The 130,211-nt window shown below is 42.1% G+C and overlaps 5 protein-coding genes across 8 annotated transcripts; 1 reads left to right on the top strand and 4 right to left on the bottom strand.

Moving 5' to 3' along the window:
- The first annotated feature begins 21,305 nt into the window (after positions 1–21,305).
- Positions 21,306–28,059, top strand: dhrsx (dehydrogenase/reductase (SDR family) X-linked). Its single transcript, XM_012853755.3, has 7 exons — positions 21,306–21,466; positions 22,772–22,879; positions 22,987–23,055; positions 24,601–24,702; positions 24,847–25,054; positions 25,154–25,361; positions 26,480–28,059. Exons 1-7 carry the CDS (start codon positions 21,367–21,369, stop codon positions 26,660–26,662), a joined length of 978 nt encoding a protein of 325 aa, XP_012709209.2. The 5' UTR covers positions 21,306–21,366; the 3' UTR covers positions 26,663–28,059.
- Positions 28,060–32,093: 4,034 nt separating this feature from the next.
- Positions 32,094–34,291, bottom strand: LOC105918625 (ankyrin repeat domain-containing protein SOWAHC). Its single transcript, XM_036128399.1, has 2 exons — positions 33,601–34,291; positions 32,094–33,569 (listed from the first exon to the last, which is right to left on the bottom strand). The coding sequence occupies exons 1-2, from the start codon at positions 34,077–34,079 to the stop codon at positions 32,408–32,410; spliced, it is 1,641 nt and encodes a 546-aa protein (XP_035984292.1). The 5' UTR covers positions 34,080–34,291; the 3' UTR covers positions 32,094–32,407.
- Positions 34,292–43,204: 8,913 nt separating this feature from the next.
- On the bottom strand, positions 43,205–55,302 carry cep70 (centrosomal protein 70). Of its 4 annotated transcripts, none has more exons than XM_036128377.1 (17): positions 55,216–55,295; positions 52,598–52,619; positions 52,313–52,432; positions 52,141–52,240; positions 51,928–52,051; positions 50,577–50,757; positions 48,650–48,825; positions 48,441–48,500; positions 48,277–48,364; positions 48,112–48,200; positions 45,700–45,778; positions 45,459–45,611; positions 44,070–44,216; positions 43,820–43,988; positions 43,652–43,739; positions 43,477–43,556; positions 43,205–43,357 (listed from the first exon to the last, which is right to left on the bottom strand). In XM_036128377.1, exons 2-17 carry the CDS (start codon positions 52,604–52,606, stop codon positions 43,296–43,298), a joined length of 1,725 nt encoding a protein of 574 aa, XP_035984270.1. In that variant the 5' UTR covers positions 52,607–52,619; positions 55,216–55,295; the 3' UTR covers positions 43,205–43,295. The 4 variants fall into 4 exon arrangements, with proteins under 4 accessions (XP_035984270.1, XP_035984273.1, XP_035984271.1 ...); XM_036128380.1 differs by having other exon boundaries at positions 48,097–48,200; positions 52,313–52,322; positions 55,216–55,278; XM_036128378.1 differs by lacking the exon at positions 52,313–52,432 and having other exon boundaries at positions 48,097–48,200; positions 55,216–55,302.
- Positions 55,303–61,759: 6,457 nt separating this feature from the next.
- Positions 61,760–86,306, bottom strand: LOC105918631 (double-stranded RNA-specific editase 1). The gene is made up of 10 exons (XM_036128410.1): positions 86,177–86,306; positions 74,835–74,894; positions 71,876–72,810; positions 70,001–70,115; positions 68,777–68,945; positions 68,391–68,545; positions 68,114–68,282; positions 65,402–65,583; positions 63,920–64,098; positions 61,760–62,018 (listed from the first exon to the last, which is right to left on the bottom strand). The coding sequence occupies exons 1-10, from the start codon at positions 86,271–86,273 to the stop codon at positions 61,842–61,844; spliced, it is 2,238 nt and encodes a 745-aa protein (XP_035984303.1). The 5' UTR covers positions 86,274–86,306; the 3' UTR covers positions 61,760–61,841.
- Positions 86,307–105,177: 18,871 nt separating this feature from the next.
- fam207a (family with sequence similarity 207 member A) lies at positions 105,178–119,870 on the bottom strand. Its single transcript, XM_012853758.3, has 6 exons — positions 119,613–119,870; positions 119,058–119,175; positions 109,205–109,273; positions 106,531–106,702; positions 106,027–106,092; positions 105,178–105,956 (listed from the first exon to the last, which is right to left on the bottom strand). Exons 1-6 carry the CDS (start codon positions 119,781–119,783, stop codon positions 105,830–105,832), a joined length of 723 nt encoding a protein of 240 aa, XP_012709212.2. The 5' UTR covers positions 119,784–119,870; the 3' UTR covers positions 105,178–105,829.
- Positions 119,871–130,211: the final 10,341 nt, after the last annotated feature.

Genomic DNA, 130,211 nt, shown 5'->3' on the forward strand with positions numbered 1-130,211 from the left:
GTGGAGTGCATTTGTGTTGAGCCCCCTACGTTGTCACAACCCTTCAATTAATGTCATGGCAAAAGGCGGCCAATTGGAAGTGTTGCGCTTAGTAAACAGTGCAGCTGGTCTATTTCTGGCCTCGGAGGTACGTCGGAGAACGTTAGAGAACAGCCGTTATCACGAAGACCAAGGAACCAGGCAGACAGGTCAAGGAGAAAGTTGTGGAGGAGTTCGAAGCAGGGTTAGGTTCTAAACCAATCGCTTTGCTTCGCAACTCCAAGAGCTCTGTTCAATCCGTCACGTGAACACGAGGAGGACAGAGCAACTGCAGACCTACCAGGATGTGGATGCCTACCCGCAGAAAGCTATGGTTGAGCCAATACTGCAAACATGGCAGAACACTAATATCCTGAGCACAACTTTCCCCTCAACGAGATATGGTAGACAAAGTTGTCCCCAGGTAGCATCCTGCTGTGGGCATTATTTTCCTTACCATAGGCACGTGAAACGGTCGGAGCTGCGGCGATGATGGGTGGAGCTAAGTCCAGGACAACCCTTGAAGAAAAGCTGCCAGAGGCTTCAGAAGACTTGAGGCCGGGGCGGATGTTCCCTTTCTGGCAGGACAACCACCCTGATGATACATCCAGAGCTACAATGTGACGGTTTACATCTGTAGTTATTAGTACCGGCCTGCTCCTGCATATCTCTGAAGGACCGTCTTACCACGGTTTAAGATTTGACAGTAAAGGTGAAACTATTATCAGAGGACAAACATTAAAATATGCATATTTAATTCATTAGGAATTCCCAACGGAGACAAATGTTCCGTTACCATTGTTACCTACGTGCTTCTCCCAGGCATTGGAGCTTTTGTCTGATCTAAGTTTCGCAAAGACATCCTTTTAATTAACTGACTGCCCCTCCAATCTCTTCAGGAGGGGGGGGGGGGGTGTCAAATCTGTTTGAACAAAGAGGCTATTCTTCTCGGTTAGGGGTCAAGCCAAATGACCTATCCCGGCCATAAACCAAATCTGCATGTTTATCTTACCCTCAAAGGGGGAGACAGTCAAAAACCAAGCATTCCTCAGTTCTTCCATACGAATACATGGTTAATATAAGAACTAAGATATTTATTTTCCTCAACACATCCAATCAGACAGAAGGGTCTAGTCAAAGTCTAGGCTCGAACTCAAATGAGAATTTGTGGCCAGAGTCGATGGATGTTTCCAGACCATCTCCATCCAATCTGGCAGCTTGAGATGTTTTGGCTCTATGTGTTCAAAGCTGCTGGAGACATACCCAGAGATCTGCAGCTGGACTTGCAGTCAGATGGTTCAAGCGTGTTCTCCAGACCAGTCCAGGGTCCAGACCAGGAAGCAGTTGTAGTTTAACACATCTCTCTGCAGGGTCCGTACTGGTACCCACCCATTAAACCCATTGAAACAGTGTCTCACCCACAGCCAAGATCAAAACGGTTAAAAAGGAATCCAAAAGGAGCAAATCGTGAAATATGGAAATGAACATGACTCAGACAGAAAAGAAAGATGCTTTAAATGTTGCTTATTGAACGAAATGTCTCTCTTTTCAAAGACTTTGTTAGTTAACGACTTGATTGGTGATAATCAGATTGACAGACTGATTTTGTCTCACAGAAACCTCACTGCAGCAAGGGAAGACTGGGATATTGGCAAAACTAGAAACGTTCGGTCCAGGAGTGAGGTCAATGCATTTGTTGCTCCAAGGCTGGACTATTGTAATTGTTTATTTTCAGGAAGGCCACAAAATGCACTTAAAAACCTTCAGCTGATCCAAAATGCTTCCCTTCTTTGGCTTCCTGTTGAACAAAGGATAGATTTAAAAATTCTCCTTCTTGCACATAAAGCCCTTAATATAATGAAGCTCCATCAGACATCAGAGCTCTGACTGATCCATATGTTCCTAACAGAGCACTTTGCTTTCAGACAACAGGTCTGCTGGTGGTTCCTAGAGGTTCTAAATGTAGAATGGGAGGCAGATCCTTTAGCTATCAGGCTCCTCTGCTATAGAAACCTGGTTCTGGTTCTGCTGCTGGTTTCTTCCTGTTAAAGCAGGGGTGTCAAACTCATTTCTATATGGGGCCACTTTGGCGTCACAAAGTCATGAAAAGGGCAGGTTGCACGTGTATAGACGATACTTTTAATTTCATAATTTCATTCCAGTTCAGATAGAAGTATAAAAAATGCACAGTAACGTAAAAGTAGCAACCTTAGGCCCAGTTTATACAGTTTATCTGTAAAAAATGTTGATATTGGGGTGAGTTACACTTACAGGAGGCACAGATTTAGCCACTTTATACACTTTAAAAGGATATATGCCTCTACTTTATGACATGATATGCTTTTTTTTTTTAGCTCTTGAGGGCCTGATAACTTACCTTGACGGGCCGGATTTGGCCCGCGGGCCTTGAGTTTGACACCTGTGTGTTAAAGGGAACCACTTTGAGTTGTTTGATCACTTAAAACCCTTTGATGCCTGTGACTGGAACAGGAAATTCGGTGAAAATATTCATTGGTGGATGGTTCTGATGTGTCCCAAAAGATTATTATTCATTCGTTCTGGATTTGATGCTTCTGAAAGGTTTACCCGACAGAAGTGGGTGATGCAATCCGCAATCTCGTTCTTTCGGTCACGACCCAAAGCTCATGATCATAGACGAGGGTAGGAATGTAGATCGAACAGTAGATCTTCTCTTCAAAAATTTAAATGATTGAATAGATGACCAGTTATCATTATGAGACATGTGAATTTGGACAAAGACACTAATAAACTGGTTATTTTTTCCATTATTGTTTTTATTGAGCCATTTTTTTAACAGCTTTTTAAACCTCACACTGTGCATTCTCTCATAGTTATCTCCGGCTTTTCTTGACCATCCTCAGATAACGTGTCCAACACCAGCAGATCGTCTTCCTCCTCTTCATCCCTCTGGTCGTCCAGCTTTCAAACACAAGCAGCCAAAATGAACACGGAGGCCATGTTGGGGTGAACAGAAGGAGCAAACAGCCCGGCCACGCTCACCCTGCAGTCTTCCCTCGTCTTCCTGCTTCATCCTGAGCGGTTGGCGAGCAGCTGCAGCAGTAGGCCAAGCTCCTGCTTCTGGTTCTGTATGACCACGTTCAGCTTTTGGAGCACGGCAGCCTGGTCGTCTGCACACACATTCACATTACGCTAAACTAAACCCCCCGAGCTAGCTCTGCACCATCACCAAGGCTAATGTTGGCTTCCTGCTTCTGACCAACAACGAGGATGCCAGAGAAAATGAAATCCAGTCAAAGAAATTCAGCAGAACAGAGGGAGAGGGTTCTGATCCGTAGCATATGCTGTAGTGTTTCATTGTGGGTTTTTTTTTTTTCTTTCTTTATATATACATATACAGGACTGTCTCAGAAAATTAGAATATTGTGATAAAGTTCTTTATTTTCTGTAATGCAATTAAAAAAACATGAAATGTCATACATTCTGGATTCATTATAAATCAACTGAAATATCGCAAGCCTTTTATTGTTTTAATATCGCTGATTATTTTAGCGTACAGCTGAAGAAAACTCAAAAATCCTATCTCAAAATATTAGAATATTTCCTCAGACCAAGTAAAAAAATATATATAACTTGGAAACAAAATCAAACATTTGAAAATGTCCATTAATGCACTCAGTACTTGGTTGGGAATCCTTTTGCACAGATTAGTGCATCAATGCGGCGTGGCATGGAGGCAATCAGCCTGTGGCATTGCTGAGGTGTTATGGATGCCCAGGATGCTTCAATAGCGGCCTTTAGCTCATTTGCATTGTTGGCTCTGGTGTCTTTCAGCTTCTTCTTCACAATACCCCACAAATTCTCTATGGGGTTCAGGTCAGGGGAATTGGCAGGCCAATCAAGGACAGTAATGCCATGGTCAGTACACCAGTTACTGTGAGAATCTGATGTCGTCTCTTAACCACTACCATACTTGTGATTTAGTTTACTGAACCAAGCTGAGTGTTTTTCAAGGCTCAGGAAACCCTGCAGTGTTTCGAGTTAATTAGACGATTCAAGTGATTAGTTGAAAAGCCTACTAGTATACTTTTTCACCATATTCTAATATTTTGAGATAGGATATTTGAGTTTCTTAAGCTGTAAGCCATAATCAGCGATATTAAAACAATAAAAGGCTTGCGATATTTCAGTTGATTTGTAATGAATCCAGAATGTATGACATTTCATGTTTTTTTAATTGCATTACAGAAATTAAAGAACTTTATCACAATATTCTAATTTTCTGAGACAGTCCTGTATATAGCAAAAATACATCAAGTTTGAGACAGAGCTAGACTCACCTTCACCACTGGGTTTCTCAGCTGTGGGGAACAAGTTAGAATATCATTAGTACCAGGAGTGATGCTGAGAGATCGAACTGTTCTCTAATGTTCTCCAACAAACATCTGAAAACAGGACAGAAGGAGACAGGGAACTACAGGGTTCTAAATGCACTTCTAAACAGGAGATTCAGGAAATCTGGGCTGTAATAATTCGCCAATTTGTCCACATGGTGGCGCCCCGTGCTCAACAATAACTTCTTTCAGTAACTCCTCATACAGGAACAGTTACAGGTTAAATAGATGGGGAAGTATATTCCCTAAATGTTGTAATCCACACTAATGTCCTCGGTCCCGATGTTATGAGCAGCTTAGTGCATGCAAACGTGGTGCAATGTGTAAAAGTACTAGAAGTAAAATCATTCAAAAAGGTTTTAGTCAGGCTTTTAAAATGATCCGGCTTTACCTGGGTTCAGAGCGTGCTCCAGTAGGAATCCAGACTCATCTGATGATGACAAACACATCAGACACAATCAGATCATCACTGTTTTGTTGTTTTTAATGAATTTTGCTTGGATTTACAAAGAAATAAAAAAAAAAAATCCTCAAATACTCATACACCACAGCCACATTCATGCAGCCATGCACACATTTATTCCCAGATCAGCAACTTAGGGTTAAATGTGTAGCCCAGGAGCAGCTCCATACGTGTCAGCTGGAATTGAACCCACAACTTCAATATTAGAAGCTCTACGCTTCGCATTGAGTCACCAGCTGCGTCTTTTAAAAGCGACGTGTCGCAACGGAGCACCTGTAAATTATTCAACCTCTATCTAATATCTAACTTTTGGTAAAATCCTATATTGTTCGGGTGCAACAAACATACAAATAAAAATAAAACTATACGGATTTGATCCAAATCCAACCCAAAGTCCTACTTTTTCTGCTGCAGTCTCAAAATAATTAAACCTCTGGAAAGACTCCTGGACAGGCGCACACCTACATAATGAATGTGGCTGAGTAAAACTTACTCAAATAGAAAAATTATTTTTTTTGAGAGGGACCAAATGTTAACTGGTTCTGAGTAAATTATCTTCCATTTGAGTAAATTTTACTCAGAAAAATTCAATTCAATTCAATTCAGTTTATTTATATAGCGCCAAATCATGAAACATGTCATCTCAAGGCACTTTACAAAATCAAGTTCAATCATATTATACAGATTGGGTCAGATTATACAGATTGGTCAAAAATGTCCTATATAAGGAAACCAGTTGGTTCCATCAAAGTCCCGACAAGCAGCATTCACTCCTGGAGAAGCGTAGAGCCACAGGGAGAGTCGTCTGCATTGTACATGGCTTTGCAGCAATCCCTCATACTGAGCAAGCATGAAGTGACAGTGGGAAGAAAAACTCCCCATTAACGGGAAGGAAAACCTCCGGCAGAACCGGGCTCAGTATGAACGGTCATCTGCCTCGACCGACTGGGGTTAGAGAAGACAGAGCAGAGACACAATAAGAGAGACAAAAAAGCACAGAAGCACACATTGATCTAGTAATCTGTTCTACATTAGAACATGTCCTGTGTATGTTGATCAGATGTGGTCTCAGACACACATGATGCAACCGATCAAATATCTGGGCTGTTGGCGGTGGGGCTTCACTGCAAAGATGGCAAAGGCCCTGAACGTCCCTGTAGATACAGCTGGAAGGACAGTTTGCAAGTTTAAATTCAAAGGAACAGTGGCGACGCCACCTGGGGGGCAGAAAGTGGAAGCTGGCAGAGGGTCAAAACTCTCAACTGACAACTGACTGCAATGAAGCATGGTGGTGGCTCAGTGATGCTCTGGGGCTGTTTGTTTCCCCTGACACTGGAAACCTGCAGCTTACACAGAGGGGGAGATGGATTCAGTCGAATAGCTTATGGGGACATGCCAGGAGGAAATATAAGGCCGCCTGTGAGGAAACTGAAACCTGAGAGACATCAGACCTTCAGACTGGACAAAGATGCAAAGCATGTCTCACATTGAGTCCACCAAAGCTTGGCTTCAGAAGAAGGCCAGGGAGATACTAGAGTGGTCACAGGCGAGTGCAGACTTACTTCCTGCAGACGGCTTGGAAGGTCGAACGCCTGAGAACGAAGCACGGAAAGGGTTTAGTTTCACCTGACGTGAACCCGAAGTGCAGCTACGAGGCTCGTGAACTAACCGGCAGAATTTACCTGGTTTCAGAGCGTCGGCCAGATTGAATCCTGAGCCCGCGGAAGGTGAAGGAGCTAAAACGGCAGAAGGCACACATTTAGAACAGAACATTTTAACCAACCGCCAAATTCAATTTAAATGCACCTTGCTCTCTGACCTTTGACCGGCGGGGTTGTTGGCTTGGTCACCGAAGAGTCTCCTGTGTGATAGTGATGTCCCAGAGGGAACCGCTTAATACTTTCAGTCAGCACAGAGGAAAACTGACCCACTGTTACCTTTCATGAACTGTAACTTGTACCATATCTTTCTGTCCAAGGCACACTAACATTAACCAACCATCAGGGGTTTCAGTAAAATGAACTCTAAATCAGCAGCTTCTTACATCATCGTGCCAGGGTGGCTATCCCGATGGGTGAGTGCATATATCTTTAAGACTGGGCAATGTTTCCACAAGGAAAAGACAAATATTTTACTGTAAAAATGGTACTGTATTTAGTTATATATTTAAATACACTCAACAAAACCCGGTTTTTTCCCACTGTTTGACATTAAATCAGAATAAAGTTTCATTTTAGGTCCACTGGGAATATAAAAATGATTGAGTCCTGTACCTACTTGGGCTGAAAGCCCCTCAGAGAGGAAGAGGCCGTTATTCCAAACGCAACAGAAAAATCCAGATAGCAGACAACATGTCCTCAGGTCTGATGAGACGTAAGTTAAAGTGTGTGACCATGTTGACCATTACATTTGGTCGAAACTTCAGCCAGAATTAAGACAGCAGTGCCAGATGTTTTACTGCAAGAGGGACTGGTGCACTTCACCGGAATAAAAAACAAGCATCATGTGGAAAAAATCTGGTTTTGGAAATATTAAAGCAGCATCTCAAGACATCGACCAGCAAGCTTGGACATGAGAAATGAGTTCTCCAGATGGACAATGTTTCGCAGCATTCCGATAAATTAGGTAAAAAGTGGCTAAAGGAGGATGAAGTCGGTGTTGTGGAGTGGCCATTTCAAAGTCCTGATCTCTGTACCAGAGAAAATGAGTGGGCATAGCCGAAAAAGTGTGCATGAGCAAGAAGTCCTATGAATCTGACCTGTTCTGTCAGGAGTTTCCAAATTCCGGTAGAATACTGGGAAAATCTATTTCACACTAAAAGAACTGCATTTGCAAACAGTACCTAAGAGCAATGTTTCCAGTCACAGTCCAAGACATGGGGCTGTAATCTCTTATATTAGATTAAAAGCAAGATTTTATCAGTGTGATTTGAAGTTCACTTTGTATTTTTTTGGTTTCATCTGGAAAATGTGTTTATTCACAACGGATATTGCCATGCTCCCCTACTAAAACCTTTTTTTTCCCAAATGAAAATAGACTAAAATGTTCCTTCTGTTCTAGTTTAATCCAGACATCCTCCTTAATTTATCAGAGGGCTAAATGGCCGTTTATCATGAGTAGTTCAATGACACTGTTGGTTGCAATACTTAATGTCACCTGCTACCTTTTTATGGTATTTCTGAAGGTAAATAGGAGGTACCTTTGTATTAAGTATGGGATATTTAAAGGATATATTTGGGGTACTAGCATTATATGGGAATAGACAGGTGACCAAAACTCTAAAACAATTCTTAATTTTGTGCTTGAAGCATTTTAGCAACACCAGGCAAGTCAGGAATGGAGTTTAAATGGTTGTTAATTAGTAATATGTATGATTTGAGGATAATTGGGGGAAAAATAGATCAAAATAAATTCTTTTGTGCATGTATTTCCATTATGCAACATAGAATCAAATGATCAAGATTATGATGAAATAACGATGAATGAAAAGATTATAGCATAGTCATGTACCCTAACACCATAAGTTTTATCAATTAAACAGGGCATAGCTGCTCTTTGAACTATATAGTAACAGGATTTTTTTTTTGTTTTTAGCTGTGTTTGAAACACTTTGCTGTAAAAAAGCATGTTCAAAAACACAGTTTGGTTTCTAACACAGGTTTGTTATTGCAAAAAGGGATAAAGCAGCTTATGGAATCGTGCAGCAAAGTAACTGTGCGGTATTTAGCTGCATCTGAAACTCTGTAATGACGAAAACACGATCCTTGGCTCCTGGGTCCCTGGAATGTTAATCCCTGGCAGCATGAACTGGCCTCAGGTGACAGAATTTTTTATTTATTTATTTTTTATTTTTTTGTACTGCTGGATATAAATTCTGGCATTGAGGGGTTTTAAATAGTTATTCTGCAGTAGTGGGCTTTACAAAGACTTTTTCAATTATGAGCAGAACCAACTGCATATTTATCAGTAATATGCAGTTGTTACATTAGAAATTAAGCTGTTTGTAAAACCAAAGCTAGCCATTGCTATGGTGTGATGTTATAGAATTCTTATTTGCTGACATAACACTCTAAATACTCCAAAACTAATATTTCTTTATCAGTTGTATTGCTCCTCCATAACATTTTCACGGCTGTGGAGGCTGTGTTGTCCAGAGCTTCAGCCACTGCTAGGGTCCTTTGTGGCACAGGGCCTTAGAGGAGGGGTCACACTAGGAGCAACCAGGTCATAGAAAAGGATGGGACCCAGATTTTCCTGGCATATTCTGGCTTTTAAGGAAATGGAACTTTAAGTCACCGGTGAGCCGGAGATAGTGTGTGAGGTTGACCAATGAAAGCTGTTTACTAGAGCCCAACTCCTGGAGAGTGGCTGCACTCTCTTGCATGGGACAGGGATTAAAGGCGCACCTCAAGGAGGTGTTTCCTAGCCTCGTGAGACCATCCTGATCTCGCGAGCTTTCAAGGTTTCACTCGCAGATCAGTCTGGCTACTCTCCGTTAAAGAAAATTTGGAGCCGTTCACCAAACGAACGTCCAATCAGCGTTGGCTTTGAGGCGAGTTGAGGTGTGACGCAATGAGAAGATCGACTATGGCTCTGGTTCAGTCTAAGGAACATGGCGGCTTCAGCCGATGAAACTAGCGTTAGCGTGGCTATCGAGCAAGTTTTATCGGAATTACAGAGTATTTCTTTGCTGAGCTAACGAGCCTTTACCTGCAGCAGCAAGAGTAGCTTGGCTTGTGGTTGTGTTTTCGTCGTCGCTCGTAACAGAGCGACGACGAAGCATGTTGACGAGTACGTCATATGCTTCGTTGATCTGATTGGTTTATTTGGCCCGTCTATCACCAACATAGGCCAATCAGCTAACCAGTATTTTCGCCCCTTCCCAAAATTACTTCAACGGAAGGTTTCCAGATGGATATGCGAAGCAAATCTATCTGGCGGCGTCAGGTTAGGTGTTTCCCTCCTCCAGGCATTCCTAGGCCGGTTGAAAAACAGCACGTGTTCGTTAAAGCCGAGTGGGGCGGGGCGGAGTAGGCCGGGCGAAATTGGGTAGGGCCAATGGAAAAAGGGGCTTTACTGAGGAGTAACCCAGGGAGAAAGGCACTGGCCTCCAGCTGAGCATGTGCGAGAAGAAATTCTTATAAAGGTGAATGATTTTGATTGTATCATCAGACCTAAGAAGGAATCTCTTAGACTATTGGTGAAGAGGGGGGCAGAGTTTTCCACCGATCCCCTCCTAGCATAGATGGATGAATAGATGGTGATCAAACCTAACGCTGGGTGAGAGGGGTTTAACGTTTGCATTGAGGGACGTTTTGAAGCACTGACGCTGCCAAACAAGAGCAGCTTCTGCAGTCAAAGGCTACTTAAAGAAACCAGTGGCACACGAGTGTCGCTCGCATTTAAACACGTGAGAGCACACTCACCTTTGCCACGAAGACGGTCAAAAAAGCTGATCCCTGTTTGACGAAAAGAAAAACAGATTCAAAATGTTTCACTCCCATATACAACTGGGGGGGGGGGGGAGAGACCACTGGGCTCATGGATAATTTGGGGATTAGAGGCTGTTGCAAAACAACAAAACACAAACTCATGTTTGGAAATTCCTCCATTGATTTAATAGGTCTGGATTAGTCAAGTTTGATTGCAACAGTGTTACATCATATTCCACAGCCTGCAACACAATACGAGCAGTCAGTGTGGAGTTCCAGTTAGTTTCGGCTTTCGGTCTGTTGGACACGGCGATTGGTTGTGGTTTTCTAAGAATGGCTTAAGCAGATGGGCTTTTTGTTTTCTTACCGCTCCAACGTTTGGCCCGGCTCACAGCCAGGTCTGGTTTTGGACCTGAGAGAAAGACATTGTTAATTACTTTCACTGATTTGTAAGACGAGGAGTTAGATGTGTGATTGATAAATGCTTCCTCGTGTTGGGGAAAAGCGCTAAAACGGCCTTAAAAAGGATGCGTCTGATGGTCCCTTAAACTGTCTCGAGTCTCACTGATGCCGACAGACCAGCAGATTGTGCAGTGATATTTACTGTTAGCTACATAGATTCAGCTGTGATTAACAGGTCTTGGTTCTAGCCAAAGCAGAACTGGTCAGCTGTAGATCCGAACAGCAGCTAGACTACAGAGTGAGTATGTTCACTGAGTGGTCAGTGATTGGTTAATATTAGCTCATTTCATCAGTTCATTAACAGTCAGTCAGTCAGTCCTCTTGTCCAGTAGGGATTCAGCTTCTGTAAAGTGTTATCCTTCTGTCCAACCCAGACCTCAAAATCCAATATGGCTGACATATGTTGAGACATAGTGTCTGTCCAAATTCAGGGGCTGCGTCCTTCGTAGGCCTAATTTGAAGGCCAGGTTTGAGGAGGATTGTTTAACCAGAAACAGCAATGGTGGATAGGAGTAAAAAGCTGTGAATAAAGTTGGCTATATTATGTTTTCTGTGACTTAAAATTACCTTTTAAAACGTTTTTTAGGCGAGAAGTTAGGTGTGGAAACCTGAAATATCTACTCAGTGTATTGACATGTTGGCCATGCTGTCGAGACCCACCATGCAGAGTTAGAGCCCCTGTCTCCCGAGACATTGTTTTTAAACCCCCCGAGTGGGGCAGGGTGGAGTTAGAAACCCCGTGATTAGCATATTCCTTTGGTGTTGACACAATGGACTCATCGTCAAGAAGTACATTATCTGATGTGACTGAGGATTGTAGTCTGCTTGGTCTGTGAGCTCAGCAATGAACAAATGTCCCAGGTTTTCTGGAACATAGCCATGTGTTTGACGTCAAATCCGGTTCCTGACTTGTGAGGCAGATGGAATGCATCTTAATTCATATTAAAAAGATTCAAAGGACAGGTTCTTCTGTAACAAAATATTCATGAACAATGCAAATCAAGGCTTTCATGGTACTGTGCGTGTTCCCCTCTATGTTACGTAAGTTGCACCAAATAAAACACCTAAACTTGAACTGTTTCGTTTTAGGTTCACCACTGGTTCTCATTGTGGTTCTCTGGAGTCCCAAAGCTTAAGCAAAAGCTCTGCAACCCTTTCTATACTGTTAGATGTCAGTGACTTTGTTTCTCGTTTGTTTTTTAACATCTTCAGATTGGGGCATAGCATGTTGCTTTTAGCCTACTTCATGTTGTCCAACAGGTCCTTTTTAAAGGAGTTAGTTATTCTAGAGCTTCTGAAATAGAACCCAACTTTTGAAAAAAATAAGGTTAATTCAGGATCTATAATTACACATTATATATATCAGTGGGGCAAATAGGTATGTAGTCAGCCACTGATTGTCCATGTTTTCTTACTTAGAAAGATGAGAGAGGTCTGTAATTTTCTTAATGGGTACACTTCAACTATAACACAAAATTAGAAAAAAAATCCAGAAATCACAGTGTATGATTTTAAAACCATGTATTTGTAAATGATGGTGGAAAATAAGTATTTGGTCAATAACGAAAGTTCAACTCAATAATATTTAGCATAACCTTTGTTGACAAGGTCGGGCGTTTCCTGTAAGTCTTCACCAGGTTTGTACACACTGTAGCTGGTATTTTGGCACATTCTTTCATGCAGATCTCCTCTAGAGCAGTGATGTTTTGGGGTCTGTCGCTGGGCAACATGGACTTTCAACTCCCTCCACAAATTTGTCGATGGCGTTGAGGTCTGGAGACTAGCTAGGCAACTCCAGGACCTCTAAATGCTTTTACAGGAGCCACTCCTTCGTTGCCCAAGCAGTGTATCTGGGATCATCGTCATGCTGGAAAACCCAGCCATCTTCAATGCTCTCACTGATGGAAGGGGGCTTTGGCTTAGAATCTTATGTTGCATGGCCCCGTTCATTCTTCCCTTAACACGGATGAGTCATCATGTCCCCTTTGCAGAAAAAATAGCCCCAAAGCAAGATGTTTCCACCCCCATGTTTCACAGTAGGTATGGTGTTCTTGGGATGCAACTCAGCATTCTTCTTCCTCCAAACAAGACAAGTTGAGTTTGTGGCAAAAAGTTCTATGTTAGTATCATCTTACCACATGATACTCTCCCAATCTTCTTCTGGATCATCCCTATGCACTCTGGCAAACTTCAGACGGGCCTTGCTTAAGCAGGGGGACATGCCCGGCACTGCAGGATGCAAGTCCCTCTCGGCATAGCATGTTACTGATGGTAGCCTTTGTTATTTTGGTCCCAGCTCTCTGCAGGTCATTAATCCGGTCCCTCCAGGTAGTTCTGGGATTCTTGCTCACCGTTTTAGGGATCACTTTGACCGCACAAGATGAGATCTTGCGTGGGGACCCAGATCGACGAAGATTATCAGTGGTCTTATATGTCTTCCGTTTTCTTGCAATTCCTCCCACAGTTGATTTATTCACACCAATCTGCTGCCTATTGTAGATTCACTCTTCCCAGCCTGGCGCAGGTCTACAATTTTCTCCCTGATGTCCTTGGACAGCAGTTTGGTCTGTGGACAGGTGTCCTTTATACAGATAATGAGTTCAAACAGGTGCCATTAACACAGGTAATGGGTGAAGGACAGAAGAGCTTCTCAAAGAAGAAGTTACAGGTCTGTGAGGGCCAGACATCTTGCTTTTTTCTGGGTGACCAAATACTTATTTTCCACCATAATTTACACATAAATTCTTAAAAAATCCAACAATGTGATGACCTGTTTTTTTTTCTCATTTTGTCCCTCGCTGTTGAAGTGCACCTATGAGAATGAGGATACAGATGTTGCTTTAGCTCTACCGATACCAGATAGCCCTAAGAAAATCGCATACTTCTGCAACATACCCCACAAAACACCTCAGGGGTCATAAGGTTCATCCAGATTCACAAAAAGGCACATGGACCAGTCAATTGAACCTCCATGACCCCTCAGAAACCCCTCAGAGCTACAGCCCAAAACTTGTTCTAGTGGCATAACTAAATATGTGCCATTCAATATGAATCCTGCCAAAAATCAACAGGATCAAGGATTCCTCCTGTGCATGCGGTACGCACAGATTTAAAAAAACACAAAAAAACATGACAACTTTAGCCCTTCCTTCATTTATCTTAAAATGGAACAACCTAGGGTTGTGGCATAGATGGAAAAGTCTCTCACCATTTTCCGAGAGTCCAGGCAGCTCTTCTCCTGTATGGAAGAAGAGCTGCAGATTAAGGCCATGCTAATCTTCATGATGGAAAAAAGAAACGTTAAAGCCGTATAAAACGGATACATCAAAGAAGGTCGTTTCTCAGATGAACTGTGTCTCGGTGAGAGGCTGCTTCACCTGGTGAGAGGAGAGAAGGAGACGCTTCTTACCTTGAACCGGTAGTGTCCCAGCAACCAGAAACAGAAGGAAAGCGATCTTCATCATGTTAGCTGATGCTTTGAGCTCATCCACTGGCTAACAGCAGTCGTGACGGTGTGGACTCAACTCGGACTAAGGTGTCGGTTTTAAAGCGGAGACTGGGCGTGCTAGACAGGTGGGTCATCAGAGCAGGTGGATTAGGAAAGGCCCTGACCGCGACGAAAACAGATTGCTTCAAAACAAACAGAATACTTGGTGGCTTGCGCGACTTCCATTGCTCAACGCTCAATGCATCCTTACAGAACCCTCCACTGCACAGGAACCTGCAGGAGCTGACATGTCTTCAACGGAACTGCTGCTGAATTCCATTTGAAGCCTGCAGTCAGCTCAACAATTTCACAACGAGACTAAATTGATCAACAACAGCTCCACAGTGGGCCCATGAGTCTGACTGGATCTGTTTCAGCTTACTTTATACAGCCATGGCTAACAGCCGGTATTTTAGGGTTACGGCTAGGACCATGTTTACAATCCAGAGCATGACGACACCTCCTCTGTGCCTAGATGCCTTTGTTTGCTGACGCTGTGTCACAGGGATGAATGATTTGTTGCTGACACATGATTTGGTGTTCCAGCTCATTTTTTGGTTTTCATCCTTCTCTCAACCTTGCATGTCTCCTGGTCATCCAGGGCCAGTGGTTGTTGGTGTTACGACGCCCTGGCGTTCAGATTGGCCCAGATAGAAACCGGTGTCCCTTCTAATCAAAGCCAGATCTTATATCTATTGTAATTTTCCCATTAAAACTTGCCTGTCATTAAGTCTGAAAACACGTTTGGAGTCCCTGTACCTTTTATTGTGAGACAAGAGCACCGCTGAGCTCACTCACTTAAAACAGGTTGGGAATAACTGAGGCTCGGATAATTCTTGATAATATTTTAGATCATTTTCTTGGGGAAAAAAAGGTTGTTTTGTTTATTTTATTCACATCTTAAAAATCTTGTTTTGTTTACTGCTTTGTTTGCATGTGCAGAGGAGGCAGAGGAGGTAGCGATGTGAAGAACATCCGAGAAAGGAAAGTTTTGAAGTTTGTGTGTTCTCTAAGCAAGAACCTCTTTAGCCACGTTGCATTTTATTTGGTCCTATTACGTTCCCTCTTGCTGGGCATCAGATCACAGATTACATTAAAAGCCATTCATCATTTTCTAAAACATCCACACCTTGTAATGTGCTATAGATCACCAAATAGAAAGCATTAAACCTCCACAACCGACTCATCAAAGAACTTCTCTTAAACCAATGAGGGCAGCTTTGGAGCCTATTTTTCATGGCACACATGCAGTATAATACAGAAACATCAGTGGCTTGTAAAGAGAGCAGACAGCATGTCCCCAACATCTGGTCTCATGATACACCAACTGCATGTCATTTTTCATCTTAAAAAAGACCAAGAAGCCCTAAAGTTTACCCTAAGCTATTCCTGTTTCACATGACTCAGGAAAAGCACATGCAAAAGGGCAGAATGAAGGTACGTCTAATGCAGCATGCGTATCCATAAACACTGCAAGAACTGTAGGAGTTTCTGTTTGTCTCTAGTTTAGAAACCATATCGCTAGAAACCATCTGTCCCTGGATTAGCAACACCGTTCCGAATGGCTGCTAACCACACAACTGGCTTTTTTCTTATTCTTTTATCTAAAAGCAATCTAAAGAGCAGCACATAGCATCCAGACAAGATGGTGTTTTATCTCAGAGCCTTTGAGGTTGAGATCTTTTTTCTTACAGATCGTGTAAAGCTAACCCCTTTTTGCGATGTTGCACATGTGGCCGCCATCTTGTGCTGCTGTTTTATGGAGGAATACCGTCAAAAGGAACACCTCGTACCCTCTGATATGTTCCCTGCTGGGCTCACAGTTATGCTAGATAAAGAGTTGAAGGTAGTTCAATTCTAAAGCATGAGCAAACAGACAGACAAGGCAGGAAGACATTTTCGTCTGCGCTGACCCGGAGGACCTAACAAACTATCGGCGATCCTTGACCCACCTTAGGACACTCAATGACACTGACTCAACCCCAGCAACTAAAGCACAGGATGTTATGTACAAAAGATGGGCTTCAATTCAATTCAATTCAGTTCAAAAATACTTTATTGATCCCAAAGGGATGTCCCAAGGACTGAAACAGCTTCTGACGCTGTGTCTTGTGGACTTTGTAAACGAGCATAAAAAAACACAACATGCTGAGAGGTAACAGAAAGTTAGGTTAATTTTTAATTAAATGTCCGTTCCACACTGTGGATGGCCTTTGTGAGGCGGCCTTCACCACATTGAACAACTTTCCCATCGGCCTGCCGGAGGCATTGCGTCAGGCATGTCTAAATAGATTTCTGAAGTGATCCAACAGAGTGGTTGGGCACCCGACCGCTGAGTCATTTTGAAACATTTAGTTCTGTTTGGGGGTTTTGTGTCTGAAACTTGGATCAGCTGATCACCAGCCTGTTCAAGTATCAAGCACTTAAATAACGAGTTCAAATACTCGTCTTGTACACCGGTGATGTTGCAGGAGATCAAAATGTGAATACACGTAACATATGGTTCCATTTATTCACATGAAAGTCATGCTGCCATTTTGGATTGCTTCTTATTATTGACTCCTTAACGTGCAAGCTGGAATTTTCTACTGGAAATTCAGAACAACACAAGCATATCAGACTTTGTCATGGTTTAAGTTTTGTCTAGCTTCGTTGTTATTTTGTAGTTCACTTAGCTCTCCCTCGCTCAGCTTTAGTCACTCCTCTGCAGTGGTGGAGAAAGTACTCATACTATGTACTTAAGTAAAAGTACAAATACACAGACAAAAATGTACTCAAGTAAAAGTCAAAGTACCGCATTATTATTTTACTTAAGTAAAAGTAAGAAAGTACAAGCTTTTAAAACTACTTAAGTATTAAAAGTAAAAGTACTTGCCAACCATAATACCTAACGGCTTATATAATGTCATTAAGTGTACCTATCGTATTTAGTTTTAATAAATCAGTAATGTACCATTTTAATGAGCAATGCTGCAGATAAAGCATGTTTTTATTGTGTTTACCCCCTGTGACAGTTTAGATTTAGATATTTTATTCTATGCATCAGAATTCCAGGGATCGATATCGATAGCGTTTAGCAACTTAACTTACCTCAATATGTTTTTTCAAATTTGATGGTGAATTTTTGAAAGATAGAATTTCATGCTTTCGGGGAAGGCAAAGGCGGCATTGGAATCTCCAGGAAGCGTTTTTTGACCCAGTTATTTCAAAGAAATCTTTTAAATAAGGCCATGGGTGGGGCAGGTCTTCTGGAGGATGACTATCCTTGGACTCCATTCTGGGAGTTAATGATTCTGCAGGTCCTGCGTACTGTGCTGCTCTTCTTGAGGGAGGGCCTAATGGTTATTTCCCGCTTTGGATTGGTTCAGCGGACTGATTCTGCTCTCGCCATTGGATACTTTCAAACTAACGAACAAATCGAAAAACCGAAATGCGTCCTGGATGTAACGAGTAACGAAACGCTGTATAGAAATGTAGTGAAGTAGAAAGTACAGATACTTACTGTTAAATGTAGTGGAGTAAAAGTAGAAAGTATCCATTATTAAATCTACTTAAGTAAAGTACAGATACACGGAAATTGTACTTAAGTACAGTAACGAAGTACTTGTACTTCGTTACTTCCCACCACTGCTCCTCTGGACACTATTAGTTTTCATTCCCGTCACCTGTCAGGCAGCAATTACCCCTGATCTGTTGCCACCTGTGTTCACCTCTTTATAAGACTCACCTCATTCTGTTCTCGTCGCCGGTCCATAGTGTTCACTCCCGCTCCGTCTCTGCCAGAATCCTTGTCAGCTCAGTTTTTTGTTACAGTCAGCCAATAGACTTTCCGTCACCTTTGTTTTTGTTCCAGTCTCAGCCTAGATCCAGCTCAGCTCTGTTCCCACTCCTGTTCTCTTCTCCTGGTGAGCTGTTCGGTCTCAAGTCCACGGCTCAGATGTTCTGGTCTCAAGTCCATGGCTCAGACGTTCTGGTCTCAAGTCCACAGCTCAGATGTTCTGGTCTCAAGTCCACAGCTCAGATGTTCTGGTCTCAAGTCCGCGGCTCAGACGTTCTGGTCTCAAGTCCGCGGCTCTGACGTTCTGGTCTCAAGTCCTCGGCTCAGACGTTCTGGTCTCAAGTCCGCGGCTCTGACGTTCTGGTCTCAAGTCCTCGGCTCAGACGTTCTGGTCTCAAGTCCGCGGCTCAGACGTTCTGGTCTCAAGTCCACGGCTCAGATGTTCTGGTCTCAAGTCCATGGCTCAGATGTTCTGGTCTCAAGTCCACAGCTCAGATGATCTGGTCTCAAGTCCACGGCTCAGACGTTCTGGTCTCAAGTCCGCGGCTCAGACGTTCTGGTCTCAAGTCCTCGGCTCTGACGTTCTGGTCTCAAGTCCTCGGCTCTGACGTTCTGGTCTCAAGTCCTCGGCTCAGACGTTCTGGTCTCAAATCCTCGGCTCTGATGTTCTGGTGTCCAAGTCCTCAGCTCAGCTGCTTCGTCCTGGTCGCTAGTCTTCGGCTCCAGAGTTCCTCCCGGTCAGTCTCTCCACACGCCTCCTGCCGGCCAGCTTCTGCACCCTACACCTCCGTCTGTTGAAAGACTCTGGGTTCCATCATCATCCATCTTCCACACCACTCAATAAACTCACTCCTAAGAACTAGCTCTGTGTGTGCGTGCTGTGTCCGGGTTCATCCTAGAAAAATATCATGACAGACTTCAGGATTCAATGAATCCAAGATGGCTTTTACTCGCAACGGCGTTGAATAAAACGTCATACTTTGACTGTTCATAGCTGTTCTTTTTTTTGTTTTTGGTAACATTTATTCAATTATACATGTACTTTTGTAGTTTTCCAGTGATTATAAACTGAGATGTTTCAATGCTGTTTATATGCAGAAAATACCGGCGTAGAACATTGTTGTTATTGTTGTAACAGTGTTGTTAACGGCGGCCATAGTGTAACTTTGCCTCCATGCTGAGTTCCCACGGTATTTGTGCGTTCACAAACACACAGGAACCCATCTTGTCCCGCTTACAATCTCAACCGTTCGAGACCGAACCGAAACAGATCGGCCAATCGCGTTGTGGTGTTATGGTTTAAGGTGAGACACACAGCTGTGACGAAAGCAAAAGGTACCGAGCCCACAGCCGAACCACAATAAACACGGCAGCGGAGGAGGAGGCACACGTAGCTGCAGCTATCACGTCTCTTTTGTCAGAATCCACGATTGTCACGAGCGTCGCTATCCAGATAAGCGTGCCTTGCCGGCTCAACTTGTGGTTTCTCATGGTGCCTGCTGCTTATGAAATTTTCATTTGATACCGTGATTGGGTAAAACCAACCTTTGGTCGGGGGGGGGGGGGCACTAGGTGTCGCTTCGCCCAAACAGCTCAGAAAGTTCTGGTGAATGTCCTTCCTTTCCCTGGATGGATTCAATGGGAGCAGGCCCAGCTTGATAATGTGCAGAACAGAGTGCTACACGTTATCAATCTGGCTTGCCAGGTTAGCCATGGTGGTCATTCAAGAAACAACATTTATTGTTCAGCTGAAAAATGTAGTACAGATTTAAAAAAAGAGAAAGATTTTGCAATAGAAGGTGATTTTAATGAGCATTCTGTGACTGAGGTTGGCGTACTTCTACATTTAACAAAGGCTTTGCTACGAGCGTTCATGTTTTTGTGCTACTTTCAGACAAGCGGGAAACTGGATAGGCATCGATTCAGAGATGACGCCACCACGACTTCCATGGGTTTGTTAATGCAGCCCATCTTTCCCCAATACAGCAACAGAGTCTTAAACGAGTGTTTAAGGGATACATCTATGACCCAAATGGGTCCCGGAGTCATCCAACGTCAAACTCATTTGCACTATCAACACGGGCCTGTTATCTAACCTTTGGACATCCCGTCTGGGGCCCGGTGCGTGAATGTTGGCTTGGTGGAGGCCAGATGAAGCAGGTTTGTAGAAACTTTAGATGGAGTCTGCTGAAATGAGTTAGTTTCTAACTTTTGTTAGGCTGATTAACTCCAAGCCTGGATTTGTATTTTGCTCTCATGCTGTGGTCAGTGACCCAGATGGTTCCTATTAGCTACACTACAAAAATAGAACTAAAAACAAGTAAAATTTTCTTGAAATGAATGTATATACCCTTGATTTGAGCAGGTAAATAAGACTATTTGCCAATAGAATAAGATGTTAGCACTTGAAATAGGAAAAATTCATCTCCATCATCTTATTTCAAGTGCAGTATATCTAAATATCTTATTTTAGGGGTAAAAATACCCATTCCATTGGCAAATAATCTTATTTACCTGCTCAAATCAAGGGTAAATACAGTCATTTCAGGAAAATTTTACTTGTTTTTAGTTCTCTTTTTGCAGTGTATAGCCTACTGTGAATTAATGAGCATTGTATTCATTCAGACTCTGCAGTTACCTGTTGATCATAAAAAAAAAGTTCCAGTATGTGAGCTGCCATGCTGGATTTTGAGCTTGCTACCACAGTTCCTATTCTAAAGTCAGGAGGCCGGCTTGGATAACATTCCTCCGTTCAACAATGACGGAAGAGGCACAGTCACGAGCCGACGCACGTCTTGTTTCATTGCTCAGAAGAACCGTAAAGCAGCAGTGCAGTTTGTCTAACTGATAAGACATGGCAGACAAGTCAAACCTAAGCATTCATGCAATGGAAATTATGTGTTTGGAGTGTCTTATTACTTCAACATTTTATTACTATTATTATTATTTTGACATTGTGGAAATTCTATTGCTCTCTGGTTTCTTGTGCCATTCCTGCGCAACGTTGCCCCGAGGCAACTAATATATTTAGTCGTTAAATGTGTGAAGTGTACAAAATCGATGTTCCCAATAAAATGGCGTATCAGTAAATGACAAACTGATTTTCAGCGTGTCCGAGACATAATCAGGGGATTTTGTGGTAGAAGGTTAACACTGTATTTAAATAATTTATGGCTCATAAAAGAAAACTCCAAAGTGTTGGGATGTTTTTTTTTGTTTTTAAAAAGTTGTTTCGCCGCCTGCTGCACCACATGCTGTGCACCGGTAGGGGGCGGAACCTCTGAGAAGTTATAGCGTTGCGGACGGCGAGCCGGAGTCATTTCACCGCCGCGCCGCGTCCCAAAGGCTGCAGGATGTGGCTGCTGTCAGCGCTGGTTCCCCTCCTCAGGCTGTATCTGTGTGGGATCAGAGTTCTGCTCTATCAAATGTTCAACCGATCCTTTGAGATGCCAGGTAAGATGCACCTCTGCACATCTCATTCATTCCTCCATGCTGTCAGGTTCACGTGGAGGGTTCTGATCGGTTCGAAGAGGTTACAAATCGGACCACAGGTCGGTTCTGCTGCAGGCTGGAAGATCACTTCTTAAAACAACCTTACAACTACATATTCAGCTGTAAAACTATGACGGGAAACAACGGGCAGATCTTCTCACTTTACGCCAATAAATCAAACTAAACTAACTTTTTCACCTCAATGAGGATCATCCAAATTAATACCAGTATAGGGAATATTTTCATTTTATTATTTACGTGTATGTGTTTTGTATGTGATCAATTAAGAGCAGTTGGTTTCTGAGGTCTGATCTGTGCTGGCTGTGTAAATCCACACGGGTCTCGATGGTTTATTAAATCTCCAGCTGGACATTATTAGACTGCTGTAAAGTATAGAACACTCTCTGGTCCATAAAACCGACACCTGGCCACGTGATCCTAACAGCCCATGAAGTTTACTCTTTCTCATCCAGGTGTCACCTGTCTAACAATTTTACTCCACCCATAATGGCTGAACTGATCTATTGGATCGACCTCTGGAATCATTGTTAAAGTAAAACTAATGATAAAAAAATGAAACTGGTTCAGGTAGGGCTGGACCATAATTTAATAACAATATAAATCGATCGGTAGACATATATCGATGATAGGAAAAAAAAGTCAATAAAAAGTTCAATAGAACAACAGTTTATTCTTCATTTTGCATTCTAGCCATAGGTTAATATTACAGTCATTACATCCTCCTAGCTAGCCAATCACAACGCAGACCCAGGAACTAAGCTCCGCCCCCTTCAAAGGTTTCAGAGAACACACCTTTTTTTTTCTTTTATAAAACCTTCCAGTTTTGGTAAAAACGTTAGTTGAATAAAGGGTTGAGTTTGAATTCAGCGTTTGTGTGTTCTGTATCTAAAAAATAGGTCGCTAAGCAAAAGTATAAAATGGACAAGGCTGAACTTAAGATATGTTTTGAATTTGTTGATAATTATCGGTATCAATCTATGTGACTTCTATTTTACCGATATGATTTTTTTCTATATCGTCCAGCCCTAAGTTCGGGTCCTGGACTGTCCTCATCGGATTCTGTTGCCCCCCCCCAGTAGTAGTATGACTCTGCCAGGGGGTCCCAGGTTCTGTCTAAGCGGGGGTCATTGGTTTGTGCCAACATTATGGTAGTTTTAAAATCTAAAAAATTGTCTTTTTTGTGGTTGTATGAGATGTTGACTGGTTGAAAACTACAGTACAACTTCCTCTCACCTTCTTGTGCAGTCCTGCCCAAGCAAAATGGCCGGGTCGCCATAGTGACCGGGGGTACCAGAGGGATGGGCTTTGAGACTGCCAGACGCCTGGCGAGCCTTGGGATGCATGTCATCATAGGTAGGCTGTTGGCTCACTAATCGGATGCTCCCATTGGCCAGATCTACCACACGCGACCACTTTGACATGTTTTCCCCTCTGCTCTGTGCGATCGCCGTCATCTCCAGCTGGGAACGAGACAGAAGAGGGCGCTGAAGCCGTCAGGAGGATAAATGAAGAGTGCAGCAAAGGGAAAGGTAATCGCCGTCACCCCCGTCAATAATCTGAGAGATGACCGCAAACTTGAAAATTAGAAGATCTACTCCTTGTTACTCATTATTACATAAAAAGTGTTAAACAATGAGCTAAGACAGACTTCACTTGCATAACTTCAAACTAACTTAAAATAAAGTAAATGAATAAATTAAAGCGATTAATATTATTGTAACAAAAATGTTTCCTCTTTACAAAATTCTGACATTATATTTTCCTAAACATATGTTCGACATTTCTCGTTTTTCTCTTCACGGAACCCCAATGAGTACATTGGCGAAATAAGATCCTGATTTTCCAAATATGTAACCTTAAAAAAACTGGTACATCCGAATGAATCTATTCCCTGCAGAGTTTTAGCCGTTGTCCTGGGTTCTGCTGCCACCTCCTGGATGAATCCTAGTTTTGGTATAGAGTCGTTGGCCGAGTTCAATGCAGCTGCTCTATGAGAGATGGCCCTCTTTAGCCTGCTTGTTTTGGATTATCGAGTTTCCCTAAACGCACCAGCATGACCACAGAAGGTTCTCCAGAAGCAAAAGGAAAGATTAGCTGCGGTGAATGGCAAACATGAAGCTCTGCTTTTCCTCCAGAAGGAGCCAATGTCTTAAACGTTCTGCTAAATGTCGTTGAGGAAACTTAAGTTCATTGATCCAAATGAGGAGTTTTGAAAGTCAGAGCTCCAGCAGTCTGACCAGCTTTTTTTCCTGCTGAAGAAAAGCGTCCCCACATCATGATTCTGCCACCACCGTGTTTCGCTGTAGGGATTTTGTGTTCAGGAGGGGGCTTGGAGTGTTAGTTGTTCTCTTGAATTTGTATTTTGTACTCTGGCCAGAAAATGTTCTGCTTTGGTCTTTTAACAACGGGCTTTCCTATCGCCCATAAAGGCCATCTTTGTGGAGCTCTGGACTAATGGTTGTCCTGTGGAGAGATTGTCCACAGGACAACCATTCCTGTGGAGATGAGCTCTGGGAGATGTTCAAAGTAGAATATAGAAAAAAGGCATATTGATAAAACAGAAATCACAGTGATCGATAATTATCACAGAATTCAAAACAATATCTTAAGTGCAGTCCTGGCCATTTTCTACTTGTTTTAATGCTCTCTGAACTCTTTGAAGGGGGCGGAGCTTGGTGACGGAGCATGCATGGGCCTACATTTCTGATTGGTTGGGAGTACTGTAGGTAACAACTGTAGTACTAACCTACATGATAGGCTAGACTGCAAAAGGAAGGAAAACTGAACTTTTTATTGACCCTTTTTTCTATTGAACCACATGTCTATCGATCGATTAAATTTATTGTTATTGAATTGTCGTTTGTCCCTAGTTCAAAGCTTGGGATATTGTGTGGGAACCTAGCCCTGCTTTAAGCCTCTCCCCAGGTTTCCCTTTTAGAACAGAAACAACATCAAAAGTAGTCTTGGATGAGTCAGGGTCGGTGTGTTCAGTCCTAAGGAGGTTGTCACCTTCTGGGTGATAGATGTCTAGGAACAAGGGAGCTGAGCGCTGACCTCTGCTTTTCTGCTTGCAGCCGAGTTCATCTTTGTGGATCTGACCTCCCTGAAATCTGTCAGGCAGTTTGTCCAGATGTTCCGAGACAGAGGCCTGCCGCTGCATGTCCTCATCAACAACGGTAGGCTCCTCTTTGTCTCTTCCATTAAATAATCATGCCGACTGACGCTAGTCGACCAGTGCGACGTCTCGTGGTTGGGTTGACCCCCGTTGTCCGACTCCGGAGAAAGCCAACGGCTCTCTGACCTGTTCCCCTGCGGCGTAGCTGGGGTCATGCTGGTTCCCGAGAGACGGACGGACGACGGCTTCGAGTTCCACTTCTGCCTGAACTACCTGAGCCACTTCCTGCTGACCAACCTGCTCCTGGACCTGCTGAAGGAGTCCGGGAGGCCGGGCCGCAGCTCCAGAATCGTCAACATGGCGTCTGCCACGCACTACGCAGGAGAGGTCAACCTGGAGGACCTGAACAAGAGGTACGGGCGACAGCGACGCCGCCACAGGACTCTCGGGGGCAGGGAGTTGTTCATGGCCCGATTAACCTGATCATATTTTTCCCCCCCTCGCCCCCACAGGACCGTCTACAGCTCCCATGCCGCGTACTCCCAAAGCAAGTTGGCCCTGGTCCTCTTCACCTACTATCTTCAGGAGCAGCTGACGGCCGGGGGCTTCGCCGTCACCGTGAACGCTGTGGACCCTGGGATGGTGGACACGGCGTTGTACGACAACCTCTGGACCTTAGCACGGATGATGAAAAAACCTGTGGCCAATATCCTGTTCAGGGTGTGTGCTCCGACTCCCCCGGGGAGTCTAATGACATTTAGAAGAGCGGTCGGTCCTGCTTCTGTTGGCCCTTACCTCAGCTTTCTGCTCGATTAGGCTGAGGTGCTGGCTTGGTGTAACCTGACCCTAGCCAGACGCATGTCGCTCCGCCTAGCTCCACTCACATCCATCTGGGACCTCTCCATAGGAATTGCCTTTATTGAAGGCTGGGCCTTATCAAAACTCCTTGCATATGATTGGATAAGCCACTTGTCTGTCATCTTTATCGACGTGCTATTTCAACCACTCACACCGAAGCTAACTCGTGACGCTGTGAGAGCGACGCAGGAAAAAAAACTTTTTAAATGTGTTTGCGGCTCTATTGGCACGCGTTTTATTGACAGTGAGCTGACAGGAAGAGGGGGGAAGACAGGCGGCAAAGCGCCGCGGGTCGGAGTCGATCCCGGGCCGACCGCGTTGAGGACTAAAGGCCTCCTAATATGGTTAGCGCTAACCGCTAACCGCTCCGCCGCAGACTCGCCCCGGAAAACAAAACTTGCCAAATCCGGTCGGGAGAAGGCCGAAAACATGGTTTCCACCAACAAAAGCCTTCAGAGCTGTTCTCTAAAGTTCTTTTAATGAAACAATATTAGGTAGATTGGACAACACGGAAAAAATAACAGCATCAATGCTAACGCTTGCTTCCTCGATGCGAGCCGCCATTGCTGTCTGTCTCACGTCACGGTCGCTTCTCCACTACGTCACATCTATGAAACTCCAGCCCTGCGTCCTGATTGGCCAGACCATAAAATTGGTTGGAGAAATCACTTTCAATGTGTGATGTCCCAGATGTATGTGAGTGAAGCTAGGCGGAGCGACATACGTCTGGCATGAGTCAGGTTAGGCTTGGTGTATCAGGAGCTGTCTTTGCGTGGTTCTCTGCATACCGATCTGATAGATGGGTTTTTGTAGCTACTTCTAAGGACACATCTCCCCCATATGCAGTCTGTTCTGGTGTAACCCGAGGTTCTGTTTTGGGGCCTCTGCTGTTTTTAATGTATTTGCTCCCCATTGGGGCGCATTCCTTCAACGTTTTTAATAGTTGATGGAGCCCTGGTGTTTCTGTGTGTCATCCCCAGACTCCAGCAGAGGGAGCCTCCGTATCGGTGTACGCCGCAGCTGCCTCGGAGATGGAAGGGGTGGGCGGCTGCTACCTGTACAACGGTCGGAAGACGCAGTCCTCCGACCTGTCCTACGACACGGAGCTGCAGGCCAAGCTGTGGAAGAAGAGCTGCCAGCTCGTGGGACTCCAGGGGTTCTGACACCGCCTGCTCGGGCCTTTTACATTGGTCCACGTCTGTCTTACTGTGCATATCAGACTGCCAGCTTTATCTTCTAAAGCTCCACCTTTACTCTCTATATAGAACCACCACAGCAGGAAACGGTTTCTATCAACAGCTCTGCAGAGACTAAATAAAAAAACAAACTCTTTCTAAAGAGGAAGCAGTGACGTCCCAACATTAACGCAACCCAATGAGATTTCCTAATCTGACTGGGTTCGACTAATCAGAGCGACTTGACCTTTCACTGTGAAACAGTCCAACCTCCTGATGATGTGAATGTAATAGCTCTCAATAGCTCTCCAGAGTTGGAGTCCACTGTATTGCATATAAGACCACCCTTCACCCCCCCTGAAGCCTTTACGGTCTTATCTTTCCTCCTTTGATTGGAGATCCTGTTGCCTTAAAGTGACTGCCATCATGTTGCCTGGACTTTGACCCACTTGCCTTCATTGCGAATGAGGTTTCAGCTTTTGAGTCGAGGTCTGGACTCTGACGTGTCGATTCTGTGTTTTCACCCACTCCGTTGTAGATTTCTTGCCGTGTCACGTTAATGACCCGTTTCGACCCATCTTGTCAGACTGCCGGCTGCGCATTTTTCGGAAACCAGAATCCGGCTTAATCGGCAAGTGGCAAGGAATTTGACGTTTGACTCCAAAGCACAGGAAGCTTCGTCCTATGGTTCTAGTACTCCTTTTTAAAATCTTGGGTGGGTCTGTAGCGCCTGCTGGTTCTCCACCCAAACACTAGGGGGCAGCAGGGTTCCTGTAGTGCAATTTGAACTTCTAAAAACCCACTAACAAGCCTGAGTTAATACATTAGTTAGAGACAGGTTATGCTGGTTGGTGGATTGGTGAAGCGAAGGGCCGAACCTCTGTATTGAACGATTCAGTTTTGCCTTTTTTTTTAAATGTGCCTCGGTTATCATGTTAAAATGTTTTCACACAACAATGGGAAAAGTGACCTAAACCTCTGTTGTCCAGTTTGCCACAAACCTTGCAGTAGACGCCTCAAACATGTGGAAGAAGGTGACCCGACCTGAACTTTTAGGGGGCGACGGTGGCTGCACCATGCTGTGGGGGTGGTGGTCTTCCACAGAGCTAGATAGGACATTCTCAGAGTTGGTTTGGGGGTTGGAGCTAGTTTAGCTTAATATATATTTGTGTGAATATGTGCAACCTTTCCTCAGAAGTTGAATGTTGTCTTCCTGGTATCATCATGAAGGGGAGGCCACAGAGAAGCAGGAACTCTACCCTGAGTCCTGCTCATCATTAGAAGATGGAGTTCAGAACTTCCTGCCGATTGCTCTCATCTGGATTCCTTTAGAAATGTGGTTACCCTGCAGAGCAGCTCTCAATATGTCCATTATTTCTCTCATTTCCACTTGTTTCTTTTTGTTTTTGTTTTTTGCCTTTGACTGCTATTTGATTTGATCCGTTTCCAATTGTTAAACAGTTGGTTCCCTATCAAGCAGATGCTGGTTAAGACTTTGCTCTCATAAATCGCTTGAAAATTGTGACTGTTCTGTCAAACAACCCCCTCCTCCAGCTACAAACATCATTTGGTTTTATTGGGATTTTATGGTCCACCACAACACACTCAATAGGGCTGGAAACGGGTGATGCTTTTCAGCATTTTGTGTTCGGCCTGTACGATCCACTGCTGTGCTGGACCAGGCCCAGCTGCAGGTCTTCAGGGAATGTCTCTGCCAACTTTGAACATCCAGAGACAATAATGGCCCAAACTGGAGATAATCTTTGAACCCCAGTTTTCAAGTTCTGCCTCAGATTCGCTGTTGGATTAAGGTCTGGATTCGGACTAGGCCATTCTAAAGTATGAACGTTTTAGATGCACCTTTGCTTCAACAGACTTGATTCTAATATTAAATCATTAGCAGAGCTTGACTGTATGTTAGTGAGGCAGTTTAGCCATTTGATTTGAGTGGCCCTCGAAGGTTTTGAGCTGGGACCCTTGATCTAAAGCTTTCCATTTTAACTCTGGTTGTATGTTTAGGCTTATTATCTGGCTTATTTACTCTAACCTGCTGATGAAAAGCATCCCCACAGCATGATGGTGCCAACACCATGTTACACCTGTATAGTTTGGGGTATTAGGTTAAGGATAGGGAGGTGCACCACTGTTAGTTTGTCAAACAAAATCCTTTCACGTTTATGGTTATAATTTGACAACATGGAAACGTTAAAGCACTTTGAATACTTTTGCAAGGCACTGTACGACTAACAATGCATTTCTTGCCAATGAACATGCACTTTACATAAATCGCTATATTGACTTGGCAAATTTCCAGCTACTAATAAATCATGTCCAACAAAAGGCCTGATGTTGTTTGCTGTCAAATGATTTGAATGCACTTCAGCTAGGCTACTGATTTGGTTACTGTGGTTCCTTTTTTTTTTTTTTTTTTTTTGTTCGTGTCCAACGTGGTATCACAAGATTTAGTATGCTATGGCAAAGGGTTATGTCTCCTAGAAGCAATCTGGCCTCTTGTTTTTCATTCGGGCCGAGATTCCCCATCTCCTAGTTCGGGCTTAACCCATGATGAATGATATAAGGGTTAAATAAAAAACATCAATCCATTGTTTATTTAAATTGCAGATGCCACAGCTTCTTTTAAAAAGAAAAAAACAAACAGAATATAGAGTTAATGGGAGTAATAAGCACAGATATTACATAACTGGAGAGTAGTAGGAGAACGCAGCAGAGTAAGGAGAAGTGAGGAGTCAGTTGGAATATTTAATTTGATTATGAATTTAAGAGGGAGCCGGTGAAAGGAGGCTACAATTGGAGAAATATGATGCTGAAGAGTTTTGGATGAGCTTAAGGCTTTTAACTTCGGTTTGTGGACTTCCTGATAGTGAAGAATGACGATAGTTAAGCGACTGTTCAACACCATGGCTTGCCACACTTAAAGGAGCCTTGAAGAAACCAATACTTTGGCTGCACCCGAATACCCTTAAAAATAGCTCCTGCTCCTGTTCCGAAACCTTTTATGGGGTTAACAGCAGTCATTGAGGAGGAAAGGAGCTTCGGACTGGATGGAGGATGCAAGTCAAATCCAGGCCTCCAGCACTCCAAAAAAATAACTACAAAGTGTGCGCCCTCTACGTCATGTCACACAAAGGATTGTGGGATTCCTGATAGCTCCATAGTGCCGGTAAAGGACATTGTGAGGTTCCTATGATAAAGAAGCTGTGAAAGGATGCGTACAGGCTTCTTTTTCTACCTCCTTCCTTACTGACTGCACTATTTGGACAATATGGTGACCGCTGACACACTTCCACTTTGGCTAAATACTCATCCAAAAGAAGTATTCTTCCAGTTAAGTACAGCATTTAAATGATATGTACTGTCATATATAATTTTTTTTTTTACATTATTACCGGAGGCCAATTAAATACCATTGATATTAAGGAAATGTGGGGTTTTTACATACTAGTTTGAATAAACTGGTATTACTGCTACAAAACCTGTGTTCCTCCATCACTAAGAGCATGTTCTTAATTTGGGAAGAAATATGTTTCTTCTCAACAACATAACAATAAATTTATCCTGGGTTGTGTAGGGATTACCCCCAAAAGAAAACTCTTTAATAGTCAAGATTTCTCTTTCCAACAACACATGCGAAACACAAACTGCACAACACGCTGATACGCCAGCATGTGATCTTCACAGACAGGGAGAAACAACGCTGCCCCACATTGACACCTAACGAGTAAATCTGACAATTTTGAGAACGAGGACCACAGTAAAATACAGGCTGTATGTCAAATGTAACTTTTTCATGTATTATTCAATTGTAGTAATAATTTGCAATCAAAAAAACAACAGTAGATTCAATTATGTTATTTTTACAAACATTTTATTTTGTAAATATACAAACGATTATCCTCAAAAACCTCTTCAGCGATAACTCATAGATTCTGACCCCCATTCAGTTCATATGTGCTCCCAAAGATCCGCACACACAGCCCTTATAATAAGCAAAATAGACTCACAAAATTATTTTTGTGTGTCGCATTGATAAGTTCAAGTCCAAAAGTCAGTATGTGCACAAATGTGTGGAACTTTGTTTGAAAAAAAAAAAAAAAAAAAAAAAAGTTCACAGTAACGAGGTATTTTCTCAGCATGATCAGTTAAAAAAAAAAAAGAGCAAAACGACAACAGGAAAGATCAGTGAGTCGTGAAGAGCAGGCAGCGGTGTTTGGACTCGTGGTCTCCTTCAACATTCCGATCAAAACATGTCAAATAAGTTCCAGGAAGATCAACGTGATCCCGGACGTACAGAAGCGAAAAAAACTGATATTTTAAGGAGAGGATGATGACATGTTGTCATATTAATAGTTTGATGTTTCGGATCAGGAGGAATTGCTTTTCTTCTGGAAACTGAGTTTTTTTTTTTTGTCTAGCGCTTGTGGAAAGTTCCAGGTGAGTAGCCGGGCCTGTGGTATGAGAAGCCTGCGCAGCATGTGGGCGAGGCTGAACTCTGACATGAAGCGGCATGCAGGCGCTTAATGAATCTCTTCATGTGGAAGCGTTGCTCCCAGCAGCAATCCGTAACAACATGTGTGTTTTTAACGATTCAACCCCCTTTACTCTGACACCCCTAAAGAACCCAGCACAACCGACTGCCACCAGATGTCACGGAGTCTGTTGACCAATTAGCTGGATCGGATATGGGACGGATGACGCCGATCCAGCATGCCAATCCAGTCCTTTCCTTTTCTTTTTTTTTATTAATATCAACCACAGCGACACAGTTACAGCGATCTAGTCACCTCAGTTCTATGTTACGTCATCACACACAAAGCAGCTGGTGAGGAGAAATCACAGAGCGAGCGGCAAGTCTTGCAATTGGGAAACGTTTCAAACTCGATACGCCAACAAGCCCGACAGCAACACGCTGTGTCTGCAACAGGAAAATCAGGAGGGGTGGAGGTAAAGTGGGACAATTCAGCACCACAAATATGGCAAGGCATACGGTTCACCGATGTTTTTCAAACATTCTTAATTATGTGTCTCTCTGACTCCAGAGCTTTGTGCTGCTTAAACGGCTTTTGTTTGACCTGCTAACTTGGGTCAGTCCACTTAAGACATTTCAGGGTAAATGTGTGCGTAACCCAACCGATCCAGGCTTAATGAATCCCCCCCCCCAACCCCCCCAGAAAATCCAGGGGAACATGCCTCATGCTCCAGGTTACAGGGCGAGGCTTTAGCGTCAGCTGAGGAGGGATAACAGGAGGCCGGCCAACCTGGAGCCGGGGCAGAATGCCACAGGCTGCTAATCTGGATTAGTGTTTTTTTTTTTTCAGCTTCTTATGGGTCACTTAAACTTTGGACCGTGAACAAGCAAAACCAGTTAGGCCAAACAAAAAAACAAACAAAAACAAAAACATCAGTCTGCTGGTTTTTTCATCAAGTATTCTTATTGCAGCAAAAGCAGATTTCTATATCTAAAAAAATATAACCCTTTTTCATGTATGTATCCTGCTCTTAGTCAGGCTACCTGCTCCTCTGGAGGCTGCAGTCAGCTGCTCTACAGAAAGGCGAGCTTGGAGAGGCGACAGGCGGCGCCGTCTCGGCTTCCTGCTTTTTTCGCAGATTCACATTTCTATATAGGTTCGTTTCAGCTGAGCAGCACGGCGAAGCATCGGGTCAGGGGGAGAGAGTTTGTCGGGCCCGTGCAGACCTCCCGCAAAATAGCCGGGATCAGAAGCCTAAGAAATGGGTTTTGGGTCTGGACTCGGAGGACGGCGTCTCCTCTGACTCGTCCGTTTCCCGCTTGTCCCGGAACGAAGTGCTGTGGACGATCTGGGACGCCCTCTGGCGGATCTTCTGCAGGTTGGGCTTCATCCTGCCCAGCGAGGACCTCCTCCTGACGGGTTTGTGCCTGAGACGGACGTCCCCGCCCGCGGGGTCGCCGTCGCCCAGGCTGAGCAGCTGCATGGGTTTCAGGTTGCTCTGCAGGACCTTGGAGAACCTCCAGCGGCCTCCGCCACTGGGCTCCGCGCCTCTGGACTCGGAGAGCTCGCGCGCTCCCATGATGTCCTGCATCTCGGCACTCACGCCTTCGGGGAGGTACTGGCAGGCCTTCCGCCCGCTGTAGTCCCTGATTTCCACGTCTGCGTTGAACGCCCCGCACAGGAGCTTCAGCACCTCCATGCGGCGGTGCATGGCGGCGATGTGCAGCGGCGTGTAGCCCATGTTGGAGCGCACGTCCACGCTGACGGGCAGGCGGCGCTGCTCGGCGAAGTGGACGATCTCCTCCATCAGGCCCGCGTCGCCGTGCTTGGCCGCCCAGTGCAGGCAGGTGAAGCCGGTGACGAAGTCCCTCTTCAGCACCAGGCTGGGCTCGGCGCTGAGCAGACGCTGGAGGCTGCCCCACTCCCCGTCCGAGGCGCACATCATCCACTCGTGCTCCACGGGGTCCAGGGTGACGGCCGTGCGCTCCTCGTCCGGGCCGGCGGAGGCCAGCGAGGCCGAGTCCGAGTCGCTCCTGGACACGGGGCGGACGGCGCTGCGGGCGGAGGTGCGGCGCACCACGCTGCGCCGCACCTCCGGGGAGCTGTCCATCATCGCCCGGATGAAGTGTCTCCTGCTGCCGGTCGGGCTGCAGCCGCCCTCGTTGCTGCTGCCCTCATCCTCCTGGTTCTCTGGAGAACCAGAGAGGAACCTCTGCCGGGTGCCAGAACCAGGCTCTGCCACTCTCAGGCCCCCGGGCGCCAACGCAGGGCCTACCTGAGCTGCAGCTGCCGTGTGTTCAGGCCCGGGCAGGATGAAGACAGATGTGTCCTTAGGGAGAGGCGAAGGCTGGAGCACTGTGATTTGTGGAATGGCAGGTTCTACGTGCCTCTCCCTCCTGGACTCCCTCCTGGACTCCCTCCTGGACTCCCTCCTTGTGCAGACCGATGCTCCCCGTGTTCCCCATGCCACCGCAGCGTCCTTCCTCCTCACCCAGAACCCCCCGCTGTCCACCGTCCAGCTCTGGCTCGTGCGACCGATCGCTCTCCGCCGCGATAAAATGCGGAACTCTCCTCGAGTCATTTCCGCAACGCGAGTCGCGCGCTTCTCCCTGCTGCTGCTGCTGCACCTGAGCGCGTGCGGCTGCGTCATCGCGGCAGCTCACCTGGCCGTCAGGTGGGGAGCACGGAGCGGAGTAGCGGAACTGCCTCCGCAGGCAGACGTGTTTGACCCCGCTCTCCGTCCTCACGAACGCCACGCCGTCCACGCAGGACTTGAAGGAGCTGCGGGCGGCCGCCCTGCCGCGCGGCTCCTGCGGGAACGCGGCCTGAAAATGCTCCACTAAGTCTGAGCTCGTCACTCTGCCTCCTCTCTGTCTCAGGAAGTCCGCTACGGAGTCCTGACTGAAGCCGCCGGCCATGAGGAAGTCATTCCGGAAGGGGGGCCTCCCCCGCCAACAGACCGAGAACACCCCGATAGTCAGGTTCCTCCACGGGGAGCGGAGCAGAGAGCGGCGTTTTTATTCCGAGCGTTCTCCGCCTCCTAGCAACGGGACACTTCCGGACTGGACCATATAAGGTCAAAGACAGTTTCCCAATAACAGAAACATGGCCGTGAACCAATCAGGACTGTTTTTTTCCTGTCTTCAACAATAGGTTTTAGTTTCGTACCGTTAATGACCAGTGAGATCAACTGAACAATATCTGTAGACCAAAAATAAGAATCAGTTAATTTACTTTCAAACGTTTTTTTTTTTTTTTTTTTTTTTTACCAGATTTACCGAAACAGTTTATTTCATTTAGTTTTACTCAATTTTTTTTTTCTTAAACGATTAAACCCTTTAATCTTGTTAGGCAGATTCACCCAACATGAAGCGAAGAATTAATGAAATAGTCAATAATCACTTAAATAAGTTACTAAAGTTAAACTGTCCTCTCCCTACCTCTGTAAAACTAGACACTGCATGCTATCTAGAAAATAGGTAGCTGGATGTGCAGTATGTGCCTGATGATGTCTTCACCGTAAAACGGGCTGTTATAGTTTTTACTTATTTTATATCCTGGACAGAGTCCCTGACACTGATTCAGGTCCTGATGCTGCAGGGGTTCTGAAACACATACTGGACACATCCCCTCACCATGACAAACCTTTCAGCCTGTGACCCCCCAAAATAACAGTGCAAAGGTCTAGTGGGTCTGTGTTAAAATTAGGAATGATCATTTTGTAAAATTATACTTGCTGTCGGTTTCACAAATAAGGAAATACAAAATCTTTTTTTTTTATCACATCAGCATCATAATATTTTTAGTATCAGGACTTTGAACTAATTGTACAGTGACTCTATTCACATATCTCGACTTATATAACATCACAGTTTTGTTTTCATAATACTACAATAATACTGCGATAATATTATTACTTTATTATTTTAATATTAAGCTATTTGTCCATGTAACCCACCTGCAAAAAAAACCCAACGAAAAACAGACAAATTTCTACAAAAAAGCTAAGAAATTTTTAGATGAATTCCACTCTTTTTCAAGAAAGGACTTGGATGTTCTATGATGTCGAAAAGTCCTACATTTTCAAGAGAAAAAAAAACCCTACAATTTTCCCAGTTTGAAGGAATAAATTTGCTACATTTAGGCTGGGATACTCTCTGACATTGCAAAGTTGGAAATCTGCAAGAAAATCTCAGAGAAAGTGTAATATATCAAACTTTAATCACAGTTTTAATTAGTTTTAGACACAAAATGAACTAGTGCGATGTAGGCAAGAATGTAGCTGTGTAAACCTGAAACATCTGCTCAATTTATCCATATTGCTTAGTTACAGAAGTGCTTTTTCCTTATAGGAGATGTCTCTACCCGCTCCGCTAACAGTCGGCTCGCCTCCGGCACATCCTGTGCAGCAGGAGTGGGCATGTCTAAAATGTTGGAGCACATTTGCAATCAAGCAGTAAGCATCTTGATGAACCAAGCAGATATTTCAGATTTACACATATCCTTTTTTAATATTATTTTGAATATGTACAAGAATACCATGTAGCATAACGTGAAAATGTAATCTTTACATATTTACATATTCCAGAATATTTACATATTCTGACCTAAAACATTGTCACAAGTTCCTTTTGTGTCACAAAGTATAAAATATTAAAGTTTAATCACATTTTTAATAAATTTCTGGCAAATTTCTGACTTGAAAATGTTAGAAATCTATTTGTTTGAATACAGCAATGTTACGCTTTTATCATGGAAAATCATGTCATTTCTTAGAAATGTACAACCTTTCAAGTTTTTCCCCGAAATTATGTCTAGTCTAAAGAATCTTTTTGCTTTCTTTCTGGAAATTTACTCCTCCATGAACAATCTAGAATGACCCCAATACTCCGCCGTACCAGTTGACTGAAACATAATGAAAACATGGGCACAGAGCATATGCACTGAATAAAATCCAAACAGCAGAGAATACAAAATATATTACACTACTTACAACCAATCGGAAAGATCATGGAAATAGCACATTATGACCAAAACATATTACTTTTATTTCCACATCCACGTAACAATATCTTACATTACTAAAGCAACTGCATATACACTGTGACACTGAGTAAACATGCGAAGACTCTTGTGGTAGTACATTTAATTCTTAATCGCACCATTTGGGATGGGTGAGGAATGAAAGTGGAGCACAGCAAGTCTATATTCAGTTGGATATTCAGTTTAAATTATGACAATATTTTAAAACATCTAGTAATATATTGAAAATGAATCCACAGACATGTGTCTGACATCAGCTGCACATGATAGGAAGATGATTATTTGATATTTAAAAGGAGGTTTTCCCTGTTTAAATTTCATCATATTTAGTTTGAGGCTCCTTATTAATCAAGTGAGAGTAAATATCATCTGTTCCCCTGTAGAATATATAGTCTACAAGTGGAGGAGAATCAGACAACCTCCAACATGTCCAGGTCCAGCTGTCCAAGCAAGAAGAGGTTACGAAATGCTAAAATAAGTTTCCAAAAATATCCATAAATCTCATCATTGATCTACGGCAGGCTCTTAGAGTTGAATTTAAATACTTTGTTGTCCCTGAGGGCAATTAATTTACAGCAGAGCCAACAAAGTCTACACACAATAGACTAACAAGACCACCCAAAAGAGAGAAGAAGAAAAAAAAACCAACACATTTATATATCTGGACTCCAGACAGCACATTTCATCTGTAAATATTTTTAAAACCCAACAGCTAAAGAAAAAAAAAAGACCTGTTACCAGTTTGATCATTAGTAACCCCCCTTCCTGATGGTAGAAACCTGAACCCAGTGTGCTGAGGATGCCAAGGGTCTTTAAGGATTGATGATACCTACGTAGTCGCTCTTATTCTGAAGGCCAGATTAAAGTCTCAAAAAATCAGTAGAAACAATCGTAAACCATGCTCATCACGCTCTTTTTATTCGACATGCTGAGGTTACCAAACCAGCACACTAGTCCAAAAGGTAAGACAGATTCCAATTTTAAGACAAATAAAACATTTTAACAGAAGTTGGTCGATATTGAAACCATCCAGTTTTCTTAAAAACAACAGCTTTTGGTTGTCCTTCCAGCAGACATCATCAGTGTTCCAGCTCTAGAGTTTGCCAGCATGGTGCCCAAATAATTAGTGTCTTGCAAAAGTCTTCACTCCCCTTAGTCTTTCCCTATTTTGTGACATTCCAAACGGGGATTTAAATGTTTTCTATCTTACTTTATGAGATAGATCTGCACAAAATGGTCCAAGTTGGTAAAATGAATTGATAAAAATTTAGATTGCTAACTTAAATTGGCTTGTGCACATGCACAATAATATCTATCGTCATCAAATGGAAAGCACATGGTACCACAACAAACCTGCCAAGAGAGGACTGTCCAGCAGATTACTTAGTGTTAGAACAATTAAGTATTTTAAGTTTGCCATAAGGCACGTGACCGATTTGGCTCTGAAACCCGTTAGTGTAGAACATAAAAAGCAGGGGTGATAACACACACCCCTGAGGAGCGCCAGCTGAGCACATCAGTGGCAAGAAAAGACCGAAGGGGTTCCTAACAAACCGGGCAACGCTAGCTGTTAGGGGGTGGGGTAGCCTAACATTTCCTCAGTCACAAAACACGTTTCTGTTCAGAATTTGTTTAAGGAGTAAAAAAAAAAAGGTTTGTTGTTAGGTGTTACCTAAAACTAAATCAATTTATTTTCCAAAGGTATACAGGACTGTCTCAGAAAATTAGAATATTGTGATAAAGTTCTTTATTTTCTGTAATGCAATTAAAAAACATGAAATGTCATACATTCTGGATTCATTACAAATCAACTGAAATATCGCAAGCCTTTTATTGTTTTAATATCGCTGATTATGGCTTACAGCTTAAGAAACCCAAATATCCTATCTCAAAATATTTGAATATCGTGAAAAAGTATACTAGGAGGCTATTCAACTAATCACTTGAATCGTCTAATTAACTGGAAACACTGCAGGGTTTCCTGAGCTTTGAAAAACACTCAGCTTGGTTCAGTAAACTAAATCACAAGTATGGTAGTGGTTAAGAGACGACATAAGATTCTCACAGTAACTGGTGTACTGACCATGGCATTACTGTCCTTGATTGGCCTGCCAATTCCCCTGACCTGAACCCCATAGAGAATTTGTGGGGTATTGTGAAGAAGAAGCTGAAAGACACCAGAGCCAACAATGCAAATGAGCTAAAGGCCGCTATTGAAGCATCCTGGGAATCCATAACACCTCAGCAATGCCACAGGCTGATTGCCTCCATGCCACGCCGCATTGATGCAGTAATCTGTGCAAAAGGATTCCCAACCAAGTACTGAGTGCATTAATGGACATTTTCAAATGTTTGATTTTGTTTTGCTGTTATACTTTTTTTTTTTACTTGGTCTGAGGAAATATTCTAATATTTTGAGTTAGGATTTTTGAGTTTTCTTCAGCTGCACGCCATAATCAGCGATATTAAAACAATAAAAGGCTTGCGATATTTCAGTTGATTTGTAATGAATCCAGAATGTATGACATTTCATGTTTTTTTAAATTGCATTACAGAAAATAAAGAACTTTATCACAATATTCTAATTTTCTGAGACAGTCCTGTATAGCAATTTAAACACTGATATGTGAACATTTCCTAACAATGTTGCCATTAAAAAGTATTTAATGCCATGGCCTAATTTTTTTTCCTCCATGACCGTATGGATTTAACAAGAAGCTGAAATGGAGAAATATGATCTCTCATTTGCAATCTCCTCTAATGTGTTGCTGCAGCATCTGGATCTGCTGTAAATTAAAAGCATGGAAGAACGAGAGACACACGCTACAGAGTATTTATGATCACAATAATTATAATTTCAAACTTTCTTTTATTCTAAGACAGTAAGTGGAATCTTAGACTAGCTGTTAGGGGGTGTGGTGGGTAACATCAGGGGTGTAGCAGCTGTTTGTTATGGGAAACACATGGCTGGTTGCTCTGTTGCACAATGTGTCAGAAAGCAGAGGTAGCTCCAACCTGCAGACAGGGTGTGTTAGCATTCCTGCTGACACGGAGCTGTGAACCAGTCTGTTCAGTGGCATGAAACCCACTCTGGCTAGAGCTGGCTCTGAGCTCCACACCCCACCCAACTATCCTAATAAACTTACTTTAAATAGGACCTTTCTGCGTGTTTTAACATCACTGACAAACATCAGAGTCACTTTTCTTTTCTTTGCTCTCACTCCTAAAATAGCAAGATCAATCAGACCGGCCTGCATGAAAGGGTCACAGTATATAAGTATTTGAAATAAAACGTCCGTCTTATTTTTTTTCTAGTTTTTCAGGTTTTAATTTGGAACATTTGCAACGACTGTCCAGACTGTTGCCCTTAATCATGATATGTCTGCAAGGTGCAGCTATGAACAAACGCCTTCAAGGTTTTTTTCAAAATCTTTGGCTCTTACACAGAAAGAGGTGTTTCCTTTATGCATCGATGAAATGACTAAACGCAGATTGCATGTTTCTTCAGGCCATGGTGGAACCCGGGGTAATGTTGTGCAAGTGACGTTCCCACAGTCGGATTCACAGGGAATATGATCCTGTCGTTACCACTAAGCAGCTTTTATTTGTACCGAGGAAGCCGTTTGCCCAACTAAAATAAAGCACAACTCCCTGGATTGGTTTGTTACAAAGTGCAGAGATGTGGTTATGATGGAGCAGGGGTGTCAAAATCATTTTGGTTTAGGGGCCGCATTCAGCTTAATCTGATCTCAAGAGGGCCACAAGAGTTAACTCATTGCAAGATTAAATAGAATTAATAAATGTGGACTTGTTCATTTTTATATTAAGTTAATTTCACTTTTACACAATATATTATGAATAACCTCAGCGTTTTTAAGAAAAGTATGTGCAATTTCAACAATACTTTTATTCAGTTAAACATTTACTTGTGCATTATGCATAAGAACTGATCACAGTGATTATACAATGTTGAAAAACATTTATTCACATTTTTTGGAACTTAAAAACACTGTCCTACATGACAAAATACATCAAACAGATAAAAATTAAGAAATGATTTGAATTTTTCCACACCTGAAGCTTAATCTGCTAATTAAAACACAGCGCCCCTCGTGGACAATATAGGAACTGCATATTTTCAATTAAACAAAGTACATGTTTTTTTTCAATAATTGTTTTATCATTCTCTTCCTTTTATCTTGTCCACTTGTGAAAGTCAAATCTGATGAGCTCTTTGTGGCATCTTATTGCCACATTGCCAGACAGGACACTGGGAATTTTTTATAATGATAATGCATTTAGCCACAGGGCTGGACTAAATTGTTCGGCGGGCCGGATCCGGCCCGCGGGCCGTATGTTTGACACCCCTGTGATAGAGGGAAGCTGTTACACATAAAATAAAATGTTTTAATTCTGAAATATGTCATGTAAACAGCATATTTCATAAATGTATGCTCTTTAACAGAGACATGGCATATGAATGTATAATTATGTGATTTCATACTGAAATATTTTGTTTTAAGCACTTAAAGACATGTGGCATTACAAATCAATACACATATAAATTAATACATTTTATATTTTAATAAAGAAACAAGTTGGATTGTGCATTTAAATTTATCTTTCTGACATGTACAAGCCTGAGCCTTCTCCACACACCAACAATAATTTCTTCATATTTTTGCATGCTGTGCACGCAAAAGTACGTTTTTTTTTAAGGCCAGGAAAAGTGTTTAAAATATCCAGGTTGTCTTTCTGGTGTAAGACCAGTTGTCTTACTGGTGGTCTAATTCTGGTGTCTTACACTACCCTGCTTGAAAGTAGGGCTGGAGCTTAAGACCCTTGAAAAAGAACTGTTTTGCACAGCTTGTTGCATGTGCTGGCATTCTGTAACTCTGTGGTATGCATAAAAATTATGGTCCATCTGCTGGGTTTCTGCATTGTTCTCCCCAAGTATAAACACATCTTCAGAACCAATCTCAGCCCAAAATGGTGATGTGCACCACGTGATATGAAGGTGCGGTACCTGAACCTGGGAAGCCTTCAGTAAGGTAAAGGCAAGGCAATGCAAATTTATTTGTATAGCAAATTTCAGCACAAAGAAAATACAAATTGCTTTACATGATTAAAATACAGGAACATAAAAACAGAATAATAGCAAGTTAAACTATAGAAAATTTGAAACAAAATAAAACTTTGAAGAAAAAAAAAATGGAAACTAAAAGCAAATATTAAAAACAGTTGAACTACAAACTTGAACTAATGATGTTTCAGTAAACAGTTTAACTAGAACTGTCAAAGGCAATCCTTAAGAAATGTGTTTTTAATCTTGATTTAGAATAACTCAGGCATCGCCCGAGCATAGGAACTAAATGCTGCTTCTCCATGTTTGGTTCTGCAGAGTAGGCTGGAGTCAGAAGTGGTCTGAAGGGTTGACACACTGATAACAAGTCTGTGATGTATTTAGGGGCTAAGCTATTCAGGGATTTATAGACTAACAGAAGTATTTTAAAGTCTATTCTCTGAGATACAGGGAGCCAGTGTAAGGACTTTAAAACTGGGGTTATGTTCTCTACTTTCTTAGTCTTAGTGAGGATGCAGGCAGCAGCTGCAGCTGTCTGATCCACTTTTTAGGCAGACCTGTGAAAACATCATATCAGCAATCAATCCGACTATATATAAATGCATGTATTCATTTTTACAGATCCTGCTGAGACATTAGTCCTTTAATCCTGGAAATGTTTTTCAGGTGATAGAAAGCCGACCTTGTAATTGTCTTTAGATGCTTTTGGAGGTTCAAGTTTGAGTCCATCACTATACCCAGATCTCGGGCCTGATCAGTGGTTCCTAGCAGAAGCAGCTGAAGCTGTACACTAACTCTTGATCTCTCCTCTATTGGTCCAAAGATTAGTACTGCAGTTTGTTTTTTTATTCAATTGAAAAAAATGTTGCCACATACCGGCATTGACTTTTTCTAAGCATTTACTGAATGGGTTCAGCCATAGACATCATATACGTCGACGCCTCGTTGGGCGCGAGTTCGTTAACGTCACCGCCATATTGTATGTGGCAGAAAGAAGTTAAGTTCTGTTGTAGTGAACGTCGATCAGGGAAGATGCCTCATTCCTGTGCTGCATGGAAATGTTATGTTATCTATATACATATACACACACATATGTGTGTGTGTATATGTGTTATGTGTTATATATGTGTTGGTTAAATCTAAACATTGTGGTCTTCATTATTTTATAAAACCGTGTCACATGTGAACCTTTTAAGTCCTGATATAGTCACAGATTAGGAAGACGTTTTGAGGGAGTATTAAAGAGAAAGTTACTAATATGAGAAAAAAAAAAGTCCTAGGACAATAAAGCAAAAAAAAAAAGTACAAAAGTGGTAATATTATGAAAAAAAAAAGGTGAAATTATGAGAATTAAGGTGAACATTTCCAGAATAGTCACAGTTTGCAGAACGATTTCAGTCCTGGAGTAATAGGGTCAGGTTAGATTATTAAAATTATTTATATTGTTTACGAATATAAAGTCAGGAGAATGAAGCCAAAGGGATACGAAAATAAACTTGTAATATTACAAAAAGAAAAATATTATGAATATAAAGTATGTTCTGAGATTAAACTCCCTCTGATACTGTTTAAGTGACTCAGACTAACTGCAGATTTGCCACATTCAACATGGCGGACGCTCTGACGCATCCGCAGCATAGGCAGAACCCGCCCGATGAGGCGTCTACGTATATGATGTCTATGGGTTCAGTGTATTATATAGCTCAGTGGTTCAGTCATCTGGTGACATGGTGATGTAGAGCTGTGTGTAGACGCGCCGTGTGCTGCCATCTGCTGGTGGCAAAACATACTACACGAGTCAGCGCAGCTCTTCATGGCTGCAGCAGTCAGTGAGTTCTCAGAGGCCTGGAACCTGGCAAATGACGTCATATGATGTAGGATAAGTGGAAGACAATGAAATGAAGACCGCACAAACAGTCAGCTTGAGTCAGTTTTAATTCATTTGAAACCCAGAGCTAAGCAAGACACACTAAAACAGCCCCTGTGCTGTGGTGGTGGTGGGGGGGGGTCACGGAGCTGTCTGTTTCAGAGACGTCAGAGCCGGGAGGATGTCGTCCAGGTGACTCAAACCTGCAACACATAAATGTCGGGTTGCTGTGGGAGGGTTTGGGAAGCTGAGAGATGTGGATCTGCAGAGGAATGGAAGTTTGAGGCTGGACCTTCAGTGAAGCAACAAAGTCGTTATTTACCGAGAACGTTTAAGATTTCCGTCACGAGGCTGTGGAAGGCCGGGAAAAACTCGTCGTGCTGCTTCACTTTGATTATGATGCTGGAAAAAAGAGAGCAGACAGTGGAGAGACCCGCGGAACATCAGCAGGACCCCTAACACAAAAAAAGGAGATGCTAACTTCTGTAATACTGAACCTGTCAATGTCTGCACCCCCCAGCCGTGGGTCCAAGGAGACCAGCCTGGAGACCTGCTTCACAACCGCCGCAGGAGAAGCTTTGCTGTCTGACACGGACACTCTGGGTCAGTACGGTTAAATCCGTCAGGAGCAGTCAGGACAGCTCAAACGGATTCACGGAGATCACCTAGGTCCAGAACGTTTCTGAGGTTCCTCAGAGCGTTGGTCATTTCCCCCAGGCGGGCGTAGACCTCGTTCATCCGCGGGTAAACTCCGCTGAGGGAGGGAACGTCGAACAGCTTCTGGAAATGCGACACCATGGACGCCAGGGTGTGGCGAGTGGGACTCCTGAGCCTCTGGCGGGACAGGCGACAGTCGACGAGGACTTTAGAATCAGGAAGAAAGCCTGGGGCTGGATTAGAAATGTGAAGGCCAACCTGTTTATCGTCAGCAGAGGCGTTCTCCAGCAGCTCCTCCACCAGCAGCATCAGGTCCTCCACCCGGACCGCCCCTGCGGCGGCACCATCGCAGCGCTGCTGTGGCATCAGAGTGGCACTCAGTTTGCTCAAGCTGCGCTGGAGATCCTAAACACAGGGATGGACACAGGACAGCGGTGGTACTGAGGATACTAATCACGGCGCTGTCAGAGACAAACTGAGCACTGAAGGCTGGTTTATGCTTGATGCATGTATGTTCTGCGCGGAAATGAGACATAAAGCAGCATTTATGCTCTGTCCGCAGTAGCACTATTCTCCTAGACCAGGGGTGTCAAACATACGGCCCACGGGCCAGATCCGGCCCGCGGAACAATTTATTCCGGCCCGGTGGCTAAATGCATTATCATTATAAAAAAAAAAAATAACACTTTTTTTTCCCCCCAGTGTCCTGTCTGGCAATATGACAAAATTGCCATGGTGCTCCGCTTGATTTATGAATGTGAATAGTTTTATTATGATTCATGCGGGGAATATCTCAAATTATATGGACACTACAATGGGAAAGTAGGAGAGGAAAGAAGAACAAGAAGAAAAAAAGAAAAGGTGAAAGAAAGAAGAGATAAAAGGAAGAGAATGATAAAACAATTATTGAAAAAAAACATGTGCTTCGTTTAATTGAAAATATGCAGTTCCTATGTTGTCCACGAGGGGCGCTGTGTTTTAATCAGCAGATTAAGCTTCAGGTGTGGAAAAATTTTAATAATTTCTTGATTTTTATCTGTTTGATGTATTTTGTCATGCAGGACAGTGTTTTTAAGTTCCAAAAAATGTGAATAAATGTTTTTCAACATTGTACAATCACTGTGATCAGTTCTTATGCATAATGCGCAAGTAAATGTTTAACTGAGTAAAAGTATTGTTGAAATTGCACATACTTTTCTTAAAAACGCTGAGGTTATTCCTAATATATTGTAAGTGAAATTAATTTAATATAAAAATCAACAACAAGTCCACATTTATTAGTTCAATTTAATCTTGCAATGAGTTTACTCGTGTGGCCCTCTTGAGATCAGATTAAGCTGTTTGACATCCCTGTCCTAGACTCTAGAGGGCAGTGTTGCACTCCTATGCCAAGAGTACTACACCCCACCACGCGTAGAAGTGGAAAATAGTTGGTTCCTACATTTTAAAGCCTCTTTCTTTGGCAATTTCTCTCCAGGAATTGTTAACAATTGGTTGGTCACGGTGATCTTTATGGGCCGAATCATAAGGATGTCTATGTTTACGAACCTCCGCCAGACGGAGCGCTCGCTCGTCCGCCATGTTGTCGCCGCGCAGAACTGTCCACGTAGCCAGGAAATTTTGCATCGAGCATAAACCGGGCTTTACCCTGAGCTTGTGGAGCTGCTGGCACCACTGGTCCAGCGTGGGAAGCAGAGCCTGGAATTCTGCCCGCTCCAACCCGTCGGTCCGGCGGTTGTCCTGGGGCAGCCTCAACGGGGCGCTGGGGTCGGTAACCAGCGCATTGATCTCAGTCAGCAGCTGGAGTGCAGAGGGGGGGGGAGAAAAAGCGTTGATGCATCAGAAAGTTATCAGGAAAGAAAAGCCGCCCAGAGCAGAGCTGACCTACTTGGTGATACTGGACGCACAGCCTGGAGTTTCTGGTCTGCTCCCTGACGCTCCCACCTCTGTTGGCTTCATCAGGCAATCTGGAAAACCGACAACAGCATCTGAGGCTGGCCGGGTGGCTACTCACACACGACTTGAATGGATCAGAGAGCTGTGTATCTCAGTTAGGGGTGGGCGATATAAAGAAGATCTAATATCCCGATATCTTTGGGCTATATCACGATACACGATATATATCGCAATATCAAATGGTTTTAGCCAAATAGTGCCTAAAGTTGCATTGGTATATCTCATATTAACCTGTCGATTTTTTTTTGTTTGAAAAATTGATTGCAAAATAAAAATAAATTTAAAATGTTTTAAATTGTGTCGACACACGGAGTTGACAAGAGTCTTCATTTTGCACCGGATGACGTTTTAGGTGGAACTAATTTGTGCTACTGCTGCCTTTTGTGGCAACGGTGTTACGGCATGGTTTGCAAATCACCGCGTTTTGTTCGACATCCTTCCACTGCCTGAAAAGCTCGCCGTCGCCATAGTTCTCGCTGTCTCGTCGACGTCAAGCAAGTGTACGTGCTCGCCGTTGGAGGAGGAGCCAGTGATGCGTTCACAGCATGTGGGAAAAACTAAACTCACAGTGAATTAAATAAAGCGGCTCAATTTTGGCAAGAAAATTTACACGCGATGGTCGCGATAAAGTCATTTTAACTATCGCACGGAGGAAAACTACTCGATGTATCGGCCACCCCTAATCTCAGTTGGACCCAATTGTCGACCTTACCTAGTCTCCTTGGAGTTCAAACCTCCGTTGCAGGGCAGTCAAACTTTTTTACAGTAGCAGGCCACACACTATCAGGTAGGAGGGTGCACTTATGACGGTGCCCGAGCCCCGAAGGGGAGAATTTTAAAAAATAGAGTCTCCCTGATGTATTTTGGAAGCTTTCAAGACAGGTGATTATTTAAATAATAGAGTCAAAGTGAATGTTTTAAATTGAATAAAAAGCAAAAAAAAAAACTTGAATGATCAATTCTTCAAAAACAACCTTTGTTTTTTTTATAATTATTATTCTTAAAAAAAATTTTTCACATGTTATCATGTTTTAACAAGGTTTTGAACAAATTTGCATACAATTAGTTAAATTTGAATTACTAGCACCATATGAAACAGATCAGATTAGGTGAATATATGACAATTTATTAACTTCTGAGCGCGCAGTGAGACAACACGTGCGCGCTCAAAACCGGTCTCGCGCGTGCTCAGTTCCTTCTCTACGGCGAGCCGATGAGGCCAATTATCGTCCGTACAATAACGCGCAGTTCCAACTAGGGCTGTGCATAAAAATCGATATAAAGATTAATATCGATATTTTTAAAAACGATTTAATATCGATATTCTGGCTTTCAATATCGATATACCTCCCAACCTCTAGGGGGCGTTATTACAGCGCAACCATTACAGTTCACAGCGAAGGAGAGCAAGTGAGATGAATTTGTGGAACGGCCGACAGGATTTTAGAAGCTCCTTTGTCCCTAAAATCAGATGTTTGGGCACATTTTTGGTTTCTGTGACACGTTAAATGCATTGAAGCAAATGCACTTTATTTTCCTGTTAATATGTCTGTGATCAATAAATAGAACATAAACATAATATTTGGCTGATTTTGGTGATTGAATCACTGAGCATTAATTCAAAGTAATAAATATCGATATTGGAATCAAAGCAAGCTGAGCTATGTATCGAGAATCGTATCGTATCGTGAGCTGTGTATCGAGAATCGTATCGAATCGGCTCATCCTAGATGATACCCAGCCCTAGTTCCAACCCGTATTTTACGCGAGCGCGCGTTTTTTACGTCACCGCGCGTTTCCAGCCAGACTTTATTACTGAACTAAGCAGGATTTAGACAGGATCAGAAAGGAAGGCGCATCTTCTTTCTGCCTTTCCCCAACGATCAGGGACCTCCTGGTTGTGTCTGGTGCTGCAGTGTTCTTATTGGGTAAAACACCTTTAAATCTAGTGGCTGAGCACATAAAAGATAATCTCCTGATAATATAATATGCAAAAAACGCCACCAAACGTTATTAACGCCACCGCACGTATTTTACGCGAGCGCGCGTTTTTTACGTCACTGCGCGTTCTGGCTGGAAACACGCGGTGACGTAAAAAATGCGGGTTGGAACTGCGCGTTATTGTACGGACGATAATTGGCCTCATCGGCTTGCCATAGATCTCCGCGAGCGTCGCGCGAGAAGAGTTTTTCAGAGTTGAGTTCAGATTGGTTCCTGCGCGCTCAACCAGAAGGCACAAATATCACTCCATTATATAATCGGGGAAATGTAGGCGGCGGCTATAGACGCCGATTTGCCGCCGTTGACCGGCTACTTTTGACTGCCCTGCCGTTGACAAACACACCTTGTGTCCAACCCTCTCCTGAGAACAGCCACCTCCTTCTTTAACTCCTGGATGCGAGAGCTGTTTTCCTTCTGCTGGTCCTGGTATGCCTGGGCGCAAACGGAGGGGGTCAGACCTGCTTCAGAAGGACGCAATCCCAACTAAACCAGCAGTTCAGGGAATTACCTTCAGGATGGTTTGGAAAGCCAGGGACACGGCGCTTGAAGTTCTCCTTGTTGCCTGTCCGGGCTCCGCGGTTTCTCCTCTTCCGGTCCTGTGAGTGCAGAGAGTGAGTGAGAGAGCTTCAGAGGTGAAATGGGAGGCCGCAGTCAGTGAGAGGAGGGAGATACCTGGACTCATCCCCAAGGCGGCTCGTTCTGCTCTCATAGAAGTCAATCACATCCAGGATCCTGCGGACAGCAGTGAACTCCAGTCAGACCAGGTGAACGTGCCGGTCTGAGTCTAAGCTAGCTCCGACTGACCCGACCCAGACGCTCCAGACACCCGAAGTGAGTGTCGGGTCTGTGTCGGAACGTGAAGAAGGCTGGCTGTCGCTCACTGCTGCTGCGCCGCGTCGCTCTGCTCGCAGACCTGCATGCAGATCCGTCGGAAAGTTCGGTCCCGCCGCGCCGATCGCTGCTCTTCTTCTTTGACAGCAAAATGTAGCTTCCTCCGCAGCTCCGCTCCCTCTTCCTCCTGTCTGGCCAGCCTCTGCTCCAGCGACAGACATCTCCTCTAAAGACAAACGGCGGTGAGGATCCAACCGGGCAACCCTGAAGTGTTCACACCCCTCGCCCGTATGTCATCGCGTCACATCCATGAACTTCACTGCCTTTTATTGGGGCTTTTCTAACACACAGCAGTGACTTTCAGAACATTCCCTGCCTCCACCATGTTTCAGGTTCAGTGTTGAATCCTGCCATACTCGGTCTCCTGAGTAGAGCACCTCCTTTCGCCCGTTAGCTGTGTTTCCTTCTTTATTGATGGTTTTCCTAGGAAAAGTTTTCTGCTTTTTATTTGAAAAGCTTTTGGAAAACAATAAATCAGATTCCTTCTAACTTCCTCTGTGTTGATCTGTCGCATAAACGAACACAACACATTTTTGGATGTAATGTGACAAAGCGTGTGACGGTTTACAGGGCAAAATATTAGATTCAAGAGTTTTTTTGTCCCTCGTTGCAGAAAGGGAAACTCGGATATTCTCTTTACAGTGTGAAAGATTCCAAGCCTTTATTTCTTGTCATTTTGGTCAACATGGCTCACATATAGTGAAAATGGTCAATAAAAAGGAATAAACATTTTCAGGTCCTGAAAGTATGTTAATTTCTTTGCCCTCAATACATGGTTGGGGGGCTCCTTTTGCATGAATTACTGCATCCATGCGGCGTGGCATGGAGGCGATCAGCCCTCTGTGTTCAGGAAGTCCAGGTTGCTTAGACAGCCGCCCTCAGGTCATCTGCCTTGTTGCTTCTGGTAAGTATCATCCTCCTCTTAACAACACTCCATATATTCTCTACGGGGTCCAGTTCTGACCAGTTTGACGGGTAATCAAGAAAAGGGACGCCGTGGTCTTTGGACCAATTTTGGTACCTCCAGCAGTACTGCTGGAATCTGAAGTCAGCATCTCCATACAGCTTGTCAGCAGAAGTAAGCGTGAAGTGCTCAGGTAGACAGCTGCATTGACCGTGGACTGGAGAAAACCCAGTGGACCAGAACCAGTAGACAACTGTGGAAAATTTCACACTGGACTTCAAGCCACGTGGGTTTGGTGTCTCTCCACTTTTCACCAGGCTCTGGGACCTTGATTGACGAATGAAACGCAAACTTTTTTTTGGATCACTGAGCAACAGCCCAGTTCTTTCTCTCCTCAGCCCTGAAGAAAACGCTTGCAGCCCATGTGTAGGATAGGGTCCACTCCTTCTGAACCTCCCCCAGAATCAGGAATGGACTTTGCTTGACTATCCTCTCAGGGCTGCAGTTCTCCCTGCTGCTGTTTCACCTTTTCCTACCACACGTTTTCCTTCCACTCAACTTTCTATGAATATACTGGCTCTCTGTAAACAACCAGCTTCTTTAGCAATGACCTTTTGTAGCTTCGTCTCCTTGTTGAGGACGTCAAAGACTGTCTTCTGGACAGCAGTATTCCACACGAGTATTCCTAAATTAACAATGCTTTTTACATATTAATGTTGAATAATATTCAAAATTTCTGATATATTTGGATTTGGAGTTTTCCTTATTTGTCACCCTTAATCATCCAAATTACAACAAAGGTTGGAATATTTCCCTCCATCTGTAATTTATCTAAAACATTACGGGTTCAGATTCTAAATAAACATTGAACTCTTTTACAATAGTCACATTTTTTTAAGATGCAAGTGCAAATACTTGGCAAGGATGCGTATCGTTGGAGGCAAACGTACCAACATGCAAGGAAGAAAATTAGAAAAAAAGGAAACACAAAATAATACGATGGCATGAACCACCTGAGCTTCTTCGTTTTCCTCCTGCAGCCGCTGAGTGTGACTGTGCTGCCGAGCTGCCTGCCCCAGGCAGCGTTCCTCCAGGTCCCGGACCCGGCTCTTCACCCCGTCCAGCAGCTCCTGCAGCTCGGTGGCCCTCTGAGACTGCTGAGCCGCATGGTTCATGTGCTTCTGCACCTCGTCCCTAAAAAACACACACACACATACAGATCAGCATCTAGTCCCTTACATCACGCTCAACTGTAATAAGTCCTTGAAGAGGACAGCGGTCCGTCTGCACGGTCTTTTATGCCCTCCTTCACGTTTCTGGGAGAACATCCACGGTTTCCGCGGTCACCACTCGGCAGGGGCAATTGCCGTCGGGTGCTGTTGAGATTGGGTGACAGGGGGACAGGTGGTCTGCACAGAACCGGATCCATTATTAAAGAGCCGGGGCTCGGTATGACCCGAGAAGCCGGCCTCTAGTCTGACATCGGCGTGTCGTTCTCCATCCGTGCTGCGGGTCCTCTCCGGTTGCAATCAGCCCTTCTTTTTTTGGGTCGGTGTCAGAATCCAATCAAAAGGCCAGGAATGGATCTCTACTAGGGCTGAACGATTTTGGAAAATAATCTAATTGCGATTTTTTTCTTCTTAATATTGCGATTTAATGCGATTTTTTTTCCCAGTTTAATTTATCATGTCTTTTTAAACATATACAAACAACAAATCATTTTGTTTCCTCGCTGTGCAGATTAGGTGCTAAAAGACCCGCAGCATCTAAACTCAGAGCAGTAAATGATTGCGTTCTGCCTACAATATATTTCAGCCAAAATTGCAATTTTGACTTTTCTCTGCGTTAACCACAAGCAACAAAAATGGCGTCTAAATAAAGATGGTTGTAAACAAGGACTATTTAAAACAAGAACTTTTAATGTTTCTATTAATCAGAATACTATTCAAGAGAACAGCTTTTAGTTGATTTGGACATCAATCCTTGTTGAACATAAAGTCCAACCAACAAGCAAGTCTATGTATTAAACTGATTGACCTGTACTTAATGCTATGTATGATTATATAAACTCTAAAACAAGTAATAAAATTAGATTATCTCACTGCTGCAACTGTTTTCCCTTCCATGTGGAGGCAAACCCACTTTAAACATTTTACCAACACCTAATGGACGTGTCTAATTCTCTAATTGTTACATAGCCAAAAATTGCAGACTCTGCGATTTGGAAATTGCGTTTTTTTTAAATCGCGATTATATTGAAAATGCGATTAATTGTTCAGCCCTAATCTCTACAGTTAACGGTTGTGCAGGATCACATGGTGGATTATTATTATTTTTTTTTTTAAATGTTGATATTAGACGTACTTGAGCTGGTTGTTGGACCTGACGAGCTCCTGCACCAGCGCCTGCCTCCTCTCCGAGTCCGTCAGCATCGCCCTCAGAGTCGCCCTCAGCTCGCTCGCCGACGTCTTGTCCAGCAGGACTAGATCTGTGGGACACCCCCCCCGAAGGTCACAGCGGGGCCCGCGGAACGTCCGTTTTTTTTACGCAGAGGGCGGCGGGGAGACGTCTCCTCACCTGTGAGGTTCCTGTTCTCCACGGGGTCGGCGAAGAACACGGGCTTGAAGCCATGACGCTGCAGCAGCTTGTTCACGTCGTCCCACTCCACCTGCACCCGCTGCAAACAGACAGCCAGGGTCAGCGTCGCTCACAACATGCTGCAGACACACAGCGGAGATTTAAGCGGTACCTGAAACTGCCTGTAGGTCCACAGATAAACATAGGTCTTATTTATAAAGTATGGAAAATGCCCTTTTCTCGCTTCTGTGTCCATTCTTAAAGCAGTCTGCAGCTGTTCCCAGCTCAATCCCTGAATAAAAGACGGTTCTATTGCGAGGAGGAGCTGAGCCTCCTGTCCTGTCTCTGAGAGGAGGGGCCGCTCTTACGCCTCAGCAATGGAGGAAAGATGATCCAGCAGGTGCGAGGCCCCCCACTTCACACACAAACACACTGCAAAGGGGAGGAAGACTCTTACCTGCCTCATCTTCTTCACACCGCTGCAGGAAGCAAAGCAAAGACAGTCTTAGAACACGTGCGAAGAGTTCTTCCAGGGGTCTCCGATCCAATTAAAGCTCAGAGACAGCATTAGTTAAGAGTGGTCGACAGTGTAACATGTAAAAACCAGCAGTGGCAGTTATACTGGACAGACATGTTGACAGGCATTTAAAGATCTAGTGGTTCTAATCACAGTGGAAAACGGAGTTGTGCTATTTGAATCTAAATGCTACAAAATTATGCTGTTCCTCAGGGATCACGTTAATGTCCTGGTCTTTTTTTTTTTTTTTTTTTACACATGCTACTACTGGAGAAGATCATCAGGTGACATGACATTAATTTCACAGCTGTGCTGTAGATGCATACCTATACTAAGAAAAATACTCAATAGGCCTACTTGATATTAGGGCTGGACGATACATCGATTAATTTGAATTTGCAACTCGTGAAGATTTAATTTTGGATATAAAGATAAAGATTTTTTTTTTTTTTTTTTTGCAAAAGGGACTCTCCTGGGCTTCCAAGAAACTCTGCACTATATCTGTCCAGAAAGAGGGAATTGCTTTGGTAATAGCATGCATTGTTTTTTTTTGTTTTTTTATCAGTCCAAGTTTAACCCACCTGGGTACATTTTTCACACATCTCCCATTTTAGATGTTCTTTAGGCCCCAGAGTGCATTGCAATAGCTATTTTTGCCTGTTTTCACTAATAGCAAAAAGGTTACACACTAGGGCTGAACAATTTTGGAAAATAATCTAATTGTGATTTTTTTTATCTTAATATTGCGATTTGCAATTATAATTTTTTTCTGTTTAATTTATCATGTATTTTTAAACATATACAAACAACAAATCAATCTGTTTCATCTCTATGCAGATTAGGTGCTAAAAGACCCACTGGGTCTCAACTCAGAAATGATTGCATTCTGACTACGATATATTTAAACCAAAATTACAATTTGATTTTGACTTTTCTTTGCATTAACCACAAGCAACAAATATGGCCTCTAGATAAAGATGGTTGTAAACAAGGACTATTTAAAATAACTTTTAATGTTTTTATTAATCAGAATATTATTCAGGAGAACAGCTTTTAATTGATTTGGACATCAACCCTTGTTAAACATAAAGTGCAAAGTGCAACCAACAAGCAAGTCTATGTATTAAACTGATTGGCTTAATGCTCTGGTGAGATTCCTGAAAGTTTCTGGTAAAACAATATGATTATATAAACTCTAAAATAAGTAATAAAATTAGATTATCTCATTGCTGCAACTGTCTTCCCTTCCATGTGGAGGCAAACCCACTTTAAACATATTACCGACACCTAAAGGACGTATCTGATTCACTAATTGGTACATAGCCAAAAATTGCAGACCACTGCGATTTGGAAATTGGGCTTTTTTAAAATTGCGATTATATTGCAAATGCGATTTTTGTGCAGCCCTATTACACACATTGAAAAAGTATCCAGGCTATACGTAGAGGCAGCTGTGGTAAATAGAGGAAAATTCATTTTACATGTCAAGCAACTGTAAAGGCATGCATGGGAAAGATAGCAAATAATATTTAACTTCAAAACTTGCACTATGCACCTTTTAAATAGATTAGAACGTATCTGTTATGTTTGATCAGGTTAAGTCCAGCGGTTTCCAGGTGGATCCAATCCCACGGATTGTTTTTTAAGGTTACAACTGTTACTGGTCTGAGTCTAACATATTTAAAGGGCTTGTTTTTAGCCTACAAGCCTGTTAGATCCTTCAGTCTTCCATTAGAAGCAGAGGCTAATGATTCTTCTTTTCCAGGCATCTGCAGTGAAAGAGCCTTGCTGCTTACTTGAGGGCCGCTCAGAATGATGAGTTTTAATAGGAAACCGAAAACTTTTAATTTTCAGCCTGGCTTTTAGTTAAAGTTCAGCTATTCTGTCTCACTGTAGTTGATTTGCTGTGTATCAAATGTGATCTTTGTTTACTTCTTATACAGTATATCTTAATCTTCTTTTTAATATAGCCTTTAGCACTATTGTGGATGTCATTCTGAATAAATTGGAATTTCATGTTTTGTTTGTTTGTGCGTCTGTTGCTTTATTGTTTCTAGCTGCAGTGAAGCCTTGTGTATGCCATGAAAAAAAGCTGTCAGTTAATTTTGACTGGTGACTTGATGACTTCTGGTGGCCAAAAGAAGAACCGAAACAATGATTTTCTTGGTCTTTTTTTCACAAGTACAAAACATGTTTCGCACATCAAAAACATTATTTTTGAACGATCTCCGTGTGATCAGTCAACCTTTGACACACCGTGGCACAATTTAAAGCGGTCTTACTTTACAAACCACAGTAAAATGTAAAGTCTTTGACCAGTGGAGAAGAATAATATAGTCTGAATGTTTGGATCGGACCAGCTCTAATAAAAAAACTTCAGCCACACGTTAAATGCGATGCTGACTTCGGTTTCTCGGCTCAGCAGTTAAGCTAGCTGAAGAACAACCGAACACTTCCGGAGCTAGCTGTATCCTAGAAACTGTAGACAACATATAAACGGCACACTAGAACCATATATTATATTATTTATAAACATTATAAAAAACTGCGCAAATTACCAAATGATGACCCCGTACAAACTTCCTGTAAACAAAAGGAATCCCGCTTCCCTTTTTCAAACTGTGCGCCGTGACGTATTGTCGCCGTATTGTAAACAGGAAGTCTTTAACCAATCAGCGCACACCCCAGCAAAAGCAGCGCTTTCTTGTACTACAGCTCTGAGGCCACAAGATGGCAGTAACATAACAGTTGAGTTAGGCCTAATGGTGTGTTCGCTGGGTCATTTTTCAATATCAGGACGAATATTAATTAGAAGCACAGTTTATTATGTAAAAAATACGAATGTTTATAAAACATATTATTTCATAAAGACCTTGTGAAGTCCACAAATAGTTACTGGGATCCTCCAAAGTTACCACTGGCCTCTTGTATGTCTGAAATACATATTCAGTCAAGCTAATAAACGTTAAACTGCCTGCCATAGCCTCCTTGACTGTTTAGTGGACATCCATGTCTAGATAGGTGTCCCAATTGACCCTCCTCTTTCTGTCTGGAGATGGACTGAGCAGAACTCTGGGAGAGGTTCAAAGCTTTTCTAATGTTCTCCTACCAAACTCTGAGGCCATAAGTAGAACCGCTCGTTTTATAGTCATTCAGTGACACAAAATTGACTGTTTACGAATGAAGGTATGTGGTCACACGGAATTTAATTTAGGGGCATCAGAGGCATGTTTAAAAAGTATTCTGTTATGTTAGTGTTAAAAAAAACACATTAATGTCCTTTTTATTTTTTTTTTAACTGATTTCCAAGTTTTAAAACTTGTCCTCTGTCAGCTTCAGTGCAAAACTTTAGACAGTACTGCAAGAAGTGGGTTTTGGACACAACACTACTCTCAGAAAACATTTTGTCTTGAAGGTTTTGGAAATCATTTTGCCAGCATTCATTGACTCTGTAAAATAAGGTGAACATCACAGTATGTGAATTTGAGTCTTCTTTGTGCAAGAGAAGCAAATGAAGCAATTGAAGATAGAACCACTCGTTGGACTCTAGCCATGTGCTCAACTTGATCAAACCATTCCTCCTCTAAAGCCTGATATCTCTGAGTTGTTGCAAATGATTATCTTTATATGGATCAGAAATCCCAGGTTTCTTTATGGTAGTTTGAGCAATCACACTTCGGTCCCAGAGCGCAATCAAGCCCAAAGCTTCCTGGAAGGAGAGAAATAAGATTGTAACACTATACTAAACTTTGGCTTTAAACCATCAGGGAGGCGGAGTGAGGAAAACTTATAGAGTGAAGAAAACTTCAAGGTGCTACGTTGAAAGGACACCCCTGACATTTCTTGTCTCTTGCAGGGGAATCCATGATGTCAATGTAGCGGTGTGCTCAGCGGAGACAGTTGAGTATCCATGGTTTCAAAAAGGAAAGGTCGTTGTCATTTATTAATGGATAGATGGGAGCGAATAGCCTGGCTACCCACTGTGTCCCTGCATACATCAACTCCACTGAGCAGAAAATTAAAATGGAAATTTAAGCCTTGACAGAGTCACGGGTCCCTTTGACCTGTGCTGCATGATTTCATTTGTGGCAGCTGTTTACATCACCTTGATGCTGCTACATTTTTTTTAATTTACAAAAGGAATATTATGTTTCCACATGCCATCCTCTATTCATTTCTTACACAAGGCCTTGTATGCTTTTATTGTGAAAGGATCAGATGTGTTACTGTGAATTTTGGCGGTTTTGTAAGGAAGATGGAGGTGGGGAGATTAAGTTATCTTAATACATTGAGTTTGTAACACGGCTTTTTACGGCAGTCCAATTGGACAGACTGTCTTGTCTGCATTGGATGTTTTAATTTTTTTGCCATTGTGCACGTGTCTGTGTTGTCCCGTCCGGGGTGTGTCCCACCTCTCGTCCGATGACTGTTGTAGAAACGCCTTTTTAACAGCACTATAAGTCTTAAAGTTTGAGCGGGAATTTTGAATGTTAGTGTTTTTCTAGTGGTATCGTAAATTGGGAAATTTTAGTTTTTTAAATGCAGGCTCTCTGAGTCAGATATTTTGGACTATGTTTCTACCAGCTTTTAACATGCTGATTTTGTGTCTTCTTCTTAGCTAAGAAGACTTAACACTGACTCTAAGTTAGGTTTAGATCTGGACTTTGACCAGGCCATTCTAACACATGAAAATGCTGACCTAACCCATGTACATAACATATTTCTGTTTGTTCCCGACTTGATTTTTAAGCAAATAAGTCTTTATTTAATCATACAGCAGCTTCAGCTTTCACAGATAAAAAATAAACTGCTTTACAAAGGTTGGAGCATACACAATTAAACATAATTTAAAAAGGAAAAGTTAAATGACACACATAACAAAAAGCAAACGATATTTATAAGGAACCCAAAGGAAACATCTTTTGAAGAAGAATGTTTTAAACAAGCCCAGACTATCAGGACAACAAACAAATTCAGCTTGTTCAATATGAGTTTGAAGTGGATAGAGCTATCCCGTCTAGTTGATAACGTGGTCCTTTGGGTTAAGAGTAGATTTTGGTTTAGTGACCCAAGGATTCCAGTTGCAAAATGTGACTTCAGTAAAAATTGGAAGGGGCTTGACTGTGTAAAAAATATATATTGTTCAAGTAACTAGTGCAAAGATATTTAACAGGACAGATGCAAGCTCTTCTATTTGCTCTTAGAGTGTTGGACAAACTGAAGGTGGTCAAGGGCTGTTTTTGTTGATACATATGAAAAATGCCTTATTAATATAGTATGGACATGCATAGCCAACTCAGGTTCCTGTTTTAAAAACAACCTTCTTAGTTCAGTAATATACATTTTTGTTGGACAAGTTGTTCTGAGTGAGAGAATCATTGGTCAAAAACAACACTTCAATGATTTAGGCTTGGCCTTAGCGACAAGTTCAAAAGTCCAATGTGTTTGCCTGATCAGAAAAACGGTGCTCTCCGGGGAAACAATTTGACACTCGATCTTGTAAGTGGATGGAATGGAGTTAATATTTGACCAGATTCCTTTAGGCATTAAAGAAATTAAAACAGTTGGAAAAACAATTTTTTTGGAAGAGCCATACAACGGAATGTCATCTGCATAAATGATTCTAGATGATGTCATAAAATGCATCAATAATCTGTTCAAGTGGACTAATACAAAGCAACAAAAGAAATGGGCCAGAAACTAATTACAAACAACAAGACGAAACTACAGCAATGTATTTTATTTCATCATCCTGTCCGAGTTTTTACATACTCTGTTAAATCATGATTGTTCATGTTTTACCTGTAGAGCTCATGCATTGGGCCTCACAGTTTGACCTTTTCATTTGAATTAGAAAAAAAATAAGCAACAATGTTTTCTACTGATCCACAAAAGTTGGTCAGTTTTAAACAAATAGTGACATGCTTTATCCTAAAGAAGAACAAACTTACAAATGACAGTCATTCCCCATTTGCCCGCCCCAATACACATAGTTACAGTGAGGAAAATAGTACACTTTACACAAGCTTAAAAAAGGAACTAGATTTGTGCAAACAGAAAGCTTAAACCTTTAGAAGAAAATCTATGCAAAATCCTAAAAGCTAGAAACAAGATGATAAAGGTCATAAGTATATTAAATCCAAATTATAAATTGGAGAAAATTAACAAATGTAATATGTCCTATACCAACGAGTATAAGGAAACATGCTTGAGGAAGTACAGGATTTAAATTACTGTCTTGTTTGGTTGTAAAGAAATAAAAATATCCTTTATTGTTCCCCACTGAGTAAATGACTGCACAATGAAATCCATAACACACGAACAGTCTCACAGATTTGTTTTCAGAATCAGAGAAACTGGAATAAAAGTGTCTGAAAATAAGGAAGATCTTGAATTTTTGAAGACAATGATCCTCACACAGTAGATATTAAACATAATTTCAACATCAAAACAACAGCACATCACACATAAACATTTCAGTGTAAGAAATATTTAAAAAAAATGTTGTTCCATCCAATAAAAGTTTCTACTCAAATGTTACCCAAAAATGTAAAAAAGCTTATCAAAGGCTACAATTTAAATAAAATGTGCAATGTACTGAAAAGCCATGAGTTTTCAACTCTACCTGTCCTCAATGGTATCCAATAGGAAAATCAAAAATTTGTTTAACTATGTTTATATGGACATAAGTAATTGGAATAAAGGGCAGATTAGAATGAAAATGTGTCATGTAAACACGGCAATCAGAATAACATTAATCCGAACATCATCCCTCTAAACACTTATTCCGATCATTTAATTTGGATTGGGGCAAATTGGCCTAACAGCACACGTGTGCCCCATGTCTCTCATCCTGTAACACTGTAAGACCAACAGTATGTGTTGCTGAGCCTGTAGCTTTATTAGCCAGTGAAGTAATGCTCAACAGAAAATGGCACGGGTCCATTCTGGGTGCTCAGAAGACAGAACAGACACACTCCCATGTTTGTTTGTATACGATTGTTCAGTAAATTAAAAAAAAATAAAAAAACAGCCAATTCTTCTTATTTTTCTTTAGCACAGACTGAAGCACTGCTTCATCTTCTTCTGTGGTTTTTAGGGAAATTTGAGGACTACACATATCACACTGCTTGTATTCTAAATAAAGCCTGGTGCACGTACATGTACGCCATGATCTGATTCATTGAGTTTGTGTCCATATAAAAGATAACAGGAAGGCTGGATATGGTACAGAAAAGTTTCAGAATGGTGTCCTTTGGAACATGTGTGATTTGAAAATGTTGGCAGCCTTAACGTAATCCCAGAGTTAAAGTAAGGATCTACGTTCTGCATGGAAAATACATGGAGACTGAGTTAGGTTAACTGTGCTAATGGAGCTGATTGCTAATATACGATGCCAAGGAAAGCTTTAAATGTCATCTCAAATATTCTATCTCTGTTTGGAAATCACAAAACATGGTTTGTCAGTAGCTGCTATGTCATGGGCATGTGCTTCTAAATCTATATCGTTCACGACTGCTAACTGCAAAACTATTATGAATTAATATGTTTGGAGATAATTATTATGTTTCAGTTCTTAGATTGAGCCGATTTACAAAGCTTGGTTAAGATTAATGCTTGTTTGCTGGACTAATCAGGTGCTGTGGTTGCCCTAAATGAGGCCAGAGGTTCAGTCAAATATGCAGCAGAACAGTACAATTCAGAATCAGAATCAGAAAAACTTTAATAAACCCAGAGGGAAATTATTGTTTCAGTACAACCGCCATCACATACATCACAAACATTTCAGGGGGAGACGATTTACTGAGGCCATGCTGCCAAGGACACCGCCTTGCACGGTGCCCACAGGGCGCTGCTATTGACTCTGTGGAAAGATAGGGGCCATAATAGGAAGGGGGAGGGAAAAACACATATTTCACACTTTATCCTTATAACGGGATACCGTTTGAGATATCAAAAACCTCTGGCACGAGAAGCACAAATATGACGGGACACAAATAAGCAGAAGGTAAACATTGGAGACTAGTCGGATGAAGTTCATATGTTGTTGTGAGCATCAGTTATGTGTATCTGTTTGGGTGAAAGGGTTTCTATATCCATGAACACTCTCCAGAAGCCATTGTCCTTGATGTTATCAACCGGCCAGCAGTTCAGAAAGCATCCGCAGATGTCAGCGGGGAAGGAGGGAGCAGGGGAGAGTTCTGAGCTCTATTGCCATAACATCCAGGGAGTGATTTTGATAGGGCAGGCATAATCCAAATACTTTATTTGTTATGAAGACAAGCTGCACTGACTTTTCCAAGTCTTTGCTGGCTCCAAATGGCGAATCCAATATTCCAAATTAGTTGGGCTTTTCCACGTTTCACTTCCAGATTTTATCCCATCTCCCTTTGAGTTCAACCACCGAAGCCAGTCTGCGTACCAGCACATCCAGCTTTTCGGCTCTGCTCCTCCACATCCGGGTCTGTTTGTTCACCGTCTTAGTGAGCGCGTTATATGCAGCCGGTAGACTGATCAAGGCCAAATGGCTACCGACATCCGCTGTATTTGCTGATACATGAAAAATCCACAAAATCCAATCAGTAGAAATCCAAGTATCATGAATCCAAACATGTATACGTCTCCACGTCCAGGACGGACAAAGTCGAAAGATACACCGTTTTCCATCCAAGAATATAGGGTGTATCCCACAAAATGAGTCAAATCAGGACAGGAATGGGTCCCCCTTACGCTGCCTACCCATCGCAAAAATTTTATCAATAGCATTGAGAGACCAGCTTACCAGATCCATGGTTTTCGGAGTTCGGGTGATATGAAGAAAGTGCTCAGAAAGACAAGACATAGCAGCAGAAGCAGGAGAGGGGAGAGGGCGGGTGAAGCTGGAGAGGAGAGAAACAAACACGACCGACCTCAAAGAGAGACAGAACAGAGTGAACAATTGATCTGAATTCTGCTTCTGCATACTGCATCTTAATAGTTTGACATAATAATAGTCAACATGGAGCTCTGTACATTAATCACATAGATGTTGGTAATCTGGATTTGTTAATTTATTAGCTGGAATACAGAAGCAATGAAACAAAGGATAATTTAATTGTCCAGTCTATAAAAAAAATTATAGGGGACATAATTCTCCACCTGAAACAGATCCAGTAGTTGAGCAGGCCCAGGACCAGTCTCACGCTCAGCTATTGAGAGAAAACTGGTCCTGCTCTACAGGTTTCTTAACCCAGGCACCCAGTCCGGCCTTGTGGAAGGCTCTGAAGAGGGTCTGCTTGGCAGAATGATATTCCACTGCCGCCTGCTTGGCTTCATGGTAAGTCCTGGGCTGTACCGGTTGTATGCGCAGGACGGAGGTCAGCTGGGGAACATAGACACAACATGGACAACATTTCAAAAGAGTTCATAAAAGCTGAGAGATTTCACATATTCTTCTTTTGCATAAAAATGAGCTGGCCCTTTTGGGAGGACTCACAGCTTACAAGATAAATTAAAATCAAGCCACAATAGATATGGAGTCAATTGATAGAGTCAATTAGTACAAGTGTTTTAATAATTCTTATTACATGCAGCCACGTACTATTAAGTAAAAACTGACATTAATAATACTTTTAAAATCTATATATATTTTGACTTTTCCCCTCCACATCTAGGGAGGGCAGCGCCCGAGCGCCCCCTATGGGCCAGCCGCCACTGCTCCACAGACTTAATTTCCAAACTCCGACACCTGAGACTGGCACAAAGGGAAACCATTGTTTCCTTTGCTGTCACCTCCCTTTTCACTTGCATTTGGACATCAGAGGCAGTGAAAGCTGTCAGGACTCAGTTGGAACACAATGAAACACTAAAAGACCAAACCAATTTAACAAACCAGATTTTTGACTTGTTGGACCACTGTCGCTCAACCACATATTTCAAGTAGAGAGACAGCTTGTACCGACAGAAACACGGGTGTGCCATGGGCACCCCAGTGTCACGCGTTTTAGCCAATTTGTACATGGAGGAGGCGGTGAGCAGGGCACTCGGTGCTTACTAGGGAACACCACCAACTCACTGGTTTAGATACATGGCTGACATTTGGGTCAAAATCCAAACCACAGAAATTGAGGCATTCACCAACTGCATCAACTCAGTGGACAGCAACATAAGGTTTACCGGAGAAGATGCCAAGATCAACATGTTGTCTTTTCTGGACTGTCCAGTATACATTGAGGAAGATGGGAGTCTCAAAACGGAGGTTTATCGGAAGCCCCCACAGACAGACCAACACCTGCATTTTGATCACTCATTGGAGCACAAACTCTGTTATCAGAACTCTGAGTTACTGGGCTGACAACATTCCCTCTGCCACAGAGGAGAAACAAGAACAACACAAGCATGACAGGAATCAACAGCAAGCTTTTGGTGACCTGAAATCCGCCATTGTCTAATCAGCCATTAAAGCTGGCAGAAAAAACAACACAGTATCGAACACAGAAAAGAAAACAAAGAGACACAACAACATTGTCATTCCATATGTGTCAGCAGTTTCTGAGAAACTCAGGAGAATTTTATCCAAACACAAAATACCAGTAAATTTCAAACCTACTAGCACTCTCAGACAAAAACTGCTCATCTGAAACCACAGTGGCGTTGTGTATGCAGTCCAATGCATCGACTGCTCAAACTCCTATGTTGAGGAATATAAATAACAGCTACATTAACACATGGCACAGCAGAGGAGGGCCAGCAGCTCGGGGCAAGATTCAACAGTCCACTTGCACCTCAAGAACAAAGGGCACTCTTTTGATGACAATGATGTCCAGATTTTGGACAGGGAGGTTTGAAAAAGGGGTAAAAGAAGCCATCTTGGTCAAAAGAGAAAAGTCATCACTAAACAGAGACAGAGGATTGAGCTTCCAACTCCCCAGTGCTTACAGCTCGGTCCTTCAACATCAGCATCATGATTCAGGTGAGCACGTACTCCACTCACACCAAGCAATAGCTTATAATGACCCAGGACAGTGACGGGTGGGTCATTGATTTGCATCTGACTGAGAATGTGCCTAGGAGGATGGGCCTCCATGTCCTTAAAATCAGTAGTGCACCAACTAGTGATTGTTCAAGTGCGAGCCACCAGAATTGACTAAGACTGTTGGATAGGAGCTGGAATGTCTTCAGAGAGAATTGAACGAAAGTCCGGTTGCCTCCAATTTAAGCCTGTTTGCTGTTGCGATGACCCGGATAACTGAGAGTTTGCCCAGGGTTCATGTGATGTGTTACCTTGCTGTGCAAGTCCATCCAACGGGTGTACAACACATGCTTGCAGAGTCTCGAAGGTCGACTTAGATCATCCTTCCCTGTGTTGGCGTTAATCACCTCCAAGCCCTGGTCTCCAACTGTCCAGTTTACACTGAAGTTTGGCGCCTTTCCAGGCTGACGAGCCTCTGTGTTACTGATCCCTGTAAAACATCAAAGTCTGGTTCATTTTGGTTCTCCCTCAGATTCTGCCTTCTGTGCAGGTTAGGTTCTGAAAACATTGCATCAATGGAAAGATCTAGGTCTATGCACGAGAAAAGGAAGGGGGAAGGGAGATTTGTAGATCTTTGAAGTACATCTTAATTGGGATCAAAGGAGCGAGATTCCCGTGTCCTACTGTGTCAGGACTGGGTACATTATTGTTACCAAACAACAACAAAAAATGTGGAATACATCCATGACATACGCTATAGTTTAAAGCAGGGTTAGGTCCTGAAACAATAACCCAAGCTTCAATCCTTTAGCTGAACATGGAGTTAGGAAAGTCTAACTCCAGGCCAACAAAGACATGGATGTCCACTTAAACTGACAGCGTGGGCATGGAGACAATTGATAAAAGAAACAGCCAAGAGGTGCAGTGTACCTCTGGAGGAGCTGCAGAGATTCATTGCTCAAGTGGGAGTATCTTTCCACAGGACAACTATTAGTCGTGCACTCAACAAATCTAACCCTTATGGTGGAGTGGTTCAATTCAATTCAATTCAATTTTATTTATATAGCGCCAAATCATGAAACATGTCATCTCAAGGCACTTTACAAAATCAAGTTCAATCATATTATACAGATTGGTCAAAAATGTCCTATATAAGGAAACCAGTTGATTGCATCAAAGTCCCGACAAGCAGCATTCACTCCTGGGGAAGCGTAGAGCCACAGGGAGAGTCGTCTGCATTGTACATGGCTTTGCAGCGATCCCTCATACTGAGCAAGCATGAAGCGACAGTGGGAAGAAAAACTCCCCATTAACGGGAAGGAAAACCTCCGGCAGAACCGGGCTCAGTATGAACGGTCATCTGCCTCGACCAACTGGGGTTACAGAAGACAGAACAGAGACACAACAAGAGAGACAAAAAAGCACAGAAGCGTGGTGAGAAGAAAGCTCAAGAACTCCTGGTAGCAGTTTGAACCAAGTCATGTTGGGGATAAAAAACAAAACGTGGAAGAAGGTGCTCTGCTGAGATGAAACCAAATGAAACCTTTTGGCCAGCATGGAAGATATGTGTGGAGGAAAACTAACCCTGCTTATAATCCTGAGCACACCATCCCTACCGTGGCACATAGAAATGGAACCAACAGGATGTTCTTTTCTTTTTCCGCATTTATCGGTGTGACATTGTACTATGGTGAGAAAGATGTCGGCTATTTTCAAGCCTTCACTGAATGCTGCCAGGTCTACAGGACACTGCTGAGGTGTATTGTGGGAGATGTAGGAATAATGTCTCTCACCACTGAGCAGAGGCTTGTTCAGGCTGAAAGACGGTGGCAGCACCTCGATCTCAGTGAGCCGCAGGTACATGGCTCTGGACAGGTGGTCAGCATGATACAAGCTGCCCAGGATGATGCTGGAGAAGTAGATCGGCTGGGTGAAGTAGGTCATCAAAGAGCCTTGGAATCCAACCACGTTCCACCTTTTCATGAGTCAAGCACAGAAACAACAAACAACTCACAAATCCACTGCATTCATTAAACCTTGTTGTCCAGGAAACATCTCCTGAAACAAGAGAGTTTGAAATGTACATTTAATGGAGGTTCTGTGTTAAATGCTTAGATTTAGTCTTTACCCAATTAACCTTAGGTAGCAGTTCCCTAAGATGCAAGTCGGCTATTAAGTAATAATAGCGCACAAAACCCACACTGTGTTTTGCCACAGAATTTGACCTATTTAAACATCCTGTTTGAAAACAACAGAGAAAGCAAAATCACTAAAGAATGAAAAGGATGACTCTATTTAATAAGGATAAAAGCTACTCAATCCAACTATGCCCTCTGGGAAAAAGGGAGTGCCCCCCCCCCCTTGTTAATTCATGAATTAACTGCAGTTAATTCATTAATTGTTTTTTTTCCACATTTGATTTTCATTTTCACAAGTGGGGCTGGACGATAGTTAATTAACAATAGATATCGATCGGTAGACGTATATCGATGATAGAAAAGAAAGGATCAATAAAAAGTTCAATAGAATAACAGTTTTCTTTTCTTTTGCATTCTAGTCATACAGGGTAATACTCATAGACATAATATAAGGGTAGACGCGTCATTGGGCGGGATCTGCCTATGGTGCGATGCGTCAGAGCGTCCGCCATCTTAAATGTGGCAAATCTGCAGTTACTCAGTCACTTAAACAGTATCAGAGGGACTTTAATCTCTGAATATACTTTGTATTCGTAGTATTTTTTTGTAATATTACAAGTTTATTTTTCGTATCCCTTTAGCTTCATTCTCCTGAATTTATTCTCCTGAAGAATAAAAATATTTAAAATAATCTAACCTGGCCCTATTACTCCAGGAGTGAAATAATTCTGCAAACTGTGATTATTCTGGAAATGTTCCCCCTTAATTCTCATAATATGATGTTTTTATCATAACATTATCACTTTTGTGTTTGTTTGTTTATTTTTACTTTATTGACCTAAGACTTTTTTTTCCTCATATTATTAATTTTACCTCTTTAATACTCACCCAAAAAGTCTGTTCCTAAAGGTTCACATGTGACACGGTTTTTATGAAATAATGAAGACCACAATTTTTAGATTTAACAAATTGATCCCTATATTCATAACACATACACACACAATATACAATATATATATATATATATATATATATATATATATATATATATATGTGTGTGTGTGTATGTGTGTGTGTGTGTGTGTGTGTGTGTGTGTGTGTGTGTGTGTGTGTGTGTATTTATTGTAGCACAGGAATGAGGCATCTTCTCTGATTCACGTTCACAATAACAGAACTCAACTTTTTTCTGCCACATACAATATGGCGGTGACGTTGACGTGCGAACCTGCGCCCTATGACGCGTCTACGTATATATGTCTGTGGTAATACTACCGTCATTACATCCTCCCAACCAAGTATGATATTACTTCAGTAGAATCTGTCTGACAGTATGAAGTAGACTAAAATATCTCAAACAGCAACACATCGTCCACCAATCCAAAGAAATTCAAGAACAGAAAAGAGACAAAGTCAGTCATATCTATCAGTCTGGAAAGGTGTTGGGACTCCGGAACAATCATACCTACAATGAAACATGGTGGTGGTAGTGTGATGATCTGGAGCAGCTTTGCTACTTCGGGATCGGACCAGCTTGTTATAAATCATGCAATCCCTGAATTCTGCTCTCAAACATAAAATCCTGGAGGAGAATTTCCAGCCATCAGTTTAAAGTTCAAACACACTTGGGTTCTGCAGCAGGACAGTAATTTAAACCACACCAGTGAGCCCACCTCCCAAAACATCCTTCACAGTGAAGTTAAAGACTCAGTTGTTGCTGCCTAGGGGGAAATAAGCAGTTAAGTTTACAGGGTAATTACTTTTTTCACACAAACTAAACATAGTTGCCATAGCAAAGAACTGTCTCTGCTGTAGAACTGACCTGATAATAATGTGCCTTAACCTGTGGAAACTCTGTTTGTACTTATTCAGTTCAATTCTATTAAATTCCGTTTATTCATGTAACCCCAACTCATAACACATATCGTTTCAGGGGACTTCACAAACCAAAAGGTCAGTTCAATTCATTCATTCAGACAGATGCCAAGGCAGGTACATCCATTCCTGATGGAGATTATCTTACCTCAGCATGCTAAATGCTTGGATTGGTTGACATGGCAATGCAGGTGGACCTATAATTAACTCCAATAATAGTTATCCGACTGCTTGGGGGCACTAGACTAGGTATGTAACATTATTTATTATTTGTGCTGAAGATGATCATGTTTTCATTGCAATTTTTCATATGAGGAAAATGTGAAAATGTCTTCTAGGTCTAAATAATTCTACAAGGCCAATTGTGCAGCAGACTTTGAACTAAAGGATGAAAATCAGAATGAAACATCGAAAGTTCCTTGGGCCCACAGTATCAAAAAGCTTTCTCACAAAAGTCTTATTTATTTCTATGCGTGTGAGGACCAGAACACGGACCTGGCAATCTTATCACTGCAGGACATGGTGAGCATCCTCTCACCCTGAAGGACCCCGTCCCATGTCTGAATGGTGCTGCCAGAGCGCACAGGGATGGTTCCTTCACCAGACTCAATCTTAGTCCGCAGCTGCCCGCGGGCCTTCCTGTTTGGGTGTCTGTCGCTCTGATCTGAGAGATTCAAAGAAAAGAAGAAGGAGAACAAAGCCCCCACCTAAACTCTGAAGGAGAAGTACACCTTGAGCTAAACCTGTCTGTAGAGTTAGAAGCTCTCCTCACCCTCTACAGCAGCTTCATGAGGCGAAAAGATGCGGGCGTCTCCACAGGGGGAGGTGCTGATGTACAAGTGGAACTGGACATTTTCTTTCAGTCTGAAACCTCGGCTGCTGTCACAGAAGGCGAAGATGGATTTGTGATGCTCCTCTTCGTTGGTACTAAACATTCAAATTCACGAAACAGACTAAAAGTTTAGTTTCAAATTGCAGTGTCGGTTAATGAAACAGTCAACAGATGCAGATGCAAGGCAAAGATCAGGAGACTGTGACAGCTTGTGCACCGTTCTCTTGCATGAATAATGGAGCGATGTACCGCATGCTTAAACATGCTTAATTGTTTAAAGTATGTTTAAATTCTTAATTTTTTTCCCCCCATTCAGCAGCCATCACCTGAGGAAGTGTTCCAGCTGGGAGTACAGAAACCGGATGAGGGACCGGCGAGCTATAACTTCAGCATGGCAGTCATTCAGAGCTAGTCCCCTGTCGCTCATGTATTCGCCGTTGATGCACTTTGTCCCTGTGGACACACAGATGACCTGCGCCTCCTTCACATCTGTACCTGGATGGACGAAAATGCAGACCTGAGATGACTTCTTTTTTTTTTTTATTCAAAATGTAGATGTAAACAGTGCAATTCTTTTAATTTGCCCAGTTCAATCAACTTCCTCCAATCAGATTTGTGCTTATAATGTATGCATTTTCTGTCTTGCATTGTGAATAGGTTGAACACATATGGAATGTCGTTCTAAATTAGTTCAGCTAATGTAACCTCATCCCATATTCTTTAAGATGAACTGATGGTTCTCTTGGTTCTGTACTAAACCCATGATTCACTGAATCATTCTTATGAAAATGTTTTCCAACTTATTACTTTTCCTTAGTTTTTTAATGTTAATTTTGCATTTGTTCATTGAAGTATTCTATTTATTCAGATAAGCAACATTCTGTAATGGTATTCCCTGGATGTTCATTTATTTCTGTCAATAAATTCTTGAACTTGAAGAGAAGTTGTCACTTATTTATTGTGGGTGTAGAGTGTGCTGTTAAAAGAATGTCAGTGCTTGAATCACTCTTATAACCTAATATCAGCTGTTTGAGCTGATAGTCACCGTACAATGCCCAACAGACCGAGAGTTATTTATTAAACATGAATTAACGTAAAACATGCGTAATGGCGCATTTGCAAACTCTAATCTGGCTCTAAAATTGGTCTTGAAGGATAGAGCACTCTCTAACCATCTTAGGGTACCACCTTCACAGGTGGGAATGTTCCGTATCTGCAAGTGATAAACACTGGGGCAGCTAAATTTAGGTGAAGGGGAGCCCAAAAAAAGGCAAGTATACCTTCTGGAAAATAAACTGAATTAAATGGATAGTAAATCTAACTGATAAACATATTTCCTATTAGAATGCCAAGTTAAAAAAAAACTACAGCCAATATACAGAAAAATTTGAGCAATTTCATTTCTTCTCTTTGGCTGCAAATAGAATCAGTTCATAGATTTTGACCTGGATCTTACCTGTGAAGCAGGACCCTCCAAAGTGGGTTGAATCTAAAAATCATACAGGGTTCTCCTAAATCAAAATAGGGAAAAAAGGAAAACAAATGATTACCTGTGGTCATGACGACACCTGCCAAAACTTTCCTTCGAGCATGCGGAGATGTGAAGTTATCTGTCAGTTCACTGAACTTTTCCACAACCAGACGAGAGACGGCATCAGCCAGGACCTAAACCAAAGGACAGAAAAAAATCAGAGCAAAACTACCATGTCTGAAAGCAAGGCTCCTGAAAACTTCTTGCATCTCATTATAAGTAATATGCATTGTAAAACACTGGAAGACAACAATGTTAAAAATGGATAAAAAGCAATGAACCTTCCCCTCATCTGCATTGCATTTGAGTGGAAAGTTCTCTGCTGGTGTAAATGACTGGCGGAGAGCAAAGAAGCTCTCAGGTCCTCCATTCCGCGGCTCTGAGAGCGGCGCTCACTGACTTTCCACGGCAGCTTTAATGAAGAACAGCATCTGAATAGCACTCAGCGACGGTGGCGATGGTAATTAAGATAACAGCTCTGTTATCAGTGCGCAGGGATTACAGGTACGGATCAGTTTATGTGTAAATAGACCCCCGGTGTATTGAGCTTGTCTCTCCTGCAGTCATCTTTCATCGCATTTTGTCAAAGTGGTCTCAACAAAGACTTTTTAAGAAGAAAACTTAAAGGTGTTTCTTTCTTCAATTAATAAACCCATTGTTCAGGAAGTTTATTTTCCACCTACAAATGTACTGTACAGTTGTTTCCTCTTTTCTACCAGGTGACCTGACAATCAGGCATTATGTGGGGAGACACATAATCCCTCTGATGACCGCAGTCTGTTTTCAGCTTGATCGGCCTCGAGTGATGACCAGCTGACCTTAAAAACGGACTTTAACTGAATGACGAACACAAAGTGGCTAGTTGCTGCCAGACTGCAGCAGTAGCAACGCTCATTGGTGTGGAAGTGGGTACAGGAAGGAGACTCAAGGTCAGCTGAATTCAGCTTCAGGTTGGCTCCATAGGGAGATACTTTGACCAGTGCTGGTTGTTCTAAACTGTTTTAGTCTTTTCTAACCTAATGTCTTTGGGGACCAAAAAAAGACAACTGCTACAGGAAACCATTTCATCCAACCCTTGGGGACATTTGTATGGTTCGAGTAGGGATCAATATGTGCTTCTGTGCTTTTTTGTCTCTCTTGTTGTGTCTCTGCTCTGTCTTCTCTAACCCTCAGTCGGTCGAGGCAGATGACCGTTCATACTGAGCCCGGTTCTGCCGGAGGTTTTCCTTCCCGTTAATGGGGAGTTTTTCTTCCCACTGTCGCTTCATGCTTGCTCAGTATGAGGGATTGCTGCAAAGCCATGGACAATGCAGATGACTCTCCTTGTATGTCTATGCTTCTCCAGGAGTCAATGCTGCTTGTCAGGGCTTTGAAGCAATCAACTGGTTTCCTTATATAGGAAATTTTTGACCAATCTGGATAATCTGACCCAATCTGTATAATATGATTGAACTTGACTTTGTAAAGTGCCTTGAGATAACATGGTTCATGAATTGGCGCTATATAAATAAAATTGGATTGAATTGAAATAAACTGTCACTGAGTAGGTAACAGGAAGGCCCAATCTAGTACAGCAAAGTTTCCCTGCCTGCCATGAAACATGCTGGGTTTGGGATTGTTGGTAGCATTTTGGAAATCTCAGGGTTAAGGTTAATTTTAGTGGTGATGCTACTTTCCTTACGGAATATCGGTTATGTTTGGTTTGGGCCTGTTATGGGTTCTGTGTAAATAAAGGTTACTTGTTTTGATACTAGTTATTAAAATGATGTATGATATAAAAAACAAGCGTGTTTTTTTTCCATATGCCTAAAGCTCTGAGTGAAAATCACCTTGTAGACATTTGTAGCACAGTCCAGGCACAAACAGATAGTAAAACAATATAAGTCCGCCTCACCTGTGGTAGATGAAGCTGCACTCCCTCTCTGGGTATGGGCTGCCGGGACGGCACCTGGTCCAGCTGTATATGAAAGAGTGCGGACAGAGCAGCCTGGGCAGCCCGGGCCTTTGCCAGCCTCTTGTTCCGCCCAGAACCCTGAAACTTCTGAGCATCCACCGTCACCGACATGACAAAGTTCTTGGCATGGCTCTCCCCGGTCTCCGACACAAAGTCATATTTCAGCCCTGGCCTCATCTCATTAAGAGTCATTACAGGATTCTTGCCCATCGTCGCAGAGCGGAAGGCAGATGGTGTAGAGGGTAAGGAACGCTGGGCTAGGGTCGGGGTAGGGGAGGTTACCAATGGGCGCCTTAGTCCCAGAGATGTGAAGGGGCTGTTAATGGTGGGAGTCAGGTATGATGGATTATCTAAAGCTCTGGATGTCTCAAAAGCATTGAACAGCGCATCGGGAAAGTCCCCCTGGTCTGAGGTGAAGTCTGTGTGAACGGACAGAGTCTGACCCATGGCCATGTGGGCTTCAGACGCATTGGGGAACTGGACGAAGGAACGCAGGGCCTTTTCTGCAGCGTTCAGCTTGGCCTTCTTTTTTGTCGAACCAGAGCCGTCGAACGTCTGTCCATTGACCTCCACAGCCATCACAAAGACGGGGGCATGGACTGGGCCAGACTGAGAGAGCAGCTTGTATTGAAGTCCCGGTTTTATCTCGTTCAGCTGCATGAGGGCGTTCTTGGGCAGAACGGGCCCCGAAGCTTTCTTGCGCTTTTTCGGCCAGTACTTGCAATTTGTACGGCCATTGTTGCCCTCCGCCAAGGGCCGTTTTCTCCCTCGCCTGGTCCTTTCCCCGGGGATCTGACCACCCACAGGTGAAACCCCCTCTTTGGAAATGAGGTTGTCCAAGTTGTGATTTTCTTTAACATCTGTGCTGCATGAACCTGTGGTGCCCAGAAAGAGTGACTTATAACAAGTTTGCATTTATAAACTCATACCCATGAAAACGTGATAGGTTATCGCTTTTGGTTAGCCTCGTGAGACCATCCTGATCTCGCGAGCTTTCAAGGTTTCACCCGCAGATCAGTCTGGCTACTTTCCGTTAAAGAAAATTTGGAGCCGTTCACCAAACGAACGTCCAATCAGCGTTGGCTTTGAGGCGGGTTGAGGTGTGACGCAACGAGAAGCGCGACAGTTCAGTCTAAAGAACATGGCGGCTTCAGCCGATGAAACTAGCGTTAGCGTGGCTATCGAGCAAGTTTTATCGGAATTACAGAGTATTTCTTTGCTGAGCTAACGAGCCTTTACCTGCAGCAGCAAGAGTAGCTTGGCTTGTGGTTGTGTTTTCGTCGTCGACGAAGCATGTTGACGAGTACGTCATATGCTTCGTTGATCTGATTGGTTTATTTGGCTTGTCTATCACCAACATAGGCCAATCAGCTAACCAGTATTTTCGCCCCTTCCCAAAATTACTTCAACGGAAGGTTTCCAGATGGATATGAGAAGCAAATCTATCTGGCGGCGTCAGGTTAGCTTTTGGTGTCTGTGAGCGGAAAATGTAGGTTTCAAGATGGTGACACGAAGTACCAAAGAGGGGGGGGGATGACCTGCCAGCTCAAAAAACATTTTAACCTCAGAAATCATGCTGGAGAAATCTTTACAAAATTTGGACAATCCGACGTCCTCTACAGCCTACCTAATCTAATACAAAATGGAGGGATTCCAGCTGTTATTGTAAACTTTCCTTCAGTCCGATGGTAATCGTTACATTGCTACACTCTAAGTTGCCAGGAGGGTCTCCCTGCCAGGGACTATGTTCCATAACCCTAAGATGAAACGAAACCAAAAAAAAAAGTTGATTTGAGGGGTTTGTTATGGTTATTTTTCTTCGGTACCAGAACAAGGCAGGGAGTTCTTCCACAACGCTGTAGAACGTTCTACAGAATCCAACAGAGCAGCTCTGCACAGGCCGTCTGGACCGACACCATCCGGCCCTGCAGCCTTGCTTCGGTTCAGTCTCTCCAGCTGCCACTTACCCCGAGGTTGCACCAGCATCTTTGGATTCGGTTACAGATAAACGGTTACAGATTAAAGGTGCTTCTTCCTGTACGCCTCCTTGCTGTCTCTTATCGTAGAGCGAGCCCGGGTTCTTAACCAGTGCTCATTACTAGTTCAGCCTCGTGTAATCCGATATGAACTCCAAATCCCATGGGTGGAGACACTGCCTGAGCAGAACAATGTTTGGGTTTTAGTCACAGCAGAATAGACTGCATGCAAAGCAAACGACAAAAGATAGAAGGGCGGGGATGGAACTGAACGAGGGAAAACAATAGAGGGCAAAACCCTGAGCAACAAGAGGGGGAGGGGGTGTGGGGGGGGGGGGTCACTCCGCTGTACCAGGCTGCTGGGGATGCTTAGCAGGAAGACCTTTACCGCGAAGCAATAGGTATGATATCATCAGTGTTCCTCATATCTTCTGTAACCTGTAAAGACTGCAGCAAAAAAGCCCTTCAACAAACCTTGAGCTCGGCCATCGGGGGGCCTGTGAACACTGGCAGCCATAATCCACATGTTCCTCCAACAGGGATGGGATTATTACCGCCGGCACAAATAAGCGTGTAAGGAGGCTGCACGAGTTAGTGTCGAGGCGGATAAGCCGAGGTTTCAGCCACGCCACAGAGGAGGAATAGCTGCGCCATCACTAACATTGGAAGCAATCAGCTTGCATTTACCCTGGGCTAAACAATATAGCTGACTTAACCCAGATTCACGTTACAAAATAAATAATTACTTTAGATTAGACTCATATTTTTGCATTGCTCTATATTCATTTTTCTTTACCAAGTAGATAGATTAAAGATGATCCTGACTAATGAATCTGTTTCTTTTTATCTGAGCCGAAATAAAAGGAAACGTTTTTAAAGACTGGCCCTTTAACTAAAGATATCAACGTATTGTTTGGACTCACTCATGCTTTGGGTTTCGATCCCCTCTCTTGTTAGCAGCCTCTGCTGGGGACGGGATCCACCTGCAGGAAACACAAACTTTGGTCAGCTTTTGCTTGGGCGGATTTTGGATTTTGTCGTGTCACGTTGTCACTGGAGAACCCGTGCTCCTGGGGGGAAGAAAATCATGAATGATCAAATATTAAAAAAGTTGATTAGTGAGAAAAACTTAACCTTAAATGTAACACAGAGGTACTGGGTGGATACAGTCTTTCTTTTTTTCACTAATGAGACATGTATGAATGAAGTTTACTAACACAGAGGTTTATTAACTCCAAAGAGGCGAGCAAACCTATTAGTTCCAACTTGCTCAGATTATCCTGTCCTGATTTGGGATTGTAGGACTACAGAAGGAGGCAATAAGATGTGAAATAAAACACTTTCTATCAATCTATTCATCCATCCATTGCCTTTTGCTTATAGACTTTGGTTGTAGGGGTAACAGATCCAGTAGGCAAGACAAGAAAATCTCTATTTCCAGCGACTCTCTTCCGCTTATTCTGGGATATTCTGTCAGCGATTCCTGGGTTCTCCTCCCCGATGTCTCCTCCCAGTGGGACAGGCCCAGAAAATCTTCAAAGGGAGGCATCCAGAAGGTATCTTAACCAATCCTTCCAGGCTAAGTTGGACCATGCAATAGAGGAAGCTCATTTTAGCCACTTGTAGCTGGGATCACGGACCGCGGAACTGGTCCGTGATCTTTCGATGATCAAACATGTAAAATAATATATATAAATAAAATTAAATTATTCAATAGCTATTTTTTCAAATGCACAGTAGTCTATGGCAGCAGCATCACTCTCCAATGAGAAAGCGATAAATCATCCCATCTAAAAATGTATTGGCTGATTGTGTCATGTGATGTAAACAAAAGTTTTCCCACACAATTGCAAGCCACCTCTGCGCTGCTTATGACCGCTACTTCGTTAGCTTCGTTAGCTTAGTTAGCTGTGTCCACTGCAAGTGCTGAGAGGTGTTTCTCGTCCCTCCGTCGTATCAAGACCTATCTGAGATCAACAATGACCCAGAAAAGACTAAATAGCTTGATGTGCGCCCCCACACACACACACACACACACACACACACACACACACACACAGGGATCTTTTGACCACAGCGGATGCTTGGAGGATAGCCAGGGACTTCATCCAGCATAATGGCAGACGGAGACATTTTTTCGGGAATATTTAGAGCAGGGGTGAGTTTGACTTTTCTTTTTAATGTATTTTTATTCTGTAAATATTGTTAGCTGTAATATAATGATTGTAAGGGGAAATAAATCCGGGGCGTGTGTGCTGGAGCGTCAGAAAAAAAGTTAAATAAAAATTTGGTGCCGATTTTAATTATAACATGGCAGACACATTTATCATGCTCAGGGACCACATCCTATGAGAAAGACATAAATTCTGGTGTCTGAAAATGGATTGGCTTGTCTTGTGTCATGTGACGCAAATCAGTTGCGTGCTCAAAGGGATGCTGGTGTTTTATGTGTATGCGGGCGCGTGCGTATGTGATGGGTAGTGGTACTGTGAGTATTGCCTGAAGGGCCCGACCAATTTGAAATGCGTTCCAGCGGTCCATGGCTGGGATCTTGTAATATCGGCCCTGATCCACATCTAATGTAAGGCTTGGAACGTAGACATGGCTCTGCTCTTTTTTTTCTTGAAGACAGCCTGCAGCAGCGCCTTCATTACGGCTGGAGTGGCCACGATCTATCTATCTAACCACATGACTTGCTCAGGATTTCTCAGTGGGTGCTTTCATTTATGACTAAGAGCCACTGCCGGACAAAACACAAACCAAGCACTATAAGCATCACCATCTGAAATTTTCCACATCCTTTCTTCAGCCATCAAAAACTTCCCTTACTCAGCAACTGAACATGTATCTAGTTGTCTGTTATACCAGCACCTCCATTGAGTTCTGGAGGGTCAGCTCTTTGGAGAAAAAAAACAGTTGAAACTCAGAGTCCCGAAGGCTGATGGGAAAGGTTGGCCTCTTCTGTTCAAACATTACAAACAACAGTGTTATCAGGCCTCTCTGGTTTCCCTCTGTTTGATGGCTTGAAGTGGGACATACTTTAGGTTTTTTCCTTCAAGAAGACTACTGAACAGAGACAGTAAAGTTTCAGCACAACTGTAAACCTTGTCATAGGACCTCGGTAGCCTCGTGAGACCTTCCTGATCTCGCGAGCTTTCAAGGTTTCACTCGCAGATCAGTCTGGCTACTTTCCGTTAAAGAAAATTTGGAGCCGTTCACCAAACGAACGTCCAATCAGCGTTGGCTTTGAGGCGGGTTGAGGTGTGACGCAACGAGGAGCGCGACAGTTCAGTCTAAAGAACATGGCGGCTTCAGCCGATGAAACTAGCGTTAGCGTGGCTATCGAGCAAGTTTTATCGGAATTACAGAGTATTTCTTTGCTGAGCTAACGAGCCTTTACCTGCAGCAGCAAGAGTAGCTTGGCTTGTGGTTGTGTTTTCGTTACGAGCAACGACAAATCATGTTGACGAGTACGTCATATGCTTCATTGATCTGATTGGTTTATTTGGCCCGTCTATCACCAACATAGGCCAATCAGCTAACCAGTATTTTCGCCCCTTCCCAAAATTACTTCAACGGAAGGTTTCCAGATGGATATGCGGAGCAAATCTATCTGGCGGAGTCAGGTAAGGACCTCGGAGCTCGTTGAGGGAAATATGGCTCACTGAACACAGTTGTTTACCTAATTATGCACCATCAGATACACACAGTGCACTGCAGGAGTATTCACAGTTGATCAGTCTTTTTTGCATTTTGTTACGTTGGCAGACCAACCCAATGTTCTTCCATTGCACCTAACGGTGGCGTGAAAGCTTCTACACTTTTAGCTGCCACGTGACTTCATGCTCCTCTGCGAGCAGCTCTTTGTGTCTGTGGTCACTCAGCGGTTTTGGTGTCATTCTTCATCCAATCTGATTAAGTCATCATTTCTCTCAACCGAAGTCACACCCCTGGTAGCTCATGTTGGGTTCACACGGCAAGAAAATCATGCCAATTTATGCACTAATCTTCTCCTTCTGACATCCTTAAGTCTTTTCTCTGTTAAAATTAGTCCACAAAATACCGACATTGTTCTTCCTCATCGGCCATGTTTATTTACTACGAACATACACTCCATCTCGGCCGGCCTTGTGAGATTTCCCATCCGACACCTGAATGTTGCTGAGGGAAATCTATGCGCGTGTACTGTGTTGTGCTTTACCGAACACGACACACGGTACAAGCAAACCTGTTATATCTACGATTTTTTTTCTTATCGTCAAATCAGCCAACAATTATTTAATTTTTTTTATCTTGCAGTGTCAACCAGGCATTTCATGTGCAATCCAACTTACGGATGCAAACTGAAGAGTCAGAGAGTGACAACGACAAGAAAGGAGAGGACGTCGAAGCAAAGGAAAATTTGCTTATTTACAAAATAATCATTTCCCAAGGCTTTTACTGGAGGGGGAATAAAACAGATGAAGTAATTTGATCAGACTGACCAGACTTAAAATTCCAGCAGCAGGAAATCGACTGTGGACACATTTTCTTAAATTCTATTTCCAGGTTTTTATGGCACTGGTGGCTCTTTTTTTTCTTTTCAATGTAGGCTGACATACGGAGCCCTAGAGGGGTCATCGCAAAATGTTTTGCATGTTGAGAAAATGTGCGCTTGTTTTACTAAATTGTGCTCTCATTTTACTAAATCGTGTGCACAATTTACTATATTGTGCTCTCGTTTTACTATAGTGTGAGCTCATTTTACAAAATTGAGCTCTCATTTTAAGCATAGTAAAACGAGGGCACAATTTATTAAAGTGAGAGCACAATTTAGTGAACATGGTTATAGAACATTGTGTGCACGATCTACTTAAACGTGGCCACAATATGTAAAGCGTGCACTCAATATTGTCTTGACACATGTAAACATGAGCACGTTATAGTATATTCGAGATCTCGATGTACCAAAACGCACCCACGAATAATTAAAACGTGTGCTCGAATAAATTGTGTGCACGTTTTATTAATTTGAGGACTCAATTAAAAGAAAACGTGCTCACGTTTTATTAATTCGAGGGCTCAATTAAAGGAAACGTGCTCACAAATTATCACAACCTGAAAAAAAATATCACTTAAAGTGAGCTCTCCCGGGCTCCGTACTGACAGGAAAGGTATTGGAGAAAGAGAGGAAGACATGTGGTAAAGGATCTCGGGCCAGAATTAAACCTGGGTCAGCCGCGACGAGGACTAAGGTCTCCATTTATGGGTAATCGGAACCCGCCACACAAGTTTATTTGTAATTCAAGTTTAACATAATTTACCACCAGCTGCTACTGCTTCACAATGATGCATTACTCTGAGTTGGCCTGTTGAATAAAATCCCTATAAAGCCATGTGAGAAAATGTGGGAAGGTTCAGCAGTGGAAATACTTTTGGGAACAAGATTCCGGTAAAGTGGAATCCCGTAAAGTGGATTCAGTCGATTCTAGGAGACCAGAGAAAATAGTTTTTGATGAATTTATTGAGAAATGCTGGATTAAATTCTACACATTTTGGAGGATTTGTTCATTTTAGGTTAACATCTAAGGAGAACTGCTTATTGTTCCTAATGACAGCTGTTGAACTTCTCCAAATTAAATAGCAGGATCAGTCATTTGGTGTTAGAATGTAAATTAAATGAAAATTTGAAATGTTACATTTAAAGTGTGCAAAACAAATTAAAAAGAAGACATTTCTGTAAAATTTGTTTTGCTCTCCTAGATTCCTGTCTGGCCTTTTCACCTTGAAAGGGACAAATAAAAAAAGCTGATTAACCTGCAGGTCGAATGAAGCTTCGGTTTAAAATTCATTTAACTTTTCACAGGCTTTTAGATTTGGATGGAAATGTGACATTTGCAGCAGATTATAGGGAAACCAGAACAGGATCTGCTTAATGAAAGCTTTAGTAACACAAAGGAAATAAATGAATGAAGGCAGAGGGCATTACACAGAAAACACATTTTACCAAATTTAGAAGACCTCTCACACCCTTAAAAGAGCGTTCATTAAAACTTTAAATGAGCAACTAAAGCAGGGGTGTCAAACATACGGCCCGCGGTGTCACACAGTGTCCTGTCTGGCAATGTGGCAATAAGAATTATTGTCTTAATTCCAAAAAGAGGCCAACAGATTTTACTTTCACAAGTGGAGCAGTACTGCTTTTGCCATAGTGCTCCGCTTGATTTATGAATCTGAATAGTTTTATTATGATTCATGCGGGGAATATCTCAAATGATATGGACACTGCAATGGGAAAGTAGGGGAGGAATTGAAAAACAAGAAGAAAAAAACAAAGGTGAAAGAAAGAGGAGATAAAAGGAAGAGAATGATAAAACATATATTGAAAAAAACATGTACTTCGTTTAATTGAAAATATGCGGTTCCTATATTGTCCACAAGGGGCGCTGTGTTTTAATTAGCAGATTAAGCTTCAGGTGTGGAAAAATTTAAATCATTTCTTGATTTTTATCTGTTTGATGTATTTTGTCATGTAGGACAGTGTTTTTAAGTTCCAAAAAATGTGAATAAATGTTTTTCAACATTGTATAATCACTGTGATCAGTTCTTATGCATAATGCACAAGTAAATGTTTAACTGAGTAAAAGTATTGTTGAAATTGCACATACATGTCTTAAAAAACACTGAGGTTATTCATAATATATTGTGTAAAATTGAAATTAATTTAATATAAAAATCAACAACAAGTCCACTTTTATTAGTTCTATTTAATCTTGCAATGAGTTTACTCGTGTGGCCCTCTTGAGATCAGATTGAGCTGTATGCGGCCCCTAAACCAGAATGAGTTTGACACCCCTGAACTAAAGGATGAGTTAGCTTGTAGAAATGAGCCTCGTATGACAAAACAAAGGTGTTTGCTTTCTCCTGTCAGCCTACCCCGACTAAAATGTTCTGCCGGCTGGTTTATGCTTGACACACGCGCAAATTAGACGCAACGTCTGCAGCATTTTTCCCTGGGATCACGCGGACTGTGGTGCGGGTTATGGTTCCGATCCAGTGCAGGTGTGCCGCAAACACCCACTCGCACTGCACTTAGGGAAACAGCGGCCAGCTGCGGGTCCGGCTGCAGAAACGGCGCTCATGCAATTTCCTTCTTGTAGATTTTTTTGCAGAAACGCACGTCCTTGGTAACTAGACCCACAAACGCAAGTGGCTGATGTGAGGGAACAAATAGATTTTTGTTGATTCGGGTTCCTTGCGGTCCCAGAACTGAATCTGCACCGTATTCAGTGTGAGCCCACCATTATGCCCCGTGCGTTTTTTCCCCTCCGAAGTAGTACCATTCTCCTGGATTCTAGAGGGCAGCATTGCGCTCCTGTGCCAAGAGTACTGCACCCCAATACATGTTAAGGTATGAAACGCAACTCTTTTTTCCAAGAGTGATGGTGATTTCTGTCAAGGGAGTGGTGGCCTAGCGGTTAGAGCAGAGTGCTTGCGCTCTGAGAAGGTTGCAAGTACTCGGTTTGATCCCCACAGCCTACAATCTGGGTCCCTGAGCAAGATCCCCAGATTGCTCACCGGGTGCCGCACAGTGGCAGCCTACTGCGCCCCAAGGGGATGGGTTAAAATGCAGAAGTGAATGTCTCCATTGTGAGATCAATGATGTTCAATTATTATTATTTCTGAACCTCTGCTAGAAGGTTCTGGTGGATAGTTTACTCATCCGCCATGTTTTTTTCCGCACTGGAATGTCTGCGTAGTTAGGAACTTTTCTGGGTGCGCGGAAGAATACAGGACCTCTGCCGTTGCTGCGCATCATCCCATTATGCAATCCCCAAAACTCGAGCGTTTTGCTCTCCACTGGAAACACCCACCTCAAGTCCTCCATATACATTAGTCCTTTTGAGATCAACTCTCTGTCATTCTCAGAATTCACCCTGTATTTCATGATTCTTCAGTCAAACCCGTCTTTTACCGTCTGTCGTCAGTGCACTTCTTCAAGCTATGAATGTGGTGACCACACCCAACCCCACCCCTGCAACCCAGCAAGGATAAGCGGGTATAGACAACTGATGGGTGGATAAAAATATTCTGACATATCAAATATAAATAATGTTGAGTAAAAGAGTGAGCGAGAAGAAAATGGTTTTGTTATTATGAGTTGCTAATGCCACTTTAAACCATGCGGCCGTCATGCTGGCCCCAAACCACAGCCCCCACCTTGGAGGCCCTTGTGCTGCAGACAGCAAACCAGTTAAAGTGCTTTAGAGGCCTCTTTACAGCAGCCAAGGATGCAGACAGAGAACCCTCTGACAGACCACTGAATATGAAGCTCAGGTTGAGTCTTGGAGTAAAGGTCCTGTATTCCCAGTCATCTAAGATACAGTTGGAGATCATCCTGCCGTTTCATAGTTTGATAGATTTTGTGGAACAACTGACAAGGCCTTCATGCTGGCGTCGCTGGTGTTCAGGGTGGAAACTGTCTGTTAAGTTTCAGCAGCAGCAAACGGTACATATGATATCCAGAACTAGAACAGTGTTCCCAACATGATCTGAATCATTAACAGGTTCCACCCTTTCTTTCTTCTAAGTGTTCCTGCTAGGTGCTCTTTATTTGGATGAACCCATGATCGTTGGGTTGTTGCCTGGCTCACACATGCTGATGTTTAAACATGTTTAGTTGCTAAGCACAGCTATTTTTCGCTGTTAGAGAGAGGATCTCCATCAGAAGCACAGACACCGTAAACGTCACTTTCTAACATCAAAAAATGAAAATGAAGCCTTTCTGGGGTTATTCACCAGCAGAGCTGGGTTACAGTATTTTGCAGGATTATCAGGTATCAGATTAGTGTATGTTTGCACTATGGATGGAAATTAAAGGTGACTCTGAGCTGTAGAGCAAGGCCTTCTGATGGACAGTCATGGTGGAGGACCGACAAAGCTGCAGGAAATCAGCAGAGTCTGGCAGCAGGGTAGTGGAGGGGCGGGGGGGGGGGGGGGGCTATATCAGTTCCCTCACATCACCTGGGTGCAAGACAGAGATCAGCGGCGTCGGTTTTGGGCCGACAGGCACATCCCATGGAAGCGGCGTGGCAGGCACGCCTCACAGAGCACATCGGCTTAGAGCTCGCCTGAAAATCACTTTTGCTCCCAGTAGATTAAACTCACACTTCAGTTCATCTCCCAACAGCTCGCTTAGCAGGGACAGGAAAATAATGGGCTTCATACTCTCCCCGCATGCAAAGTACGGCTCACTACTGCTTCTCTTTTTTTTTTTTTTTTTCCCCCCCTACAACGTTGCTGTTTACCACACTGCATGAATTATCATTAGGCTAATAAAGAGATGGGGAAGCAACGGCGCACCTGCTGCCTTGGCTTTTGGTGCAGCAGCTGAAATCTGGATGAATGCGAGGATTAGGAAGACGTGAGCATTTGCCGGGGCGGATATCGGCTGTTGTTTGTAAATCTAACAAAAAAAAGCCAATGGAGACAAATGAAGATGAAGCTGCCGATGTGTGCTGTTTGACCATGTAGCTCTGTCCCAGAAGCCAAGCTTCCAGCTGTCCAAAAAAAAAAACTGCCGCCACTGTTGGGGAAATGTCCACGACTTTGATCCGATATGTTCCAATCCAGTAGTTAGATAATCTGCTCTGTTCACTCAAAAAAAAAAAGAAAGAAAAGAAGAGATTTCAGGGTAAAAGTGAGGAAACTTTGCTCCCGAGTGTTATTTTCAGTTCTCAGGTGAACGATTGAAAAGACATTTTCAGATATCTTATGTGTGGACAAATGAAAAGCAGTTGAGCGCACGGACAGGGCTATGATTGGATGGTTTAGATATAAGAATATTAAGAACGGCCTAGTCAAAGTCCAGACTTGAATCCATACAACCACCTGTGGCAAGACTTGGACATGGATGTTCACAGACCCTCTACGTCTAACCATACCGAGCTTGAGCTGTTTTGCAAAGCTTAGGCGAGTATGTGTGTGTAAAAAGTATTTCCCGTTTAAAACATACACGAGTATTTTCTGTTTCAGATCCTCAAATGGATTTGGAGATCAGATTAAAACAACTCGTGAAAATAGACACAATAAAGTAGTCAAAATAATTATTTTAATTCAGCCATATTGGAGGATTTCCAAATATAAACAGCCTGTTTGAGGCCACTTGCGGGTGTGTTTTGGATCATTATTCTCCTGCATAAAGTGTTCTTGAGTTTAAGGTCACAAAGTGATGGCCGGACATTCTCCTTGAGGATGTTCTGCTAGAGGGGAGGAATAACTGGTTCTATTAACTATAAGTCATCCAGGTCCACAGATCTTCACACACCAACCACCATGTGGAAATGTTGGTATGACGCTCTGTTTCTGTAATTCTGATTTAGATTTACTCATCAGTCCACAGAATACTCTCCTCACATTCTTGGAGCTCATCAAGATATTTTATGGTCAGTAGAAGCAGAGTCTTTGAGTTCCTTTGAGTCAGGAGTGGTTCTGGTCTTGAAAGGTTCCCCCTGGAGGCTATTTTTGCTTAGTCTTTCCTATTGTTGAATAATGAGCTCTGATTTTAACTGAGACGTCGAGGCATGTAAAACTTCAGATGTTGTTCGCTGACCTCCTGGATTAGTCCTCTGGAGTCCCAAAGCCTTGTACCTTCCCGGACTGATACACGTCAGCCACTTTGATTCTCTTCTGTTCTTGCATTTCTTTATATTGCAACACGATGTGCTGCTTTTTGATATCTTTTGTCCTACTTCATGTTGTCAGACCGGTTCTTTTTTAAGTGATTTCCAGATTCTACAGGTCTGGTAGCAATCAGGCCCTGGTGGGGCTAGTGAAAGTGAACTAAACATGTGGTTGACCACAAGTCAGTCGTTATTTTACAAGGGGGTTAACTCCGTTTTTCCATAGGGCCAGGTTGGTTTGGATAGATAGCTCCCCTTAATAAATTAAACCATAATTTGGAAAGGCACTAGTATTTACTTAGGTTATTTTGTCTGATGCAAAAACACCTTTGGATGATCTGAATCATTTAAGTGGGAAAAAAAGTAAAAAAAAAAAACAAAACAAGAAATCTTAAAAGGGGGTGGATACTTTTTTCCAGCTTTGCACCCCAAAAGACACAAATGCAAGCCACATTTTTCAGATTTGATTTTCTAAAAAGTGCTGAACCCACATATCATATTTTTTGCCACAGCTGGACACTAGTTTTGTGGCTCTGTCATGTAAAATCCCAGCTAATAGAGCAAAGTGTGTGGCTGGATGGTTTTGTGATACCAGAACTGAGAGGACTAAGAGGGGGATAGCCAGCAGCTGGGGGACGACAGAAGAGAGAGAGAGAGATAGAGAAGAGCGAGAGAGAAGAGAGAGAGAGAGAAGAGAGAGAGAGGATTGAGAGAGAGAGAGATATAGAGAGAGAGAGAGTACACACAATAGAGTAGAAGAGTAAGAATAGATACACACAGAGAGAGAATAAGAGACACAGCGAGAGGAGAGAGAGACAGAGGAGACACACAAGAGATAGAGAGGAGACAGATAGACACACAGAGAGAGAGAGAGAGAGACAGAGAGACACAGAGATATAGAGAGAGGAGAGAGACAGAGAGACACACACACACACACAGATAGAGAGAGGAAATTGAGAGAGAGAGAGAGAGGTAGAGAGAGATAGAGAGATATTAGAGAGAGAGATATATTATATATATTTATACCCTATATATATATATATATATATATATATATATATATATATATATATATATATAGATAATGACAGAACATTGTTTGGGCTTTTCTCTTTCTTTGGTATAAGGACCAACAGCACATTTCTGAGTCGGTAAGTGGACTGCACAGAAAGATTGAATAAAAAGATGACTTAAAGACTTAATAGAAACTTAATGACTACCGGCTCAGTGGCTAAACTTGAATGGCACCACTTTGTGAACATAGGAACACGAGCAGTGTTTTTCCAAACACATTTTCTTCTCTACAGGACTCACAAAGTTCTCATTGACAGACGGGAAGTCGAGCACATGTTCACAATAGAAGATATAAAAACTGCACATCTTGAAAAAACGACAGAAAAAGACACTGGTCTTAATTGCCAGGATAAACATCAGTACACAGAAAACTCGGGTGGAGTGAAGAGCAGCTTCCAAGGTCCAGAGCAACAGCAACACTTTTCCAGGATGAAGCAACGTGAGACTTTGAAACTGCACCACAACGTTCCTCACTCAGACACAGCATGATGGTGACAGGGATGAAGCAGGAGCAGAAGCAGCAGGTAGGCTCATACCTTTACGCTCCGAGCGTTTCTTCCTCCTCCTCCTCCTGAACCGGCGGCGGATCAGGTAGCAGTGCGCGCCCACGTCCAGAAGCAGAGCCATGGCTGATCCGTCCCCTGCAGGTTCTGCTCGCGCTCCGCCTGGTGCTGAGCGCACATCCAAGACCGTGGACAGGAGAGGGAGGAGGAGCGGAGGACTGTTGGCTCATTGACTGCTGTGGTAAACGGCTGATAGATAAATGGGTTGGGATGTCTCCCCACCTCTTTCCTCTGCCTGCCACACTGTTTATTCACCTCCTCTAAAGTCCACACATGGAGCAAGCACCGCTGCTTACACCACAGAGGGACCTTTGGATTAGCTTCATTCACACTATATTGCTAAATATTCACACCCAATCAATGCTCCCACATTTTCTCCCATTTGACAAACCAAAACAAAGTCGAGCATCGTTGTGAAGTGGAAGGTTAAAGATGTGTCTGTAGGAAAAAAAGGCTAATAAACTGATTATTGGTAGATGGTGTATTTTTACCTTGACCCTAGAGAGAAAAAAAAATAGTAATCTGAGCTCTGCTCTTTTTTTCTCCCACATTTAATCATTACACTAACATACAGGAAAAAAGAGTGTATTTATACAATGAAAGTTAGAAAAAAAAAGAAAAAGATTAGTATTTATTTGCTGTTTACAACCAAACTACAGGAAGAGAAAATTTTAAGCAATTGACACAGATCAGATCAGGGGCGGTTCTAGACAGGGGGCAACAGGGGCCCATGCCCCTGTAGAAATGGTACTGGCCCCTGTACTAAAGACTTAACATTAAATAAACTTCTAATAATTATTTACAATGGCAAAGAAACCATAATTGATTGGTCACTTTGACCAATTTTATTTTTTACCTATACAGTTTTACTCTAAGAAGGATTTAGAAATTAAGATGTTTCACGTTAAGCTTTAGCCGTATTAAGCTGGGGGCAAAATTTTCAACTGCTAGATCAGGTGTCTGAAACCTGCAGTTCCGAAACCACATGTGGCTCACTTAATATTATTACACAGTTAAATATTGCTATTTTATTGTTTCACTTTTTTGTTCTGTCCCCCTGTGAAAAAACACTGGCCCCACCTCGGCCCCCCTGGTAAATTTTGTCTAGAACCGCCACTGGATCAGATCCAATAGTAAAGGTAAAGAACGAGACTTTTAGAGCGAGTCATTTCCATGTCACAAATTTTGCTCCATTTCAAAAATCAAAACTTTGTCAATTTGTGTCATGTTGAGGGTCCTCCTAGTCCATTTATTTTAAGCACTAAAATGTTTTTTTATATGTTACACACTTAGGCTATATTTCTGTGGAGCAATGATGAATTTACTGACCAAAGACGCCTGTAGTTCGTGTCCCGGAGGATGATCCCTCCCCCGGTGTGGGGCGGCAGCTCCCATATTTGGTCCTAGAAACATGGAAGCACCGTCATCCAGACGCAGCTACAGGTGGCGGTACTTGCCGAACCGGCTGCATTCCTGGAGGATCTGGTGGACCCAGGGGGCGTCGGTCTTTCACATTTACATACAGCACCGTGACTCACTCAGTAAAGTCCATCTCCTCCGTAAAATCCATCTCCACCATGGTGAGTTGAACAGACAGGAGCAAAAGGCAAGCAGATAGCCTACCCTAACGGGAGAACCACCGGAACGGGTAAACAAGCAGCTGAGACTCACAGAGGAACAGGTAGCAAAGCAGCATGGAGACTCAGGCAATCTCAACCAGGAGAGTTCAGCTGGCAGGGCACGCAGGATCCGGTGGAGCAGGAAACAGGCTGAACTGAAGCATGCAGACACCGGTGACCTTAACAGGAGAGTCCAGCTGGCAGAGCACACATGAGCAGGTGAAGCGAAGGCAAATCACACGGGAAGAGAGTGAGTGGTGAGGAGCAGATAAGAATTGAGTGAGACGTTCTGGCAGAGATGAGTAGGCAGAGGCAGGAAAAGGTAGGCTGGTGAACAGGTGAGCTAAGTAACTAATTGGTGGGGACAGGTGGAGATAATCTAGAGAACCCCAGAAGAAAAAGAAGAAGAAGAAGAAAATATAATCTAGAGTGGGGTGGTTGCTGGAGACAGACTGAATAAGCCATCTATGAACACCAGTAAACCTCAGACCATCATCACACCCATAAAAAATGGAACCAGGACGGAGGACACAGAGGAGAGAATCTGGGCAGAGGCAACTGGGCCAAAGCAAACAAGGTAGCAGTTTGGCAACAGCAGGATAAGAACGTCAGCTTCATCTTGGAGCACTCAAAATGTGGTACGGTGGAATCCAAGCCAAATATCGTTGGAGACCTCCTGTATGAGGAGTCCAGAGCGGTCTGAAGCAAAAAAAAAAACAAGGAGGAGTAAGAGAGATCGTGAAATTGGTGAAAAGACAACATCAGCTCCAAAAGCAGCGAAGAAAGGCAAGGAACGAGTAGAAGGAGGGCCTGGAGCTACTCTAGGAGGAGGTAAATGTCATCTCACCAGCCTGTGGAGGGCAGAGTGCATCCTCAAGAGCAGATGAAGGAAGGAGAATGAGAGGGTAGACTTCTTCAAAAACCCTGTCAGGCATAAACAACAACTGCTGGGGGACAAAAGAAGCGGGAAGTTGAAGATGACACAATCTGAGACATAAGGGAGCAGTGACCAATCGGAATCAACTCCACTGGGATCAGCATGTCATCTACCTCGCAGAGGCCTTCCAGCCTTCCCGTTTGACAACGTTCCCCCCCAAATTTATACCACCAATAGAAGTGGTACACAAAGAGCAGCATCAGCGCCCATCCCCAACAGGATACCATACAAGATGTACTAGTATTGCCCAGGGGTCATAAAAAAACACCTCTGGAACGTCCTGAGATTGGTTTGAAAGAGCCAAGTCATACCTTCGAAGTGACAAAGAGCGTTTTTTTATCCCCAAGTAGCCAAACTCCACCAACTCTAAGCCAGTGGAGGAGCATTGCGCTACTGAATGTTGAAGTAAGGATCTTGTTTTAAATCCTACCCAAAAGATTGACTAGCTACCTCATCAAACAATAGGTGCATAGGCTCAAACTGACAGAAGGCAGATGTGCCAGGCATGCGTGGGACATTCTACTGTACAGCAATCCGAAAGCAGATCCAGAGGGCGAAAAGAAAACAGGTGACCTGCACATTGCGTGGCAGGGTCTCGCCAATGCATACAGGTCTGTCTCCCGCCAAGTCATCAAGCATGCCTTGGATTTCTTCTACATCCCTGCCTGTTATCAGAGTTGTGGTATTCAAGTGCTCTGAAGACCTTCAGATGTGTGGCATTGATAAGGATTTCCAAACAGGCTGGCTTCAGCTGGAAGCAGGTGTTTCCACGGGTTGCTCCATCTCTCCCATCCTGTTTGTGACACCCTTTGAATTCATCGTGATAGAGGCGCGAAGAGTGAAGATACCATCTTCTCAAAGACTACCACCAGCGAGAAGGCTACATGCACGCTCGGTATTTCTTTTTGCACAAAAAAAAGGTTTTCGAACCATGTATCCATTCCTATTCCTTTTGCGACGATGCTGCTTCGTGTTGGTCTTTTGCATAAAATCATAATAAAATACGTCAAAGCTTGTGGTTTTCGTGCAGCAAATTGTGGAAACGTTTCAGGTGTTTGAAGACTTTTGTATGGCTCTGTATCTGTTAGAGCTGTAAGGTAGGGCCACTTTAAGGGTTGTGGTCCTGTCATCTTCGAGTTGTGGGTTTGATTTCACCTTCCTCCCATGCCATTTATTGATGGGCCCCTGGGAAAGGCACTTAACCCCAAATTGCACATTGGTCTGGATGTCAGTGCATCAGAAGTCCAGTCCATTAACTCCATCAGCAGACAGCAGCTAGAATGGCTCAAACACGTAGACATTCCCAAATGAAGGGAACAATTTGAAAGCTTCTCTTTCTGTTCCTGTCCTGTTCTATTCAAAACCATTTTAGCCAATGTAATAGATTATAAAACAAACACCCAGTACTTCTAAAGTTGACCTCACCAGATCTAGCTAATGAACAAACAAAGCGCTATTAAAAATGTTAATCACCAAAGTTTTATCATGAGCACCAAACTGATTGAGAGAGCCACAAAATGATCAGGACATTTAAACAACTTCCACTGTCTGTCACTGAGCTCTTTGTTGCTATATGACTGCCGGTGGTTTAACTGGATAAATAGCTCCACCCGGTGTTCATATGAAAAAAAGTCCCAAGTCTGAAATGAAATAATTTAATGCAGATGCAAAATTAGCTGCAAATGCCGGAACTGCTGCTCTGATAAGTTTCGATTATTGAGATCTCTGATGTTTTTTTCTTGTTTGCCATAAAAAAAATCCACTGCATAAAAGTCTGCACCTCTTTCAGTAATCTACTTCTCTGCATATTGTTCCATTTTGAGAAATATGAGCAACTTTCTGTATTTATAACAATATTGTGTTCATCTTCAGTGTAGAAGTGTCTGCCTCTGAACTGATTATAAGAGCTGATGTGACACGTGAATTTCTCCACTGTGAGATCAATAAAGCCTATCTTATTTTATCTTATCTTATATTTGCTTCTGTACAGAGGATGATTTGTGCAAAGGGTTGTTTAATAGAAAAGCTGATTCTTCCGCTGTCATCTTTTTAGAACTAACCTGACTGAACCCATGTTATGAACGAAGCTGTTTCAGAGACTTTATATATTTATTTTCCACATACAGAAACTAAAGAGTAACCAAGAGATCAGCCCTTTTTTTTCATCACTAGTGGCTCACGACGAGGACTAAGGCCTCTGTACATGGGTCATGCTCTCTACATGACCTGCAAACCCCCAGCTGTTCCAGTTACTTGCATGGACACGGGTCTCAAGCCTGACCTCAATGCCCCCCCATACATCACCAAGTAAAATGTAAAGCTTAAGATGTAGTGCTATAAAGGCCGAAGAACACCAAACTGTACAATTTGTTTCTTGACCTACTTGTTGCATGGAGGGTTCCTCTACAGATCACTGTATTTGCGTATTCACCACAAATTCCAGAAATTGCGCCATCATAAACAAGCTGGACAGTAGACGTAAAGCTGCAGTTGCTGCTCGAACAAGCTATAAGTTAGTATAAGTAGTTACAACGTTTTATTGATCATTTATTGAGCTATGTGTTTCCAGACTAACTTGTATGGGGACAAACCTGGCTGAAAATTGTGTTCCTTTTACAGATTCATTATTTTGTATTTGCACCAAAATAGATATGCTCTATTTTTCCATTGTGTCTTTTTTCCTGTATGACTCCGATTTTACATTGGATGTGAGGGCTTGATGTGTCTTAAAGGTCAGATAAAGCCCCGGGTACTTTCAAGATGTTTTAGTACATAGCCTCATAATATGCTTATTAATAAAGGCCAAAAACCGTTTGATCATGATAAAATAAGGTTATATACACCCAGCCTCTATCTTGATAGTGTTTTGATAGTCCTTTTTGAACCAAAAAATAATCCCCTCTGGGGCGCGATCGACCAAATATAAACAGATGTGGCGCCATCTAGTGGCAGTATCGCAGAACTATCATTATGCCGGTTTGCTTAATTTAGAAATCAATTGGAAATAATGCCGGACTGAGCCTGACTCTCTGCAATGTCTCGCAGTAAAGCGGCAGCTCGGCGTGATTTAATCACATCAATCAACTCTGCGGTCACCTCTGAGCCTCAGCAGGTTTAGCATCCTCTTCAGCTTCATCAACGTTCATACTCTTTTTTTTCTGCGCTTTTTTCACTGGATATTGGACCATTTTTCATGTTTTGCTGGGAGATGCTAAAAGCCGTTAGCCGCTCCAGCAGGAGGTGATAATCTTTCATAAAAACTTTATATGCAACCAGAGTGAGCTACTGATTTTAAGGAAGTCAAATAACGTGGCTATGCACCTTTAAAGCATGCTGCCACTGGACTCTAGAGCAGCAGATACTTGTATTCTGTAGTGAAGACTCATGCCTCTGTATCTGGAAACCCAATGGATGATTCTGGGGTTAAAACTGGACTTGCCTGACCTTATTACCTCAAGTTAGGTGAAAAGGAAGTCAAAATGAAAGCGAGGCTGAGAAGAGCTGGATGCGCTGAGTTGTCATGAGAGCTATACAACATGGCAACACGTTACCAAACCACTCCCCAGCTAAAGTTAAAACCCAATGGTAAAACCTAAACAAATTTTAAATGTATTTTGAAATATTACTCATTGTTCACTTTTCCTCATCAACAACCACCTGGACAAGGTATCTGAGAGGTACAGGCAGGAAGGAACCGGTGGTGACTTGGTGGCTAAGAAAAGACTTTGAGGAGAAGTGTATGATGTATGATGCCGCTCTCCAGTGAAAACAGGAAAATTAAGGAGATCATCCTGGATAAAGGGCATAGCACCCTTGTTTTCTCAAGCATTTCTGAGAGCACAGAAGAAGACCCAGAGGCAACCACGTGAGAACTTCTCCAGCAACAGCTGAAAGTCCCGAGCAACACCAGAAAGACCATCACATTCCATGATGTGCATTGTCTGGAAGAGCCCTGGCTGCCTGAGACCCATTTGAGCAAAAATATAAACATGTCAAACAGAAAGAACAAGTCCTGTGAGGAAAAAGTTCATCGCAGGGAGAATATATGCTGTGGTCAGCATACTGTCTTACTGTCTTACAGGCTGGAGGGCAGGTTGCACGCTTAAAAACCTTGTTGGCTTTAAGTAAAGATTCTAAAGATATTTCTGCATTCAAAGCATCCAGAGAGCAACTGCTTCTTCATTTTCTCCTTCTGATTGTTTTTGATTCTGAAGGAGTGTTTGAGTTGTTTCAGCATAAACGCATCACTGTCAGTCCCTTCTCTGTGCCTTCAGGGTTTGGTGGGAGTGGTTATCTGTGCAAAGGTTCCTCTGAATGAGTCCCCAGAGCACTGTTGAATTACACCAACACAGAGGCCATTTGATTGGCTGTCTCTTACAGTATTGGAAAATGTCTGTCTTGGTGGAAGCAGCAGCCCCACTGTGCTCAGTGTAAATACTTCAGGTGCTGGTTCAGAATTAAGGGTCCGGTAGTTCTGTTGGGACCAGAATCTTAATCTATTAACTGTAACTGAAGCTACATTCTCTCCTTTGTTGTCTTCATGTTTGTTGTTGTCTAAAAAATGCTTTAAACAAAAGTCTAACTTATTTTGTTCAACACTAATCTGGTTGATGTATGTGTCTGGTTGTGTGTGTGCAGTATTTATGTTGTTCTGCTGCATCAATTACTTTTACTATGATGTCCCCATTGATGTTTTTGTACTTAGTGACATCTAGATCATCAGGGGATGAAATGAGTTCTCTAGAGTTGGGAATTATTTCTGAGCTGATTTAATCAGAAAATACATGGGGCCTCTGTCAGTTAGAGCAGCATTTAGCATGCAGAGGGGAGTAGATCATCAGCTCATCAGAAGAAACTTCTCAGAACACAACTGAAGATAAAATAGCATGCACTCTCTTTTTGCTAGAAAACAACCTCACCCTGTTTTTTGTTTGTATGTTTGTTTGTTTGTTTGTCTTTTTTTCTTTCTTTTTTTGCATTCAGCACCAGTTGGAGATTTTTCAATTGTGACTGAATGATATCTGGTGCAGACTGAAGCTGCTCAAAAGCAAGAGCAATAGTGCAAGCACAACAGTAAACACTAGTGTCATCAGCATACAGATGGACAGAAGCCTAAGTCTGTCAACCCATATGATTTATATACATAGTGAACAGTACTGTCTCAAATTTAACCCTTGAGGTACACCACTAATAATATTGAAAAGGCCTTGGGAGAATCCATTGACACAAACATCCTGTTTCTTTTTTTTTTTTTTTTTGGTTTGACAAATAATTATTAAACCAACTTGTGTGTTGGTTTGTACACGTACAGTACAGTTGATGTCACATAGTTTCTGCCAAAAAATACTATTATCCACAATGTCAAAGGCCTTAAAAAGGTCATTGAAAAGGGTAGCATAATAGTTAGTTTTTCATGAATAACGTCAAATTGCTAAATTTAGAACGGCACAGTGCAAATGAGCTGCTGCCATATTGAATTCGGACAAGCGTTGAGTGGTAAAGCTTGAATATTTTACTTTTATGAGTGAGATCGTGGACAGACCTGTCCTGAATTTTGTCTCAACAAACATATTATGTTAATAAAAAAACACTGCTGCGTTGGTATCTGCCAGAGTGACTCACAATATGACGGTTGTGATCATATGAAGTTTTTTTTTCCATTAATTTTCCAAAGCCCCGAGGGACTGCTGAAATATGTCAACCATAGATAAGAGCTGGTAAGCGGGAAGACTTTACTGTGAGAAATCTAACCAAAGACACATATTTGTGCTCTCTACATTTTGTCAGTGGTAAGGAGCCATAGACACACCACTCGCTGCACTCTTGTGCTATAATAGTCTATGACGTGCTTGAGGTCTATTAGATTGTTAGCAGGGTTTTTTGTGTGATAATGTGAGCTTCTGTGTTGCATACTTTGCTTATTAGAAGTGATTTTGGGCATGAAGGTATTGTATTGGAATACAAAGAATTCTTCAATTGATCAATCACCGCACGTTCTCCTTTTAAAATTTAGTAAGTCTTATTTATTCAAGTTTAAATTATTTATATCCCCAGTGGGTTTAGATTTTTTTTTTCAAGTTTAAGAATTTAATAACAGAAATAAAATGAACATCCAGAGAACATCACTGTGTAATGCTGTTTATCTGAATTAACACAATAGACCCTCTCTACTAGGCTAGTGAAACTTAACTAAACTACTAAGCAAAATTAAGATAAAAAGAAGCTAAGCTAAGAAACTATTTACATGCAAAAAAACGAAAAATACAAAAGACAAAAAAAAGTGGTTGATCATCATCAGAATACTTTAGTGAATCCTGGTTCACTGCAGATCTGATTCCAATAGCATGGAATGGAGTAAAAAACATTTGGCATGCATTTCAATCCATTGACAATGCAAAGCCCAAGTTAAACAAAACATTATTTGATGAAATAATATTTGTTTAAGTTAAAGAACCAAAGTTCACCTTGAAGAATGTGAATCGTGGTTAAATTAGCTTAACTAATTCAGAACAACATTTGACATGTGTTTCAACCCATTCAGAATGCAAAGCACAAGTTAACCAGAACATTATTTTGAGTAAATAATATTCTGAAGACTGATTTGCTCTTACGACCGGGTTTTTTTTTTTTTTTTTTTCTTCCCAGTGTCCTGTCTAGCAATGTGGCAATAGGAATTGATGTCTCAATGGCAGATTTAGATTTGAATAAATCTTTCTCTCAAGAGTTTCAAGACCTAAAGGTGATGCCTAGGAGCCAGCCCAACCTCAAAGACAGGAAAGCAGGGCATCACAAAAAAAAAATCTAATAAATAAAAATCATCAAAACACTAGAAGGGTCAAGAATCACTGGAAGACTTTTGAGTGATTCTTGAAGAAAATAATATTTTTTCGGAAATTATGTCCTCATTAAAAAGTAAACAAAACTAGAAAAAAGATGATCCGAGAGATGCCTGCCTCTTTTCCTGTCAGAAACAAACACAGCGCCTTTAACAAGAACTGGATGTCTTTATACCTATTTCTTTCATATAATTTAACACCTTCAAAATGGGTCGCTATTAAATTGGAACTGCTCATAATGAGAAGGATTAAGGTAAAAGGAACCAGTGTTGTATAGTAACGAAGTAAAAATACTTCACTACTGTACTTAAGTGTATTTTGGAGTACTTAATACTTTCCTCGAGTACACATTTTTTTTGATAACTTTCACTTTTACTTCACTATATTTCCAAACTTAATTGCATACTTTTACTCCAATACATTTTCAATGTTTGGTTTAATTACTCGTTACAAAAAAAGCGAGAAAGAAACGCAAGTGTTTTGATCCCACCTACTGATTGACTGCAACAAAGTCGGGACTTGCCTGGGCTTGTTCATCACCACCAACAGGATACAACTGTTTCGCTTCTTACAAAACTCCCTGTCCAACTTTAAGAAACACATCGAGGTAACTTCTTATTTAAGTGTTGTATTGTACTTATGACCTTACTTTCACCTTACTTGAAGGAAAAACTATGTATTTTCTGTCTAAACCTGGGGGTATACTAAGAAGCTGGTTCAGTAGTAAAGAAGGTTAAGTTAACCTTGTGGTATACGTAAAGCTTCTAATAGCAGAGCCATGAGTCCTAATTTTCTTAACTAAATGATACCTGCAGGTGGATTAGCAGGTTTATCACTTCCTGTTGTATTTTCTGTCTAACCTTGGTCTAAATTTCTCCTGCACTTGGTTGTGTATATTATTTTAAGTGCATTTGACCTTCAAAGTTTACCAAAATATAAAAAATGTCATTCAAACTGCATTTGCCTCATTTTACTTTTTACTTATACTTGTCATTACATTACTTGAGTACATCTATTTTTACAGTAATTTTCATACTTAAGTACAAGACATTTCAGATACTTTAAGACTTTTACTCAAGTAACATTTCAGTCAGTGACTTGGACTTTTACCAAAGTCATATTTTGGAGAGGTACTTATACTTTTACTTGACTGAAAGGAACTAACTGGCCTATACAGGAAAAGGAAAACTTCTTCACAGTCAGTCAGGAGCTGTTTTTTTCTTGAAGTAAAAGAAAACGAGTAAGGCAAGCAGCTTCGTGGACCAGTGATGCGCCTACAAGCCCTGCATCTCTCTGCTGAGGTCCTAGCAGAAGGAAGTGTTGCTGGCTCAGTGCGTACATCAGCAGGAAACCAAGAAGCAAATCCCAGAGAGAAAAGATGGAGATGTTGAATTGACTGCTGTTAATGAGCAGCTCTCTGGGTTTCATAAAGCAACAGAGGTGACATGTTAAACCCTACTTCACGGGGCTGGGCCTGACCCTGTGTCAGGAAGCAGGGAAGCAGCAAAACAAGTGGAATGGGGGGGAAAAAACCAAGACAAAGTGCTGACTGGGGGAAGGACTGCAGGAAAATTCCCGTCAGCGTCTCAGAAACTGAGGTAGCAGGAATATATTGATGGGAAAGGGACAAAAGCTGTAGTAAAGACCCAGAGAAAGAGTCGAGTCAGGTCTTTTCAAGACAGCAAGGCTTCCTATAGGGGGGACATGGATCAACCTTATTAAAAATCATCAACATAATAAAAAAAAAACATACCCAATCATAAAATAGGGATTGCAAAGACAATAAATAAATACATTTTAAAACAGATGTAGACATGGTTGGTTTTTTAAGCTTTTGCTGCAATCATCCGATCACCTCACTGTAGCAGTCAAGCAAGAAAAATAAAGAAAATTTCACATTTTATGCAAAGGAGTAAAAAATCACAGTCCCACTAAAAGTCAGGTACTGGAGAGAAGGGATGTCCAAACCTTTCATTGTGTGGTCAAAAGTACTCAAGGGCCGAAAAATAAAATTCTTTAGAAAATCATTATAGGGAAAAACTTTAAAAGGGTTCTGTATAGTAGCCTTATTGAAATATGACCATCCAGTTTGCATGTTCTTCAGCGTTTGATTGAAAAGACAATTGACAGAAGTGTGATCTATTCTCAGCAATAAGAACAGAAATGGAGTCAGTCTTTCTTTGAAACGATTAAATAGACATGATCTTGTTTACTATGAAATTATAAAGGAAAAAGCGAGGCCATTAAAAGCAATAACTTTTGTGTTGTGCCTAACATAAGAAGATTTTAATAAAAAAAAATTCTGATTAAAGTTAAAAAGTCTCCATCTGCATCAACCACCTGTGCTGGTGGACCAAATCATTCTTGAATTGCCATTGGGGAGCACAAAAAAAATCAGTCCAAGGGCCACACGTGGCCCCCGGGCATCGCTTTGGTCGCCCCTACTGTAGAGAGTTACAAAGAGCGAAACCTGTGTGTGTAGAACAGGAAATATAAAACTGCTGGTTTAGCAGCACTGCGACATCTTGAAAGTACCCGGGTCTGCATCCTGGTTGGAGGAACCGCTGCATGGACGCAAAACCACAACATCCAATTTTCCCTGAAAGCAAGGTAGAAACAGCTGGATGGCATCATAAGAACATGATGTAACTGGTATATGTGTATTTATTGGTTTAGTCATCATTCGGTCAAAATTCATTGCAACTGAAAAACTTTGCCCAATGTGTCATGTTATCATCTGATAAAACCATAATATCACCTTCTTGCAAGGCCTCTAATTACTAATGATTATTTTTCCTATTACGTTACACCCCCACCACTTATAAAGACAGTGGCGTTTTCTCCAGTTTTTAGGCTCCAGCGAACCCGCATTTTCCAGCGAAGGTCACGTGGCTGAACTACCAAGACAGAGGCCTCCCTTGCTGGAGCAGGGCCGGATTATCCATAAGGGCCAGTGGGCCAGTGCCCAGGGGCACCGACCATGAAGGGGGGGGGGGGGGGGGGGGGGGGGGGCACCACATGACACATGCTTTAAAAATATATTTTTTATAAATTGTTATATTATTTACTTGAAATGGTTGAAAGACCATGCATTATTCGTTTTGTGAACACTGATGTCACAATAATAATAAATGATAAATAAATCAAGATATTTTTGATTTCAACATTTTAAAATGAGATATTTGAATATTGCTCACTGCTCATATGCCTACATGTAGTTGTGTAAGTTAGTAAATAGTAAATTACATTACAGAAATCCCCTTCATTATGTTATTTTTGACCGGAGGACAGCACGGGTAAGGGGGGGGGGGGGGGCTTTGAGCTATAGTGCCCAGGGGCACCACATTGTCTTAATACGGGCCTGGCTGGAGAGTTTTTGCTCTTCGCTTTGGAGATAAATATTTGCATCTAAAATCTGAAACAAAACAAACAACAACAAAAAAAACAGCATTGGCAACCAAAAGCTGATTTTCCTTAGTCCGCTGAATGCAGACCAAATTAAAGTGATGGGAAATAAAAGCCTAAAACACTACATGAAATAAATGCAAATAAATACGATTAAAACCTGCATATAGAGATAGATTTGTCACCATAGATACTGTCTGTTACTCTGTGTGTTACTCCCACATCATAATTTACTTGCATTTGATAATGAAATCCATTCTTGTTTCTTTAGTCACAAATATCATTATTTCTTTGAAATGTGCTCATTTGTATTATAATGCTAAATGCCTCTTGATTAATAAATAACTTAGAAAATTTAAATTTTTTCCAAATTGTGGAGTTTCTTTGCAAGGAGCTCTTTGAAAACCTAAATCTAAAAAAAGAATCCGGTGGCCAGAATCAGGTCTTTGAAAAAGATGCATGTGAGCAAATCAGCACAGAGAATGTCCCCGTCTTAGCCTTGGACTTTACTATAATTCAGACTTATATCATTAAATAGAAACCTGGGCGAGATTTTGTTGCAATGGCTCGGGCAGGGTGCGGACGTATGAACGTAAATTTAGCACAATTGTCAAAATAAAACTGCTCCTATAAAAGGTGAAAGGAAATCGTGCTTAAAAAAGGTAAATGATGTAAAACATAAATTAAGAATTGGAAACCTACCGTCAGATAATTAAAAATGTGTTTGTTTTGTACGGCTCTGCAGTTAAATGCAAAGGATTATTTTACAATGCATTCTCAGACGAAAATATTTAAGTCGTTATTTACACTTCAGAAAGGAGACTGTGCATCATGGTTTTGCAGCTTTATATGGATCCTGCAGGCAAAGTGCAGGATCAGAAGTGGAAGTTGGGTTGAACATATCGGAAATCTGCTCAGCACCGGAAGAAGGGATTCATGGCTTTAATACCAATAGAAAGTTACCATTGATTATTGAGATGGTTATTAATAACCCTTTTAAACAGAAAGTAAATAAAATCAGAACAATATCTTTTTGACTGATTCTCCTCTTACGTTGTTTTATCTCTTTTCATCTATTTTAATATCAGTAACAAACTTTTGGGTTAAATGAAGACAACTGAAAAATCTAAATTTGCCGGGCTTAACTGCATATTAGGTAACCTTTGTTATGTACTGATGGACATGGATGCTGGTTTTGTGAATAAATGATGACCTCTGTTGTCATTATCAGCAACGCAAATGATAATCCGTTCATTATTTTAGAAATATATAAATATAAGCATACATATATATATATTCAGATTTTATGAACATTTATTAATTCTGGATCTCTGCTCAATCACTGATCCTGACCTTTTCAAATACAAACTTTTTAATCAAGAAGGCTTTTCATACTCTGTAGCACAGATTTCTCACTTTTATTTATCCTTTCATCTTTTTTGTTAATGATCTATCATAAAGCCCTTTGGCTGTTGTAAAGGGATTTATAAATAACTGAATGTAATGTAATTTTAGGAAGATGATGAAAGAGGCATAGCATGAACAAAAAGAGAAAACTTAAAGAAACCCGGCGCAGATCTGAGCATAATTGGACTCTTCTAAGGCCTGAATAACAGCTAATTAAACTTTCCATCTTTACAACCTGCAGGAAGCTGAGTTCCTTTATTTTTATTTTTATCGCTCTTTCTAAAAGAATTTGCAGCCCAGTGATGTGGGGCATCTTTAGTTTGCCGGGCGCTGAACCTGTCCTGATGATCAGACACACACAACGCATCCACTACAGGAACCAGTCACCTTTTCTACAAGGCTCGGGTCCATTCAGTAATTGGTTTAAAGGTTGTTGTTTTTTTCAGCAGACTGGGAATGATTTGAAAAAAAAAATATTAGTTCAAAGATGTAGAACACAATAGAAGGTAGAGGTACTGATAGTACAGGTCTCTTTGGGTTTCTTCATTATCTTCATGATGAATTTCCAACACAGCGTGTTGGAAATTCGTGTTCTCTACCAAGCCCCCGTTCCCCAGGGTTTCGATTAGTTTAAAGCCACAAATGTATCTAAAACTGCATTCTATGATTGCTACAACCCTGCTTATTTGTTATCGGCTTTTCACCTGATCCTTCTCATCCTTGTCCGTTTCCATTTAATCTGAAGCCGGTTCTTATTTGCAGCAACTGCTAAAACGGGGAAACGGTCTTCATCGGGTCACCAGCGAGCATTAATCCTGACGATATTTTGTGCTTTCATTTAATTAAAACCTAAATTGGCAAATGTCACCTGCTGACATAACTTCATATATATTTAATTCATATATATATATATTTAATTCATATATATATATATATATATATATATATATATATATATATATATATATATATATATATATATATATATATATATATATATATATATATATTAATATATATTTAATTAATTCATTTAATTCATATTTCCAGCAGTTCCTAAATTTAAATCACTCCACTAACTGGGTTCCACAAAAAACAAAAAAAAAAACACGGAATGTTTTACTGAAATCAAATATTGTATTAACTTAACTAAAGTGTCTTTATGCGATTAAACAGCATCGTTAATGTCCAGGAATGCTGTTAAAAAGCTGCCTGGGTAAAAAGAAGCCAGATAAAAAATAAATAAATATCAAACCCAACATGTTGTTTCATCAAGCCACAAATTCACATTCTGAAGCAGGACAAGTTTCAGTCAGCCGGGCCTTTCTCTCTGTGGCAGACCAACACACTGCAAAATCGGAGCTAAAAATTAGTAAACTTTTCTGAAAATTAGTGTATTTGTCCTTGATTTGAGCAGGTAAATAAGGTGATCTGCCAATAGAATAAGATTTTTGCACTTAAAATAGGAAAAATTCATCTCCATCATCTTATTTCAAGTGCAGGATGTCTAATTATCTTAATTTAAGAGTCAAAGTACTCATTCCATTGGCAGATGATCGTATTTACCTGCTCAAATCAAGGACAAAAACACTATGTTTAAGAACATTTTGCTTATTTTTAGATCCATTTTTGCAGTGCACAGAACCCGGTTTAAGACCCCCTAGACGGAACCCGAGCTGCAGCAGGTCCACGTTCAGGACTTCGTTTTTCAGTCTATTTTCACCATTCTGTCAGAATGCACAGCCCGGACAACCAAAAGGCTTCAGAACCAGGACCAAAACATGCAGCCTGATGAACCCGGAGGCGAGACGGGCTTCGCTACTTACTGTGTGCAGCAGGGTCCAGACGCTCTGTGGATGGGCCCCGGAGGTCCCAGCTCCCCTCGGTCAGTCCTTTCCGCTCCAGGAGTTGCCTGGCGCATCTCAGAGGACCGCAGAGGAGGAGACAGGGTGGCGAGGAGGAGAAAAGGGGTGGGAGGATGAAGCAGTAGAAGCAGCAGATTCTGGTTGGACCGCAGATAAGCTTGGAAAAAAAAAAAGAACCTGAACTGCCGTATTTGAAGCAAGAGGACTTTCCTTGGATGTGGATGTTCTGACTCACCTGAACACAGTTTTCATTAATCAATCAAATCAATTAATTGATCTTATCGATTTATACAGGATCTTTACAATAGTAGTGCAGGACTATCTAACTTTTAAAGACCCAAAACTCCTGCCCACAGGGGCGGTCCCAACATGAATGGGGCCCTGGGCGAGTCCCTCCTCCTGTAGGTCTCTCTGTCAGTGTGACACGTGGCCCCTGAACAAAGCTGCTTTTTACAAGACAGGCAACTCATCCGAAGCGGAAATCTGTTTGGAAGTGAACGAAACATGTTTGCTGTGATAATTTCATATGGTTAGTAATATATTTTAAAAACAAAATGACCATTTAAATTGTATAGGACAGAGAATGTCTGAGTCGAATACATTCTCGTTGCCGGCTTCACTTTTATGCATTTTACTGTTTCCGCAACCATCACGTGAAAGCAGGGTATCCATTTCACTAAACAGACTGAAAACCTCATGTTACAGAACCAAAACATTTAGGAAGATGCCAAAAAAAGTCGTAGGCTGAAGGGGGGAGTGTGAGGAGAGTGACCCATCGTACACCTCTTACTACTTTTAGGTTCACAAGCGGACGTAGTGCACTCAAAGTGAGTGTATCTGTAGAGCCCAGTTTTACAGGAAAATCTGAGTTCCAGGGTCCAGGACTTGTCATAAGATGAGCTCGGGTTAAATCTGCCTAGCAGGCGGGAAGCACCGCAGAAAACCCAGCTCTCCTCCTGTCAGGACCGCAGAGATCCATGTCGGCGTGTCAGCGGCACATTGATCAAAGACTTAAAGGTGCCATGACATAGTTGATATTGCTGCATATGTGATTTCTTCAAAGAAGTTCCTTTAGAAAATAACGTCATCTTGTTTTGTCAGACCAAATATCCCTCCTCAGCCAACAGGTTGGCTGGGGTAATGGTGGGCAGCTCTACTAAATTGACTTCACTCTGATTGGCTACAACCGCATGTGGACAACCTGTCAAACGCGCCCCCACACCTCCCTTCTTGGCGCAACACTCTGTCACAAAATCTTTATTAGAATGTTATGGCAGGTGGACATGTTTGTGTCGCAGGCTGTCGGACAGGCGCGGCCAAGCTGACCAAAGGCTTTAACCTGGGGCTCACTGCAGTTACAGACACACCTTCCTTACATTTGACAGCATTTAGAAATGAAATAAACTTACAGGTAGCGTTGTGGTGGTCGCCACCTTCCGTGTTGGTACAGAACTTTTATTTTTTTCAAAATCCGTTTGTTCGAAAACTCCCGAGGTTGAACATTGGATATTCGCGCACCGCTGTTGCAGCTGCGTCTGGCTCCTATTGGATCCGATACATGGAGGATGATCGGGGACTGCCGTCTGCTCCCTTCTCCGCCATTCTCCTCAAGTGAAACAGTCAGACATGCTAGAGCAGCTCACGGCCGGATGCTGTGCTCTGACTGGAGAATATGAATTATGTAGAAAATACCCTACGCAGAAAACTAAACTGTTCGCTGATCTGACGGTTTTTGAGCGGAGACAAAGCTGACCGCCCCTGAGCAGGTCCTTTGATACACAACAGATCATATTATACCCCCAAAACCTCAGGAAAAGTAAATTTGATAGAGGTAGAATAAGGTTCATCTAGTTTTACAGCGGGGTAATGAGGAAGCCGCTCTGAAACACAATGAAAGCTACATTCACATTCAAATGAGCCGTTTTGCCTGCTCTCCAGCAGGGATGGAGCCTGGATGGATGTTCCTCACAGTGCGGGGCAGGGTTCCTCTTATTTGTACTGAACTTAGCGTCTAACCTGACCCTAGCCATATGGATTTCGCTCCGCCTAGCTCCATTCACATCCATCTGGGACTGATCCATAGGAATGACGTTTCTGAAGGCTGGGCCTTATCAAAAATCCTTGCATATGATTGGATAAGCCACTTGTCTGTCATCTTTATCGACGTGCTATTTCAACCACTCACACCGAAGCTAACCCGTGACGTTGTGAGAGCGACGCAGGAAAAAATAAAACTTTTTTTCTTTTTTTGTGTGTTTGCGGCTCTAGTGGCACGCGTTTTATTGACAGTGAGCTGACAGGAAGAGGGGGGAAGACAGGCGGCAAAGCACCGCGGGTCGGAGTTGATCCCGGGCCGACCGCCTCCTAATATGGTTAGCGCTAACCGCTCCGCCAGGGGCGCGCCTCGGAAAACAAAACTTGCCAAATCCGGTCGGGAGAAGGGCGAAAACATCGTTTCCACCAACAAAAGCCTTCAGAGCCGGTCTCTGATGTTCTTTTAATGAAACAAACACGGAAGAAATAGCATCAATGCTAACGCTTGCTTCCTCGATGCGAGCCGCCATTGTCTGAATCAGTCTCACGGTCGCTTCTCCACTACGTCACATCTATGAAACTCCAGCCCTGCGTCCTGATTGGCCGGACAATAAAATTGGTTGGAGAAATCACTCTCTATGGAAGATGTCCCAGATGGATGTGAGTGAAGCTAGGCGGAGCGATATCAATCTGGCTAGAGTCAGGTTGCTTAGCGTCATGATGATCCAAAATGATCACGCTTCCGTTGAAGCTTCGCTTTATGAAATGAGCGGCAGAGCTCCCCCTCCGGGAAGACACGAGAAACTCCACCTGTTTTTACAGAGGCATCAAACCTCTCAACGCCATATACTTTCAGGAGAATATAACACGTGACACTTTAGCTTTATTTAAAATGCTGGGCTTACAGGCAGAACACAGAGACGGCCCATGATTTAACGGTTGGCTGATAATACACCACCACCAGAACAACACTCACTACTCACGGCCCTGAAGAGACCAAAATAAAGATGCCCATGTTCACATCAATCAGCTGAAAAAGAGCAAAATTCAGTGTTTGGTCCCCACCGGTAACACAGAGCTCTGATGACTTAATTTGACCCTGTGCTCTTCCCGTAGGATCCATTATTAATGAACACTAATGGGTCCACACGAGCACAGCAGCGCCTATTGATCAGCTTCGTCTTACCTCTGATCTGACCACAGCTCACCAGCCGCACCACAGCAGCTCAGGTTCTTAGAGCTTCCAGCCATGAAAAGGATCACACAACCCGACACTTCCAGAAGAAAGGATTCGGATGCTGAACATCCCTGTTGATGTTGACGGTTCCAGCAGCTGGAGGACCGGCCTTTGAGACTGACAGAAGTTAAGCAGAAAGAAAGAGGACCGCGGCGGCTCTGAGCTGCGTGTGGACGACGACAGAAACTTATTTATTAAAAATACTCTGAGTCACGGTGGGAAGCCGCAGGTTACAGTCATCGGCTTCTCCTGCTTTTCCTGTCCGAGAGTCCACCCGCCACTAACTGGGACCCTGCTCTTCCTCTTGCTTCATCCTCTTCCTCAGCTGCTCCCCGATGTCAGCCAGCGGGTTCTGTGTGCCGGAGAGCGTCCGGACTGCGTCTGTGAAGCGGCTGCTCTCGGTTTCCCTGTGAAAGCAGAGAACAGGTTCAGCCTCAGCGCGCGCGCCGCTCGTCAGACGGCGGAGGAGACGCTTACAGCAGTTTGCGCTTCTGGGACTGCTTCATCTGACTGAAGTCCGTCGGCTCGGGCCTCCTCATCGGCCTGAAACGGGAGAAACGAGGGCCGCGTTACCACGGCGACTCACAAACACCACACAAAGACAGGCATAAACATAAAAAAGCAATACTGATGATTAGCTTCCTGCTGGTTAAACCTAAAAATATATATTTTTTTACAAGGTGGTGGCAGCATTGTGCTGTGGGGAAGCTGGACAGAGCCAAATACAAGGCAGACATGCTGTTGGAGGCTGCACAAGACTTCACCCTGAACATGTTTCATGATTTGGCGCTATATAAATAAATTGAATTGAAAATTGAATTGTACTGATACAGGGAACATTACAGACCAAAATGCATGCCACACTTTTCAGATTTAATGCGTCCTTGCACGTCAGATTGAGGCACCGCCTTGTGTTGTTTTCTCACACTTTGAAACTCAAGGTCAGAGGTCAGAGGTCAGAGGGGGCTCTCTAGGGCTTACGTTTTGTTCTTCCTCGTCTTGCGGCGGGACCCCAAAGCCGCCGGGGGCTGGATGAGCTGGCAGAGCTCCGGCAGGGCGTCCACCAGCGGCTTCAGGTCGCCCACAACGGGCGTGGCCTGCCGCCGGGCCTCCGCCGCCTGCTGCTCCTTGGCCTGTCTGATGGAGCTGATCTCTGCGGGAGCAAACGAAGCCTGTTAAACCTCTTCGTGTCAGACAGACTAGCTTGTTTAGCCAAGACATCAGAAAGAAGTCGGTGTTGCTGATGTGACCGTCGTGTCCTGGACCCTCTGACTTTCTGTGCTCAATGCCTTCATACTGATGTCAGATTTATCATCTTTTATTCCACAGACTGGGATCATATTATACAGTTTTCTGTTACATGCATAAGGCAGGGCAGCGTGTCAATTCTCAATCTTGATATATTCTTCTTAAAACCCTATGGTTCTTCTCTTTGGGGAGGAAAACAGTTGTTTTTTTTTGTTTTTTTTGGACAATTATAACATTATTTGCGATGCTAATGATACCTTTTTACTTCTGGACATTTGTTATGATGCAAATGTAAGATTAGGGCTGGACGATATAGAAAAAAAAGCTTATCGATAAAAAAAAAATCCATATTGATCGATATCGATAATTATTGAAAATATTTAAAACCATATTTTATGTGCAGCTCTGCCTGGACATTTTTTTGATATTGCTAAATGGTTTAATTTTAATAAAGAACAAAAACACAGAATTTCAATTAAATCTTTATTTAACCAACTTTTTTTAACCATAACAGAATTTTTTTTTTTTTTAAATAACTTAAGAGACCTGAGTTATGTTATTAAATAATGATAAAGAATAAACTATAGTGACCAGTAAAATGACCAAAATAAATAAACCAAATAAATAAATAAAATAGCCTATTTAGGTGGGAATAGTACACTATTTACTTCTCAGGTTTCATAACTGAGAGGCTGACGTAGGGCTGAGGTCCGGGGTTGTGGCGTGTAAGGAGGACACAGACTGCAGCTCATTTTGCACTGATTCTCTGCACTAGTTGCACAATTTAGGGAGCGCTGTTAGAGAAAAACTTGTGTCCTGGAACTTTATATCGCGGATTAAGAGTGGCGAGTAATTGTTTGAAGCCAGGTTTTTCAACTGCAGACAACAGCAGCATATCCGCGGTGTCGCGCGGGGCTACACAGCTGTGACGGCGTGCATGGGTCCGCGATTACGATTGGTCGAGAGGAAGTAGTGACTGTAGCATCAACTAATATGATAGGCTGAAAGGAAGGAAGGAAAACTGTTTTTATATTGAAGTTTTATCGACCCTTTTTTTTCCTATCGCGCCACACGTCTATCGATCGATATATATTGTTATTGAATTATCGTCCAGCCCTATGTAAGATACCATCAAACACATGCTTCAATAAACCAACTGTCATCTGCATAAAGCAGGCGGTCCTGTGAGGGTCATGTTCTTTGATTTCCCCATTGCACTTAACACAAAGCAGTCTGATTGGTTGTCAGAACCTCCAAATCATCCGGGTGGAGGTCTCAAGGATCAGAGGGTACCTGACAAACAGACCATGGTGTGTTAAACTGAAGGGTTGTGTGTCTGAACAGGTAGTCAGCAGCACAGGACCACCACAGGGGACTGTCCTCTCACCGTTCCTTTTCACTCTCTGCACTTCAAACCTCCGATCAATAAAGACTATCTTATCTTACGAGACAAATTCCTATCATGTGTAGAAATACATTTCTCAGCATCAGTCCCGTGTTTCAGTCCGGACCGTCACACACACCAGGAGCCAGACTTTCGTTCTGTGTAGAATGAGGAAACCTGGAACAAGCTGGCCTTCTAATTGCCTCCTAATTGTGGAGGAGCATCCTCTGTGGAGCCGGGCTCGGGTTTCTGCAGGTCTGAGGCAGCGGCCATTAGCGCCTAATTATACGCGCCAAGAAGCCGCGTGTTGTGTTACGGATGAATTGATTGGCTAAGCAGAAGGCTTCGATTACAGGCTTCATATCAATTACTAGAGATGATGGCGGCGCAGTTAGAGAGCGGTAATAATTAGACCCAACATGCACCTTTTCCTCCTTTTGGCACCTTCTTTTGTTTTTTTGTTTAAGCCGATGTGTGACAAGTGAATTTCTCCACTGTGAGATCAATAAAGCCTATCTTATCTTATCAAGAATGGTCCAGAGCCCAAAGCCCAGTCAGGCAAGCAGACTTATCACACACACAAGTGCTAACATCTCGGTGATATCTGGTTGTTCAGATTGAATCTGTGGTTCATCCTGCTCCAAAATGGCTGCCAGGTTTTGTTAAACACATCTTCCTCGGGTTTTCTGTGGCTTTCACACATCAGAACTGTGGACAAGAGGAAGGAGGGACTGGTGTGCTTCATGAGATAGACAGCATCAGGAGGAAAGAACCTTTTATTGAAGCAAAGTGTTAAGACATCAGCCAAGAAGTTAAAGCTTAGGGGTTAAATCAAACGGGTCTTCCAACAAGACGATGCCCCTCAGCAATTTAGCAAATAAAACATAGCTATAGTATTTCTACCTGAATTCTGCCTAGATGAATGAATACAGATATCCAAACATGGTGGATTGGTGTGTTTTTTTTCTGTGGGGGAACATGTCGAATGTGGACACGTTCCTCCTCAGGGGGTGAGGAACTTACTGCTGAGCCACCTTTCTCTCCGTTCCTTCATCTTCTCCTTCTTTGGCTTGAGTCTTTTCTCCCCTGGCCCTGTGGAACACAATCACAGTTACACTGTAGCGTCAACTGGAGGTTGGCGGCACACCAGCCTGTTACAGGTGTGCGTCCTGGTTTTGTTTACCCCCCCACCCGCCCAATCATAGGTCTGCATCTAGCCCGACAGCACAGGCAGACGTCTTTCAACACTATGAAGAACGACGACGCCGCTGAGATTGCATCTCTGCTTCGTTTAGAAACCCCAGAACGCTGTCTGCGATGCATCGGTGTCACATGACCGAACAAAAACCACATCACAGACCCCCTCTCCCTCCTGAGACACAACTAGATGGGAATAAATGTCGGCTGTTAATATCGGCCCGATATCGGGCAGAGGGTGCGGCTGCCCTGGGCCCGGGGGGTTATGCAGGGACCCACGCTACGAGGTCAGCGAAACCCCAAGAGAAAAACTAGAACTGCAAGCAGTTATTAACGGGTTCCAAGCCCGGGCACCGCCCCCTTTGAGCATGTTCCTGGACTTCAGCGTTCAATCCCACAGCATCTGGTGGAAAAACTGGAACATCTGGGCTTCAGCACACCCCTTCACCACTTCCTCACCTCCTGAGCACTGTCGGTCCGGGTCTGACAGACCAGCTCTGATGTCATCACCCTCAGCACGGGCTCCCCTCAGGGCTGCATCCGGAGCCCCTTGCTGTTTACTCTGATGACACACGACTGCACCCCCAGGTTCACCCCCAATCACATCACATCAGGTGGTTAGCAGCACCAAGTTCCTGGGGGTGCACATCACGGTCAACCTCACCTGGTCTGTGAACACCACGTCACTGGTAAAGAGGGCACAGAAGCGCTTGTACTTCCTGCAGAGGATGAGGAGAGCCCACCTGTCCCCACACATTCTCACAACCTTCTACAGAAGTACCATAGAGAGCATTCTGACCAGCTGTCTCTCTGTGTGGTGTGGAGGCTGCAGCACCTCCGACTGGTGGTAAATGAGGAGAGTGGTGGGGACAGCAGAAGGGATCATAGGGGCTCCTCTTTCCTCCATTAAGGACATTTCATCCCAGCGCTGCATGTTCCCAGCCCATAGCATCAACAGAGACCCTCAAACCCCCACCATGAACTGTTCCCCTTATATATATATATATATATATATATATATATATATATATATATATATATATATATATATATATATATATATATATATATATATATATATATATATATATATATATATATATATATATAAATAATGAATGTTCTTCATTTACAGTGACCCTTTAAACCATTAATGCTATTACTCCTTTTCATGACAACTCATAATATATGAATTACATGTTTCCTGTAACTTATACCTTTTTATTTTAAGTTCAACCAAGATATTATCTTCTTATCCTTGTAGCTTGTAGTGTTAAATAAGACTAAAATCGTTTCATTTGAATCAAGGTATGCAGATGTTGATAGATATATCTATCTATCAGTGACGTGCGGTAGGGTTCATAGCTGGTGAAGCACTGACATCATCAGTCAGATTTACAAATATATATACTCACTCAATGAGTAGACTCATTGCAAAGTGCTGAAGGAGACTGGTTGAGCCAAATCAATTAACCAAGAGACATGGAAAAAATATTGATTATTTGTTCAAAAAATAAATAAAACTAAATTATTTGTCATTTGATTGGTAGCAGTTTATGAGTTATGATGGATTTCTACATTTGTAACACATTCAAAAACTAACCAACATTATGCACATTTCATTACAAAAACAAAACATGAATAATAATCGCTGTCTTACCTCTACTTAGAAATGAAGTCCATGCGCAGCTCTTTCTGAACAAAAATATCATAATTTTCCGGTAAAAGTTCTTTTTATCTTCTTCAGTTTTAAAAGTTTCTCAGTCTCAGTGGAGCTCACTGCCAGGGAGGAAAGCCTTCCCTTATCAGTCCTGTTCCAGCTGTATGTTTAGAGTCTTTTTAGTGCTTTACTTGTTTAGCAAAACTCGCTAATAACACATCCATAACTTGCTTTGACTCTACTATTTTGGGATAAGAGCGGTGCCCCTTGAGCGCCCCCTGCCTAGAGGCTAAGGAACTGCCGGCCTCACATACAACCAGCTCTTTGGCTTTTATGATCGCCCAGCAGCACACGAAAATACATAGTTTAATGACCAAAACAGAATTCGTAATCCACATATATTAAATTGTGGAAAATCAGTTCATCAGTGTTTGAACAATTGAATTTATGATCTAGAGACAGGAAGATGCATTCACGGAATGGAAGTCAGCGCAGTTAACATGGGATTGCGCAATCCCTGGGGAGACCAAGATCGCTGGCTTGGTGGCGCTTCACTATCAAGCACCACCAAGGATTTACGTTTAAAATAGCCAAAAGTCTTCGATTTTAAAGAGAATATCATAAAAAAATAAGGAAATTAGATTAAAAAAACAATTATTATTACAAATGACTGAGTGAATCACAATATATATTGTTATCATTATTCTATATTTTCTTTCTTTCCATGATTGCCTCCCCTGAATGCATGTCACTGCTATCTATAACTATAACCCATAAACTTTGCACAACATTCGCATATTTGCTCATTTTGCATCATTGCATCTCCAACTAGCATTACAAATGCTGTCGAACTCTCAGTTTCTAAATGCATTCTCGCACAAATGCCCTTTGCACAATCAATTCAGTACATACAAATGGTTTTAAAAATACTTATCTGTACACTGTGACTTTCTCATGCATTGTTTACACTTCAATTGTTTACTTTTAAATCACTGCTGCACCTTATACTGTAATTTAAATTGACTGTAATTTACAAGCTGTATTCTTGCACAAATTGCCCTCTGCACAATCAATTCTGCATATACAAATGTTTTTTAAAAATACACACCTGTACACTGTGACTTCTCCTGATTTGTTTGCATTTCAATTGTTTACTTCAAATCACTGTTGCACCTTATACTGTAATTTATTTTACTGCAATTTACAAGCTGTATGCAACAGAATTTCGTTCTGTACGCACTCTGTGCATACAAAATGACAAATAAAGTTTTCTAATTCTCTCTAAGTCTATCTATCTATCTATCCATATTATATTATAGCGTTACTTTTCGAATAAGTCTGATCCATATCTGAACTATGGATCTTTGCAAATGTTCTTGCCATTACTTTTTATTCATTTGTTAATGCTGTTCCTTCTTCATGTTTTAGAACTGGATATGTTCTCTCTGATCTATTTCCCTTCATTTTCTTAATCATTCCCCATACCTCAGCTATAGAAGTTGTTCTGCCTATTGAATCACAAAAATCTCTCCATTTTGTCTTCTTTGCCTTCTAAATAACTTTCCTTGCTTCTGCTTGATCTTTTTTATATTCAATTAAATTTTTTAAATTATGTGTTCTTCTCAAAACTCTAAAAGCTATCCTCCCATTTCAAGTCTCTGCTCCGCTTAGAAAAAACACAGGATGTGACGTCACTTCCGGTGATGTGCCCAAATATGGGCATAATGGCCGCCCTGTTCACAGTTCTGGATGGCAGAGCTCTCGATGATGAGAGCTGTAAATTGATCACAAACTTCATAAATTTCTTAAAATTCAACGGTTTGCTCTAAAATTCTGAAAATATTCATGAATGTCCAAGAGTGTTTTATCTAACCACACGATTTTTTTGATGGTCATTAAAAAAATGGATTCAGAGAAAAAAAATATTAAACTTTATAATCTTGTATCATTAATTTTTAAAATCTTGTAAATTGGTCAAAATCGCCTGGATTTTTACCAAACTGAAAGACATGGTTATTCTGGCTGTGCTTTACAGATAGAGGCCATTTTTATTGGGATTGACCAATATTTGTGGAAAATACATTGATTTCTCCATTTTACAAACTTTTAAAAAATCAGAGTGTGCAACTTTCAAAAACTGGAATACATGCAGTGAGAGAATTGTTGCACCTTATTCAAGGAATACATCCTGAAAATCCGAGCTTGTTACACCACACAAGTGATTTTTGGTGAATTTTTGAAGTTTTCCAGTTTTTTTCCACACTTTTGGAAATAGCCCCCGCCCACTTGTTTCAATAAATACTATATTTAATACTTTAGTTAAGGGCAATGTCTGGAAGGGAATGAAGAAGTTTTTGTAAAAATCCGATCAGCCATTCTTGCGTAGTAGATTTCTTGACATCACAGCGCCCCCTAGTGATGGACGATCCTCAAAGGCGGGTCACATGTGCAAAATCTTATTTGGACTATGGGTTATGAAGGACATGTCAAAATCTGTTATGGTTTTACAATAATCAGCAATTACATTTAGAGCTAGCTAGCTAACAATCACTTATTTTAGCGTTACTTTTCGAAAAAGTCAAAATTCAAAAATCCGCCGCGTTAACTTTTTTATTTGTCCATTACATGGTTATATATGGAGTTTTACGCAGATTGCACAAAATATGTAGGAGGAGTTTAACTAGAAAGGTTTAAGCTTTGTAGCCATGTAGCGCGAAAACTAGCTGGGAAACGAAGGGTGTCCCAATTCACTTTATTTTGCTGAATCATCCAATAAACAAAGTGCCATCAAGTTTTTGAGTGTAGGACCAGTAGTTTGGTGGTTACAGGCGTAAACGCGTTGTCCTTTATTATAGCGCCCCCTAGTTGTTGAGGGGTCTGAATTTCTGGGTTTGAGTAGAGGCGCACATTCTGTACTTAGATACCTGATCCTATTGATTCGTTACAAATCCGCATGGGCCGCCCAACGCGTTTTAGCCGTAATAATAATAATAATAAATAATTTAAAAACACACGAAAAACAATAGGGTTCTCTGCTCACAGAGCAGACGAACGGCATACGTAATAATAATAATAATAATAAATAATTTAAAAACACACGAAAAACAATAGGGTTCTCTGCTCACAGAGCAGACGAACGGCATAGCCGTTCGCCTGCGCTGCGGGCTTGGAACCCTAATTATAAACACAGCAACTCCCCTACATTTCATCAGCTTCCCCACAGCATGATGCTACCACAGGGGTTAAAGCAAAAATAATCAATTTGACTGAAATTTTTTCTAGTCAGCCCATATATTCCTGGGCCGTGGACGTCATGCCACCTTAATAACCTCATTTGCTTATTGTGCAAAGTCCACTTTAACCAAATCTGGTAGTTCCATTGACAAGTCCTGTATCTCTCCCACCTTCCAGCTTCAGAGCCATGCCACCATCAAGAACAGCCCTCTGCATAATCTCCTTCACTTTCCACATCCATAACATCACCTGGTTAACTTTCATATTTACAGCATCAAGCAAGTTCTTCCTTCGCATTTTTGCCAAACTGGTCCACTGTCCACTCACGTTTTCACTTTACAATTACACTATCACATTCGATATAAATCAATTCTATGATCATACAAGGCCAACAACAGCCACGGACAAAGAGGGACACATCACCAACACCATCATGACATCATACAGTTTAATTTGACACAGATTGTACATTACAATAATCAGTCTCTGCTTTGCCAGATATTTCTCACCAATTAATTATCACAACTCATGAGTTTATGAAAAGGCATTAACTTTTTTGAAGTTTATAAAAACGGTTATATTTTAGCCTAGTGATATGTCCAGGATGGACTCTGTGTCAATGAGACCATAGATCCACATGAGGCTTTTTCACACGTTTCTGGTGCGACTCGCTCCTACAGTGTCGCTTCACATCGCGCTCCACTCCATGTAAAAATAACAAATAAACTACAAAAACTCTCTGCGAATCCCTTTTCTTTGGTCTCACACAGTTAGAACCCGTTCTCCAGTCCATGTTGTAGCTGCAGTTTATTTGTTTTATTTAGTTTCCTTAATAATCTGTATGCATCAAAATCCTTGTCATTTTATTTAACAATTGTCCTGGTTCAGCTGCTCATGAGGTGGAACTGCTGCTTATTTACTGACAGCCGCTCTGACTGCAGCTCTGCCTTCTTTGTTCAGGGCAGTCAAAAGTAGCCGGTCAACGGCGGCAAATCGCCGTCTATAGCAGCTCCTGCCGCCGCCTACTTTTCCCCGATTATACATCCCAAAAATCAGCTTAGCATCTGTCTCCACTGAGAGCAACATTAACGAGTGATTGGGTTCCTGGTTCCAACCGAGATGCTACTTTTCCGATCAAAACACAGACCGGTGTTATGCCGAAAAGTGCAATAAAACTGTGAGAGCCGACGTGAGTTTTGAAACTGCAAAGCTTTTTAAGCGAAGATCAAACGTGCACAGCACCGCGTTCATAGACCAGTGTGATGCATTCACGAGCGTCAGAAAGCTATGGTGCATTCAGGAGCATGGGACATTTCAAACTTACAAGGAAAGAGGCATAAAACGGAATAAACCTTAACTCATACAATAATGTATTTATCCAGAAACAGCGTGGGCTTTCTTACAATACTGAATGCTCTATAATTGTATTTCTGATATTTTTTGATTATGCACATCTGTTAGCTTTTTATTCTGAAAAATCTATATTACATATAATAAAATAGAATTTTACAGCAGCAAATTATCAAAGTTTTTCAGGGGATGCATTTTGTGTTCGTCTCTAGAATCCTCGCCGATGATATGATATCGTGTGATGAGTGCAAGTGAAATTAAACTGAGATAAGAGATTTAGAAAAGAGCGATATGACTGAAATAAATTCAACATGTAAATTCAATTTCACATTCCAACCCTGTATTTTTATCATAAAAATTCGACTTGGTTCATGAAGAAATGTTACGATCGTTTTTAGAACAGAACTGTGAATAATAATAATAATAATAATAAGATGAATAGACCTCACCTAATCTGATCTGTTTTATGTGGTGCTAGTAATTCAAATTAAACAACTTTTATGCAAATGGAGATTACCTTACCTTGTTAAAACATGATGATAACATCATGTGAAAAAAAATAATGTTTTAAGAATAATAATAAAAAAGAAATGTTTTTGAAGAATTGATCATTCACATTTTTTTGCCTTTTATTCAATTTAAAACATGCACTCTGACTCTATTGTTTAAATAATCACCTGTCTTGAAAGCTTCCAAAATATATCAGGGAGACTCTATTTTTCAAAATTCTCCCCTCCGGGGCTCGAGCACCGGCATATAGTGCACCCTCCTACTTGATAGTGTGCGGCCTGCTACTTTAAAAAAGTTTGACTGCCCTGTTTGTTACAGAAAAGCGCAGGTGGAATAATATTTATGATGGTTTTTTTTTTTTTGTTTTTGTTTTTTACTTTTCCCAAATCAGACCCAGTCAAACCGGGACATCGTTTCACATTCCGACCCTTCTTCTTCGTCTTCAAAAAAAAAAGCGCGTCATGCTAAATTAGCCAAGCTAGAGCGTTACTCTTTCAGTTTTAAATAAAACATAACAGTGAATCACGGCGAGATCCCTGGTTAGTCGCTGCGTTTATCAGCTAAGTTACTGGAAGCGAGGTAATAAACGCTGACAGGCGACGAGGCCACAGGCGGAAATAACTCATTAATTAACTGCAAGAGCAGTGACAGACAAACTTATGTTGTCAGCTGTTCTATCCGCTGAACTTTTTGACATGCTGGTTTACATAAATCCAAAGAAAATCTTTGACCACCGCTACTTTCATTCATACCATCTGTGGTCAGTTTGAGATGTTCTTCCAAAAGTTAAAATGATTGAATACAGATAAACCGCAGACTGGCAGATCTCTGCCCTACTCTCTTTCTGATTGGCTAATGTCCTGGCTCTGCCATATTTCATTGGTTGAGCGCAGCTTCTGTTTAAAATCTTGAATAAAAAGTCTACACGGATCATTTTGCGCTTATTTTCCAAATGACGGAAATCCGTTGCAGCGACAGAGAACTTTAACCCCTGTGCTGCCACCACCGTGAACCACCGATGCACCCCGAGGTCTTTACACTCCACCGTCCTCCACCCTGTAGGACACTAGGTCAGGGCTAAAAGGAGCTGGACATAAAATGCCCGGCACACTTTTCAGATGTTTAGCTGTTAAAAACCCAGAGCTGTAGAGGTAGGAATAGTTTCAGAAGGTAGCGCAAGATCATGAAAGCCTCGGAGGTCCTGCTGGGCTCTTATCTGCCACCACAGAACCAAACAACAGCAGTGTTTGCAGCCAGAGAACAGGCCGAGATAAGAATCAGATGCTGACTACAGAAGCTTCCTCACACAAGACAAGCATGGGGAGGGGGGTTACCCCCACGGGGGTCCCATGAGGAGAATCAGCTTTCTACTGTTAGATGAAATGGATAGCTGCTGTGATTATGGCTGAATGGACACAAGCCGACGACCCCTCCCTTCCCCAATCTTGGATTAGTTTCAATGGCAAGAGAATGACACAAATTAAAGAGGTAACTACACATTAAGGTAAGCATCACTCCAGCACTTCCTGTCCGGACCGTTTCACAGCGTGTGGTGAGCTCGGATAACCAGGACTGATCCAAGCTGAACCGGACACCTCGACCTGGTTTAACCTGGTAGAACCACGTGTTCTGGTTCAGGAAAACAGCACACTGAGTTTTTTTTTTTAACAGACCACCTTACAATGAGATCGGAGGATTTTGCTCAGATCACTGATGAGGACGAACCTGGTTCCTGCCGTGGAAACGGCTCCACCTGTAAGGATCCGAGAGATGGTCTCACTGTAGAAAGGAGCTGACCTTGTTTTGTTTTTTTTATCCTGGTAGTTTGGAACAAACAACCTGAGAGTAATCAGTCATCATCAATTCATGTCAACTGAGAAGAAGACTACGTGGGAATTATCTGGTGTGCAGCCACAACACACCAGGCACTCCTCAAATAATGCTCAGGCCTGCTATGGTCAATGACCAGTCTGCTGGCGCCCCCTGCTGGTTCCGTCCAGTCAGAGCATTCATGGGATGTGATTCCATGCAAACACGTTTGACCGCACTAGGTTGTCGCTATTCATCATTCCCATGGCCACAGCTGGGGTGCTGAGGCGAGGCAAGATTGTTTAAGAAGCACGTTTCAGCAACAAGACGATTCAAAGTGATGGAGGAACGCCAAGAACACACAGGTGATGTCTAGATTCAAAGCAGGCACCAGCACCAAGGTTTGCAAACCCCCCCCCCCCCCCCCCCCACAAAGGCGACTGAAAACGGGCCGTCAGAATATCCTTTCAATGAGGGCGTCGCAGCATCGTAGCAGGTTTTCCTCCAAGATCGTCCAGCAGCCTTCCCGTCCACTCCGAAGCATCCCCACGGCATCTCCGTCGCCACCACCGCGCTTCCTTTAGGGGCCACGGTGTGTTCAGGGTTGCAAACATAGAACTGAACTGACAAGATCGCTTTAACTGTGTTGTTGCGTTTGATATATATATATATATATATATATATATATATATATATATATATATATATATATATATATATATATATAAATAAAGTAACTGGATCCAAATATTGGATCAGCGTCATTCATCCAAAATCTGATCCAGCTAATTAGTAAATATCGGAGCCGATACCTGATCCGGGTATGGGATCGGTGCATCGCTAATGAATTGAACTTCCTCCCTGCTGTGTTGCGTGGGCTTTTGGGATGCTGATGGTTTATTAACAAAATTTAACAAAAACATGACCAAAGCTAGACTCTTTACTAAGAAGGGTACTTCTGAAGGTTAGGGCTATCAGGAAAAAATGCTGAAAACGCTGTACATATAAAAACTACGCAGCGTTTTTCCTTACCCATCAGTTATGAAGCACGCTCTGTTGGCCTGTTACATTAAATCTGTTGAGGTCTGTGGAGGTTAACAGGCTTAAGACTCTTACCCGTGTTGGTGGGCTGGACTTGTGGGAGTTCCTCAAAGCTGAGTGTTTGGACCAGAGACTCTGCGGATATCTTGGTTGTAGCGAATACCCCAGAAGGAAAGGAGCTCTGAGAAACAACCTGGGAAGCGTAAAGCACACGTTAAACGTGGTCTATACGTTACTCACACGCTGCAAAAAAGGGAACGAAAAGTCAAAATGTCGTGAAATGAGTGCATTTGTCCTTGATTTGAGCAGAAAAGATGAAATGATTTGCCAATGGAATACGATTTTTGGCACCTAAATTAGGAACAGCTCATCTCCGTCATCTTATTTCAATTTCAGTATATCAAATTATCTTATTTTGGTAGTCAAATACTTATTCCATTGGCAGATAATCTTATTTACCTGCTAAAATCGAGGACAAAGGCACTCGTTTCAAGAACGTTGTACTTTTAGTTCCCTTTTTGCAGTGCAGGTCAGTTACCTTTCACTGAATTGCTACGTTTTAGAGTCAAACGCTCTGAGCTGTGGTACCATCACTAAAACCATCCTGACCGATGACCGTGTGTCTCTGACCTGTCTTTCCTCTTTGGAGGGGGTCGGTTCTTTGTCCACCGGTCTGTTGTGGAGCTCCAGACGGCTGTGGGACAGCTCGGTCCCGCCGGGCTGACTGACGCCGTGGGGGGTGTGGAGCTTCACCGCCTCTTGGTGGAGCTTCTGGCGGACATGTTTCACTTTTCCAACCATCTTAACATTTCCAACCCCGACTCTATTCTATATGTTGTATGAAGCAGCCTGGTCGACTGCAGCTTTCCTCTTTCGGCTACAGCTGCCGCTGTTGTTGCAGACCACGTGGGGTCAGGCTCGTCGGAACTACCGGAAGTTCAAGTTTACTTGATAAATGGCGACCGCGTTCCTCCTCCGGATTGGCAGTAACATTTCCCCGCAGACGGTACCAGACATGAGCCGCAAACGGCTTCATTTCCGTCTCGGTTGAACAGTGGAAATTTGGAAAAACACACAGATTCCGAAACAAGAATCCTTTATTTTGAAATCACATAACGGAAGTATTGTTGGTTTACGTTCTACTTGATGGCGCTTGTGTCACGGTTTGTTCCGTCGTTAGGAAACAAGTTAACAAACGTTCCGCATGTCTGTGATAATCTGTGGGGCTCCATCCGAATACCCTTAATAATAGCTTCTAACTCCTGTTTCTAGCTCCTGCTCCTTGACCTTTCACGGGGTCGACAAGACTCGACATTAAGAGCTCTATTTTTTAATACTTTATTAATAACTTATATAATACAAAAACTCTAGATGAGGATACATGTCAACAACCAAAAGAAAGAAAAAAGTGATTCCTATAACAACATGACAATAAAAAAAGAAGTGGGTAGGGCTACATAAATTTCACGTTTTACATTTGAACACGAGACAAAATACCAACATGCGAGCGTCGCTACATGACAACTTAATTAAAATAGTAAAAAGAAGGTGATATTTTCATAAATCTTTAAAGAAATATTAGACTTTTGACACTTGAAATAAAGTTTTCTTTAAAATCACTGATAAAGCTTGTGAATTATGGCAATATATTCCTCCACTGGCTACAATGTATATGATATTTCCCCAAAAGAATAACAATATTGGTCAGGTCGGATAGAAATTAACGAAAGATGTCCATATAAAACAATATATGGGATAATTCGAAATCAGAGATATTCCTGATTATTAGTTATAACCAGCTGAGTATGTGCAACCAGAAATTGGCTGGCATGAAAAGAAAAAAAATGCTGAATTGTTTTATCTGCTGAGTCACAAAAGGAACATGTCTAAATCAAATTTAATTCCTGGAAATTCTGCATATGTTATTAATTATTTTGAAATGTGTTTCTTTGATTTTTTTGGGGAGACAGGCCACTTCACATGTTTTGAAAAAAACATTTCCCCCGTAAGACTGGAAATAGCCTTACAAACTAGCTTGTATTTTTTGTGTACAGTCTGAATTATATTTCTTTGAAAATGACATAAAATCTAGCAAACTGCCATCTGAGCCCATAAATCAGATATGAATAGCATACAACACTCAAGCCAATTTCTAAAAAATATAGACTTTCTATTAACAGTTATGACTCTATTGTTCCATAATGTTGACTTGTGGGGAGAGAAGTTGTGGGTAAATATTATCTTCCAAAAAGATGTTAAATTCTGTTTGCTACATAATTTATTTATGGACTCAATAACGTTTTGTTCATATCTTTTCTGTTTAGTGGAGTATTTGCTTATTTCGATTGCCTCCTGTTTAACTTTGAATTTTAACCACTCTCACTTGCTCAAGCTTGTCATTTCCAGCTGGTCAACTTCTCCAAGTAAGAGTTTTACGTCATCACAAAAAATGTTAATATATAAAAGATTGTTGTTGAATTTGCAAATTAATATTTGAGGTCCCTCTTTGGTCAAGGAGGTAGACAAGGACAGTGATCAGTTAGGATATTTCACACTTGGCAATATTTTTCAGGAGATTATTAGAAATTAACCAGTAGTCTATTTCTAAACATTGGCCATTTTTCAAGGAAAGTATATTGAGTTGCAGTGGAATTTTTCAATCTCTAATAGTCACAAAAAAAGGCGAAAAAAAAAAAAAAAAATTAGTCCAATAGGGAAAAGACTGGAAAGTTGCTGGGAATACAGTATGAATGTTGGTGTTCACTGAAGCGGACGCTAAACCTGCCAATTGCTCAGATGTGACCGCAGAGTTGATTGACGTGAGTAAATGTTCTGATAAGAGCCTCTTAAAGTTGCTATAGATCAGCGTATTTAATTAATAACATTATTTACAAGCGATCAGAGGTGGGTAGTAACTAGTTACATTTACTTGAGTAACCTTTTGAACAAAATGTACTTTTAGGAGTAGTTTTACTGAGCTGTACTTTTTACTTTTACTAGAGTAATATTTTTACTCAAGTATGTATCACTACTCTAACTTGAGTAAAATTTCTGGCTACTGTACATGCTGCGAGTAACTTCATGATTAAAGAACATACTTGTGTTGACCAAAAATGCACCAGAAAGACAGAAACCTAGAGTTCATGTTAAAATTAGACTTTTTGCTTATGCACAAGTTTTCTTATTTTAATGTTATTTTCTGTCTGCTGAATTCATTGAGCCGTTTGGAGGTCAAATTAATGTACAGCAAACATAAGATATTGTCACTAGAAATACGTTGCACTGTTGTAATATACTATAAATATACATTAACTGGTGTAAGTATTGCTTTGACGTTTAATCTTCAGTGTATCTTTTGTCTTTAAAATACCAGAATTTGCACATGACTTTATATTTTTGTCTGTTCGATTACCTAATTTTTAAATATTAAATTATCAGCTTTTAGGATTAGTTACTCAGTACTTGAGTAGCTTTCTTACTGAATACTTTTTTACTCTTACTGGAGTAATGTCTTGGCTGACAACCTTTTACTTTTACTTGAGTAAAAATGTGTTGAAATAGTGCTACTCTTGAGTAACATTTATGGCTACCCACACCTACTCCCCTCTGTCACTCACACACTCCCGTCTAACATCTACTTGTAAACCGGTGTTCAGTGCATTGGTGATTTCCAGAGTCCATGTTCTGCAGGTTTCAGATCTTTGCCTGCTTCATCACAATGGGCTGAAGGAAAGGGTCACCTGCAGACGTCTGCAGAACTTAATGGATAGCTGATTCAGACATTTGAATAAGGTACGTCAGAGCAGGGACACCGAGGAAAGTGGCTCAAGAGATGACACCGCCGACTTCTTCTAACTTATTTTTTACCTTTATTTCCACAGGTTAAGCTCACTGAGACTCATGGTCTCACTGTTGCCCAGAAGCGTTTCGGAGGGAGGCGGCCCTGCTGGGTTGGGATTAGAACCAAGATTACAGTTGCATCAATCATCACATGGTAGCATCTTTAGTTCAACTGATGAAGAAAAGGGACATTCAGTGAAAATCTTTTATTTTTCCCCTAACTGCGGTCAATGAAAATATGTCCAATACAAAACAAACAATGAGTTTATAGTCTGCCATAAATATCATGATATGAATACAAAAAGACATATGAAAACACATTCACACGTATATGTATGCATTAGGTAAACACACTGAAGTGTGAGGAGTTCGTATTGATCGCATTCATTTGTCATTGCAACTTTGTACATCCCAATGAAATGTGTCCTCTGGGTTCAACCCACCCCTTGGGGAGCAGCGGGCTCCCACTTTTTTGGGGCAAAGGGTCTTGCTTAGCGGCATGTTCTAACCGCTGGGCCAGCACTCCTTACTTCAGCTTCACCTCAGACCAACACGCTTCAAAAGGAAGGAAGAGCAGAGACGTTTTACTGTGAGATCAGGATATGGGTTGAACCGTGAAACTGGGTGTAGGAGGAGATATGAAGGATTCCTGTTTCCTCAGCCGTCGCACTGGATCCATCATTACATCAGCTGCTTTTATTACTTTGCCCAGGATTTACACTGGCTTCATTCCTCTCTGGGTCTATTAGTCTCAGGGTCCTTACATTTGTGTTCCATCTGTTTTTTTTATTGTTTTAATCACAGTGAAATGACCCAGAAGTACAGTAGAGTCAGTGTGTATGTGTGTGTGTGGATGGGGCTTTCAGTGTCGACATCAATGTCAGTCGACATTATCTCCTATGTTTCATTAAAGTGTTGCCCTCTTTAAATGAACTCAGTCATGGTTTCATGGGTTAAATAAAAGTAGCAGCTATGCTGCAGCCAGAATCAATGCAGGCGGTTAACACAAAGCAAGTGAGTGGATTTCTTGACTGCAATATCTGGTGGCACAGTATACCAGAACGGCAGAAACGAGCACGTACATTCAGTCACTCAACGATCGGCGCACGCAGCCACAAACGCACTTAGACAAGACGGAGAGCATATATCCTTGCATCAGCTGTTTAAAACCTCTACACATTTGGCATAGTTTCCCATCACTTCAAAGAAGAACATGAAGAAATGCTAAACATTTTATCTAAAGCTCTATGAGAAAAAAATATAGAAATAGACTCTCATTGGGAAATAAGAGGTGGAATGTTGTTCTTTGCAGAACAGCTGTGCGGGTCATTCCAGATCCGTGATCCTGACATGGACGAACAAGGAAGAGGGAGAAATCGTGGTTCCGTCTCTGGACAGAAGGTGAATGTGACGATAACCTAGAAGACACAGAACCAAACCGCAGACATGAGGAGGCCAATATCCTGCAACTGTTGTTTCTTACTGTATTTCATTATACCTGAGTTAAATAATCAGGTCATTATCAGGACTTTAGAGATCTAGGCCGCCTATTGAGGAGGTAATTTGTTGACCAACCGACCCCAGACTGTGAGACTTGGCCCCCACCTCTCCTCCACCAGTAAAGCTGAGCACCGACTCCCACAGGGATGTGTGCTGAGCCCCCTCTTATAATGCCTCTACACCTCGGACTGCAGCTCGGCCCACAGAAACAACCTTGTCGTCAAGTTTGCTGACGTACTGTATCACAGTATGGTACGGTAGCTGCACTGCTACAGACACGGGGAGGCGCCAAAGAGTCGTACAGTCAGCCCAAAAGTTCATTGGCTGCCCTCTCCCCTCTCTGATGGACATTTATACCTCCCGCTGCCTCAGGAGAGCCACAACTATCAGTAAAGACAGTTCTGACCCTGGCTATGTTTGACATGTTGCCCTCGGGGAGGCGCTACAGGTGCTTTAGGACCAAAACAAACAGACTCAAAAACAGCTACTTTTGGCGATAACCACCCTGAACTCTCATATGCACTGATAAACAACTGTTGGGGAAAACAAACTTTACTACTGTGAAATAATGACAATGTGCAATACTTACAGTTTTTATCCTGCAATGTACAATATTCCATCCTACAATGTGCAATCTTTACACACATATATTTAACAATTTATACAACAGTATATTTTATGTACATAACACCCAGTAATGTACACCGTACCTCATAATGTTTACATTGTATATATTTTTAATATTTTTGATAACTGATATTTTGATAATTGGAGTTGGTTTTAATCATGTTGGACTTGTTTATAATGACAATAAAAGGCATTCAGATTCAGCCAATTTATTCAGGTGTGTTGGAGCAGGGACACGTCTGAAAGCTGCAGGAAACCAGACCTCGAGGACTGGACTTGAGGAGCACTGACTTAGATCATTATGAGAACCAGTGGCGTTGTAAGGGGGGGGGACTAACCGTCAGGAGGACCCAAAATAGAAAATGTACATATATAAATGAAACGTTCCTTTTTGACAAAGCTTATAGCTTATGCTGGCTAAGGATAAGCGTAAATACAGTAAGATTGTTATTCACGCTGGCGATAATGACACCTGGTCATGCCGATCGAAGGTCACTAAAGTTGGTGTTGCTTCAGTGTGTAAGTTTGCTAAACAATGTCGGACTCCGTAATTTTCTCTGGTCCCCTGCCTGATCTGACCAGTGATGACATGTTTAGCAGCATGTCATCATTCAACCGCTGGTTGTCTAGGTGGTGTCCTAAAAACGACGTGGGCTACATTGATAACTGGCTAACTTTCTGGGGAAAACCTGGTCTGATCTGGGGAGACGGCATCCATCCCACTTTGGATGGTGCAGCTCTTCTTTTTAGGAAACTGGCCAGATTTATTAGTTCTCCTGAATGCTGACAACCCAGGGTCCAGACCAGGAAGCAGAGTCGTAGTTTAACACACCTCTCTGCAGCTTCTGTACTGTTACCCTCCCATTACCCTATTGAGACAGTGTCTTTCCCACGGCCAAGACTTAACAGATCAAAAACTGATCTAAAAGGAACAAATTATAAAAATCTAATAAAAATCAATATGGCTCACCTTGAACCAAAAAATAAAACAATTAAATGTGGTCTATTAAATATAAGGTCTCTCCCTCCAAAGACTTTGTTAGTTAATTAATTAATTTCTGATAAACAGATTTATTTTGTCTCACAGAAACCTGGTTACAAGAGGACTATGTTAGTATAAATGAGTCAACTCCCTCCAATTATTCAAATTTCCACATTCCCAGATCTGTGGGAAGAGGAGGAGGAGTGGCAACTATCTTTCAGTCTGATTTATTAATTAGTCCCAGGCCAATTAATAACTACAGTTCTTTTGAACATTTAACCCTCAGTTTCCCTCATCCAAACTGCAAAGCAATAAAACCTCTTCTCTTTGTTGTTTTGTATCGTCCAACGGGCCCTTACTCTCAGTTTTTGGATCAGTTGTCAGACTTCTTATCTGATTTGGTGATAAACACTGACAAGGTTATTATAGTGGGGGATTTCAACATTCATGTTGACACAGAATGTGATAACCTTAGCGTAGCCTTCAAAACTATCCTAGATTCAATTGGTTTTGCTAAAAACGAGCATAAACTGACACACTCTTGGCTCCATACTTTAGACCTTGTGCTGACATATGGCATTGATTGTGAAGAATTAACAGTATTTCCTTACAACCCTGTCCTATCTGATAATTTTTTAATAACATTTGAGTTTAATCTAATTGAGTTCTCCACCCCCAAAAGAGGTTTCCATTATAGTAGATCTTTATTGGACAATGCCTTATCAAACTTTAAAGAGTTTGTACCCCTCATAATATCGTCAGTATTGCAGAAATACCCTGCAGATAGCAGCAATGTTGTTTCTTCCCATTCACAAATAGATGTCTTTGTTAACGGTGTGACTTCATCATTGCGTTCTGCATTAGACAGTGTAGCTCCCTTGAAAAAGAAGGTGATTATTCACAGGAAGCTGGCTCCTTGGTTTAATTCAGAGCTGTGTTTCTTAAAGCACAATGTTAGGAAATTGGAAAGAAAATGACGCTCTACACACCAAGAGGAATCCTACCTAATCTGGAGGGACAGTCTATTGTTGTATAACAAGACCCTTCGCAGAGTTAGAGTAGCATATTTTTCATCATTAATCGAGGAGAACAAAAATAATCCTAGATATCTCTTCAGTACAGTTGCCAAACTTACACAGAGTCATTGCTCCGTTGATCCATTCATTCCTTAGCTCTTGGCAGTAATACTTTTTATGGGATTCTTCATAAATAAAATTGATTCCATTAAAAATAAAATAATTGGCATCCTCCCAAACATGGTTACCTCATCCTCAGTAAGTGAAGCAGCGTTGGGGGAATCTTTAGAACCTGCGCAGTGTCTGAACTGTTTAGAAGCAGTAGAGCTATCTGAACTATCTAAAATTCTAGCTTCATCTAAACCTTCTACCTGTATGTTAGACCCGATCCCAACCAAGTTGTATAAAGATATATTTCCTCTGATCAGTGGCACTATTTTAGACATGATTAATCTATCCTTGGTAAATGGATATGTACCACAGGCTTTTAAAGTAGCTGTTATTAAACCTTTACTTAAGAAACCATCTCTTGATCAAGATGAGTTAGTAAATTACAGACCTATATCTAATCTTCTTTTCTTATCTAAAATTCTTGAGAAAGTAGTTGCTAATCAACTATGTGAACATTTACAAAGTAATGACCTACTTGAGGAGTTTCAGTCAGACTCCAGAGCTCATCATAGCACTGAAAAAGCTCTGGTGAAGGTCACCAATGATATTTTCATGGCCTCAGATAATGGACTTGTGTCTATACTTGTCCTGTTAGATCTCCGTGCTGCATTTGACACAGTTGATCACAATATTCTCCTAAAAAGACTTGAACATACTGTAGCAATAAAGGGAAAAGCATTAGGCTGGTTTAAATCTTTATTGTCGGACAGATTCCTGTTTGTTCCTGTTAATTATAAATCTTCCTCAAACTCTAGGGTCACCTGTGGAGTACCACAGGGTTCAGTTCTTGGACCAATTCTCTTTACTATATATATGCTTCAGATCGGCAAAATTATCGGACAGCATGGGATTAATTTCCACTGTTATGCTGATGACACTCAGCTATATTTATCCACAATTCCTGATGAATCCAATCAGTTACTTACACTGCAGTCATGTCTTGATGACATCAAAAGCTGGATGACTTTAAATTTCCTGCACTTAAATTCTGACAAGACAGAAGTTGTAATCTTGGGACCAGAGTCCTCAAAAAATAAACTTCTTAATCAATCACTTAATCTGGATGGCATTAACTTGGCCTCTGGTAATAAAGTAAAAAATCTTGGTGTAATTTTCGACCAAGACATGTCATTTAAATCTCATATTAAACAGGTTTCCAGAGTTTCCTTTTTTCACCTCAGGAATATCGCCAAAATTAGAAACATTCTGTCCAGGGGTGATGCTGAAAAACTGGTCTATGCATTTGTTACTTCAAGGCTGGACTATTGTAATTCTTTACTATCAGGAAGTCCACAAAATGCAGCTCAAAGTCTTCAGCTGATCCAAAATGCTGCAGCAAGAGTTCTGATGAAAATCAACAAGAGGGATCATATTTCTCCAATTTTAGCGTCCCTTCATTGGCTTCTGTTAAATCAAGAATAGAATTTAAAATTCTTCTTCTAACGTATAAAGCCCTTGATAATCAAGCTCCATCATATATCAGAGCTCTGATTACCCCGTATGTTCCTAACAGAGCACTTCACTCTCAGACTGCAGGTGGTTCATAGAGTCTCTAAAAGTAGAATGGGAGGCAGATCCTTTAGCTATCAGGCTCCTCTCCTGTGGAACCAACTCCAAGTTTTGGTCCATAATGCAGACACCCTGTCTACCCTGAATAATCTTAAAACTTTCCTTTTTGACAAAGCTTATAGTTAGAGAGGCTCATGTTACCCTGAGCTACCTCTATAGTTATGCTGCTATAGGCTTAGGCTACTGGAGGACATCAGGGCCTGTTTTTCTCACTCTACTGATTTCTACTGTTCTCCAGTTTTGCATTACATTGCATTGAAATGACTGTTGTCATTTCAGCTTTTAACTTTTTGCTCTCTCTCTTTTTCTTCATAGTAGGTACACCTGGTCTGACATTCTGTTAACTGTGACATCATCCAGGGAAGACAGATCACCTGCTATTACCATCCAATGTAGAACAGATTACTGGATCAATGTGTGCTTCTGTGCTTTTTTGTCTCTCTTGTTGTGTCTCTGCTCTGTCTTCTGTAACCCCCAGACGGTCGAGGCACATGACCGTTCATACTGAGCCCGGTTCTGCTGGAGGTTTTTCCTTCCTGCTAATGGGTGTTTTTTTCTTTCCACTGTCACTTCATGCTTGCTCAGTATGAGGGATTGCTGCAAAGCCATGGACAATGCAGACGACTCTCCCTGTAGCTCTACGCTTCTCCAGGAGTGAATGCTGCTTGTATAAGGGAACCATTTGAAGCAATCAAATGGTTCCCTTATATCGGAAATTTTTGACCAATCTGTATAATATGATTGAATTTGACTTTGTAAATTTCCTCGGGGTGACATGTTTCATGAATTGGTGCTATATAAATAAAATTTTATTGAATTGAATTCCTCCAGTAGCCTAAGCCTATAGCAGCATAACTATAGAGGTAGCTCAGGGTAACATGAGCCACTCTAACTATAAGCTTTGTCAAAAAGGAAAGTTTTAAGATTAGTCTTAAAAGTAGACAGGGTGTCTGCCTCACGGACCAAAACTGGGAGTTGGTTCCACAGGAGAGGAGCCTGATAGCTAAAGGGTCTGCCTCCCATTCTACTTTTAGAGACTCTATGAACCACCTGCAGTCTGAGAGCGAAGTGCTCTGTTAGGAACATACGGGGTAATCAGAGCTCTGATATATGATGGAGCTTGATTATTAAGGGCTTTATACGTTAGAAGAAGAATTTTAAATTCTAATCTTGATTTAACAGAAGCCAATGAAGGGAAGCTAAAATTGGAGAAATATGATCCCTCTTGTTGATTTTCATCAGAACACTTGCTGCAGCATTTTGGATCAGCTGAAGACTTTGAACTGCATTTTGTGGACTTCCTGATAGTAAAGAATTACAATAGTCCAGCCTTGAAGTAACACATGCATGGACTAGTTTTTCAGCATCACCCCTGGACAGAATGTTTCTAATTTTGGCGATATTCCTGAGGTGAAAAAAGGAAACTCTGGAAACCTGTTTAATATGGGATTTAAATGACATGTCTTGGTCGAAAACAACACCAAGATTTTTTACTTTATTACCAGAGGCCAAGTTAATGCCATC

Source organism: Fundulus heteroclitus, chromosome 24, assembly GCF_011125445.2.
Source record: "Fundulus heteroclitus isolate FHET01 chromosome 24, MU-UCD_Fhet_4.1, whole genome shotgun sequence".
NCBI lineage: Eukaryota > Metazoa > Chordata > Actinopteri > Cyprinodontiformes > Fundulidae > Fundulus > Fundulus heteroclitus.

What these genes read in the sequence shown, in the direction of transcription:
- dhrsx (XM_012853755.3), top strand. Translation starts at nt 21,367, where the DNA reads ATGTGGCTGCTGTCAGCGCTGGTTCCCCTCCTCAGGCTGTATCTGTGT. An exon ending in TGGGATGCATGTCATCATAG is followed by an intron (nt 22,880 to 22,986) that starts GTAGGCTGTTGG and finishes CGTCATCTCCAG; the next exon opens with CTGGGAACGAGACAGAAGAG. An exon ending in CTGGAGGACCTGAACAAGAG is followed by an intron (nt 25,055 to 25,153) that starts GTACGGGCGACA and finishes TCGCCCCCACAG; the next exon opens with GACCGTCTACAGCTCCCATG.
- LOC105918625 (XM_036128399.1), bottom strand. Translation starts at nt 34,079, where the DNA reads ATGGCCGGCGGCTTCAGTCAGGACTCCGTAGCGGACTTCCTGAGACAG. An exon ending in AACACGGGGAGCATCGGTCT is followed by an intron (nt 33,570 to 33,600) that starts GCACAAGGAGGG and finishes GAGGGAGTCCAG; the next exon opens with GAGGGAGTCCAGGAGGGAGA.
- cep70 (XM_036128377.1), bottom strand. An exon ending in CGCCTTGGGGATGAGTCCAG is followed by an intron (nt 48,365 to 48,440) that starts GTATCTCCCTCC and finishes CTGCACTCACAG; the next exon opens with GACCGGAAGAGGAGAAACCG. An exon ending in AGGAGAGGGTTGGACACAAG is followed by an intron (nt 45,779 to 48,111) that starts GTGTGTTTGTCA and finishes TCGGTTTTCCAG; the next exon opens with ATTGCCTGATGAAGCCAACA.
- LOC105918631 (XM_036128410.1), bottom strand. Translation starts at nt 86,273, where the DNA reads ATGGCTCTGCTTCTGGACGTGGGCGCGCACTGCTACCTGATCCGCCGC. An exon ending in GATCGAAACCCAAAGCATGA is followed by an intron (nt 72,811 to 74,834) that starts GTGAGTCCAAAC and finishes TGGGCACCACAG; the next exon opens with GTTCATGCAGCACAGATGTT. An exon ending in CAGCTGGAACACTTCCTCAG is followed by an intron (nt 68,546 to 68,776) that starts GTGATGGCTGCT and finishes TTGAATGTTTAG; the next exon opens with TACCAACGAAGAGGAGCATC.
- fam207a (XM_012853758.3), bottom strand. Translation starts at nt 119,783, where the DNA reads ATGGTTGGAAAAGTGAAACATGTCCGCCAGAAGCTCCACCAAGAGGCG. An exon ending in CCTCCAAAGAGGAAAGACAG is followed by an intron (nt 119,176 to 119,612) that starts GTCAGAGACACA and finishes TACGCTTCCCAG; the next exon opens with GTTGTTTCTCAGAGCTCCTT. An exon ending in GAGAGAAAGGTGGCTCAGCA is followed by an intron (nt 106,703 to 109,204) that starts GTAAGTTCCTCA and finishes TTGCTCCCGCAG; the next exon opens with AGATCAGCTCCATCAGACAG.